At 40.3% G+C, this 141,111-nt stretch overlaps 5 protein-coding genes across 6 annotated transcripts; 3 read left to right on the forward strand and 2 right to left on the reverse strand.

Moving 5' to 3' along the window:
• Positions 1–6,113: 6,113 nt before the first annotated feature.
• Positions 6,114–18,346, forward strand: NFATC4 (nuclear factor of activated T cells 4). The gene is made up of 10 exons (XM_051980563.1): positions 6,114–6,329; positions 7,564–8,662; positions 10,366–10,528; positions 11,149–11,348; positions 12,346–12,518; positions 12,918–13,058; positions 15,458–15,513; positions 15,805–15,931; positions 16,217–16,792; positions 17,750–18,346. The coding sequence occupies exons 1-10, from the start codon at positions 6,224–6,226 to the stop codon at positions 17,815–17,817; spliced, it is 2,709 nt and encodes a 902-aa protein (XP_051836523.1). The 5' UTR covers positions 6,114–6,223; the 3' UTR covers positions 17,818–18,346.
• A 37,062-nt stretch (positions 18,347–55,408) lies between these two features.
• Positions 55,409–91,507, forward strand: NYNRIN (NYN domain and retroviral integrase containing). Its single transcript, XM_051980564.1, has 7 exons — positions 55,409–56,220; positions 75,245–77,181; positions 79,274–79,404; positions 79,592–79,688; positions 85,315–85,422; positions 85,810–85,911; positions 86,822–91,507. Exons 1-7 carry the CDS (start codon positions 56,032–56,034, stop codon positions 89,673–89,675), a joined length of 5,418 nt encoding a protein of 1,805 aa, XP_051836524.1. The 5' UTR covers positions 55,409–56,031; the 3' UTR covers positions 89,676–91,507.
• A 3,150-nt stretch (positions 91,508–94,657) lies between these two features.
• CBLN3 (cerebellin 3 precursor) lies at positions 94,658–97,075 on the reverse strand. The gene is made up of 3 exons (XM_051980568.1): positions 96,491–97,075; positions 96,020–96,139; positions 94,658–95,233 (listed from the first exon to the last, which is right to left on the reverse strand). Exons 1-3 carry the CDS (start codon positions 96,740–96,742, stop codon positions 95,036–95,038), a joined length of 570 nt encoding a protein of 189 aa, XP_051836528.1. The 5' UTR covers positions 96,743–97,075; the 3' UTR covers positions 94,658–95,035.
• Positions 97,076–98,643: 1,568 nt separating this feature from the next.
• Positions 98,644–111,928, forward strand: KHNYN (KH and NYN domain containing). The gene is made up of 7 exons (XM_051980565.1): positions 98,644–99,059; positions 99,586–100,964; positions 102,196–102,326; positions 102,432–102,528; positions 108,949–109,056; positions 109,294–109,395; positions 109,786–111,928. The coding sequence occupies exons 1-7, from the start codon at positions 98,799–98,801 to the stop codon at positions 110,156–110,158; spliced, it is 2,451 nt and encodes an 816-aa protein (XP_051836525.1). The 5' UTR covers positions 98,644–98,798; the 3' UTR covers positions 110,159–111,928.
• A 577-nt stretch (positions 111,929–112,505) lies between these two features.
• On the reverse strand, positions 112,506–117,203 carry SDR39U1 (short chain dehydrogenase/reductase family 39U member 1). 2 transcript variants are annotated; one of them, XM_051980567.1, is made up of 6 exons: positions 116,331–117,203; positions 115,826–115,932; positions 115,136–115,218; positions 114,670–114,791; positions 113,990–114,133; positions 112,506–113,578 (listed from the first exon to the last, which is right to left on the reverse strand). In XM_051980567.1, the coding sequence occupies exons 1-6, from the start codon at positions 116,344–116,346 to the stop codon at positions 113,166–113,168; spliced, it is 885 nt and encodes a 294-aa protein (XP_051836527.1). In that variant the 5' UTR covers positions 116,347–117,203; the 3' UTR covers positions 112,506–113,165. The 2 variants fall into 2 exon arrangements, with proteins under 2 accessions (XP_051836527.1, XP_051836526.1); XM_051980566.1 differs by lacking the exon at positions 116,331–117,203 and having other exon boundaries at positions 115,826–116,306.
• Positions 117,204–141,111: the final 23,908 nt, after the last annotated feature.

The raw sequence follows: 141,111 nt of genomic DNA on the forward strand, positions 1-141,111 counted from the left end.
GGATGGCCAATATAGAAACTTTTAGCTAGAGCTGATTTGGAATGTCCTATTCCATATCTCTGAAGATTTCTTTGATTTTCACTTTTGTTGAGAGAGGAGGATGGCTATGATTGGCAAATCACTCTTTTACTCTCATAACTTCAGGAGGAGTATTGGTAGGAATATTAGATTTTGTAGTCTAACGATACAATGCTATTTTGAGATTTGAGATGAAACCAATCTCCTTGGTCACTCCAGCAGGGAGTAATATTACTCCATGTTCCATATTACTCCAGGCTTTACCAGATTACTAAAAGAGTTCATTTATAAAAAAATTAAGAATAATCACTATATGCTACTGAAGACTTTTGATCAGGGAAGGAATGCAATCAGATCTATGCCTTACTTATGTTCCAGCTGTGTGGAGGGATGAATTCTTCCATCCTGGGAGAATAATTATACTTTGACTCTCTATCATACTTTTTTTTTTTTAATACTTTGCTCTCAGAATTTACTCAGTCATTCATGCCTCCCTATCTTCCCCTCCTCCCAGGTATGCTTTGTTTCAAGGGACTTTCACTCATGGAGCTGGGGTAAATAAGCAAAATGGTGATAATAGCCCTTATACAACTCACCTCAGAAGATTTTTTTATGATGATAAAATGTATGTAAAGATCTCTTAAATAAGAAAATATTTTATAGATAAATAAATGAAATTTAAATATTTTAAAATAAATAAAAACTCTTATTGTGGCACTAAAATTCCTTGCCCTGGCTCTGAGTTTGAAGGATAGATTCATTGGAGAGGAGGAGACAAAACTGGGGATGGGAAAACTGGTTAGGAGGCCATTTCAAATACAAGAGGTAAGGAGGGACTAAAAAAGGAAAGGAGAAGAAGAATGTAAGAACTGTTTCAAAGAAAGAATTAGTAAGAGTTGAAAACTAGTTGAATATGAAGGGTGAGGGAAGAAAAAGTCAAAGACTGTGCTAAACCTAGTGCTCATTTGAAATCCAAGAATATGATTTTAACTCTCAATAGATTCCACTCTCTTAATACCACCAATGACCTCAAAGTCAATAAATCTAATTTTTTCTTAGTCTCTTTCTTTCTTGACTCCCTGTTTGAAGCATTTTATATGATTGAATGCATCCTCTTTGAAACTTTCCCCTTACTTTGCTCCTATGAGGACTCACAATTTTGATTTTCTTCCAGTGTTTCTCTGACTATACCTTCTCTGTCTCCTTCACTAGATCCTTTTCTTCTTTCTATCTTCTAAACAGAAATATTCTTTAAGGTTCATCCTTCATCCCTCCTGCTCTTCTTAAATTCTTTAAAGTAAATTCAACAAATCTTTACTATGTAAAAGGCACTGTTTTAGGTACTTGAGAAGTAAAGATTCAAATGAAACAATTTCTACCTTTAAGGAGAGTGCATTAAGTTGGAACATACACAAATAAGTATATTACATAGAAAACTGAAGATACAGAGGACACAATTAGAAGATGATCCGGAATTGATAGATTTATGGAAAAGGTGTCAACTGAGCTTACCCCAAAGGAAAACAATGATTTTAGGAGATTCAGACAAAGAAGGAAAACATTCTAGATGTGTGAATGAATGGAGGTGATAGGTTGGGTTTGGGTAATACCAATAGTTTGTCTAGAATATAGAATTTGCTCAGGAGAGTAGTATGAATGAAGTTGAGAAGGAAGTATGGATGTCTTTAATTCTCAGACTAAGAGTTTATCTATATCCTATAGACCAAGGAGCAAATGGATATATTTCATTAATACACAAGAATTTAGATGGGGAAAAAATTACATCTTTATTTCCACTGATTTCTAAATAAAATTTATCATTTCTTTTGATATTGAATTAACTCTTTGGGACTCCATTTGGCGTTTTCTTGGCAAAGATATTTAAGTGTTTGCCATTTACTTCTCCAGTTCATTTTACAGATGAGGAAACTGAGGCAAACAGGGTTATATGATTTGTCCAGACTCACAGAACAGCCACTTAGCTGTCCCTAACATTAGACCTTTTTTTTTTTTTTTGAATAATACTAGTCTTCCAGCATTTTATAGAGTCTTCATTTGACACGATTGCACTGAACATAAAAGTTTTTGTCTCAAGTTCCTCTCAGAGAATTTATCCACTGGTAAAACAGAAACTATCACCTCTCTTGCAAACATCTCCAGTCTTGACTTCTCTTCCAAGCTGTGTTATATGTCTAAATCGTGTAATGGATATTTCTTCTTAGAAGTCCATCTGATATCGTAAACTCAACAAATCTCAATATCTCCCGGCTGATTATTTTCAACATCCCTGATCCAGTCACTCTCATCAGATGATCCTAACAGATCAGATCAGATCAGATCACATAATGCTAGAACTGCAGGAGACTTTAAAGACTATCTAGTTCAACTTCTTCATTTTATAAGTGTAAAAACTGAGCCTCCAGAAAATGGATTGCCTTGCCCAAAGCCATACAATTATTATAGTGTCAGAATCAGGATTCAAATACAGGTCTTCTGACTCTAAACCTTCCAGTTCCAAAAACTGCTTTGCTTTTTGCACATAGCAAGTTCTTAATAAAATTTTTATTAAACCCAAATCCCAGGTTAGAGTCTTCTTGTCCAGTACTCCAGCCTAAACTCATTTCACTCTCCTTCCTAAAATCTATGCAGGTAGGTGGCACAGTGAGTAAATAGTAGGATATGAGATCAGGAAGACCCCAATTCAAATTCAGACTCAAATTATTAGCTATGTGGCTCTGAGAAATTTGCTTGATCTTTATTTACCTCAGTTTTCTCATCTATAAAGTAGCACCTACCTTCCAAGATGGTTATTAGGCTTAAATGAGATAATAATTTATTTTTACTTTTTAAAAAAATTAATATATTTTTAATTTATTTCATCAAATATTTCCCAAGTACATATATATATTTTAATATTCATCTTTTAAAAATTCTCTCCCTCTGTCATACCCTTCCTATCTTCTCTAGAAGACAAGCAATTGGATATTGATTATACATATAAAGACATGTAAAATAAAATAATAATTGTAAAGTACTTAGCACAATTGCTTTACATTTGTAAAGTGCCTGGCACTTAGTAATATAAATGCCAGCTATTATTATTACATTCTAGCCAAATGGGACTCTGTTCCTCCAATAATGCTCTGTGCTTTCCTGCCTATAATTTTGCTCATAATGTTCCCTGGTCCTTCTCCTGCTTCACTAATTGGCTTTCTATCTACCTTTTAAAGTTTAATTCAAATGCTACTGTTTTCATGAAGCTTCCCTTAATTACCTGCACTGGTAACAATCTATCTGCTTGAACCATACATAATACTTTGTTTCATTGTTCATGTACTTATCACATTTTTTGGGTGTGTATTTACTGTGAATTGTGGTTGTCTCATCCTTCTTAGAGTATAAATTCCCAAAGCGAAAGGACCATTTCATATTTCAACTTTGTATCTCCCTTAGTACTTACTACCATGGGGAGGTGGGGAAGGGGGAAAGAAATGGGCTAAATTCAGAAATGGACACTATGTGGCAGCAGAGAGAAGAAAATACTAGGAAAGAGAAGTTATGGAGAGTTTGAGAGGAGGAAAAGGATGACTAATAGGATCACCAGGAGGCAGCAGGGAGTGGGAAGATACAGATCCAGTTTCCTCTCTTCCCAAACCCCCACAGTTTTCCAAAGGTCATTTAGTCCATTTCCTTCAAGACTGTTTCTTCTTGAAACCAGGTTTATCTCATGTTAATGAAACTTCAAGGAAAGAATATCTTCGCTAACCTCCAGTAGCTTAGTATTGTAGAAGTCCTTTCTTTTAAACGGTTTTTGTTTGTGTTTTTGTACTCAGCTTTGCCCCCGGCCTCCCTTCCCCCCAAATGTAGAGATACTGGGTGGAAGTCCTGATTTTGGAAAAGGAAACTGGTATCTACAAAGGGTTAGACCAATAAGAACAGAGCAGGCAGGATCACCTCCCAGATGCAGGGAGTGGAGGCACAGGGCAAAAGCTCAAAAGGGAAAAATCGACTAAGTTAGGAGGGAGGGAAGAAGGGGGAGGATAGACTGGGCAGGGAGCAAAGCCAGACACATGGAGAAATGCTGCCCAGGATCAAAGGAAATAGTGACATTTGAAAAGAATGTGAGAGTACGTGTGTTAGAAGGAGGGGGGAGTTTAGGGGCAGGAGAGGACTGGTTCTCTTCTCTGTCTTCCTAGGTCTTTGTCTCCCTCTGCTCCCTGTCTGCTAGCTTCGTTTTTTCAGGACTGTCTTTTGAGTCTCTCTTCAATGTGTATCTGTCCTGTGTCTGTCTGTGTTGTCTTTCGCTCTTCACCTCCCCTAAACTGCCCTCCTCCATCTCTCCTCCTCCCTCCATCTCTCCTCCTCCCTCCTTCTCCGTTATTTCAAGATGAGCCTGGAAGGGAAATGTAACTTGAGGAGGACTGCGAAAAAGTCAAACCAGACCGCCTCCCCCTTCGGCCTCGCTCTACTCAGAACATTTTTTTGCCCCGCCCCCAGCCAGCGCACCGCGGTCCTGGGCTCTGAGCCTGGGCCTCTCCCGACGTCACTGAGGGGTCCCCCGGGGCTGGGGAGGGGGAAGGTCCCCCTGGGCGGGTCCATTGGAAGACTGGGAAGGAGGAAGCGTGAGTCTCCTATGGAGCTTCTGAGCCTGGACCCGACAACCCCAATACTGTCCAGTTCATACCCTCCCTTTAATTCCCCCCCCTTTCTTCTTCTCCTCCTTTCCCCCTCCCATTTCCCCCCTCCCACACTCGAAGCCTGGTTCTCATTAGTGTAATGAGCTCGGCCCCCGCCCGGCGCTAGAGTGTTTGTAAATGTCTGACCTGGGGGCCTTAGTCACTTAACCCGTTCAAGACTGAGGACCCGGACTGGTCTCGGAGTACTATTGAATTGGGGAATAGAGGAAACTTGAACTTGTTGGAGAGGCTTTAGCAACCAGTTGTGGAGGAAGCTAAGTGTTTCCTAGCCTAAGCCACAGATCTTATTTTTAACTTTTCTCTTCCCAAGTTCCAATGCCTAAATTTGAGCTACTTTACTACAGCCCTTCTTGGCCGCGCCAATATACGATTTTTTGCCTCGTCCTAGAGTCCAGAAGACAGGTGGTGGTTTGGGGGGCCACCCTAAGCACCAGTGGCCAGGGACGTCGAGTAAACCAGTCAAGATTACAGGACGAAAAAAGAGAAGGCTTCAGAGAAGCTAGACTCTTCCCTCCCCCAAGTTGGGGAGTCCAGGCCAGACTCTGCTCGGAGTGGGTAATGGGGAAACAGCTCACTGATGAGGTTAATTAATGCCATTCTCTTGATGGGGGCTGCAAAAACAACAGGGAAGCCAGGTCTGGAGCGCTGTTAAACTGCCAATTGCCACAGGCTCTGGTCCCTTCAGCTCTAACTCTTCCCGGGGATCTTTATTGAGATTGATCTCCTCACTTCACTAGGGAGGGGAGAAATGATTAGTAGAGATGGAGGGGCTGACTGTCGTAAGGGCTTTTAGTCTGGGCTCAAGCTTCGGAGCAGGACGTTTATTCCCTAGATAATCCCTAGAGCCGAATGGGTTTTTCCCTGTAGCATTAGTAGGGCCTTGGGTCTGCAGAAAAGAGAGTGGGACTGCCTGTATTACACTTTAAGTCCTAGGGAGACCCCGAGGGAGAAAACAAAACAAAACACAACAAAACAACATAGTTGTGGGGGACTAGGAGAATCCTGGAGTATCCAGTCCCCAGGGGCAGTGATTTGGAGACTTTAAGAGGTTCCGACCTAGAAATCTAAACCACTAGGGGAAGGGGCTGAGAGAAGCAGGAGGTCAGGTTGGGCTGTAATTGTCAGGGCTTTTGGCCAATAGGCGTCAATAAAATTGTACCACGCGGAGGAGTGCAGGAGGGACCAGTTTCCAATTCATTTTTTTTGGTAGGAGAGGGAGGGGGAGAAAACTAGTGGAGGGGGGGGAGGGTGGACTGGGACGAGGGGCGCGTGGTTTTCCCATCTCATCCCAGGAGGAGGAGCTGGAGCATCCCGGACAGCCAATCAGAGACAAGCTGAGGGGGGGCCGCTTTGAAGAAGTTTGGGGGAAAAAGTTTGGAAAAGTTTCTATAATAAAGAGGGGGCGTCGGGAGGGTGGAGGCGGCGGCGGCGGGGGCAAGCCCCGGGTGAGGACGGAGAAGCCCCCCCCTCCAGCCCCGAGTACAGGCCTAGGGGCTCTGGCCAGATCTATGGGGGCTGCAAGCTGCGAGGATGAGGAGCTGGAATTTAAACTGGTGTTCGGGGAGGAGAAAGAAGCCCCCCCGCTGGGGCCAGGGGGGCCTGGGCCTGGGGAAGGTTAGTGCGGGGTCGAAAAGGGTTTTGGGGTCCAGGGAGGGGGGTTGGAGAGGCTGGGGTCTGTGAGTCTAGGGGTTTGCGGATGTTGGGGCGGGAGGATAAAAGATTTGAGGCAGCCATGAGAGGGATTCCGTGGGGCTTGGGGGTCGTAGAGTTGGGGCTGGGGGCATGGGCACTGCTTTTTCCTTTTTAGGTCGCGGCTCGGGTGGGGGGTGGGGGCCGGCTGGTCCGCGGTGCACCGCCTCCAGCGCCGGCTGTCACTAGGACGGGGAACTGGAGGGAAGAAGGGAGGCACTGACAAATGGACACAACCGGGTTGAGATCTGAGGGACATGGGACATCCCCGGGAGAAGATGAAGTCCTGCTTTGGGTCGCGTCCTATCCCATGCTTCCTACCAGAAAGCTTCTAGGCCCGGGAGATGGGGCAGGACGGGACGGAACAAAACTAGGGTGGAGAGGGAACCTCAGGTCCCGCCGGAGCTCCCCCTCCGAGTTTCGAAGATGCCCCCCTTCGTCTGGCCGCAATGAGAGGCAGATGGCTGGGAAGAGCCGGGGGCGGCGGCCGATGCTTGCACGGAATCCGTGGCCCCCCTCGACCCCCCTCCTCGTCCCGGCACGCAACCACCTTCTCTCCTCCTCCGGATTTGGGGGAAGGGGGAGAGGGGAGACCCCGCCCTCTCCGCCCACCCCTAGTCACCACAGTCCTGGTGCCCCCCCTTCTTCCCTGGGCCCCCGGGGCCAGGCCACGGTTACGATGGTAACCGAGGAGCCTGCCAGCGCAGTTTGGGGGTTTGGGAACCGCTGCTAATTGGGTTCATGTGTGTGTCGCCCCCGGCCCCGCCCAACACCGCCCTAAACCCTCCTCTGCTCTTAACAAGCCTCACCCCAACCCAACCCCTCTTAGTCACGCCCCCGAAGCCTAAGTCCAGCCCCCTTCTTCGTGGCCCCACCCTCTTGAAGCCCACCTTGGAATTGAAGATATCTTGTTCCCTGGTACCCCTTCAGGATTCAAGGAGATAGTCTGGTTGGCAGGATGGCTTCCAGAGCTACAGGGACACCTGTAACTGGAGGGCACATCTCCTTTATTGTCATGTCTGGGGATGCCACAGGAACCTTTCCATGTTGTAGAGTCTGCTGGGTACAGAGAACTTGGGTAGTCAGAAGCCTCTCTGAGACAAAGATTCCATCTCCTGCCCCACCACCTCCACCCCTTTTCTTTCTTTCTCTTTCACAGAGCTGGACACAGAAGATTCCCCCTCTTGCTGCAGTTTGGCTCTGGGTGAACCTCCTCCCTATGGGGCCTCTCCTATTGGCATCCCTCGGCCCCCACCATCACGGCCGGGCATGCACTCCCCACCCCCGAGGCCTGCACCACCACCTGGTACCTGGGAGAGTCAGCCAGCCCGATTGGTGAGGCTGGGGGGACCTGGTGGGGGACCTGGAGGGGCTGGAGGGGGCAGAATCTTGGAGTGCCCAAGCATTCGCATCACCTCAATCTCCCCCACACCTGAACCTCCACCCTCACTAGAGGATGCCCCAGACAACTGGGGTGATGGCTCTCCCCGTGATTATCCACCACCTGATGGCTTTGGAGGCTACCGAGAGGCTGGAGGTCCTGGCAGTGGAGGCTCCTTCTTTAGTCCCAGTCCTGGGAGCAGTAGTTTGTCCTCCTGGAGTTTCTTCTCAGATGCCTCTGATGAGGCAGCCCTGTATGCTGCCTGTGATGAAGTAGAGTCAGAACTGAATGAGGCAGCTTCAAGATTTGGCCTGGGGTCCCCACTGCCCTCACCTCGAGCCTCCCCTCGGCCTTGGACCCCTGATGATCCCTGGGGTGTATATGGTCCCGGTCCTGGAGGTCGGGGGCCTGAGGAGAGCTGGCTGCTCCTTAGTGCCCCTGGCCCAGCCCCAGCCTCCCCCCGACCAGCCTCCCCTTGTGGCAAAAGGCGTTATTCCAGCTCTGGTACACCATCCTCCGCCTCCCCTGCCCTGTCCCGCAGAGGAAGTCTGGGGGATGAAGGGCCTGAGCCAACTCCCCCACCACCACCACCTCTGGCCCGGGATCCTGGCTCCCCTGGCCCCTTCGACTATGTAGGGGCCCCACCAGCTGAGAGTATCCCTCAGAAGACCCGACGGACATCCAGTGAACAGGCAGTGGCATTAGCCCGACCTGAAGACTCTACTCCATGTAATGGAAAACCTGTGCCAGGTGGGGAGGAAGCTGTGGCCCCTCCCGGACCTCTTCGAAAAGATGTACCTGGCATGGACTACCTGGCTGTGCCCTCCCCACTGTCCTGGTCCAAGGCCCGCATTGGGGGACATAGTCCCATCTTCAGGTGAGGGTACCAGAGACCTCTTTCTGTAAGCCTGGGGAAGGGGAGGCAAGCCATCTGCTATCTGTTTCTGCTGAGCAGACTGGCAGGGAGAAGGGGATGGAGCTGAAGAAGACTCCTTCCATCCCACTTAAAGAGGTTTTTTCTCTCCCTGCTTCCTACATGCTAGGCTAGAACTAACTTGGTGACAAAAATGGATATTTATGAATGAATACAACTTGGCAACTTAATTTCATGCTACTTTATTTTGACTTTTAAAAAATGATGTTTTCCTCAATCCTTCTACTTGTCAAGACCTTTGTTTACTTCTATTATCTTGAAATAGCTAGATAGCAGAGTAGATTGTGTGTAGAAGCTGAAGACAGAAAGAACAGAGTTCAAATCCTACCTCAGATAACTTGGTTGCTATATGAATGAGAGCAAATTATTTAATCTCAGTTTCCTCATCTGTGAAATAAGTCTGGTAATAACACCTATCTCTCAAGGTTTTTATAAGAACAAAATCAAATTATATATATATATATATAAAATTGTAAACCTTAAAGTGCTATATAAATGCTAGTAATTGTTTCTAATTTCTGCCATGTGTGATTGAGTTGGCCCAAACTAGGCAAAATAGTTGGACTTACTGCTGGCTGTCTCTCTAGATGAAAGTTTGGAGGAGATTCCTTCTCATGAGCTCTATAAGAACCTATCATTTCACAAGCCTTCATTCTGGGCAGTTAGGGTGATACAAAGGACTATGCTTTTAGAGATCTCAAAGTAGTAAGAAGGGATCTCTTAGAGTGAGAAGAACGTTGTACCTGGAATCAGAGTCCTGGGTTTGAATTTCAGCTCTGACATTAGTTGTTGTTCTTTGGTCATGTCCAACTCTCTGTGATCCCACAGAAGATCTTTTTGGCAAAGATACTGGAGTGGTTTTCCATTTCCTTGTCCCTTTCCTTATACAGATGAAGCAACTGAGGCAGAGCTAAGTCACTAGCCCAGGGCCATGCATCTAGAATGTATCTGAAGCTGGATTTGAACTTTTAACATTAGCTATGTAATTTCTGCTGAGACTCAGTTTTCTTATCTTGAAATGGCAATAATAATATACCACCTATTTCATAAAGTTTCCCAGGAAACTTTAAATGATTATATAAGCATGTTACTGCTTTTATTTATTCTTATTATTATTGGAAAGAGCTTTAGACTGTGAATCAGGAGACCGGTATTCCTCTATTAACTCAATGACTTTAGTCAAGTCACTTAACCCATGTGACTCCTAAATTTATTCATTTGCAAAATAAAGTTATTCCAATTATATGACCTCCAAGGTCTCTTCTTACTCTAAAATACTGATTTATATTTTTATCTTCTCTGTCTCATACTGAAGTATAGGAGAATTAGAGAAACAATTAGGTATGTAAGAAAATGAAAAGCCCAACTTTCCTTCTTAACTTTCTAATCCACAATGTTCTAGAGCTCTAATTTCTGGGTCTTTGAAGAAACAGAGAAAACACTTGTTCCTGTCATGTTGCTACTTCTTCCAGAGCTCTGAGTGGATCCAGGTGTTCTGTCTCCTGTGTTCCTCTGTATCTATTTCTTTCTTAATTCTTAGGGAGCTCAGGGGTGGGAGAGAGGGTAAGGCTGTTTAGGTCAAGGTTATCCTGGTTTTGAAACCAGGAGAAGAGGGATATCAATTTTCCTTTCCCCTCTCCTACCAGGGCCTCAGCACTACCCCCTCTGGACTGGCCCCTGCCCAGCCAATTTGAACAACTGGAGCTGAGAATTGAAGTACAACCCAGAGCCCATCACCGTGCCCACTATGAGACAGAGGGCAGCAGAGGTGCTGTCAAAGCCACACCAGGGGGACATCCTGTGGTCAAGGTAACCAGAGGCTTTATTGAAAAAAGCATTCTGTCCCTTCTCTACTCCCAGCCCTTAGGACAGATGGGCTCCAGCTGTGTAGCCCCATAACCATGCCCTTTCCCACGATCCCTGGCAGCTCTGACCTGCCTGGCTAGCAGACTGGAGGAGGGGCTAGGCTGCTTCAAGGAGGAGAATAAGAGTGGGTACTCTTCCTTTCAGATCCTCTGATACTAACCCCTCCCCATTCCCCCCTCTCCCGCCATGCCATTTCCCCCTCATTTCATCCCCTGGGAGTCTTTACAATTTGCTCTAGAGAAGGATGGTCAGCTGGATGTCAAGGGATAAGGTTAGAGTGAAGTCAGAGGTCACTGGGAATTAGATTGTCACTACATTGAGTCCAATGTCTCCTTCAACTTTCTTCTGCCATCTCCCCATCCAAGTCTGGGCCCTTCTCCAAGAGCAACACTCTTACTCCAGGCCATCTTTTCCCAATAGCCCATGCTCTACCTCCCCTGAGAAATATATTCCAGTTTTTCTTTTATTCTTCACCCTCAACCTCAATGCCTGAAAATCTTGGGATATATTATGGATGTTTCTGTAGTAAGCTCTAACTCATCCTCCCTGTTTTCCTCTACTAGCTACTAGGCTACAATGAGAAGCCATTAACTCTGCAGATGTTCATTGGTACAGCAGATGAGCGGAACTTGAGGCCCCATGCCTTCTATCAAGTCCACCGCATCACTGGCAAGATGGTAGCCACAGCTAGCTATGAGGCTGTGGTCAGTGGTACTAAGGTGCTAGAGATGACTCTGCTCCCTGAGAACAACATGGCTGCCAAGTGAGTCTTCACTTACACTCTTTAGTGCCAGCAGGGCCTGGGGACCAGGAGCCTTCAAGGGGGCCCAGCATCCAGGACCAGGTCATCCATTCCTCTTCTTTCTTCCCCTTACCCCCTTCCTCCAAAAAGGGTTAAGAATGTGTTCCTGCAAGACTGTTTCTAGGAGGTGGGACAGGCATCTTTGTTTTAGGTCATCAAATCCCTTAGAGAAGTCTATTTGGGGATGAGATGGGGTGCAATTGGGGTGGGGTATCACTTTTGCTTTTGAGGAGTTCATTTCTGAATTAGGGTATCTAGTTTCCAGTCCTTCAAATAAGTCAGGAAATTAAAAAGGGAGTATATTTGTCAATGAATAAGCATTTATTAAGCACTTACTAGATGCTAGGCACTGTACTAAATGCTAGACATAAAGAAAATCAACTTCCTGCTCTTAAGCAGTTCCTGCTCCTAGAACCTAGTCTAATAACTAGATGCACATAAAATGGAAGATTATCTCAGAAAGTTAGTAGGAAAAGGGAGGGGCTGGGAAAAGCATCCCATAGAAGGTGGCATTTGAGCTGAGCCTTAAATGTGGAAGTGAGAAGAGGGATCATTCCAAGTATGGAGGATAATCCGGGCAAAAGCAACATTCAGGGGGATGGTGTGAGGGACCAGCAAAATTGGCTCGGGAATTTATGCAGAAGAACAAAATATAAGAACACTAGTGTGCTGGGAAGAGGACGGGTTATGGACTTTAATTGCCAAACAGAGGGATTTTCAGATTCTAGAGGTTATTACCTACAGGGAGGTAACTGGAATTTATTAAATGGGTGGGTGGGAGGGAGAGGGAAGTGACATGGTCAAACCTGGAGGTTGTTGGAAAATCACTTTGGCGATTAAGTGGCGCATGGATTGAAATGGGAAGGGTCATGAATGTTCCCTTGGAGGAGTTCATCTTGCCCCAAGAAGGACAGAGTAAAGTGGTTCTTAACGTTTTCCCCTGACCCCACGTGGACAGCATTGACTGCGCTGGAATCTTGAAGCTTCGGAACTCAGACATAGAGCTACGCAAGGGGGAGACGGACATTGGCCGCAAGAACACAAGGGTCCGGCTAGTGTTCCGTGTACACGTGCCACAGGGTGGCGGAAAGGTCGTGTCGGTGCAGGTGGCTTCAGTACCCATTGAGTGCTGTGAGCAAAGAGAGAGGGCTGGGTCAGGGGAGCCCCGGAAGAATAGCTAGGTTTTTCTCTGCTTCCATGTTCTCCCGCTTATGCCATTCCTATTGTCCCCCCTTCCCACCTGCTTCTCCGTTAGTCCTTCTGCCTGTTTGCAGAAGGCTTTCCAACTCACCTACTTGCCTGTGGATCCCCTCCACCCTGCCAGGATCCAATAGTCCGTTTTCCTGGGATGCCCCGTCTGCACGTCCACGGATCTGCTGGGATGCCTATGCTTGCCTCGCCCTAGCATGAGGGTGAAGGGTAGGGTTTCCAGTCGTGGCCCAACTCTAGAATCAGGGAGTGGTGAGGGAAAGGGGAGGCTCTTCACATTATGCACATCCTTGCCCAGCCCCTCACCCCTTCTGATTGCAGCCCAGCGTTCAGCACAGGAGCTGCCCCAGGTAGAAGCCTATAACCTGAGTGCCTGTTCTGTTCGCGGGGGTGAGGAGCTGGTGCTATCAGGAGCCAATTTTTTGCCGGACTCCAAGGTGGTTTTCATTGAGAGGGGCCCTGGTGAGTATTCAAGGGAGTGAGTAGAACCCATGCTAGAGAAACATGGGAAAAAAAGTGAAGTCTAGTACATGGGAGAAAAGCTAGGACTAAGGGAAGTGATGGGGAACAAATTATCTGCATGACTGGGTGGGGGGAGGAGATGAGTCATCTACCCCTCCAAATACTCCGTTCTAGAGATAGGAAAACTCAGTACTTGGAAGGTTACATGACTCCTTTCTTCCCTCCCCCTCCCCCCCCATGGATAAAATAAGATAAAAATGTGCAAGAATATTTGGGAAAGCGGAATAAAATGCAAAAGTTAGAAATAATTTATATTATAGTCTAATTCTATATATATAATATGTAAATTATATATACATAATAGTGGCACCCACTATTCCAGATGATATTGAGATTTGTTTAAAGTTTATATCATTCATCTATTTGAATTTTACTATCTAATTTTTTATTTTTCTCTACGAGTAAATAATGAGGTTATTTACTATAATTAAGGAAGAGCCAACCTGAGGATGGTTGACTTCCATCGGATTGTGGGAGGGAGGATAAGATTGAATGAAGGGGATGAGTCAGGGCTTCTTAACCCCCATCTTCCAAATTTTAGGTAGCTTTTCCATCCTATATTGTAGCTTCAATAGCGCAAAACATACTATGAAACAGAGATTGCCTCATATGGTTCCCAAAGATGAAACCTGCTCAGGTTTTTGATGGTGGGTGGAATGAGAAAGTATTTCTGGGCTAGGATGGTAAGACATACCTGACGAAGGGAAATAGAAAGATTTCTAAGGGCTATGCTTTCTATTCTGAAACTTTGAAGCCCTAGACATCTGCTTCTGCTTTTTTTTTTAGTTTCCCAAGAACCCTATTCCTACCATTAGTGAAAGACAGGCTCTGCTTAATCCTAAAGCCTAGCTAGAATGAAATTTAGAGAGTACATGTAGGTAGACCTGTGAAAAGGGAAAAAGCATTCATTTAGGTTGAACTAGCTCTTTCTTTCCCATTTGTCCTGTGGTCCAGAAAAGGAGATTCCAGTGTCCTTCCCCTTGAAGTGATGTTTTTATTGGGGAATAATCTGGTTTCTACCAAAAGGCAAAGCGCATTGTACAAGTTATAGAATCTTATTAATCTATTAAGGTTGATGAGTTCTGTATCTGGATCTACCACTGACCCTACATTGGTTCTTTCCCTTGATTATCCTCAGTTTAATTTTCTGTATCATAGTAATAAAATTGAATTTGATTACTAGGATACAATATTTTAAATTGGCAAGGCACCTTAAAAATCACTAGTCTAGCTCTTGGTCTCAGACCTGCAGACCTGATGGGGGTCGATTGTGGCTTGATACTTTTCTGTACCTCATAGTCATACTGTGTAGTTGTCCCTTCATTAAAACAAATATCAAATGAGATCAATCAGTCTTTACAAAGAGAATTATAGATTTAGATACAAATATATGAATGGAATATATAAATGGAAAATAAGAGATCAGAATGAGAGTGGTGACAAGTTTTTTTCACTCTATTCTGATCAGAGCACAATTGGACAGTGTTGGGTCTAGATGCCACATATCAGGAAGTACATTGTCAAAGGAATATATAGAGGACAGTAACCAAATGATTAAGGAACTCGAAGCAGTGGGATATCTTGCCTTGAGAAGAAATGTCCAGGGAGAATAGGACTGCTTTCAAGTATTTTAAGGATTATCATCGGTTAGACTATTATACTTGATCTTGGAGGTAAAAAAGAATTTAGACTGATGTGGATTTAGGTTTGAAAGTTAAATATTTAACTTTATAATAGTCCAAAAAGCTATTAGTCCTCATTAGAGGAGGCCTTCAAATAGAGATTGAATGATCACTCATCAGGCATGTTGTAAAAGAGGTTTCTGTTCAGATATTGTTATTCATTCATTTCCATCAAGTCTGACTCTTTATGCTCCCATTTGGGGTTTTCCTGGCAAAGATACCGGAGTTCTTTGCCATTTCCTCTTCCAATTTATTTTACAGATGAGGAAACTGAGGCAAACAAAGTACAGTGACTTGTCTAGGGTCTCATGACTAAGAAGTGTCTGAGGCCAGATTTCAGCTCAGGAAGATGAGTCTTTCTGGGTCCTGGCTCAGCCCTCTGTCCACCTACCTGCCTATTCAGTTATGGATTGGATTAAATGAACTCAGAAGTCCCATCCAAAGCTGTGATTCAATGAAATATGATTATTTGAGTTTGGGATACACTGAGCTAATTCTTGGTTTCTCTGGTCATGAGCAGTCCAAATTCCCCTCCAATTGAGATAATCTAGTAACTTTGTGGGGGTTCCTTTTTGTATATTTTGCCTTTCTCTTGTCTCTGGAGTGGGGGGTAGGGGCTCCTGAATAGAGCTTGAGATCCATGTCCCCTTCTCACAGATGGAAAGCTGCAGTGGGAGGAGGAGGCCACTGTGAACAGGCTGAAAAGCAATGAGGTAATATGGTATTCTTGGGGGACTCCCACTTGCTTGGGGGAGGTGGATAGCCCGGAAATTCCCCACTGCTCCAGCCCAATATGCCTTGTGGGCTACATTCTCTCCACAAGAGGGCAGCCTGGGAACCCTGGAATTGGATATCTCCCTTCAGAATGAATTCTACTCAATAGGAGATGGAAAAAAAAAAAAAAGCTGGAGCCTGGGATTAGTGTCCTGGGAAAGGATTTTTGGATTGTTCTCTGTTTCTCATTTCTTTTCATCCTTTCCCCCCCCCCTCACCTCCCCCCCCAGGTGACATTGACTTTGGCTGTACCTGAGTATAGCAATAAAAGAGTTTCACGGCCTGTCCAGGTCTATTTCTACGTCTCCAATGGAAGGAGGAAAAGAAGTCCTACCCAGAGCTTCAAGTTCCTGCCTGGTATGATGCCAGGAGGGCACGAGGTCTGGTAGGGAGGCTCAGTGGGCGCTTGATGAGAGAAGTGACATTGACCCCTGATTCAAAGAATGAGCCCTAGGGTGCCTGCCTCTTGACTGGGGTTCCTTTACTTCCCAGAGAAATGACCTCCACCCACTCCAAGGAGAAGTGAAGGAGAATTAAAGGGGTAGCAGGGATGGGGAGAGACTAAAGCAGAAGGCCCCTCACCTAGAACCCCTTTTCATTGTTATATTTGTGTCCTTCCTGCTTCTTTCTCATCTTTCCCAGTGATCTTCAAAGAGGAGCCACTCCCAGATTCATCAATCCGTGGTTTTCCTTCAGCTCCTGGCCCTCCTTTTGGTACCGACATGGACTTCTCACCACCCCGACCCCCCTATTCTTCTTATCCCACTGATGATTCTTCCTATGAACCCCCATATTTGTCTGAGGGGTTCAACTTTGGGACACCCCCAGTCTATCCCCAGACAGGCCCTCCTTCCTATAGGCCTGGCCTGAGGTTGTTTCCAGAGCCTACTGGGAGTTCTGGCTGCCCTCGTCCTCCTCCCCCTAATAGCTTTGTTCCTCGACCTTTCTCTGCTGACCCCTATGGAGGAGGTGGGGCACCCTTCTCCCTGGGGCTGCCTTTCCCACCACCAGCTGCCTACCAACCTCCACTGCCCTCCTCTCCCCAACCTGAGGGGCCCTTCTCACCCCAGGGTGCCCACCCTGCTGCTGAGGGCTATGATGAAGTGGGGTCAGGATATGGCACAGGGGAGGGAGCCCCAGAACAGGAGAAAGACAGGGGCAGCTATGGCAGTGGCTTCCGAGAGAGCGTCCCCATCCAGGGCATCACATTGGAAGAAGGTGGGTAGGTGGGGTCTGGGTGGGATACATATCTCTATGTCTGTGTCTTGCAGTTGGGAGGAGGCCTTATCCAAATAGAATGGGATTTAGCCTTTTTTTTTTTTTTTTAGTGACAAAGATATGGCTTCCTGGGAATTGATCCTGCTAATACTTAAGGATGGACTTGGATGAGAGTGCTAGAGGGAGGGAGGGAGATTATAATGGGCTTTGGGGTCTCCTCTAGATATTAATGAGCTTTTTGTCAAGTTGGGACTAGGCAGATTCTGGGATACCCTCAGAGTATGTGTACAATGAGATTCTTTTGGTCTCTTGAGTGTAGCTGCCCTAAGAGAAGTATGGGGTGGTTCCAAACGCAGGGTTATATGTGATGCTCTGTCCACCCCACCCCAGCCCTATTGCAACTATTCAAACTTTGGTTTCTTTTCTCATGTTAATGGCCAGCAGAATGGAGAAGGGGGGATTAACTGATCATACTTTGCTATTGCTTTTGGCTGAAATTTCCCCCTTCTCCACAAATGGCTGCATGAAATTCTCTCTTTCCTTTTTCACACATGGTGGTGAAGATCTGAATTCACCATCTAAGAGCCATTCAGATTACCCTCACCCCTGAGTGAAGTAGCATGGAAAGGACTCTATTCTATGGCTAAGGGTGTGGGAAGGAGAGAAGGGACCCCGCATTAGAGAACAGGGCTGGTATTCTCTACAGTAGTGGAGATGACATAGGGGTTGGGAGTTGGAACCTCACTGGTGAAAGTGGGATAGCTTTGAGAAAAGAGGGACTAGGATCTATTTCAATTATCTGTTGGAGAAACTTAGACATAGTGGGAATACCTTGAGTTAAGCATAGGATCTAAAAGTTTTTAGGTTATGGCCTGTCTGAAAGGGTCTGAGGCCTTTGGGGAGAGAGGGAACCTATTCCAACTTCCTTTTGCTCCTCATCCCACCTCTCCCTTCCAGTGAGTGAGATCATTGGCCGAGACCTGAGTGGCTTCCCTGTGCCCCCTGGAGAAGAGCCTCCTGCCTGAATTGTTGCTGTGGTGGTGTGCTCCACCTGCCCCCAAGCTCCCTCTGCCTGGATGGTGGCTTCTCCCTCCCCTCCCTCTCTCACTCCCTCACTGCCCTTCTTCCTTTCTCTTCCCTTCCCTGACCTCCTTCCCCCTCTATAGTTGTGGGGTAGAGTCCTCCTCTGGTGCTTCTTAATTCTACCTTTGGGTTCCTGGCCCCAAATCTAGCCTATGGTCTCACCCCACCAAGTGGTGCTACTTAGGAAGCCCTGGAGGCAGTGAGGACAAGATTTGGTATGGGGAGAGGGAATAGACTGGGGTGGGAGGATGGAACAAGTGGTGGGAGAGAAGGAGGCTTGGGAAGATACAGGGAGCTTCTGGGGGATGGTCTCCTTGACTAGAGAGTGAAATGACTCCTGGTCCTGATAGAGGGGGCCCCTGGGATTCTGGTTAAGGGGTAAGGGGTGTATATAGATCATATGTACAGGATATGGTATATTGGATGGCAGGGGAGATTCTGTATTAATAATAAACTGCTCATTGGTTAGCATGATTGACTCAGAATTATTTGGGGGAAGGGGAGATTGGGATAGGTTGTTTTCTAACTCTGATTTCAGGAAGCCAGTTGTATGGAGGAGAAAGAGGAAGGTTGGGTGGGTCTCCAACTACTGGCTTGAACTCAAGAGTTTCCGGGAGGAAGTGAACTTGGTGAGGGAAGGAACTGGAGATCTGCTTTGTTGAAACTCATAGAGTTTGGGAGTGGGAAGGGAGTAAGGGGTGGGGTTGTTGGTTGAAGGAATGTTTCTCTTTAAAGTTCTGGCCAGGATAAAACTATTCCACCAGAAGTACAGCTCTACTACCAGATAGAAGGTTCTTGAGAGAGGTGAATCTCCAAGATTTAGTTTTACCATTTGTCTCCCACTTGAGGTGAATCTCCAAGATTTAGTTTTACCATTTGTCTCCCACTTGAGGCACTGAAGATTCATCTAGACAAGGGGCATTTCATCACTTGATGATAGGCTCTAGACCAATGTCCCTTCCAAGCTCAGAGATCATTTTCAAGCCCAACCTTGTCATTTTATAGACAAGGAAACAAGATAGAAGTGGCAAAATAAGTTGCTCATGATCACATGATCAGTGATGGAACTGGGACTAGAACCAAACCCAGGGAGCTTTCATAATTCAGTCCAATTCCCTGAACTTTTGAAGCTGTGAAGCTACTTAGTCTGTGGTCAGTGAAATCTGTGTTCTTTGAATTGACTTCCTAGGAATGTACATATATTTGCTCTAATATTCCTGGCTCCTCATCCCAATCCCTAGTGAAAACACACACACACACACACACACACACACACACACACACACACACACACAAGCAAAATTAGAGAAATAGACTACAGCTGGAAATCAAAGAGAAAAGCAACAGGGGTCTAGTCCAGCTCTGAACTCCTTGGTATTATACTCTGGCAAGCTTAATTAACGCAAGAATTTCCTTGTCAGCAGCATTGATACCTCCCATTGGTTGCATAGGAGCATCAGAAGACCTTAGTTATAAGATCCTTAATCAGTGATAAGCCTCAATTACCATTTTGAATATCTTCTCCTATCCTTAGATGTGGTAATCTTGTGATTTTGTTTCCAGGGCTGATTTGGGGAAGGGGAGGAATCCTTATAAATTCTTATCACCAAAAAGGTACATGATATTCTCTGGTGTAGGATCTTAGACTGTAAAAAATAGCATTAATGGTTTTACTCTTATCAATCTAATTAAATGACTGCTATATGCTAAGCACTGTTCTAAGCTTGAGGGATACAACAACAAAAATGGAATCCTTGTTCTCCTTAAATTTGCATTTTTACTAGGGAAACATATCCATATGATAATTGACTCTGGCCCTATTCTCTTAGAGTAGTTAACTAGGCTGCTTTCTCACAGTTCTAGGGGTAAGTTACTCTCTGAGGTATTGGTGGGGTGTATGGGTATTTCTTTTCTTAAAGCTATTGCTCAAATCCCCGTTTCAGCCTGCTGTATCATTAGTGATCAGTGATAGTACTCCAATTCTATTTAACCATTTAAAATCAATTAGCTATTTTAGGTTAAACGTACAATTCTTTTAAAGATATTTCCATATTTGTCATACTGTGCAAGAAAAATCAGACCAAAAGAGAAAAAAAAAAGCAAACAGAAAAGGTAAAAAATACTATCCTTCAATTCACATTCAATTTCCGTAGTTCTCTCTCTGGATACAGATGGCATTTTTCATCCCAACTCTATGGAATTGTCTTGAATCAGCACATTGCTAAGAAGAACCAAGTCTATCACATTGTTTATCATGTAATCTTGCTGTTATTGTATACAGTGTTCCCCTAGTTCTATTCACTTAACTTAGCATGAGTTTGTATAAGTCTTTTTAGGCTTTTCTGAAATCAACCTGCTCATTTCTTATAGAACAATAATAATTAATTACATTCATATACCATAACTTATTCAGCCATTCCCCAATGGATGGGCATCCATTCAATTTCTTGCCACTACAAAAAGAGATGCTATAAATGGGTCCTTTTCTTTTTGCAGATCCTTTTGATATAGAACCAGTAGTGACATTGCTGAATGAAACTGTATGCACAATTTTATAGCCCTTTGGGCATAGTTCCAAATTGCTCTCCAGAATGGTTGGATTGGTTCACAATTCCACCAATAATGCATAAGTGTCCCAGTTTCCCCATATCCCCTTCAACATTTATTATTATTTTTTTCCTGTTATCTTAGCCAGTCTGAGAGGTGAAGTGCTATCTCAGAGTCATCTAAATGTGCATTTCTCTAATCAATAATAATTTAGAGAATTTTTTCATATTACTAGAAATGGCTTTAATTTCTTCATCTGAAAATTGTTTATTCATATTCTTTGATCATTTATCAATTGGAGAATAGCTTGTATTCTAATAAATTTGAGTCAATTACATATTTTAGAAATGAGGCTTTTATCAGAAACACTGGCTGTATAAATTGTTTATTGAATTTGTTTCCCTTCTAATCTTGATTGCATTGGTTTTGTTGGCAATTAACTTTTACAAAGATATATTTACTTCAAAGATAAAAAGCAAGAACTAAAGTGACAAAAATTTCTCTTCTAACACTTTCCCCCATGTCATTGCTTTCCCTGGAAACAGTGGACTTATACTGAACACAATTTCTCTATAGCACTTACCCATCAAGTTGATTTCCAAATAGTGGCAAGCTTGATGGATGGATGAGTGTGGATATCTGCTACTAATATACTGGGACAGGTAAGTGGTTTGGGATGTTTCTCTTTATCATAATGCTTCTGGCAAATTCTGACACGAAGTCCAGTTCTGAGAATCTGGTAGTTTGCTCTCTTGACTTTTGAAGCGATAAGATCATAACCATCTCAGATCTCCTTGCCCTGAAATGAGAAAGAATAAATGCAAAAAGGTTTATATTTATGAGACCTCCAATGGGGAAGACCCTTGCTTTCTTGCCTTGCAGCATTGTCTCTCTCACCAGAACTCAACCAAACAGGATAAAAATTAAGAGACTAGGATTGGGTAACTGGTGCCTTTTGAATTCATCCTTGTTTCAGCTTATGTAGACAAAAAGCTCTTCTTTAACTCAGTTACTAGGCTTGAATTAGTTGGTGTAAGCTCAAGTTTATATGGAAATTGCATCAGCAGAACATTCTACATGTGCTCATAAAGACCGAGCTTATTGGTCAACTCATAAGAATGGGGACTTATTGCATATAGAAGTATATGCAAAATGATTACAAGGTGGTTTTTGGAAGGGAAACACTAGCAATTGGAGGGAATATGACAAGAGCTGAGTGAAGTGTTTGTAGGATGACTTTTGTTTGGGAAGTCAGTGGTCTGTAAAATTCTGCCCATCTTACTTTCGTGGTTTTCTGTAAATTTATGTGTTTGGTGGGTTAGAGGTGGTTGGGATGCCTATTTCCCTTCTTTAGGTCCTAAACACTGGTGTGCCCAAGAAATAATTAATATAGAGTTTGGATAATTACTCTAGTGTTCTCTTTCTGGGTAATCTTTGGAAACCCTCTCTGACCATTCAAGAACTTTTACTTAATATGTCTTGTGTATAAGACATTATTTTAGGTACTGGACCAGAGAAACACCACTATAAATAAAATATGCTTTACCCACCTACCTCCTACTCTACCACCTATCCTACTACCCTACTGCCAGGAAGCTCTTGATCTCGTAGAGATGATGAGTATACATCTCTACTAATGAGATCACAAGGTGGAATGAGAGGTTAAAATAAAATGTAGTAGCAGTTCAGGAGAGATTATTCTGGCTAGAGGAAGATTGCATGGAAGAAGTAGGATTGTTTAGGCTTTGAGGGACTTACATAGTTTCATCAGGAAGTTAGGCAGTCTTGGGAGAGGGAACAGACTTAAGAAGCAAGTTGAGTGGACATATTGTTGTGTTTGGAGTCAGGAATTGGGTTCATAATCTGGCCTGTCACTTACCTTGAACAAATTATTTAATTTTTTGGGGGGAGGAGGCTTTAGTTTCTTTATCTATAAAAGAAAGGGTTGGACTTTTGTTGTTGTTTTTCAGTGATTACTAACTCTGTGATCCCATTTGAGGTTTTCTTGACAAAGGTACTGAAGTGATTTGCCATTTCCTTCTCCAGCTCATTTTGTAGATGAGGAAACTGAGGCAGAGTGTAATGACTTGTCTAGAGTCTTGGACTCCTTAAACTTTTTCCATATTCGACTACTTTTCACCCAAGTCTGGAAAGGAAGGTTTGGGTTTGCTTTTGGAGGCCCCTGAGTCTCAGGCTAAGGAATGCCAACTCTATTTGGTAGGCAATGAGACTGAAAGTTTTTGAGCAGGGGGATTGTATGATTATAGATGTGCATTGGACAGATCAATGTGGCAGTGGTGAGAAGGATGGATTGGAGACAGGAGAGACTGAGTCAGGTAGGTCCCATTGGGGGGCATTGGAATTGAACAAGTAAGAAGCAATGAGGTCTTGTGGAAGCAGAAAGAAGGGCTCATATTGCCAGAAACCTTATGGTAGTGGATAAGATATGGATGTGAGAAGAGTTGAAGCTGACTGAGGTCAGATGTAGGTAAGTTAGGAGGGCTACAGAGATATTATCTCAGCTTTGGAGACATTGAGTTTGGTATGCCAGGGGAACACTCAGATGGAAAAATATAGCAGGAAGTTAAAACTATGTGTTCTAAACTCAGAGAAGAAATGTGGGTTTCAGATATGGGTATAAACATCATCATCATTGGGTGATAATTGAAGTTATGGGAGCATTTCTTATTGGATTAAAGATAAGAGAAGAGGCATGACAGTAATGTCTTGGATAAAACTGACATTCAGGGCATAGGAAGAGGAAGAAGAAATAGAAATAAAGGAGAAAAATCATGAAAAGTCTTAGATGTTAGAGAAACAGACTATTATAATGAAAGGGAATGATAACAGTTAAAGGCAGGTCTGCTGGGGATTCTGCCACTTACCTGGGCTAGCTTTGTTAGTTCTATTAACTTTCTTGGCTTTAGTTTTCTTCTCACTCAATTGTCTTTCAATTATACAAAATTCTTAAGCACCTATTTATGTGCAAGGTACTGTGTTAAGTCTTAGGGGTTATAAAACCAAAAATAAAATAATCTCTTTTCTGGAAAAAAGAAGAGGAGGAAAACATATGCAGCTAATAGAGATAAACTATATGGGGCAAAGGAGAATAATTAGAGAGGCGATCAGGTGAAGGGGGCATCAAAAAAAAAAGTCTCAGTTAATTAGTCATTGAATTTAGCTTTCATTAAATGCTTTCTAAAATGCCAGGACTGTGCTAAGTACTAAGGATATAAAGAAAGACAGCAACAAAAAACAAGAAACAAAAAGAACTGGTCTTTGTTCTCTAGCAGCTCAGAATCTGGTATTGAGCAGAGAGTCATGATTTAAGGATTTCAAGAGGTAGAGGTAGAGGTAAGAAAGAAGTACATTCATGTCAGGTATGGGTGACAGGGGAAGTCTGGGAAAAGGCAAAGAGTCAGGTATCTTTTACAGGAAACAGCTAGTAGATCAGTTTAGATAGAACTTAGTGAAGAAATTTTATATGGACCAGGTTAGCCACTAAGTGATAATATATATATATATATATTAGCAACAGCAACCCAAGGAAAAAAGTTCCCTTCAGTCTTGTTCAACCTTCCTTTTCTTCTGAAGAGTTGGGGATAGTGTAGTGTAAAGATGGGCAGAAAATACTAAGGATCCAAAAAAATTTTTAAAGAAAAAAAAAAGAAAATACTAAGGATCACACAGATTTTAGACCATCAATAAATTATCACTTGACTATTGATATTCTAAATGTGAGATCCTTGTCCAATGACTAACAAATGAACATATATCCCAGTCTGGAAAGGATGGAGTTTTAGAAAGTGACATCTTACAATGCAATGAGACATTTGTCTTTGTTTTGATGTGCTGGGTCTACAACTCTTTGTGTCTAAGGAAAGACCATTATCAAATGTGACCAATGATCTTTTAACCAAATCCAACCCCTTTTTTTTTTTTGTTGTTGTTGTTGATTATAGTTATTTGTTTCTGTTTTTATTAAGACAATAGTGAATTCTTTAGAAAAATTTTCATTTGACACCATTGAGCATTCTTCTTTATGCTATTTCTTTCCTTAATTTCCATGATGGTACTCTTTTCTTTAAACCTCCTCTCCCACTTCTCCAATTATTGTTTCTAATTGTGAGTTTCTTCCAAGTATCTATTTTTGTTTCTTTGTTCTTTTTAAAAATTCTCTTTTGGTAATCTGCTCTTCCATGTCTTCTGTTATGTGTGGATGATTCTTGTATTCAAATCACCAGCTTCAACCTCTCCCTTGCACTATGGTTCTGCATTTTCAAAAGCTGCCAAGAATTACTGATATATCTTTCACTTTTTAGAATCATAGGATCTCAGAATTCGGAGCAATCTTTGAGATCATTTAGTCCAAGCACTAGATGAAGCATGAATATATTCTAAGAAAATCTTTGACTAGTAAACATCCAGACTCTAATTGATAGAAATGCCACTCTCTCCCTAAAATTTCCCCACATTGGACTTAGTTCTTCCCCCATATATATAGATATAAATATATACATATATATGTATTGATATACACAAAATAGTTCTCATTTTATGTAAATTCATATATACACAAATTCTACTTTAAGTAAAGAATTCTGAAAGAAATAAAATAAAAAAAATACCCAACTATATTAATTTTACTGTCTAGTGCTATGCTCTCTCTCTTTGTTCCTGACCCTTGGTTCAGGGCTTTGAACATACTGCAACTCTCCAATCCCCATCAAAAAGAAAAGCCTAAAGAAACCCCTCTAGTTGGAAACAGAAGAATGGATATCCAGAAAGATCACCACTGCACCATGCAGGAAGGGAGCTTAATTTGACAGCATCTGCAGAAGGGTTCCCTTATGTAAAGTGAGAATTATCCATTTATGTTTATAAGTATGTATCATATAGATCAAAGTAAAATTTAGATTACATACAAATCCAACAAGACAAATACCCGAATATTTTGGAGTTGTTTTATAGGTCCTGGTGGGATGATATAGTTAGCTACCACCTAGGGGATTGGGATAAAGATTTCTAAAATTTATAAAAGTTATACAAACAAAACCAATGCAATTGAAATTAGAAAGAAAACAGTTTACTGGAAAAAAGATTTAAATCTACTCTCTCTGATAACAGTTTTATGCAAAAATGTATAAGAAATTGATTCAAAATTTCAAGAATAAGAGTGATTTGCCATTGAGAAACAAAGGATATGAATAGTTTTCATTTAACATTTTATTTTTTTCAGTTACATATTAAAAAAACAATTTTTACATTCATTTAAAAAAATTTTGAATTCCAAATTCTCCCTCCTCACCTTTACTAAGAAGGCAAGCAATTTGACATAGATTATACATGCACAATCATACAAAACATATTTCCATATTAGTCATGTATTGAAAAAAATCTACAGACCAAAAAATAAATGCTTTAAGAAAAATAAAGTTTAAAAAAGTTTAATCTATATTCAGACAACATCAGTTCTTTCTTTGGAGGTGGATAGCATTTTTTTTTTTTTTTTATCTAAGTCCTTTGGAATTGAATTAGAACATGTAGTATTGAGAATAGCTAAGTCATTCAAAGTTGATCATTTTACATTGCTATTACTGTATACAATGTTCATCTGGTTCTGTTCACTTTACTTTGTATCAATTCATATAACTCTTCCCAGGTTTTTCTGAAATCATCCTACTCATCATTTCTTAAGGCATAATAGTATGCCATTACAATCATATACCATAACTTGTTTAACTGTTCCCCTGAACTTCCAATTTTTTTGCCACCACAAAAAAGAGCTATTATAAGTATTTTTTTGTACATATAGATCCTTGTCTTTTCCCACCTTAAATTTTTTTTTTTTTTTTTGGTCTGAAGAAAGTCCAGGACTGGTGATTAACCTGTGTAAAGTGTAAACACCTCAGGGCTACCTTTGTAGAAACACCAAGTGTGGATCCCTTGGGCTAACTAGGTGTGACTGAAGCCTTAACAGGAACCACATAGATGTTCACCACCTGGACTGTTTGTGAAGAATGGACTTTGAGTCCTGGAAGACCAAGTGAACCTCAGCTAACTGAGAATGCCAGGCCCCTGGTGAGAAAGAATCAGCACATCCAAGAATGCAGAAGCAGTAGTCAGGGAAGCTGTGACTATGGGCACTTGGAGGAGGCTGGAGCTCTTGGCTTGGGGCTCCTGGTCAGAGGGGAGAGCTGAAGGGAAGCTTGAGGCACTATCTGGCCACCCCATGATTAGAGGTGCTTATATTAACGCCTCTTTTAAAAAAAATGAGCCATGAGCTGACAAAGAAAAACGAACTCCACCATTGAAACATATTATGAAAACAGGGAAGACCAGGGTTCATCTTCAGAGGAAGACACTTTAGTAAAAAAAACAAAACAAAACAGAACAAAAAAAAACTTCTATCTCAAAGAGTAACATGAAATGGTTCTCTGCCCAGAGAGAATTTATAGAAGAAATCAAAAAAGAATTTAAAAATCAAATGAGAGACATTTTGGAAAAAGTAAAAAGAAAAATAAAAACCATCCAAGAAAAACAAGATTATGAAAAAAAAAATTAATCAACTAGAAAAGGAGATACAGAATCTCAAATATGAGAAACATTCTTTGAAAATTAGAATTGGGCAAGGGGAAGCAAATGACAGATCTGGAGAACAGATTAAGAAGAGAAAAATATAAAAATAATTGAACTGCCAGAAAGTTCTGACCAGAAAGAGAACCTTGACACAATCATGCAGGAAATAATCCAAGAAAATTGTCCTGGAGTGATTATAGAACATGAAGGGAAAGTACAAATAGAAAAAAAATCCAACAATGACTCCCTTCAAAGAGATCCTTGTGGAGAACACATATGAATATTATTGCCAAATTTTGAAACTCCAGATCAAAGAGAAAATTTTTTTTTACTGTAGCTACCATTAGAATTGCACAGAACTTATCAGCAGCTACAATAAAAAACTGCAGGCCCTAGAATCATATCTACTGACAATCAAAAGAGATCGCCTGAGGCCAGAATTATCATATCCAGCAAAATTAGAATTTTGAATGAGAAAAAATGAACATTTAATGAACTTGCAGATTTTCAGGACTTTCTATCAATGAAACCAGAACTTAATAGAAAATTTAATATATGAGTCAATATGAAAGACCAATTTTAAGGAACTTACATGGACAAACTATTTAAACGTGGACAAGTTATTTATATATTTTTGATATATATGTTAATTATATGTTTAAGATTCACATCAACAATAGGGTAGTTCAAAAAAAAAGATTAGTAGACTTAAGATAAAAATAGTAATCATGTTATACAAATGAAGTACAAAAGAAGAATAGACACAGAAGCATGAAGGTGGTGGTGGAGGGTTCTTAATTCTGAAAATCTACTCACATTGGGAATGGATTCACTAGACAACTCAACTATATATACCATGAAGGGTATAGCACCCTCCGAAATCTATAAAGAGGGGAGGGATAGATGGAAGGGGAAGCAAAAGGTGAGGGAAAAAGACAAGGGAGGGATCTCTGGGTGGGGGGAGATTAAGTAATAGTAAGCTAAGTTATGGAGCAGCATTTAATTAAACAGACAACAGAAATAAGAAAGATGTGGGTGAATATGGGCTGTAAGTGGGTATGAGTGTGTGTATGTGTATAAATATATCTACATATGTATAAATAAATAGATCCTTCTTAACTATAGCCTGTTTGGGAGTGGGGAGGGTGATAAAAAGGGGGAAAAAGAATAAAGTAAATAACATGCACAGCAGAGAACCAAAGAACAATTTTTAAGGAAGTAAAGAAAAAAATGGACATTTATGAATATAATTTCTTCTACTCACATATATACTTTCTTGATCTGCTAATTTGTTGCTATATATTTTGAATCCTCCCTGATGTTCCACTGGGTATATGATAATGTTCTTTTTTGTTTTGTATTTCTTTTCTGTATTTCTTTTTTTTTTCAAATAAAATAAATTGAAAAAATAAAATTGAAAAAAAATCTCTTTGAGATACAGACTTAATAGTAGTATTGCTGGGTCAAAGGGTATGGACAGTTTTATATCCCTTTGGACATAATTCCAAAATACTCTTCAGAATGGTTGGAGCAGTTGGAAAAAAAATTTTTTTTTACTTTATTATATAGACTATACATATTATTTTGTTTCATATTACATGCATACATATATTTGTTACATATTATATCCATTCTCTGTTACATATTATTTTGATCCTCATAGTAAACTTGCAAAGTTTTTTTTAAATAAAGCTTTTTATTTTCAAAACATATGCATAGATAATTTGACAACATTGACCCTTGTATAGCATTGTGTTTCAGATTTTCTCCTCCTTCCCCCCACCCGCTCCCTAGATGGCCTTGCAATTCAATATATGTTAAACATGTTAAAATATATGTTAAATCCAATATGTATAAACATATTTATACAATTCTCTTGCTGTACAGGAGAAATCAGATCAAAAAAAGAAAGTAAAGGAGTAAGAAAACAAAATGCAAATGGACAACAACAAAAAGAGTGAAAACGTTTTATGATCCACACTCAGTTCCCACAGTCCTCTCTCTGGGTGTAGATGGCTTGCTTCATCACAAGATCATTGGAACTGGCATCGATCATCTCATTGTTGGAAAGAGTCATCATCATTGTTGATTATAGTATAATATTGATGTTGCTATATATAATGATCTCCTGGTTCTGCTCATTTCACTTAGCATCAGTTCATGTAAGTCTCTCTAGGCCTCTCTGAAATTATCCTGCTGGTCATTTCTTACAGAACAATCATATAGAACAAACATCTCATAACATTCATATAACATAATTTATTCAGCCACTCTCCAATTGATGGGCATCCATTCAGTTTTCAGTTTCTTGCCACTATGAAAAGGACTGCCACAAATATTTTTGCACATGTGAGTCTCTTTCCCTCCTTTAAGATCTCTTTGGGATATGGGCCCAATAGAAACACTGCTGGGTCAAAGGGAATGCACAATTTGATATTTTTTGAACACAGTTTCAAATTGCTCTCCAGAATGGCTGGATCCATTCACAACTCCACCAACAATGCATTAGTGTCCCAGTTTTCCCACATCCCCTCTAACATTCGTCATTATTGTTTCCTGTTGTCTTAGCCAATCTGAGAGGTGTGTAGTGGTATCTCAGAGTTGTCTTAATTTGCATTTTTCTGATCAATAGTGATTTAGAGCACCTTCTTATATGATTAGAAATAGTTTTAATTTCTTCATCTGAAAAATGTCTGTTCATATCCTTTGACCCTTTATCAATTGGAGAATGTCTGGGATTCTTATAAATTTAAATCAATTCTTATAAATTTAGAAAAGAGGTCTTTATCAGAACCCTTAAATGTAAAAATGATTGCCTAATTTATTGCTTCCTTTCTGATCTTGTTTACATTAGTTTTGTTTGTACAAAAACTTTTAAACTTAATATAATCAAAATTATCTATCTGGTGTTAAATTATGAGTTCCAGTTCTTCTTTGGACACAAATTCCTTCCTTCTCCATAGATCTGAGAGGTAAACTATCCTTTGCTCCTCTAATTTGATTATATCACTCTTTATGTTTAAATCATGAATCCATTTAGATCTTATCCTGATATGTGGTGTTAGGTATGGGTGAAGCCCCAATTTCTTCCATACTAGTTTCCAATTTTCCAGCAGTTTTTGTCAAATAGTGAGTTCTTATCCCAAAAACTGGGGTCTTTGGGTTTGTCAAACGCTAGATTGCTATAGTTATTGCCTATGTTGTCCTGTGATCCTAACCTATTCCACTGATTGACTACTCTCTTTCTTAGTTGGTACCAAATGGTTTTGGTCTGGCTCAGCTAAGCCACTTTCATTTGCATTTTTTTCATTAATTCCTTTGAAATTCTTGATCTTTTGTTCGTCTAGATAAACTTGGTTACTATTTTTTTCTAGATCTGCAAAATAATTTCTTGGGAATTTGATTGGTATGGTACCAGGTAAGTAGATTAATTTAGGTAATGTTGTCATTTTTATTACATTCACTCAGCCTACCCATGAACACTTGATATTTTTCTAATTGATTAGTTCTGACTTTATTTGTGTGGAAAGTATTTTGTAGTTATATTTGTTTAGTTCCTGACTTTCCCTTGGCAGATAGATTTCCAAATATTTTATACCATTGACAGTTTTTTCGAATGGAATTTCTTTTTGTATCTCTTGCTGCTGGACTTTGTTGGTAATATATAAAAATGCTGATGATTTATATGGATTTATTTTGTATCCTGCAACTTGAGCAGTTCAAAATTCAACCAATAATGTATTAGTGTTCCAGTTTTCCATACATGTCCTCTGACACATTTTCCTTTTCTGTCATATTAGCTAATCTTAGGTGTGAGGTTGTATCTCAGAGCTGTTTTAATTTCTCTTTCTCTAATCAACAGTAATTTGGAGCATTTTTTCAAACGTTATAAGGGTTTTGGTTTCTTTATCTGAAAACTGTATAGGAAATTTTTGAAGGAAAGAATCTAAGGTTTTGACAACCATAAGAAAAAATGTTTCATACTAAATTTAAGTAGTTAAAAAAATACAAATTAAAGCAACACTGAAGCTTCATTTCACAACTATCAGATTGACAAAATTGATAAAAAGGAAAATGACCGTTTTTAGAGCTGTTGTGAGAAAACAGGCACACTAAGGACTTATTATTGGAATTGTGAATTGAAACACCTATTCTGTAACGTCTTAAGTAACTATGCCCCAAAGTCACTAAAGTTTGCATATCATTTCCTTTTACCAAAAGATAATACTACAATACCTACACTCTAAAGAGATAAAAGAAGAGAAGGACCCATCTAACAAAAATCTTGTTAGAAGTTCTTTTTGTAGTGGTAAAGAAAATCTTTGCTATCTGGGAATCAACAGTTCTTAGAGAAACAAAATTCATTCATACCCATTACAGAGACATCAAAATTCCAAATGTGCTCTCAGTGAGAATGTTTATGTCCAGTAGAGGGAGACATCTTTTGGAAAAGCCTAATCTTTGTGAAAGTGACCAGCTGAATTCTGGGCTCCTGGCCTCAGGGAATCACCATTCCCTCATTTCCCTAACCCTAACCTAATCACTTGCATTAGCAGCTAACTCCATCCTATAAATATGTCATTTTCCCCGAGGTGATTGAGATCTCACTTCTAGAGTAGCTATTGAGTTGTGGAATAGCATCATGGAAGACTTGTGACCTTAAAACCTACAATATTGAGAATTAAACATTTTTTTCCAGTCTCAGGAACTTAAAACTCCCTAAAATAAGAATTAAGCAAATAGGAAAAGTACTTATATCTACAGATTACATCACCAAGAGTCTTAACCAAGGTAAAAACTTGGTGATAGCAGTAGAGAAGTAGAGAAGGATAATTCTCAAAGATACACTCCATACCATAATCTTTCCCTTTAGCCCCAACTCTCTGCCACTATAGCATATCAACCAAATGTTTTGGCGCTTAGCTGTTAACTAAGCAGTTCATAGGTTTATGCTCTGTGATCTACTTAGTAATTTCTATTTCCCCAGATATGAGCTCAAGTCAGGAATTGAAGCTGATGAAAAGTTTGGAAGAAGGCAGAACTAGCTTCAAAGTCTAGCTCCTGAGAGAATCTTCCAATAAAGAGAAAGTAAGAAAATGGGTGATAGGGGAATATAAAAAGAATATGTATGTGTGTATACATACACACACGTGTGTGTGTACACACACATATATACATATGTGTGTATATATACATATATTACATATATACATACATTACATTATATATAAGATATAAAGAAAAAAAAGACTGAAATTATCAAAGGTGTCATAAAAAAACAAATAACACCACAAGTTCAAGCAGATAAATCAAAAGGGAAGATTTTAATAACAAATAGGAAGATGGCCTCCAGTCCATACATCTCTGAATAAACATTACAAGGCAAAGAAAAAATGAAGTTGATGAGGCCACAAAGCCTGCAGATTCCCTTTGGAATCATAGCAGGATATTTCCCAATGATATAAAAGAGAAATATGAATCTTGAAAGCAGAACTGCATGATTGGTACAAGAAAAATCATTAGCAGAATGGAATAACTTGAATTCATGGTGGCAAATGCTATAGTTCCAAGACGAACACAAAGATTAAAGAAGAAATAAAAAGGTATAAAACCCCTGAATCCAGAAAAATGAAAGAAAAGAAAATATAAAAATGCAACAGAATTAATGAAGAGAATAAAGAAATTCTTTTTAGAAATAGGAATAGAAAAAAAAATTCTAAATTTAGCTTTTAAGGACCATGCCTAAGTCTGAAGGGGCAGATAAATTCTCCTAAAGTCTCCACAGTTATGAATCATAACATTCCTGAAGAAATTGCAAATCAGCCTTTACTGATGCAGATGTTACTTGTGAATGGGGATGAAATAAATCAGAGGCAAGAGGAAAGAGGAGAGAGGTCAGAGAATGCAACTGCCTCTCAGTCTACTTCTATCATTATCATCTTACAGGTGGCTCCTGTAACACCTAGCAGTCACTAGCAGGTTGCTCCTGTAATACTTAGCAAACAAAATAAATTGAAAGGAAAGGGAGGAAGGAAAGATTTTAATTATTTGCTTAATTTAAGAAGAGAGAAAAAAGAGAAGAATTAGACAAGTTGTAAAAGGAAGAAAGAAAAAAGAATTAATAGATAAAATCCGCTATAAGGACTGGATGGGAAATGGAGCTTGATGATGAGGCAAGTAGCCTGTGGGAATAGAGTTTCCTTAATGTAGATCAAGCAAAAATAACAGAAGAAAGAAAGTATTTTTTAAGAGGAAGAGAAACAGAAAATCCTACTTCAGAAAATTTAGGGACATGGTAAAAATATAAACCAGACTCTCATAACTTTAAGTGTGAATGGATTAAACAATCCAATGAAATAAAAGAGAATTTTACATACGTATTATTTACTAGTTTTGTGTTTTCTCTTTATCTTTTGTATTTGAACAATGTGACAAAAGCAATATCAATGTGATTTAAAAATATAAAAAGCATAATCCTACATGATTCAGATATAAAAGATCATCTCAAAAACAAATTAGAAAATCAAGGAAGAAAATGTTATTTACAACTGTAAATTGAGGAAGAGTTCGTGACCAAATTAGTAATGGGGAATATTGGATAAGGCAAAATGGACTATGTAGGTTATGTAAAAATAGAAAAATTTTATACATGTCTCTCTTTTTTGACTGCCTTATCTCACATCTTTTTAAAAATTGTAATTACTTTTTAGTCTAATTTCATCTAATAGAGGAAGAGACTGGAATAATCACTTATATAGCATCTACTATGTGCCAAACATTATGCATTTTATAAATATCATCTCATTTGGTCCTCAAAACAACCCTGTGTAGGAATTGAGTGAACCACATATATTCCATCTTATGACTCAAATCTGGAGCTACTTTTTTCTATTCAGTTATGAATCTAGTTCAATATCTATCTTGTAATAAAACTTTATTCAGTTATGGGAATTGTGAGAACACATTATTGCATTGTTTGAACGTAACTCTGTGTGTCTGGGAAACTGGATCATCTCTATCTGTTCTTCAGAGACCCTTAACTGAAGATTTAGATTATGCTGACCTAAAACTTAGTCAGATTGAAAGGATGATGCAAGGAGTTTCCTCACAATTATACATTTCAAGAAAACCATATGTCTTATTTGAAAACTGCTCCTATATAGGCTAATGAGTTATTGCTTTCATATTCCTTTGTTTGATTACAGATACTTGTGGGAGTGGGACACACCTTTTTGTTCTTCCTCTCCCAACTTTGAAAGTTCCTGATTTTTCTTCCAAATCAGACTACCTAATTTTGTATACTGATTAATTTTTTCTTTTAATTGGTCTCATTTAATTAATTGTTTTTAATACATAAAAATCAGTCTCATTATGTAGTCAAGGTCTTTGGATTTACAAGGGAATCCATTCACCCATTTCTTATATGAGTCTATATACCTCAGATTGTTTCCTTAGTTATTATGTTACCCATCAGACCTGCAAGATAGGTACCATTCTTGTCTTAATGTTATACTTGAGGAATTTAAGGTTTAAGTGACTTGCCCAAAGTTATATAGCTTAGGTGTCTGAAATTGTATTTGAACTCAAGTCTTCCTGATTCCAGGTCTAGTGCCCTATCTCCTGCACTATCTACCTATACTAATACTTACATATGTCATCCAACAAAATCTAGAGCAAAGATGAGATGCTTAATAAGTCCTCATTAATTAATACATTTTCTAAAACTTATTATTATGTGTGGTTTTTAAAAGGGGTCAAAGCAAATAGGAAGAAGTAATCAATCCACATTTTTATACAGGTACATACTCACTCACTTACCTAGTACAATTTTAGTTTGGAATTTCTTTTTTTCTGTAAGCCTATCTTGACCATTGTACTCACATAGGTCTCAGCTCCCTAAAATCACTCAATCCCACTTTCCTAAGTCTATGTATCTGTGAGACCCTGTCAAAATCAGACACTTTCCTAAAACAAAGCATCATAAAATTTATTTTGGTTCATAGAAACAGAATGTTAAAATTAGAAGAAACCTTGTAGTCCAACCACCTAGTTTTACAGATAAAGAAATAAAGGCCCACAGAGAGAGGTTTAAGGATTTGCTTATGGTCAGTCTCATAGCTAGTTAGTGGCAAAGCTATACTAGATCCAGGACTACTGATCTGAATCCAGGAACTTTTCTATAAATGTTCTGGGCTAATATAGCATTTAGTTCTATTCTTGAATTAGAATTTGTCCCACTTTATAAACCAGTGCCCCAGATCCTCTATACATCTTCCTAATACAAAAATAAATTGATAGTTTTAGAGCCCTCTTGTTTTGGTCTGATTTGGTGGTCTAATATCTGAGTTTCTGCTGAGTGTTATCCTCATTTTTTTTTATTGTAGTAAGTTTTTGTTATTGTTTTCATATTCCTTTGTTTGATTACAGATACTTGTAGGAGTGGGACACACCTTTTTGCTCTTCTTCTCCCAACTTTGAAAGTTCCTAACTTTTCTTCCAAATCAGACTACCTAATTTTGTATACTGATTAATTTTTTTCTCTTAATTGGTCTCATTTAATTAATTGTTTTTAGTACATAAAAATCTGTCTCACTATATAGTGTATTTTAAATACACATCACTTTATGAATCATGATGGGAGAGAAAAATCAGAGCAAAAGGGAAAAACCATGGGAGAAATAAAAAACAGACAAAAGAAATTATTTTCTTGTTTTCTTAGCCAATGTGAGAAATGTGAGATAGTCCCTCCAAGTTGTCTTAGTTTGCATTTCTCTAATCAATAATGATTTAGAGCATTTTTTTCCATATAACTACAAATGGCTTTAATTTCATCATCTGAAAATTTTTCATATCCTTTGACCATTTATCAATTGGGGAATGAGTTGTATTTTATAAATTTGGCACAGTTCTTTATATATTTTAGAAATGACACCTTTATCAGAAATATTGTCTGTAAAGATTTTTTCTCCCAGTTTTGTACTTCCCATTTAATTTTGTCTCTTGTAAGGGTCCTTTAAATGGGCGGCCACAGAGCAACAGGAGATTTGAGTGGCCAGGAAGTAATTTCTGTGGGTTTAGGACTGCCCCTTGGGTGGGATCCTGTCCATATCGAAATAGCTTTTTAATGGGAGAAAGCTCTCTCTCTGATTGGCTGTATGTGACTTCACAGACTCTCTATAAGCCCACTGCGGGCAATAAGTTGCTCTCTTTATCCTGGGGTAGCTGAGCCGAGTGGATGGATAGCCAAGAGAGGTAAGGAGGTTGATAGTGAACAGGTGGGTCTTCGGACCAGGTATTCACTTATAAGTTAACAAGTCAGGGTATTATGTGAGTAGGTATAATAAAGGCTTTAAGTTTGCATGTGGCTGGCTGGTTTTGATTGCGCTATCAGTTATTAAACTACGATTCAAGAAATCATGGCTAGAGGCCTCTGAAGGCCTCAGAGGAGGCGAATTGGTAAAATTATTTGACGCTGCAAAGGTCAGTGGCCAGAGGTACTCTCAGGGCCTAGGAATCAGGAGAGACTGGTAATAGTAACTGCTATGAGATCATGTTACCGTCTCTGTTGATTTTGTTTGTGTAAAACTTTTTAAATTTAATGTAATCAAATGTTGTGCTCCTTTTTTAAAGTTGCGATCTTCCTTATTATTTCATAGAATATTTGTATTGGAAGGAACCTTAAACACAATCTAATCCAATACTTTTTTTTAACATTTAAAAAAAATTTGAATTCCAAATCTTCTCTTTACTTCCCAATTTTCCCCAACCATGGAGAAGGCAAACAGTATGATATCCATTAGATATGTGAAATCATGCAAAACATATTTCCATATCAACCATGTTACAAAAAAATAATAAAAATAAAGAAAGGAAAAAATGTGCTGCAATCTGCACTCGGAGTTCAGCTGTTCTTTTTCTAAAAGTGGATAGGATTTTCATCATGAGTCTGTTAGGATTGTCATGTATCATTTTATTGATAGGAGTAGCTAAATCTTTAAGAATTTATTATCATCAGATTATTGCTCTTACTATATATAAAATTCTTCTGATTCTGTTTATTTTACTTTGCATCAGTTCATATAAGTCTTTCCAGGTTTTTCTGAAATCACCCTGCTCTTCATTTCTTATAGCACAATAGTACTGCAACACAATCATATATCACAACTCATTTAGCCAATCCCTGAATTTCCAATTCTTAGGCGTCATAAAAAGAGTTGCTATTAATATTTTTGAATATATAGATAGTTTCCTTTTTTGATGTCTTTGGTATACGGTGGTATTGCTATAATCCAACAATTTGTATGAGAAAAGATTATTTAGATCAGAGAGTTTAAATGACTGTTCACAAAGTTCATGAGTGGCAGGATTGGGAAATAACTCAGGTAGCCTGCTTTCTTTCACTCCACCCCACTATGCTGTATACCATACTACAATGTTTCTTAAATTATAATTAGATGAATGTGATAATTTGCTTAAAAGGATCAGAGGATTATCTTTCAGTTTTTTCTCTTTTTTATGATTATCCTCCTTTATTTTGGTGTCAAAATGTCTTCAAATCATTTTATCACACCATTCCAAGATTGGAAGATATCCTTCATTACTGATTCAGACCTTCTTTTATCCTTAATACATTTCTGGGTCGTACATATAGCCATAACTGCACAGAAGCACTTGGGAACATTGCATTATTCAGAAATTGTCAATCTCACTCACTTATCCTATCCCTCCCCTCATCAATAGCTTAGTCACCTAGATGTAAAGTAGGAAAGAGACTGTTTCCTCTCCTTATAGTAGATCAACTAAAACTAAAGGAACTGCAGAGACTGTCTAGTCTAAAGGAAGAAATTGAGACTCAGAGAATTTAAGTAATTGTTCTGTGATCATAGTTATTAAGAATGGAAATATGAATTTGAACTCATATCTCCTGACTCCAAAAGTCCAGCCCCCTTCCCACTATACTACATTGCCTTATTTATTTTTTCAAATTCTAGTGTATATGTGTTTTATTGTATCCTATAAGTATTTTTGATGTTGACTTCCAAATTTATTTATCTAGTCCTAACTTCTCTCCTGAGCTCTAGCCTTGAATTGTCAAATGCCTGCTAGATAGTTCTACCTGTAGATCTCAAAGGCATCTGAAAACTAAATCTAAAATGGAATTTATTAAAATTACCCCCAAATCTATCATTTTTTAAACTTCCCCATTTTTATTTATTCTGACAGTCATCCAGGCTTGTAGATGTCATCTTTGCCAAGGTTTGCTAATTTTACCTTTACAATATCCCTCAAATCTATGTTAATATATGTGTATAGATATAGATCTATAGACATACATCTACATGGACATATGACCTTACACCTATAGAGTGCTTTACAATTTACAAAGGGCTTTCACCTATATTATTTCACTTCATCTTTTCACAAACTTTTAAGGTAGACAGGGGAAATATGATTATCCACATTATAGATGGGAAAACTGAGGATGTCAGGCAAGGTTAAACACAAAAATTTCTATACATAGAAATGACACTATCTCAAAACTCAGTTTCATGTATTATTTTATTTTTTTCATTTAATTCAGTATTAAAGCTTTTGAAATCCCAGGCCTGACTCAGACTTAAAGAATTAAAGAATAAATTTGAAGAATAAAAAAATGTTTGTTTTTTCCCTAGCTATAAAGAGAGGGGCAAATCTCTTTTTTAGGGTTTAGGATTAGACTGAAATCAGTGAGAGTACAGTTAACCCTTTCTCATAATAACTTTCTTCATCACAGTTTTGATATTTTGCAGGTTGGCATAAGAAATTAAATGGGAATTTGGGGAGAGTATTGTGGAAGCCACTAGAAGACCAGCAGATGATAGAAAAAAATTTAGGAACTCAGAAATGCATAAAATACATATATAGTTTATATAACATCAACATATTTTATCATTCTGAATTTTAATAATTTAGACTTCTTTTCTGTAATAAAAGGAGGACTAAAAAGTATGTGTCATCATAGGGAGCTGGACCCCTAATCCCTAGATATGGAATGCATAACTGTTTTTATTTTTATTTTAGAAAGAGGGTTGATCTGGGGCATTGTGGCTTTGGTAGAAGATAGAAGAGGTTTCTAGTAGAGGGACTGGCAGGCTATAATATGGTCTTTTCTACTCTTCTCAAGCTCGCTTGCTGTTCTACTTACCAGGAATCTTTAATTGTTAAGGGACAAGTCAATTCTCCGAGAGCCTCAATAGCTTTGGATCATAACATCTGAAGGAATTGCAAGGCAGCTTTTGCTGACACAGGTGCGGCGGACTGGGAATGAGATAAATTAGAGACAGAGGGAAGAAGAGAGAGGTCAGACAATGCAACAACTTCTCAGAAAGATCAGAGAACAGCAACTGCCTCTCAGTCTCCTTGTATCATCCTCTCACAAAAAGAGATCCATTCTGGGTTGGAGCTCCAGCAGTCACTGTCAGGTGGCTCCCATGTATTCCAACATATGGCGCCTGAACATGGGGTAGAAGATAAGAAGAATTACAAGAAGAATCATAGCTGTTCATGAGAAGAATCCTTCCTGAGTTAAGGAAGAAGAGCCCCATAAGACATTTTTAGTCGGGGTAATTAAATGGGCTAACACATTAAAAGGCCAAGCCAGGAGACTGATGAGAGACTTAAATGCCTGTTCTGACTATAGTCCTCTTCTCCATTTGAAAGTTTGCCTCCATGATATTTCACAAGATCAACATCTGCTACAACCATCTAGATGTGATAGTGATATTTGCATTCCTCAGTGTGCGGACCATGCTGTGGCGGGGAAAATAACAGCAAAAAAACAAAAAATGGGGAATTATTAAGGGACAGATCAATTCTCTGAGAGCCTCCACAGCTATGGATCATAACATCTGAAGGAGTTGCAGGGCAGCCTTTGCTGACAGGTGCTGTGGACTAGGAATGAGATAAATTGGAGGCAGAGGGAAGAGGAGAGGTCAAACAATGCAATAGCCTCTCAGTCTCCTTATGTCATCCTCTCACAAGAGAAGATCCATTATGGGTTGGATCTCTAGTAGCCACTGTCAGGTGGCTCTCCTGTATTCCAGCAGCTCTCCTGTGAATTCCAACATTTAACCTTTCTATTTGCCTTGGGACTCCCTCTCTATTGTTCTAGTTCTGTGGGGAAGGGCTTTGTGCTTAGATCTATTTTTTTCACAAGGATGTTCCTGTAATTTCCTTCTCAACCTAATCTGAGACAAAAAAGGAAAAGTCTGAGGTGGTTGTGGGATGCTGGTTATGGAGAAGAATTAGATTTGGTTTGCTTACATTCCAGCTTCTCCATCTCCCTTTAACCTTTCCATCCTCCCACTTGAGTTTCCCCCAAGTAGAACTCAATCCTGGTGAACACTCACAATCACTCAGCACCACCTCACTACTCCAAACATTTTATGTTATTTAGGAGTAGCTCAATAAAATGAAAAGAACACTTGATCTGGACTTACCAAATGATGTCCAGCTATACTGTGAGCCCTGGGTTTTATTTTCCTTTTTACAAGTGAAGCCCTCACAGAAATCGTACTTGCTAACTCATCCCTAGATATTGTCCTTCACAACACATATTATGTCGTAGCCCACTTCCATTATGTATTATCTATGGGTGCTGTCTTTGCAATTGTAGACTTCGTCCACTGATTCCCACTCTTCACTGGCTATATACTAAATTATCTATGGGCAAAAATCTATTTCTCTATTATTTTGGAGAGTCTGAATTTGAATCCTGATTCTGTCACTTATTATGTGTATATTTGGGTAAGTTACTTAGCTTCTCTGGTCCAGTGTCTGCTTATATATTAAACAAAGGTATTGGACTAGATGAGCTTTAAGGTATTAGGGATTCTTAAACTTTGCTCTTTGGAATCCCTAAGGCATTTGTGAATAATTACATTGATACAAGCTTTGCTCACAAGAGCAATTTAATCCTCTAATTGGTATGGGGATCTCCCAGTTTAGGTAACTCTCTACCAGGGCAGGTTGGTACTTGCTCTGTAACTCATAGATTTAGGGAGTTGAGGTAAAAGGTAAGGAACCATCTAAAGTATTACAGATCCTTTTATCCCCTTTATATAGATGTAAAATTGGAGGCTTAAAGCCATTAACTGATTGATGCTTTTAAAAAAGTGTCTAGAACAAGATTTGACTCTTGGTCTTCCTAATTTCAAGTCAAATGTTATATGATGTCTACCTAGAGCAAGAATAGTGGAAAAGTAGATTGGAAACAAATCTTTATGCAGACCCTTTAATGTCAATCTAATATTTTAGACTGATTGATGGTTTTTGAGTGATTTAGTCATAGGGATCATAGAATTTCTTATCTGGATTTTTAGAAATCATCCAATCCAATCCTTTTCCTTTATAAATGACCAAACAAGTTACTTGAGCATATACAACCAAATAGAGCTGCATATAGAAACCAAGGCTCTTGCCTGATTAACAAACTTCATTAAATTTTCCATTGCATGAGGCCGCTTTAGATTTTATTCCCAAGGAAGAGACTCTACTGATCAGAGGTTGGAACACTAGTCTTGTAGAGCTCATCCAGTAGCACTTTGAGGAACATTTTTGATTATCTCTCCTAGATTTATTTTCCAGGTCAGTTGTTTTTCCAATGAAGTATTTACATTTTCTTCTATTTTTTCTTTTTTGGTTTTGTTTGATTTATTCTTGAAGTCTCATTGATCATTCACTTCCATTTGTTCAATTCTAATTTTTAGTGAATTATTTTCTTTAGTTAGCTTTTTAATTCTCCCTTTGCATTTGGCCAATTGAACTTTTATATGAAATGTTTTGTTCATTGCTTTTTTTTTTTTTTTTTTCATTTCACAGATTTTGTTTTTCAGTGAATTTCAGTGAATTTGTTTAAAGAGTTATATGCTTTTTTCATTTCATCAATTCTATTTTTAAAGGAGTTTTCTTCGATAACTTATGGTTTTCCTTTTCTATAACCTCTTGCAAAGACTTTACTTTCTTTCCCCCCCATTTTTCTTCTGTCTTGTAAGGTTCTTTTTGAATTCTTCCAAGAGAGCCTTGTGAAATGGGGACCAACTCATATCATGCTTTGTGGCTTCACCGGGAGCTGGCTTGCCTTTAGGAGCCTCAGGATTTGAGGTCTGTTCTTCTTTTTTCACCATAAAATTGCTTATGGTCAGAGTTCTTTTTGCTTTTTTGCTCATTTTTTAAAAGTTGAGGTCTGCTTTTAATGCAAAGAGATGATAGCTACTTTAGTTTGTCTTGGGGCAGTTCTGCTGACTGACTTTTGGCCAATCTGCATTCTTCCTGACCTCAGAGGCTCTCAATTTGCTTTTTGTATTGGCTTTTGGATGTCTTGAAGCAAATCTGCTAAAGCATCCATTTGCAACTAGATCAGAGTAGCCTAAGAGTATTGCAGTAGATTCTCCTCCGTGGTAAGCAGACTGGTATGCCCTGGCTCCCTGCCTGGCTTTCTGCCCCAGAGTCTGCGCTGTGTTGTGATCTGGGCTCAGCATACTCTCCCCCTGCCTGATTGAAACAGACCTTTTCTGAACTTCTTTCTTCTGGAAATGTATTGTACTCCAAATATTTGTGAGTTCTGTCACTCCAAAACCAGTTCAGAGGCTTAATCTGCTGTTGGTTTGAGAGAAGGTTGGAGTAGATCACAGAAAGCTGTATCTGCTCTTCACCATCTTTTCTCTGTCCCCCCAGGAACATTTTTGAAAGGCATAGTGAATAAGTCATGGTGAATTGGTCATAGCAAACTGGGATTGGGAAGACCTGGATTTTTATGCCTCAGATATTTGCTAGCCATGTGACCTTGCACAAGTTATTTAATTTGTCAAAGTGTGAAAATTTAACAATCTGCTTTCATGAACTGGCTTTATGATGTTCCTGAGTAGTGGTGGCAGTGGTGGGCTGTATAGCAACTATATATGACAGCTCAGATATATGGTTATATGTATTTGAACTAAGGAGACAGAAGTGAAAATGGAAAGAAAGACAGCAAGTTGGGAATAAGGAGTGGGGTTTTCTAAGAGATGTAGGTATGAGAACCAAGAGCTGGGGTGGGGAACATGTTCCATCCATCAAATGAAAGTGGAAGTGGGGACTGAGATATAGAATGATATGAAACCTTTGAAGTGAGAAACTAAGAAGATTGAGACCTGAAAAACTTTTTTTAAAATAACTTTTTATTGACAGAACCCATGCCAGGGTAATTTTTTACAGCATAATCCCTTGCACTCACTTCTGTTCCGATTTTTCCCCTCCCTCCCTCCACCCCCTCCCCCAGATGGCAAGCAGTCCTTTACATGTTAAATAGGTTACAGTATATCCTAGATACAATATATGTGTGAAGAACTGTACAGTTGTCTTATTGTACAGGGAGAATTAGATTCAGAAGGTATAAATAAACCAGGAAGAAAAACAAAAATGCAAGCAGTTTATATTCATTTCCCAATGTTCTTTCTTTGTGTGTAGCTGCTTCTGTACATCCTTGATCAATTGAAACTGAATTACGTCTCTTTATTGACGAGATCCACTTCCATCAGAATACATCCTCAAACAGTATCGTTGTTGAGATATATAATGATCTCCTGGTTCTGCTCATTTCACTTAGCATCAGTTCATGTAAGTCTCGCCAGTCCTCTCTGTATTCATCCCGCTGGTCATTTCTTACAGAACAATAATATTTCATAATATTCATATACCACAATTTACTCAACCATTCTCTTCCCCCACCCCTCCCCTCCGGGTAATTTTTTTTAAAATAACTTTTTATTGATAGAATTCATGCCAGGGCAATTTTTTACAACATTATCCCTTGCATTCACTTCTGCTCTGATTTTTTCCCTCCCTCCCTCCACCTCCTCCCCCAGATGGCAAGTTAATCCTTTACATGTTGAATAGGTTACAGTATATCCTGGATACAATATACATGTGCAGAACTGAACAGTTTTCTTATTGTACAGGGAGAACTGAATTCAGAAGGTATAAATAATCCGGGAAGAAAAACAAAAATGCAAGCACTTTATATTCATCTCCCAGTGTTCTTTCTTTGGGTGTAGCTGCTTCTGCCCATCTTTGATCAATTGAAATTGAATTAGCTCTCTTTATCGAAGAGATCCACTTCCATCAGAATACATCCTCAAACAGTATCATTGTGGAGGTATATAATGATCTCCTGGTTCTGCTCATTTCACTCAGCATCAGTTCATGTAAGTCTCGCCAGTCCTCTCTGTATTCATCCTGCTGGTCATTCCTTACAGAACAATAATATTCCATAACATTCATATACCACAATTTACTCAACCATTCTCCAATTGATGGGCATCCATTCATTTTCCAGTTTCTAGCCACTACAAACAGGGCTGTCACAAACATTTTGGTACATACAGGTCCCTTTCCTTTCTTTAGTATCTCTTTGGGGTATAAGCCCAGTAGAGACACTGCTGGATCAAAGGGTTTGCACAGTTTGATAACTTTTTGAGCATAGTTCCAAATTGCCCTCCAGAATGGCTGGATGTGTTCACAATTCCACCAACAATGTATCAGTGTCCCTGTTTTCCCACATCCCCGCCAACATTCCACATTATCTTTCCCTGTCATTCTAGCCAATCTGACAGGTGTATAGTGGTATCTCAGAGTTGTCTTAATTTGTTTCTCTGATTAATAATGATTTAGAGCATATTTTCATATGTCTATAAATAGTTTCAATTTCTTTGTCTGAGAATTGTCTGTTCATATCCTTTGATCATTTATCAATTGGAGAATGGCTTGATTTCTTATAAATTAGAATCAATTATCTATATATTTTGGAAATGAGACCTTTATCAGAACCTTTGATTGTAAAAATGTTTTCCCAGTTTATTGTTTCCCTTCTAATCTTGTCTGCATTTGTTTTGTTTGTGCAAAAACTTTTCAATTTGATATAATCAAATTTTTCTATTTTGTGGTCAATAGTGATCTCTAGTTCTTCTTTGGTCATAAATTCCTCCCTCTTCCACAGGAGACCTAAAAAACTAAGAATATATTCTAATACCTCAGTTTTATCATCTTCTCTTTTTCAAATTAGATGGGGATATGACTAAAGGAGGGGAATGAAAACTGAAGAGGGTGAAAAGGAACAGTTACTCCATTTTGCCTTTTCCAGGTCCCAATCAATCTTGGAAAATAAAAGTAGAGGATTCTTTCTTCTTCTTTCTTCTTCCTTCTCCTTTCTTTTCTTTTCCTTCTCCTCTTCTTCATTTTCTTCTTCCTCTTCCTCCTCAAAACACTCTTAAGCTAAGCAGTTAGATAGTGCAATGGATAGAGTGATATATTTGGACTAAGGAAAACCTGAATTTGAGATCTGTCTCAAATACTTCCTATTGTGTGACCTTAGGAAGTTACTTAACCACTATCTGATTCAGTTTCCTTAAATGTAACATGAGAATAATGGTGCATTTCTACTGTTGTGAGGGTCAAATAAAATATTTGTACTTGATACCTATAGGCATTTAATGAATATTTCCTTCCTTCCTTCCATGTTATATCAGAAGCCAATACCTGATTTTGTGAGAGTAAACTAGGATTACAGAATGTATCACAAAACCTAATAGAGAGAAACCAGGTTGGCTGGGTCTTCCCAAATATGTGTGGAAGTGTTCAGAGATCCAATATGACATTATTATGGGGGAGCACAAGCTTCCTTCACTCCTAGTTTTAGAAAGGATCATGAGCCAACCTGGAATTTGATTTCTGGCATAAATCTACTTTTATGAACAGGATGCTATAATTAAAGGCCAATTTGCCTTCATGACTAGGACAGATTTTATCTCTTATCCTAAACTTATTTTTTACTTTAATTTTTTTTGGGGGGGAGGGGACAGGGTTTTTAGAATAGCAGATCACAGAAATGCTGTAAATATTTACCTAGATTTCAGCAAAGCATTTGACAAAATCTCTCACATTTTCCTTATGGATGATTGACTAATCTTCAGAAGTTGAGGACTCGTCTGATTGGTTAAGGGCAATGTCTATCAACCACTAGTCCTTTGTCAGTAGCTTTCCACAGGATATCAACCACTGCAGCAGGCTTTTGGAGGCTGTTCACAGACATAAGACTTTTTTCATTAACGTCTTGGATCTTCCACTTGTTAGAAATGTTCTAGGAGGAGAACTTGTCTACATTAGAGTAAGGAAGCAGTGGTTTTTCCAAGCATAGTTTGCTCAAAGTACATTCATAGGAATGTGGAGAAGCAGTGGGGTTGTGTGTGGGGGAAGATTGTGCTAAAACAGTAAATTCCCAAAACAAGTTAATATAAATCTTTATAAGAGGCCTAATACAGTATAATTCTATCCTATAGATCAAATATAAGTAATATAATCATCAATACATTGTGGGTTAATTAAATGTAATTTTTATTTATTATTAATTTTATTATTATATTTATTGCTTATTAATTAATTGTAACTTTTATTCTTGCAGCACTAATTCAAATTTAAGTCTATTCTATGTTCACTAATATAATCACTGATACCATTAAATCACAATGAATTGAGCATATACTGATTAAGTTAAATAGGGGTATTTCAATTATTTTCATGCAAATTGGAAGGAGATGGACCACTAGATCACGTTCAGTTTGGTGAATTTGGGGACTGGGAGAATGACTAGAGTACAAAGAATATTCATTAACAACTTCATGTTAACTTGGGAAGAGATGTCAAGAGGGAGTGACATATGGGTGAAAGAATATGTGGTATACTTATTAGATTTTTAGATGATACAAAGCAGGAAGGAATAAGTAACACATTAAGACCCAAAGGTCCATATTTTTATACCAAATATGGATTAGTCTACTAGGATGAAATTTAATAGAAACAAATGTAAAGTTCCATCTTTGAGTTTTAAAAAATCGATTTAAAAAGTATACAATGAGGTGGATTGTGAGTAGATTCCATATATATATATAAAATGATAAGGGAGATTTGTTTATTTTTATTCTGAACTTAAAACATTATATAAAACAGGCATTTCTGTAAACATAATAGAACAGAAAAGGACTACAAAATTGCAGAACTATTATGTATACCTTTTTTTTTTTTCTTTTTAAATTGTAATAATAGCTAGCCTACTTTGTGCTAGGCACTGTACTAAATAGTTCTTTTTTTGATTAAAGCTTTTTATTTTCAAAACATATGTGTGTTTTTCAATATTCACTCCTGTAAAATCTTGTGTTTCAAATTTTTTTCCCTCCCTTCCCCAGGTGGCAAATAATCTAAAATTAAATGTCAATTCCCCTATATATATTTTCACAATTATGGTGCACAAGAAAAATCGGGTCAAAAAGGAAAAAAATTAGAAAGAAAACAAAATGCATGTAAACAACAAAAAAAAAGATGAAAATACTATGTTGTGATCCTCACTTAGCCCCCACACTCCCTCTGGGTGTAGCTGGCTCTCTTCATCACAAGACCATTGGAATGGGTTGAAGTCAGTCAGAATTAATCACTGTATAATCTTGCTGTTGCTGCTAGACTAAGTACTTCTACAAACATTATCTTATTTGTTCCTTACCACAACCCTGTGAAGTAAATGCTGTTTTTGTCTATGTTTTACAGTTGAGGAGACTGAGATTAAGTAACTTCAGGTTACTGAGGTCAGATAGATATTATGTTTCTGAGGCTGGATTGATATATAATAACTTCAGTTCTCATGCTGACTTGCTTGTCTCTGCTACTTATTAGCCTTTCTGTTCCCTTCTCTGCATTAAAAAAGGAAGATCCTTGAGGCATTTTTTTTTTAACACAGAAAAGTGAAGGTCCTTCCTTCCTTCCTTCCTTCCTCCTTCCTTCCTTCCTCTTCCTTCCTTCCTTCCTTCCTTCCTTCTTCCTTCCTTCTTCCTTCCTTCCTTCCTTCCTTCCTTCCTTCCTTCCTTCCTTCCTTCCTTCCTTCCTTCCTTCCTTCCTTCCTTCCTTCCTTCCTTCCTTCCCTCCCTCTTTCTCTTTCCTACCCTCTCTATATCCAATGGAAAAGAAAAAGATGAGAAAATTCCTTCTAACTAATGTGCATAGTCAAACAAATTCCCATATTGGTTGTATCTGAAAATGTTTTATTTTGCATCTTGAGTTCTATTACATCTATGTATTACATTCTCCAAAACTTGAGTTCCCCTTAGATTTCAGTTCTTTGTTTCTGCAAAATTCATTGATGTGTGTGTGTGTGTGTGTGTGTGTGTGTGTGTGTGTGTGTGTGTGTGTATTATACATCTGGGCTCTGGACATGGAATCAGGAAGATCATAGTTCTAATTTTGCCTCAGGCACTTACTAGTGAGGTGTGTGACCATGGACAAGTAACTTAGCCTCTTTTAGCCTTGGTTTTCTTATCTCTAAAATGAAGCTAATACTAGCACCTACTTCACAGAGTAGTTGTAAGATCTAAAAAGAGAATATATACTGTAAACATTAAAGTACTATTCGAATGCTCACTATTATTAGGATTATTTACTCTTTATTTAATGGCTTTTGGGGGGCCTAGGTCTATTGAAATATAGCTGGGTCAAAAGGTATGCATTGTTTCATGAGATAAAGAATTTTAGTCGATTGCAAACTTAATAATGTGAGACCTGCATTATTAGAGAAACAAAGATGTCAGAATACAGAAAGTGATAGTTAAGCTGTAGGTGGCCCTGATTAGATCACATCTGGCCTATTATATTCAGTCCTGAGCATGCCATTTTGGGAAGGAGAGTCAAAGAGCATCTTGGAGGTGGTTTGGTTTGTGAGAAGCAATATGAAATGAGTATTGGGTTAAGGAGTTAAGAATCTTAGCCCAGAGGAGAGAAGATTTAGGAGGGAAATAATAATTCTTTAAATATTTGGAGAGCTGTCATATAGAAGAGAGATTTAGCATCAGTTCATATAGTCTCTCCAGGCCTCCCTCAAATCATCCTGCTGATTATTTCTTATAGAACAACAATGATTTCCTGGTTCTGCTCATTTCACTCAGACTCTGTTCATGTAAGTTTCTCTATGATCGAAACAATCAGCAGGATGATTTCAGAGTCCTGGAGAGACTTACATGAACAGAGACTGAGTGAAATGAGCAGAACCAGGAGATCATTGTACACAGCAATAATAAGATTATATGATGATCAATTCTGATAGATATGGCTCTTTTCAACAGTGAAATGATAGAGGCCAGTTCCAATGATCTTGTGATGAAGAGAGACATCTATAATCAGAGAGAGCACTATAAGAATTGAGTGTGGATTACAACATAGCATTTTCATTCTTTTTCTTGTTTGCATTTTATTTTCTTTTTCATTTTTTTCCTTTTTGATTTGATTTTTCTTGTGTGGCAAGATAATTATATAAATATGTATGCATATATTGGATACAACATAGTTTTTTTCCCCCCATGTCTAACATATATGAGATTATTTGCCATTTAGAAGAGGGAGTGGTGGGAAGGGGGGGGGGAATTGAAATACAAGGTTTTGCAAGGGTTAATGCTGAGAAATTATCCATTAATATATTTTAAAAATAAAAGACTTCAATAAAAAAGAAATAAAGAAAGAAATTCCCCTTTCCGTGGGAAACCTTGTTCTACCTGGGCAGAACAAAGGCAAGCACTTGTTCAACCTATCTAATCATATTCTGTTAATCTATTACTTGTTCCCAGAATGGTCCAGTCTCACCCAATTGTACTACCATCATTTGTCTCTGTTAGCATGCCTCTGCTTTGATATCCCCCCCCCCCCCCCGAAAGCTGAAAGATTAAAGAATGCCTTGATTAACTGGGGGAAAAAAGAGCAATCTATTAGTTCTTCAACAGTGGTGAAAGATGATAGTCTAGGACCAAGAGCAGGGTCTTCTAGTTATGTCAAAAGGAGCTGGAATAATGGGCTTTTAGATTTAGATTAGATTCTATTGGAGACGATCAACTTGCAATCTTTTGTTTTCAAAGATGAAGGTTCAGAAAGTCTTAGTGGCAAAAATTGCAAAGCTAGAATATGAATCTGGATCTTACTCCAAATCCAATGCTTTTCACATACTTACTTATTGATAATGCTTATTAAACATCTATTATCTACAAAATACTGTGCTAGATTGTGTGAGAAATGCTGAAAAGTTGGGTTTCCACAGTGTTACAATCTTTGAGGTAGGGTAGGATAGTGGCTTCCACTGACCAAGAGATTTCAGAATGTGAGAGGTTAAGGAAGGTTAGGATTCACAGAACAATTAAGTGATCAATAGAAGCCTTGAGCAAACAAGAAATTGGGGGGGGGGGGCTAGATAGGCAGATGGATCCAGCCAATCAGAAAGAGTCTTGTGGTTTTGAGAAAACCACAAATTTAAGGTAATAATCCATCTAGCCCAAGCTAGTTGGGGTCAATGACCTAACTTGACCAAATCATTATTGTACCTACTTAATAGGCTAATTGAATATGAAACAACACACTCCAGAGGAAGAGTTTTCTGCCATTTTTGAACATGGGATATATGATGGGGGGGGGGGGAAGAGGAGAGAATATATTTTATACATATTAAGGGAAAACATGTAGTGGGGGTCTCAGAAAGATTGTAACGGAGATAGATCAGACAAATACATTTTTTGAAGGGAAGAGCTTCCTCATAGAGCAAGTATAAAGGTTCTCCCACTTCTGTACTCAATGTTCCCCCTTCTAGAAGAGGAATGGGTCTGCTTCTGGCCACAAATGTTAAGAGAATTCCTTAAGATTCTTCAATAATAGGACATAAAAACCTCAAACTCAAATGTAGTAAGGCAGAAATAGTAAATGCATCCTTTTCAGACCACGATGCAATGAAAATTACATTCAACAAAAAAGCAGGGGGAAGTAGACCAAAAAATAATTGGAAACTAAATAATCTCATACTAAAGAATGATTGGGTAAAACAGCAAATCATAGACATAATTAATAACTTCACCCAAGAAAACGATAATAATGAGACATCATACCAAAATGTATGGGATGCAGCCAAAGCGGTAATAAGGGGAAATTTCATATCTCTAGAGGCCTATTTGTATAAAATAGAGAAAGAGAAGGTCAATGAATTGGGTTTGCAATTAAAAATGCTAGAAAAGGAACAAATTAAAAACCCCCAGTCAAACACTAAACTTGAAATTCTAAAAGTAAAAGGTGAGATCAATAAAATTGAAAGTAAAAAAACTATTGAATTGATTAATAAAACTAAGAGTTGGTTCTATGAAAAAACCAACAAAATAGACAAACCCTTAGTAAATCTGATTAAAAAAAGGAAAGAGGAAAATCAAATTGTTAGTCTTAAAAATGAAAAGGGAGAACTCACCACTAACGAAGAGGAAATAAGAGCAATAATTAGGAGTTACTTTGCCCAACTTTATGCCAATAAATTCGACAACTTAAATGAAATAGAAAAATACCTCCAAAAATACAGCTTGCCCAAACTAACAGAGGAAGAAGTAAATATCCTAAACAGTCCCATCTCAGAAAAAGAAATAGAACAAACTATCAATCAACTCCCTAAGAAAAAATCCCCAGGACCAGATGGATTTACATGTGAATTCTACCAAACATTTAAAGAACAATTAACTCCAATGTTATATAAACTATTTGAAAAAATAGGGATTGAAGGAGTCCTACCAAACTCCTTTTATGACACAGATATGGTACTGATACCTAAACCAGGTAGGCTGAAAACAGAGAAAGAAAATTATAGACCAATCTCCCTAATGAATATTGATGCTAAAATCTTAAATAAAATATTAGCAAAAAGATTACAGAAAATTGTCACCAGGATAATACACTATGACCAAGTAGGATTTATACCAGGAATGCAGGGCTGGTTCAATATTAGGAAAACTATTAGCATAATTGACTATATCAATAACCAAACAAACAAAAACCACATGATCATCTCAATAGATGCAGAAAAAGCATTTGATAAAATCCAACATCCATTCCTAATAAAAACACTTGAGAGCATAGGAATAAATGGACTTTTCCTTAAAATAGTCAGGAGCATATATTTAAAACCATCAGTAAGCATCATATGCAATGGGGAAAAACTGGAACCTTTCCCAGTAAGATCTGGAGTGAAGCAAGGTTGCCCACTATCACCATTATTATTTAATATCGTATTAGAAACACTAGCCTCGGCAATAAGAGTCGAGAAAGATATTAAAAGGAATTAGAGTAGGCAATGAGGAAACCAAACTATCACTCTTTGCAGATGATATGATGGTATACCTAGAGAACCCCAGAGATTCTACCAAAAAGCTATGGAAATAATTCATAATTTTAGCAAAGTAGCTGGCTACAAAATAAATCCCCATAAATCCTCAGCATTTTTATACATCACCAACAAAACCCAACAGCAAGAGATACAAAGAGAAATTCCATTCAGAATAACTGTTGATACCATAAAATATTTGGGAATCTATCTACCAAAGGAAAGTCAGGAATTATATGAGCAAAATTATAAAAAAGTCTCCACACAAATAAAGTCAGACTTAAATAATTGGAAAAATATTAAGTGCTCTTGGATTGGCCGAGCGAACATAATAAAGATGACAATACTCCCTAAACTAATCTATTTATTTAGTGCTATACCAATCAGACTTCCAAGAAAATATTTTATTGATCTAGAAAAAATAACAACAAAATTCATATGGAACAATAAAAAGTCGAGAATCTCAAGGGAATTAATGAAAAAAAATCAAATGAAGGTGGCCTAGCTGTACCTGATCTAAAATTATATTATAAAGCAGCAGTCACCAAAACCATTTGGTATTGGCTAAGAAATAGATTAGTGGATCAGTGGAAAAGGCTAGGCTCACAAGACAGAATAGTCAATTATAGCAATCTAGTGTTTGACAAACCCAAAGCCCCTAACTTCTGGGAAAAGAATTCAATATTTGATAAAAACTGCTGGGATAATTGGAAATTAGTATGGCAGAAATTAGGCATGGACCCACACTTAACACCATATACCAAGATAAGATCAAAATGGGTCTATGACCTAGGCATAAAGAACGAGACTATAAATAAATTAGAGGAACATAGAATAGTTTATCTCTCAGACTTGTGGAGGAGAAAGAAATTTGTGACCAAAGATGAACTAGAGACCATTACTGATCACAGAATAGAAAATTTCGATTACATCAAATTAAAAGCCTTTGTACAAATAAAACTAATGCAAACAAGATTAGAAGGGAAGCAACAAACTGGGAAAACATTTTCACAGTTAAAAGTTCTGATAAAGGCCTCATTTCCAAAATATATAGAGAACTGACTCAAATTTATAAGAAATCAAGCCATTCTCCAATTGATAAATGGTCAAAGGATATGAACAGACAATTTTCAGAGGATGAGATTGAAACTATTACCACTCATATGAAAGAGTGTTCCAAATCATTATTGATCAGAGAAATGCAAATTAAGACAACTCTGAGATACCACTACACACCTGTCAGATTGGCTAAGATGACAGGAAAAAATAATGATGAATGTTGGAGGGGATGCGGGAAAACTGGGACACTAATGCATTGTTGGTGGAGTTGTGAACGAATCCAACCATTCTGGAGAGCAATCTGGAATTATGCCCAAAAAATTATCAAAATGTGCATATCCTTTGATCCAGCAGTGTTTCTATTGGGCTATATCCCAAAGAAATACTAAAGAAGGGAAAGGGACCTGTATGTGCCAAAATGTTTGTAGCAGCCCTGTTTGTAGTGGCTAGAAACTGGAAAATGAATGGATGCCCATCAATTGGAGAATGGCTGGGTAAATTGTGGTATATGAATGTTATGGAATATTATTGTTCTGTAAGAAATGACCAGCAGGATGAATACAGAGAGGCTTGGAGAGACCTTCATGAACTGATGCTAAGTGAAATGAGCAGAACCAGGAGATCATTATACACTTCGACAACGATATTGTATGAGGACATATTTTGATGGAAGTGGATTTCTTTGACAAAGAGACCTGAGTTTCAATTGATAAATGACGGACAAAAGCAGCTACACCCAAAGAAAGAACACTGGGAAACGAATGTGAACTATCTGCATTTTTGTTTCTCTTCCGGATTATTTATACCTTCTGAATCCAATTCTCCCTACGCAACAAGAGAACTGTTCGGTTCTGCAAACATATATTGTATCTAGGATATACTGCAACATATCCAACATATAAAGGACTGCTTGCCATCTAGGGGAGGGGGTGGAGGGAGGGAGGGGAAAAAAATCGGAACAGAAATGAGTGTCAATATAATGTAATTATTAAATAAAAAATTAAAAAAAAAAAAGATTCTTCAATAAAATTTCCTTAATATCTGATTTTCAGTGTCAAGAGTATTATTTCTAACAATTAGGAATACAAAAACCTTCTCTGGGTCCCTTCCCTCCTATGTGACTACCATCTTTGGGCCACCTTTTCAGTCAAATATAAGACCTCGATTCCACTCTTCATGGGAAAATAACAGATTCATCCAAGGGGGGAGGGGCAGGGTAAGAGAACAAGGTAGTTAAATTAAAGTATTTGTAAAGACTATTTGAGAATGACTATATAAAAAGGGGCTTTTTCATCAGATAACAAACATAAAATAGAGAAATAGTTCCAGATCCACTGCCAGCTCTATTTCTCTAGTTCATTGGTTAGCCAGACTTGAAGAGATGACTGTGATGAATTTTGTGACCAATCTCTCCTCACCCAATTTTTTCCTTTCAAATAACAACTCATACTTACTGGCTAAAAGCAGAATTAAAAACAAAGGTGAAGTCTTAAAAATCTCTCCTCTTCCAGACTCTCCATCTCTGTGGCCATAGAAAATGATAGCCCGCTGCAGAACAATCCCAGTCTTTTTGGTGTTTTTAAGAATTTTGTGGCATGGCATAGGTCTTATTACCCTTTAACTTTCTGCTTGTTCTTCCGATCAGAGTTTCCCTAAAGTCTAAGCCATCTTACTCTTAAAATCAATATTAACCCCTTTTTCTCAGGAAAGGAGTTTCTGCAGCCTGTTCCTTATGCTAAAAGGTAAAGGGAGCAGAACTGGCTAGAAATGAATTGGCGAAGTCTCCCAAATTTCAGAGGAATGGGCCCCGCAAACATTCCTATCTCTAGACCTTGAACCCCACCACCGCCCTGTAGTCCTTTACTAAAGTATTAGGAAGGAAATTAACTTTGACCCCTAAATTCTGGACCCTGGCCCAAAGCTTAAAAATTCCTTTGGTAGTAGCCCGGGATTTTTCTTCCCCGTTTTAAAGTCTTTCCCTTCCTCCTCTTCCTCCCTTTCCCTTCCTCCACTTGCTTCACAGACTTCTGCAACCCTGGGGAGAGGGGAAAAGTTTATTTTTCTGTTCTCCAGGAGCCTGAGCCGCGAAGGCTGGGGACCTGGAGTAGTAGAGGGTGGGCGGTGGAGGGGAGGGCATAGGGGCGGGGTTGAAAGTTTGGAGCTGGTCCCACCCCCCAGCCCCAGCCCCAGGGCAGAAAGAAAGTGCAGCTTGAGCCGGAAAGCTTAGCTGGTTGGGGTCTGGGGCCCTGGGAGGGCTGGATCCGGCGTCGAGGCTGGTGGGTCGAAGAGGAACTGGATTGCTGGCGTCCTGGGAGAGCTCTGAGGGGGGCAAAGGCAGAGATAGGGACTGGGAACCAAAGCCCTAGAGGGTGGGATCTGAACCTACGTTTGGTGGGTTCTGAAGAAAAAGGCACTGCTGGGGCCTCATGAGAGCACTGAGCAGAGCAGGAGTAAGAATAGGGACTGGTACCGGAGCTCTGGGTAGCGGAGATCCTTATCCAATAATTTGGTGGGATCTGGAGGAAGCGGGGCTGCTGGGGCCTAGGAAGAGCACTAAATGGGGCAGAGGCTGGCAGCTGTTGGGACAGGAGCAGGAGCACTGGGGAGGCGGCGCGGTTGGAGTTGAGTTTAGGGGTTTGGGGAGTTGCGCGTGGTATAAGGGGTAACCTTTCACCTTCCTCTGCCCGTTTCCGACCCTCGGGACCGGTTGTCTCTCTCGCGCGCTCCTAGGATCGGCCGCGCAGCCATGCGGGGCCGGGAGCCCCCAGGACGCTTCACTGTACCGGCGGAGGCGGAGGACTCGGTGCTGGAGCTTCGGCCCCATGTGGAGCGCATCTTTAGGGTGCAACTCAGTGTCCTCGGGGAGCCGGAACCTGGGGCCCCCAGCATTTGGCTGCAGCTGGAGGGCCCCCAGGAGAACGTGGGTAGAGCCAAGGTAAACTCTGCGCCCTTCCTCTAAGCCTTTCTATTCCCCCCCTCACGCTTAATATTCCTCGCCTAACCCAGATTCCCTCTTTGTGCTGGAGGAATGATCTCAAACTCCTGAGTTAGCGGGAGACTACAAGGAGTTGTCCAATTCATTCTCCAATCTAGTTTGGCTGACGCCTCATCAAAATCTGGCAGAGGCCCTCCAAGGTAGTGTATCTTTTTTAGTTTTCCCAAAGACCGAGCGACCCCTCAGCCTCCCTTTTTCCTGCCCCACCCTCCTCTCTTGCGTTTGCCCTCACACGTCCATCCCCTCCCCTCCTGTAATGTGAGAACTCGACTGGGCTATAACATTGTGTGTGTATGGTTTGGGGATAGGCCTATTTTCTGAGCCAGAATTTGGGGTGTCTATCTTCCGAGGCACCTTAAACCTTGTTTTTATGGCACTGTCCTATGATTTAAGAGCCATACTTTTCTGTGATCTGTGTCCCTTGTTCTCTGCTATCAAAACCAAGCTAGAAATCTTGTTTCCATGCCTCCCAGGGCTCATACTTATCCCATTTGTTTAAAATTTAAAACTTGGAAGCAGAATTTGAATTGGAAGGAATTTTAGAAATTATTTTAACTCAATCCCTCGGTTTTGTGTAACATGAGAACATGACTTAGCCAAAAGGTTGAGGCATAAGAAGGCCGAAGGACATGTATGTTTTGCTAAAGAAATACAATAAGTAGCACAGTTAGAGCTAGAGCCCAGGTCTCTTCATTCCCAACCTGTTTTTAAACCTTACCGTGCCTCATTGCTACTATGGTCCCTTGGGGACTAAAAGGAATAAGAATATATTGGGGGATGGGGAGAGGTAAGGAGGAAGGAGCTCTAGAAGGCTTCTGTGGAGTTTAGGGTGGGTGGGGATTGAGGAGGAAACTGTAAGCTGCCAGGATGAAAGAGCCTGCTGTCTGTGGCTGGAAGTTTGACAGACCAGGTCACAGTGAGTCTCTTTTTTGGTTCTGGCTGGCTTTCCCCACAAGCCTTCCCTTGGACTCAGCTTGCAGGCTCTGCCCATTTCTCTTGTCTCACCCTATAACTATACTCTATCCTTCACTCCCATCTTTACTGAAACCTCTCTTTCTCTAAAGTTGATATCTTCCTATATCATATCTTCTGGGTTAGATTTGCTACTCACACTATCTCTGTCGCTCCTCTTCCCTCCTCTCCCACACTTTCCCCCCTCCTCCCTTTCCCAGCTGTGTCTTTACCAAACTGTCCAAATGGGCCTTCGGCCATGGAGGAGGCCTAGCTACATAACAGATGCGTTTGGATCTTCAACTAAGTTTGTTTAATCACTTCTGTTTTCTAAGTTTTCTAGCATTCAGAGGTGGTTATACACAATACAAGGGGAAGTGACTCATTTAATAAGTAGTTTTTTAGAAATAATATTTTATTGATGTCATTTTTTTATTACATTGTTGTCATTTTTCTTCTCCTTCAGAGACCCTTTCTGCACCCCAGTTAGGATCATATTTTGTAATAAATAAGTACAGTTAAGATAAACATTGACCAATGTCTGAAAATGTATGCTTTATTCTACACCTATAGTCCAGCCTCAGCCTTCTGCTGAGAAGTGGGAGACCTTCCCCCCAGTCCTCAGAGGTAATGATTACTTACAGTATTGATCAGTTCTGTAGTTTTTCAGTGGTGTTTTCTTTAACATTGATCATTGTCCAAATTGTTCTCTTGGTTCTGTTTAGTTTGTTCTATATTGGTTCATAGGAGTCTTCTTAAGTCTTTCTGAATTCTTTATATTTATAGATTCTCAGGATACAATGTTTCTTCACCTTCATATACTACAAACTGTTGTAAGCTAATAGCTTTCAGAACTGAGATTCCAGTGGAAGGATTGGGTCAGTAAGTAGCCACTATACTTCCGGCCTGGGCAACATAGGGAGACTTAGTCTCCAGAATTTAAAAAAAAAAAAAAAAAGATTTATAAGGTACTCCTAGGTACTATTGAGTAACTCCTATCCCTATCCTCAAGTCTTTCCTTCTAACCAAAGTAATATTGCTTTTATTTTTATAGGACAGTGACTCTCTCTTGGAGGCCATGTCTAATAAAACACTCTATATCAACCTCTCTTTCCCATTCTTCTTAGTTCCTTGGAGACCATTACTACTTGAAGAATGAACTTCTCAGGGCCGTCTTTTTCTTTCAACTCTGTTCTTCTCTTATATACAATCAATCAACAAGTGTTTATCAAACACCTATTATGTGCCAGGTACTTCCATAAATTCTAGGGACAGAAAAAGAATGAAATACACATAGGTACACATATTTGTGAATATCCATAACCCATTGGGAAGCATGGGATTATAAGAGGTTTAAAGTAAAAATAAAGGACAGCTGAGAGATTTTTGACAATATCTTTTATTCTCTTACTGAAAAGAGCAGGCAAGGAGAATTGTTGGGGATAAGAATGTAACATGACATAAATGCCATTTTTATTTCCATTTTGTAGATAAAGAAATTGATACTGGAAGAGGTTAAATAAATTGCCCAGGGTCATACAAAAAGTAAATATCTGAGGTTGGATTTGAATTCAGGTCTTCATTACTTCTAACTTCTGTTATCATCCAACTGCTTATGATCTTAGGCAAATCAAATACCTTTTAGTCTCCAGTTTTTTTATTTGTAAAATGGAAGGGTTGGACTTGAAAGCTAACATAACACTCCTTTGAGTGTTTGAGTGTCTATAAGGTAAATAAATTTCCCAAGTATAATGATGGTTGTGTGATTAATTCTATTTTAAAATAAATCTTTTAAAATTTCAATTAATTTTTAAATCTGTTAATAGAGAATGACAGAATTGAACATTATCTGTTTATAACACACACACACACACACACACACACACACACACACACACACACACAGAGGAAGGAAGGGGGAAGGTTGAATCAGTCAGAGAAGTCAATGAGATTGAAGTTAATAGGGGAGAAGAAGCCTAGGAGGAAGCTTTGGGTTATATTTGAGTCTGAGAAGGTGGGTCCTAATGGCTTTCAAGTTCAGAGAATTGTGAAAAGTCAGATGAGTTATAGGGTCATGTATTCATGTATATATATTCTTGTCAGGTTTTCTGATTTTTACAAGAAAATCTTTCTAAATCTTTAGAGGATCTCCAAATTGGCTTTTTTTTTTTTTTTTTGTACTAAGATTCTTAAAAGAATGAATACATTGCTGAGAATATTATTCTTGGGCAGCAGGAAAAAACTTTAGCATATAAAGCCACCCATAATCTGGCTTCCATTACCTTTCTAATCTTGTTTCATATTCTTCCCCCTTCATGGACTTTCCACTCTTGTCAACTGGCTTGTTGATCAATGACATACACATGACATTTTCTGCCACTGTCCCTGTGCACAAGTGGTCCCTCACACTTAGAATGTCTTCTCCCCTCATCTCTATCTTTTAGAATTTTGAACTTTCTTCAAAACATAGCTCAGACATCCTCTCATATCTGAAGCGTTTCCTTTTCTCTCCAGTTATTAGGACAACCTGCCCTCTCTGTAGTGAATTAGTGAACAAAAAGAACTCAGCACTTTTTCTCCCTTTAGGAAAAAATTTGAAAACAGATTATTTACCCCATTCCTTTTCTCTTCCAAGTGTCTTTTTATTTTGTTTTGTCTTTATTTTTTTCACCTTATTTTGGTGGATGGCTTAGAAGAAGCTGGTTTTCTGGAGGGGATGTTGTAAAGAAGGTATTTTGTAAATTTAGAGAACTGTAGCAATATGATTTGTGTGTTTTTATACTTCAAATAGATTGTCACCTTTTTTGAGGGTAAGGTTTTTTTTTTTCTTTTTCAAAAAATGTTAAAAATTAATATATTCAATGAAGGCAAAAAAGCAGTTCAGCAGAACTAATCAATACATCAGTCGAATCTTGAATCTTATGCAACATTCTACATCTATAAACCTTCTTTTCATCTTGTCTTTGGGACTTGATTAAATTGTCCATTTACATTGTTGCAGTCTTCTTTCTCCACTTGGTTTTGTTTACTTCATTTTGGATTAGCTCATGTAAGTCTTTTCTTTATTCATCACATTCCTTTTTCTTTTTTATAGCATAGTAATATTCCATTACACTCACATATTGCTGTTTATTTAGACATGCCCCTTGGTGGGCATTACTTTGTTTCTAATTCTTTGCAACTGTAAATAAATGCTTTTTTTCATAAATGTTGGTTTTATTTTATTTTATTTTGTTCCAGCTTCTTGTATGGTGATTTGAACATTTTACATACTTAATAACTACTTGAATTGAATTGGATGAAAATATTTGAGGGAGAGAAAGATTATGAAGAGACACAGCTCAACTCTATAGTTACCCTTCTAGTCAAAAGGGAATCATGGTTAATAGCAGGTTGGTGGAGAAATGAAGAGAGAGGTGGGAAGGCATTGAAAGTACATTTCCCTACTTTCTTGTTTAGGAGGATAGAATTGCCTCTTGACTAGTGCAAAGATAGCAGAGGAAAACTGAAATTAGGCTCTTATGAGCATCAGGTTGAGGCATGTAATGACATGATTTATGATCCCATCACTGAATTTACTAATTTAATTCACCAAACATGAATTAAGCAAATGATATGTATATAGCATTGTTCTAGGTTATAGGGGAGAAGTAAAGCTTAGATCAAATATCCATCTTCACCTAATGGAGTTCTAGTAGGGGGATATGATAATACTAATTTGTAATATGAAGTAAGCTTATCAGGGAAATGTAACTAAGGTTTTATATATAATTGAAGAGTATAGAGGAAATCAGATCATTATCAATTGGATTGCTTCATGGAGAGAGAGGGATTGCTTTTGATTTGGACATTAAAGGGTGGCTTAGAAATTTAGTACACTGAGGTGAGGAAGGGTATCATAGCAAATACAGGAAGTAGGATGAGCAAAGTCAAAGAAGTGGGAAAGTCTGGAGCCTTACTTGGTGGGCGGCAACTAGTCCATTTTGACTAGAACAAGCAGAAGGGGGATATTGTATGATATAACTATAGAAAAGGCTAGGTTGATTACATTAGAGAAGCCTTGGATGCAAGTTCTGAGAAGTTTGAGTCAAGATAAAAGAGAGCCATTGATGCCTAATGTCTCTTCTATATTCTAGTCTTAAGTTACCTATTTCTTACTGGACACCTTCATTTTGATATCTTACTGGTAGACATTTCAAACTCAGTAAAATGGAACTCATTTCCTCCCAAAATATCTCTTTCCTAAACTTCCCTATTTCTTTTGAAGGTACCTTTATTCTTTCAATTGCCAAATTTTTGGAATCCTCCTTGATACTTTCCTTCTCACCCATCCATCTTTCACACAGCTACCAAATTGATTAAGTGTAGCTAGGTAGTACAGTGTATAGGTTACTATATTATAGTAGGTATACTATGTACTATACTAGATAGTATAGTATATGGTCCTGGAGTTAAGAAGATCTGAGTTTAAATCCTAAAATAAGGGTCATAATAGTATCTACTTCATGGTCATATTATAAGACTGATAAGATAATAATGAGATAATATCTGTAAAGCTTTTAGCCCAATATCTGGTAGCTACCGTGTTTTCCCGATAATAAGACACTGTCTTGTTATTTTTTTTAGACAGAAAAACACCAGAGGGCTTATTTTCAGGGGAGGGCTCATTACTTGATCTATTCTTCTCTCTGCAAGGAAGTTCTTCATTTCTTTAGCGTGATGAGTGCTGGTTGAGTTCTTCTTTTATCCTCCGTCATACCCCCTGAGTTCTTTTATCCTCCATATGAAGAAAACTTAGAAGGAAAAGGAGAGCCATCTAAAAAGAAAGAGTATGATGATCAAGATTATCAAGTGCTGCAGAGAAGTCAAGGAGGATAAAGTTAATGAACATGTTAATTAAAGAAGATGTCACTAGTGGCTTTGGAGGAGCAGTTTCATTACAAGGGTAGGGAAAGAAGCTGGATGATTGGTAGTAAAAAAAAAAAAAAAAAGAGGGAATGTGAGTTAAGAGACTGGATGTAGAGACAATGTTTTCCCCCTAGAGATTTGGCTTGAAAGGAATGGCAACTAGATGGGATAGGAGCATCAAAAGAATTTTTTTTTCTTTTCAGGATTGAAAAAAGTTTTAGGACTTGAGCATATTTTTAGGTAGATGTGAAAGATCCACTTGAGAGAATTTGTAGATGCACGGGAGGGAAGGGGATGATTGTTGTATCAAGGACTCAAAGAAAGTAGGAGGGGATAATAACATTTACCTAGTCCTTAATAATTTTAAAATTATTTTCCTTAAAAAATCCAACGAAGAATCTAAGTTTAAAAAGCTGAAATGGCTTGTGCAGAGTCAGACAGTAAATGACAGTCTGTGGACTTGAGTCCATGCCTTCATGCTCTAAGACTAATACTCTACTCTTTGAAGGATGAGATCAAAACTGAAGATAGAGGGCTGAATTAGCATTTTAAGAAAGAAGATTGCCTATATATTCCTTTCTCCTATGGAGAAAAAGGGATGGTGATGTTTGTTTTGAGGAGAGGAGGAGGGCACTTGAGGCAGTGCCTGTCGGAGAGTAGTCAGAATTCTAGTGTCATTTAACTCACATTTTTAAATCTAAAGTTGATACTTGGTGAAAGTTTTAAGTAGGTCCTGGACAAGGACAAATTCTGTGGATTCCCTATGCTTCTTAAGGGGAACTTCTGGAGTACTCCATGAACGAGGGAAAAGGACTGTCAGAAACCAGAAACTGTGAATTACATGTTTGTTTCATGTGCTCTCTACGCTTGACTCCACTTTCCTTATGCACTTGAGAGAGCATGTCATAAATGGGGGGAGAACATATTTATACCAATGTTGTTTACTCTAAATATCCTGATGAAATTTTTTAAAATAACTTTTTATTGATAGAACGCATGCCAGGGTAATTTTTTACAGCATTATCCCTTGCATTCACTTCTGTTCCGATTTTTCCCCTCCCTCCCTCCACCCCTTCCCCCGGATGGCAAGCAGCCCTTTACATGTTGAATGGGTTGCAGTACATCTTAGACACAATATATGTGTGCAGAACCGAACAGTTTTCTTGTTGCACAGGGAGAATTGAATTCAGAAGGTATAAATAACCCAGGAAGAAAAACATAAATGCAAGCAGTTTATATTCATTTCCCAGTGTTCTTTCTTTGGGTGTAGCTGCTTCTGTCCATCTTTGATCAATTAAGGCTCTCTTTATCGAAGAGGTCCACTTCCATCAGAATACATCCTCAAACAGTATCGTTGTTGAGATATATAATGATCTCCTGGTTCTGCTCATTTCACTCAGCATCAATTCATGTAAGTCTCGCTAGTCCTCTCTGTATTCATCCTGCTGGTCATTCCTTACAGAACAAAATATTCCATAACATTCATATACCACAATTTACTCAACCATTCTCCAATTGGTGGACATCCTTTCATTTTCCAGCTTCTAGCCACTACAAACAGGGCTGCCACAAACATTTTGGCACATACAGGTCCCTTTCCTTTCTTTAGTATCTCTTTGGGGTATAAGCCCAGTAGAAACACTGCTGGATCAAAGTATCCTGCTGAAATTAAAAAAAAATTTCAATATAACATAGCATCCTGTCTGAAGGGATTGACTATGAGTACTGTGAGTAGTACTTACAGAACTTTAGGATGAAGTTTGATATAGAGCCAGAATCATCGTGGAGATTATCATGCCTCTCAGTGGAGCCAGGTTAAAGCTTGAGCTTTGCCATCTGGGGAGAAATTTCTTCAAGGCTGAGGAAACCTGCTACCATTAATGGTAACTGGCCTTTCCCTCACTCACTTTTCCCACACTTAGTATATTGTGTGTCAATTTCTGTAACACATATGTGCTTGAAAAGCATTGTGGATATAGTAGAGTGGATAGTCTTATAATCAGATTGGAGTTCAAATAGTATTTCTAATATACACTGCTTTTGATGTACCTCTGTTAATATAGCCTAAGACTGCATTAGTTTTTTGACTAATGAATCACAGGCTGGATTCATATTCAGTTTATAATATGATATAAACACTATCTCTTGATCACCTGGATTCTTTTTGTTTTTCTTTTTTTGGAGGGAGAGAGGAAAGAATGAGGCAATCAGAGTTAAGTAACTTGCCCACAGTCACACAGCTAATAAGTGTCTGATGCTGGCTTTGAATTCAGGTTCTCCTGATTTCAGATGGACATTAATTTTTTTAGTCACATTCAATTAATTTACATATAACAAGTCTTGCTTAAAATGTGATACCTAGAAATGTATATGATACTTCAGGTGAGGTCTAACAAGGGTTAGACACAATAGGACCATAACTTACCTTCCTCTAAACATTATATCTTTCTAAGCAGCCTAAAGTCACATCTAGTTGTTAAACTGCCAAACTTTGGGATTTTTTTTGATCTTGTAATCTACTAAAACTCCTGAGTCTTTTTCATATCTATTTGACCATATTTCTCCCACTTTGTACTTTGATAATTTTTTTTTTTGCCCCCATGCTTAAGACATCTTATTTGATCTAATCAGTGATTCTAATTTTATGGTGTCTTTTTGGATCCTGATTCTGTCATCCAGTATGTTAGCTAACTCATTTAATTTTTGAAACATTGGCACATTTGTAGGCATATCATCCATGTCTTTATTCAAATCACTAATAAGACTGTTTAATAGAACAAAGTCAAAGATATTTAGTTCTGGCACTCCACTGGAGACATTCCTTTTGGTTGACATCAACTTGTAATTGTCATCTTTGGGTTCAGTCATTCAAACAATTCTCAAATCTACCTAATTGTCCTATTAGTCAGTTCATATATTTCCTTCTTATCCATAGGTTTTGATGAAAGGTTTTATCACCTTTTACTAAAATCCAGGCATATTAAGGCTTTACCATTCCCCTGATCAAGCAGCTCTATCAGAAAACAAGTATACAGCATTTATTAAGCCTGTTATCAAGAAATCCATGTTAACTGTTAGTGATCACAGCTTCCCTTTCTAAATATTTACAAGCCATTCTTCTAATAATATAATCTAGAAATTTGGCAGAAATCCAAGGCTATCTCACTGACTGATAATTTTAAGAATCCACTTTTCTTTTCTTTTGAAAATCAGTTTTTGTTCTTAAGAATCTTTCCCATTTTCCATTGTTTTGAAAGATCATTAATAGTAGTTTAGCAATCCCGTTCTTTTTGTTTGTTTAGATCAGAGGTGTCAAACATAGCCCAAAGCACATTAAAATCTAATTGAGAAATATTTAACAAAATAAATAAAATCAATATTGAGTTTGACATTGCTGTTTGAGACTAGATCACTTTAAAAAATTATTTAATTTTAATTTATGGAATAAAGCAAGCATCTTCATAATATATATAATTGTAAAAATGATTGCAAAACTATTATGTAGAACTTGCTTTTCCCTTTAAATGTATAATTATGTTATCATGTACATTTTTTCTTTTTTTTCTTCCTTCCCCCTGCCCTGTCCTAGAGATACTTATCATAAGACAACAGATATAAATATATTATGTTACATATATGTAAAATTATTCTATATATACTTCTTTTTATCAGTTTTTTCTATGGATACAGATGGTATCTTTCTTCATATGTACTTTATTTTAAATTAAATTAAATTTTAATTAATTTGATTGAATATAAATTAGTTATTATTTAATTTATAAGTCAAAATGACTTATTTGCTCAACTATTTTCAAAGTAATATTGTCAAAGTAATATATTGTTTTGGTTCTACTTATTTGCTCTTCTTTTTTTTTTTTTTTTTTTTTGTCTTTTTAGGCTTTCTTCCTTCCTTTCTCCCTCCCTTCTGTTCCCCCTTCTCTCTCCCTCTCTCTCTCTCTCTCTCTCTCTCTCTCTCTCTCTCTCTCTCTCTCTCTCTCTCTCTCACACACACACACACACACACACACACACACACACACACACACATACCCTTAGGAAATATTAGGTGTCTAAGGCAGAATTTGAACTCAGGTCCTTCTGTACTGTGCCATCTAGCTGCTCCATGCTTTTCTTAGAGCATAGACCTTGTAATTTTTATGGAATAGTAGTATTTCATCACAATCATATACCACAACTGTTTAGCTATTATCTAACTGATGGAGATACCTGCAATTTCAATTCTTTGCCATCACAAAGAGAGCTGCCATAAACATCACATTCATATGTAAGGTTATAATTACTATTTGTGAACTTCCCTTCAGCTTGTTATTACTATTTTTTCTTCGTAATCATGAATGAAAAAAAGTATAATCTGATGAACTGAAAAACTTTATACCACAAAGACTAGAACTCAATAGAAAATTAGATATAAAAGAAGCAGAAAAAATATAAGGAAAACATTAAAGACTAATCATAACGAACTCATTAAGATCAAACTGTTTGCTTTATATATCTCTATATAGGTTGGTGCTGTTATGTATGAAGGGGGTGTTCTAAAGAACAAAGTGGGTAGGAAAGCAATTATAAAAAACAATTATAATGTAAAAATGGGGCATGAAAGGAAGAATTAATACAGAAGAATCAAGTGGGGTAGAGGGCTAAAAATGTTAAATCTCCTTTAAATGACTTGTAATTTTGAGAGAAGCTAGGTGCTCTTGGACTTTCTTGAATCACTTAATTTCTCTGACTTTCAATTAACTGATCTACATGATGTGGGAAATGTGCATTTTTGGGTGTAAGGGTATAAGGCATGTTATGATATACATATGTGAATATGTGGAATGAATATGTCTTTTACATATAGTGAGTTTCTTAGATATAAAGCTTGGGAGAATATCAGAGATCATCTAGTTTAATCTTTTGAAAAATTTAAGTTTTATTTTATAATTAAGACAATGTTTTTGATGCAGGTCTGGTGTAGAGAACTGATGTGAGAATCCCCTCTGGTTAACACAGGTCCGCCGTGAAAGAATTCATGAGCCTGAAGAGTCTGAATGGCAAAAGGGATTTTTCTGGCACTGTGAAGTCAGCTTTGTTAGGAAGACAGACTCCTCAGTGGCAAGAGTCCTGTTAGGGAAATAAAGGTTATCACTGAGAAGAGGCTTTCTTCACAGTGGGCAGGAGTCCTGGCAGGCAGCTATGCCAAAAAGAGAGGTTCCTTGGCAAAGCATAATCCTACTTCAGACTTCTGCAAAGATTTGGGGTTCAGAATTGTCCTTTATAGCAGTCTGAGACTAAGGCTTCCATTGAATGAGATTCCTTCAATGTTGTCAATGGTCCCCAAGCCTAGATACTTATCTTAGAATTTCAAGTCACTCAACAACCCAGATCTCCAACTGAATAAAATCATTTTGAAGGCTTTTTTTCCCCTCAGAGCCTGGAACTTCCTGAAGAGGATTGGGCTACCCCAAAGAGCAATGGAGGGTGATTTTGACCAAGATCTCCAATTGAATGAAGCCACTTAATTTAGAAAAGGCTTGTTTGGAAATTATGCTTTTTTTCCCCCCAGACTTTTTGGAGTCTGAGACTCTGAATCTCTTTTTACATATCAAAGCGGACACAGTTTCAGAGTTCATCCTCATTGCTTCCCCCTAGCAGTCAAAGGGGACAGTTTCAGAGTTCACTCCCATCATTTTCTCTTTTCCATCCTTCAAAACAAAACAGAACCATAACAAATATCTACATAGACTGTGTCCCAGAAGTCTTAGAGCAGCTTTGAACTCCTTTAATAGCAGAATGCTGCTGCTCTCAGACTTTTGGGATACCCTATATAAGTCCCATTCTGCACTCTGAATCCCTTGTGTCTGTTAGCACCGGTACCTGGTTCATCATCAGTCCCAAAGCCTTTATCTTACAGCTGAACAAACTGAAGTTTGAGCATTTAAGTAACTTTAGCCCAAGGTCACATTGCCAAAGGTGGTGGTTATTGTTGTTTCATCCTTGGGACTTGAAGAGGACCATGACATCAGGGAGGGGATGCCATGACATGCAGGTGAATTAGATTTGAGTGAGGAAAGGCTGGGAAATGTCACCTGCTTCATTTTCCCTTCCAGAGACATCTGGGTCTAGTGACCAGATATAGATCAGGATGACTGGAGGTGGTCTTGGATGCAGTGGGCAACTTGGCCTTTTTAAGCTAAGGTTTTCCAGAGGTCTCAGTTTGCCTAAGGCTATACCTATTCAGAGATGAAAGTTAGAGAGCTTCTGAGACCAAGGACCTGCTCTTTCACCTAGTAAAAAATAATTCAATCAATCAATGGGGGGGAGGGGGAGACCCTCAGGGTTTCTGACCAAAGCAGAAATGACTGTTATTTACTTTCAGTCTGAGTCAATCTGTAATTGCCAGAGTGGGATATGAATCCTGCTCTTCTGATTCCAGAAACTGGAGTGTTTCCATGATAGTATATTGCAGACAGTTAGGTGGTGCCTAGAGAATAAAACACTGTAGTCACCTGGAGCCGAGAGGGCCTTGAAATCAAATCTGGTCTCAGGTACTTGCTAGCTGTGTTACCCTTTGTAAGTCACTTATGCTTTTTTAGCCTCAATTTCTGGCTATATAAAATGGGAATAATAATAGAACCTACTTCCCACTCCTACTGCCCTACTTCCCTGTGACGATCAAATGAAATAATATCTGTAAAGTCCTTTATAAATCTAAAAGTGCTATATAAACATGAGCTATTGTTATTTTTATATTGTCTTTGTCATTGAAGACCTGTGTAACTGGAAAAGAAGGTGGGCCTTCTTTAAAAAACGATATTCTATTTTTTCAATCATCAAAAATCTACTTTCTCTTCTTTCCTCACAAATCATCTTTTTTTTTTCCCTCCCTCACATTGATAAATGAGGAAAAAACCAAAATACTTGTTGTAAACATGTATAGGCAAGCAAAATGAATTTCTGCATTTGCTACATCTAAAAAGTATAGATGTCTTAAAAATTTGTGTTCTCCATTCTTTTTCCTCTCTACCACAAGAAAGAAACATGGAAATGGGCCTTTTGTGTAGAATAAATGAGAGGCAATGGATAGATAACCCAAGTAAGACATCAGCAGCCTCTAGACAACAAAGCCACAAGGAAAAAGTCTGCAGTGTGTTGGGTACAAGAATTTTTGGAAAAACATGAATGAAAATATTATAGTCTCAGTTCTGGTGGAGCTTTGGTTGAAGGAATGGTAGAAGGAATTTTTATAGTGATGAATTCATTTTAGTATCAATACATCAGAGTATCAGGATTTATTGATTCTCTATGAAGTAAGTAGTTTGATGAAGACCCAGTGAGATAACTTTTTAACATGCAGTAGGGCATAATAGATAGAGAGCTGGCCTTGGAGTTAGGAGGATGTGATTTCATAACTCATCTCTGAGATACTGGCTATGTGTCCTTCGGAAGACATTCAACCTTACAGTGCCCTCCTCACTAGACATTGTAGGGTCATCAGTCTCAATTGGTCAAAAACATTTCTTCAATAGGTATTCCTTATGCTAGTAAAATCACAGGCTGGTTAAAAAAAAAGTAACATAAATTTGAGCTGCGGTTACCATCATCATCACCACCATCATCTCATCATTCATGTTATCAACAGAAGTGGATAGAAGGTGATAGAAAACTGGTTTCTGAGTCAAGAAACCCAGAATTTAAGTTCTTATGCAATCTGTCTTGGTGAATCTAGACCACTTAGCCATTCAGTAACTTAAGGTAACTCTTAAGAATATAAATTGCAGAACAGGTAGCAATCTGCATGGGAAGAAGAAGTTCCTCACTAGAAGGGAAAATAATAATGATGAACTAACTCCTAGATCAAGACTTCACCATGATCCCCTTCGCTCCACCCTGCAATCTTACCTAAGCTGAATGTTGGATGGATTTCTAGAGTTGGAGTTAGAAAAGACCTGGGTTCAAATTCTGTCTTCAGTATTCAGTGATTTTGTGCCCTCAGGCAATAACTTTATGGGCTGAAGTTTTCTCATCTGTAAGATTGGAGATGCTACCTGTAGCACCTTACTTCACAGGCTTTTTGGGTTCCTATACATCCAAGAGGGGCATTTAGGTAGTGCAATGAAGAGAGTACTGGCTCTGGCATTATGAAGACTCATCTTCATGAGTTCAAATCCAGCCTCAGACACTTACTAACATTGTGATCCTGAGCAAGTCACTTAACATTGTTGCCTCAGTTTTCTCATCTGTTAAATAAACTGGAGAAGGAAATGGCAGATAATTCCAGTATCTTTGCCAAGAAAACCCCAAATGGGGTCAGACACAACTAAATGATAACATGTATCCAAGATGATGTATGGACAATGTCCTTGGAGACTTACTGTACTATAGAAAGTCAGTTATTTTCAGTTATTCTGAGTCTTGAGAAAAAAGAATTTCTTAGTGATTACAGAAGGAAAGGCAGAAGGGAATAAGCATTTATATAGTTCCTACTATCTATTAAGTACTGTGCCAATCACTTTTATAAGTATTATTTCACTTTATCCTCATAGCAACTCTGTGAGCTAGATGTTATTATTAATAATCCTTATTTTCCAGTGGACAAGCTGAGTCAAACAGAATGTCTTCCCAAGGACAAGTGATTTTTCCAGTATCACAAAGCTAATAAATGTCTGAAGATGGATTTCAACTTAAATTTTTCCTGATTCCAGGCCCTACATTCTATTCACATCTCCATGTAGCTGTTATAAATTATATATAAAGATATATGTGACTAACAAGCACAAATGGCCTAAGGCATAAAAAGTGGCAGAAGTCTTCATAATTATTATACGAGTAGTCAGTATTTACATGCTGCTTTAAGGTACACTGAAATGCTATTTATAACCAAGAAGATAATGTCATTGTAAACCTTTGTCTAACCAAAGTAATTTTTTTACTGCATTAGTAAATATTTAGTGAATGCTATTTTCATACAAAAGCATAAAAGCAACAATAATAACACCACACATATATGTATGCATGAATACCTTCTTTCCTTCCTTCCTTTTTTCCTGTCTGTCTGTTTATCTCTCTATCTTATTCTAAGATTTATTAGGTGCTCTCCTAGGTACTATAGAGCTATCTGAAACCTGTCCTTCTAAGTAGAGGCTTCAAATGCTTCGCTGATTATAACCCAATCCAAATTGAGTTCAGGTCAGTTCAAACTAATAAGTATTTATTAAGTTTTCACTGATACCAGGGACAAGTTTTGAAGTTACTCTAGTGTCTTTTTTGATCAATAAATCATATAGCTGTAGACTCATAATTTTAAGATTGGAGTGATTATAAAGACTCTAGCTAACTATAGGCATAAGGGTTCAAAGGAATCTAGAAGGGTAAATTTGTGTGAATGATTGGAAGGAGCTATATGATGATACCATACTAATATTCTAATAGGAAGAGAACAAACAAGTGTCATTTCAGGACCTTGATGTCTTCAAAGGGAAATGAGAGTTAAATTAGAAAAACCGGTCTTACAGATGGATTAGTTCTGTTCTGTGGATTTTAGGAGGAACAAGAGAAAGAAGGATAAAAGGAGTACTATACTAGTGTAGAAAGGGGAAGAGTGGTAGGGGACATAACTTGTGAGTTCTTATAAATGGGGTGCCTAAAAAGAATATATAAACTTGGAGGAAGGGGTAAGTGAGTGGGAATTAGGAGAACCCTACTTATCCGAAGGGGAGAGGGTTTTTAAGAGGAAGACAGTACTAAGGAGGGAATAGTCACAAGCAAAACAACCTTCCTGATCCTCAAGGGGATATTAAAAAGGGGAAAAGGAAAAAGCAAAGAAACAGAATCCAAGGGGATGCCTTAGATCACCTTTTAGAGAGTTGAAAAATAGCTAAAAATATTTATATGAATATGATGGAATATTGTTGTGTTCTAAGAATTCATAAAATAGATTTCAGAGAATCTTGAATAGTACGAACTGATACAGAGTGAAGTAAGAAATATATACAAGGAGAACAACATTGTAAAGAGAAACAACTTGGAAAGACTTTATAATCCTGACCAAAGAACTGAGCACATTTCCAAGAGAACATATGATGATGTTACCCACCACCTCCTGACATGTTTTGAGATATGGCTACCATATGGATTTATTTTGCAATTAGGTTGCTCAGTAGAGATACAGCATTGGATATGGAGTCATGAATATCTGAGTTCAAATTCAGCTATTTATTAACTGTGTGACCTTGGCCAACTCACTGAAGTTTGTAAAAGGAGGTTAATAATTGAATTAATCTCCCAGAGTTATTGTGAGGATAAACTGATATAATATTTGTAAAGTACTTTGCATACTTGAGTGCTGTGTAAATGGTAGTTGTTGCTTTTAATTTTCCCTAGTACTCTATAGAAGGATAGCTAGGTGGTACAATGGCAAGAGTGCCAAGTTTCAAGTCAAGAAGACTCATATTATTGAGTTCAAATCTGGTCGAATATATTTATTAGCTGTATGATCCTAGGCTAGTGACTTAACCCTTTTTGCCTTAATTTCTTCATGTGTAAAAATGAGTTGGAGAAGAAAATAACAAACCACTCTCATATCTTTGCCAAGAAAATCCTAAATGGGGGCCATGAAGAGTTGAACATGACTGAAACAAGTGAACAACAACAGCAAAAACATCCCTCCCATCCCACCACACTGCCTCCTGATAATGGTTCTTTGTTATGTTGCAAAGTTAGGTGGAGGAAACCCTGTGCATATTAGAAGGCCAGGAATGGCTAGAAAATAAAAAAACAATCTTTTCTGAGTTGAGTTAACATTGGGCTTTTCCCCACAAGGAAACAGGAATGATAAGGATCCAGGAGGATTGTATCTTCTCTACAAACTCTGTATTGTATCCCTCAATCCAGATTTATCTTTCCCCATAGCAAATATAGTAATTGTTATATGTTAGGACTCCCCTGCTTTTTGGTTGTCTGTCCTCAGGTAGTTTGTGCCACAGAACAGAATGAGCCACTTTGATGAGAAAACAATGATACAGGAACTAATTCCAGTTTATAAAAGTTAGAGACATACAATCTACAGTTCCAAAAGCCACTAAATGTGACTAAATAGACTTTTTGATCCGGAAATATCACTCCTAGGCATATGCCCCAAAGAGATCAAAGAAAGAGGGAAAGAATCCATCTATACAAAAATATTTATAGCAGATCTTTACTCCCAAACTGGAAACTAAGGAGAATATGCACCTTTTGGGAAATGGTTTTAACAATCATGGTATGTGAAAAAATGTAATGTTCCTTCATAAGAAATAATGAATTGGGAAACTATAGAGAAAACTGGGAAGAGTTTCTTAATTGATGCAAAGTAAAGTAAGAAGAATCAAGAGAATAGTTTGTAAAACAACAAGAGTATTATAAATAAAAACAGCTTTCAAAGATTTTAGCAATCTGATCAATGCATTAATAAGCCACAGTTCTAGCAGACTGGAGGTATGGCTCTATCTTTCTGATAGAAGTGATAAACTTTAAAAAATAACCGAGACATTCATTTTTGTAACTAACCAATGAGGAAATTTGCTTTTTCATATGAAGTGCATATTTTCTATGAGGGCTTTTCTTTTTTCTTTGTTCAGTTATGGGAGTGAGAGAATGAGGAAAGAAAGTAAATGCTTGTTAATTGAATGGGAAAAAAAAGACAATTCAGGAAAAGAGAAAGAATGGCAACTTGATATAAAACTGTAGTATCTTAGGTGTGAACAGGACTTTAGAAGTGATCTTATATAATTATGGATAAGGAAATTGAGACCCATGTGGGGTAAAGGACTTTCCATGGTCACAATCTAGTTGACGACAGAACTGGGTTTAGAAACCATGACTCTCAGCTTAGCCTCTAGAGAAGAGCTGAAGAGATGCATTCCTTCCCCCTTTAGATGATAAAGCTCCCAGAGGGCAGGGACTGAATTTTGCTTCTTTTTGTTTCTCCACTGCTTAGTTCAGAGACTGACACATTTTTTTAATAGTATTTTTTTCCAGTTACATGTGAAAACAATTTTTAAAATTCATTTTAAAATAAAATTTAAAATAAATTTTATATAAAATTTTTACTTATATACTATTTATATATATTTATGTTATATATAAATATATAAGGCTGGATATGTAAAATATGTAAATTTATCTATATAATATTTCTATAAAATTTTTAAAATTTTTGAGTACCAAATTTTCTCTCTCCCTTCCTTTGCTCTTCTAAGACAGTAAGCATTTTGATATAGTTGACAAAAATTTATTGATTGATTATGTATGTGTAAAATTGGATATACTGTCAGTTACTGACAGTATATTTTTATTATAAGGAATTTTTTTATTGAAATCTTTGTTATAAGGAATGGCTTGATAGTAGGGTAAAAAAGTGGGATATATAAATGATGATAATATGAAAACAAAAAATATGACTTAAACCACACACACACACACACACACACACACACACACACACATACACACATACACACACTGGTCAAATCATTGTTCTTACCACTTACCTTACAATTCTATTTTTATTTTTATCATCATTCCTCATACATCCATCCTCTCAAATCTTTCTTCCTTTCTCCTTCCTTCTACACCCAATTTGAGTTGTCTCTAATATCAAGAAATGGGTTTGTAAGACAGATGGGGCCAAGGGAAAAGATTGCTTCTAGGGAATAAGCTGTTTAACTGAGTGGGAAGAACTGTCAGTGACCTGGTATGGGTTAGTCTAAATGACTTCTGAGGTCCTTCCCAGCTTGGACCTTGTTGAATCTTGGGGCCTTCTAAATCCGGGCTTCCTAACCCTTGCTTACACATGAACCCCTGAGACTTCTCAGAGTAATATTTTTAAATGTGTAAAATAAATTTAACAAGATTCCAAAAATTCAATTATATTAAGATAGTTGTTTAAATGTTAAGAAAATAATTTTTCAGACCTCTAGTTATGAACTGTTATTTAAATGGACTTTCTTCCTATATTTGGGTTGTGGTACAAGGGACAAAGTTAGATTGGTGAGTGGCAAGCAGTTAATGTTTTTCCCTTTGGAAAAAGAAAATCTTAATTTTACTATGTTTCTTTCACCAGGAATATGTGAAAGGCCTATGCAGTCCAGAGCTATGGGAGGAAGTCAACTACCCACCAGCCCTCCATTGTGTCTTCCTTGGAGCCTGCAGCCTCTTCCTGGATTGTCTCTGCTGGGGTACCTCAGCCCACATGGTGCCCCAAGCCCCAGGCTCCCTGTTGCTGGGGGGCCTGGCTGAAGCCTTCTTCATGGCCCAGAATCGGGTAGAGGGGCTGGCAAAGAGGCTGGGACGTGACCCCCTCCCACCTCCCAAGTCCCTGAGGGTCCCAGAGACTGAAGTGAACAAGGCTTTCCGGGCCCTGCTGGTAGGCAGGGAGGATGAGCACTCCGGGGCCCTGCTTCGCCTGCCTCTGGCTGTCCAGGAGGAACTCTTGAGGCTGGTGCAGGAAGCTGTAAAGGATGGGGGAGATGCAGAATGGATGGGCCCTCTTAGCCCTCCCCTGGATGGCTCTTCCAGGCCTCGGCCTGGGAGGATATCAGCCAAGCCCCTTTTGGAGCTCAGGGCACTCCAACAGGGCCAGTTCTGCGGGTCACGTGGAGAACCTGGAACGGTCAGCCAGACAGAAGACAGACAGGGTCATGTAATCAGAGAGGGCATGACAGTCCTAGAACTAGGAGGGCGCAACAGGGGCAAACGGGTCTATAGGGAGATCCCTAATCTCATTCCTAATTGCAGGGGGAATAAACGGCCCGTCAATTCTCCTTCCTTCAGGGAAGAGATGCTAGGCTTGATAAGGCAAGTCTTGGGGGATGGGTTGAGCCCACTAACCCTCACTGGGCCTCCTACTGGGGCTAGTGCTTCGAAGGGACAAGGTTCCCACAAACCTTCCTCAGAGTCCCGTATTCGCTGGGGAAACAGTTCCTCCAAGAGGAAGGAGGACCCTCATGGAAGGAGCTCAGAAGAAGGGTCAGAGCAGTCCAGGGTGGGTTTCTCTTCTGAGAATTATACAAAACTGCGCTCTGCCCAAATCAGGGAGGTAGGGGTAGCACAGAAGCAGTTCCATAATCTTGAAGTAAAGGCTGCCTTTAAGTCCCAGGCCACAATCCCATTTGCTTCCTGGAAGACAGTGAGCTTCCCTGGAACCTGGGGACAAGTTAGTCCCTGCAGACCTTTGTGGTTAGGCCCTCAGCATTGTGCCGTGGGGCATTCGACCTTCTGGAGGGTACAGGATGGGCATTCGTCCTCCTTGCCCTGGGGCCTAGACTGGGGGCGCAGCCTTCCCCACAGTCAACCCAGACAAGCAACTCCCCTCAAATTCAAAGTGCAAGCACAGAGTCCTATCCCGGTGAGACTAGAGTGGAAAAATAGACCTCTCCTCAGGGACCCCATCCTGGTGTCTCCATCCTGTAACCCAGGGTGGTGGCAGGTGCTAAAAACAGCCCCCCAGATGTGCCAGAGACCTGTGACCCTGACCCCTGGGGGCTATGATGTCTGCTCAGGGAGCCTGCAGAGAGGAACTCTCGTTGGTGATTGGGAACCCACTGGGCTTCATGAACCAAGGCTAGTCACGACCTTTGGGGAGCAAGGACCAGTACAAGAGTTGGTGAGCCCTTTCCCAGAGATGTCCCTTGCCAGGGCAGAGATCCTAACAGATATCCTTCGAGATGTGTCTTGTGGCCAGCCCTTTGGCCCTATCCCTGTGTCGCTGCTGAAGTACTTTGGGGAACCGGAAAGGCAGAGACAGGCAAATTGCCAACCAATACACTGCTTTGCCAATGCTCCAGTTTTCAGGGAGAAGCGGAAGAAGAGCAAATGCCCCAGGATTGTAAGCAGTGACCAACATGTGCCATTTGTCCATCCACAAGTGAATAACTTGGTGACCAGCTTCCAGCGTTTTCATGAGGCTCTGAGTGTGCCTTTCACTTTGAGCCTTGAAAACATCCCTGGGAAGCCAGGGCTTCGTCATATCATCATTGATGGCAGCAACGTGGCAATGGTGTGAGTAATCTCAGGACCTAGGGAGCTCGGTGTCAAGGTATAGGACCCCCTTCTCAATGTGTTTTACCAAAATGGCATTTAGTTACCACAAATATCAAAGGCAGCCTTGAAAAGGGAAAGAAGTTGCCAAATATGGAAAGCAATACTTCCTGCTGTCTGACATGTCCTTTCTTTTCAGCTTACCCAAGTGTTTTTCATTCGTTTATTCAATATATATTTATTTACTAAACATAAGAAACTGTGTTTACTATGAGGAAAAAACTATATTCAGCCTTAGGGATATAAAATAAATAAAGCATCCTTCTTACCCTTGTAAAACTTAACAATTTAGTCCAGGTGATTAGATAGCAAATTTTGTTCAATCTTTCGCTTTCCTATGGGCCATAGTGTCCAAAGGGTTTTCTTGGCAAAGATATTGGAGCAGTTTTTTGTTTCCTTTTCTAATGGATCAAAGCAAACCAGGTTAATCGACTTGCCTGGGGTCACACAGCTTGCAAGTGTTGAAGGATCTATTGGAATTCGGGTCTTCCTGGGTCTAGGCCCAGCACTCTATCCACTGAGCTCTTTAGCTGCCTAAAAGATATCATGAGTAGGAAGGAAGAAAATATACATTTGTTCAGCACTTCTCATGTGTCAGGTATTGTGCTAAGTGATTTACAAATATCTCATTTAATCCTAACAAAAAAGCAGGTGCTACTTTCTTCCTATTTTATATTTGAAGAAATTGAGGGGAGGTGACTTTCTTAGAGTCACACAACTAGTAAATGTCCAAGGTCATCTTGAAGATGGTGCTTCCTGATTCTAAGTCCAGTTCTCTGTCCACTGTACTACATCCCTGCCTGGAAAGCACCTTAGAGATCCACTAATTCAATCAGTTCATTTTATAGATGATAACACTTGGAACCAAAAAACGTCAGCTGACTTGCCCACATATAATAAGTTACTGAAGTTAAAATTGAATCTGGGTCCTTTGATTCCAAAGCCAGAACTTTTCCATTAGACTGTATGGATCTGGAGCTTGAATGAAAGATATGATTTCAATGGACAAAGATGAAGGAAGGACATTGTAGGTATGGAGAACAGGATGAGCAAAAGCACTGAGGTGGGAAAGAATGAGACAGAAAACTTGGTTGAAGTGCAGCATAAAGGGAATTAGGTGAGATATCTGGAAAGGGAGGCTGTAACTAGATTGTGGAGGGCCTTGAATGCCAGACTAGGTCCTGATACTGTAAGACATAGTTTAGTTTTCATCTTTATTTCACTTTTCCCTGACCACTCCAGCTCTCAGAGGGCAATTCCCTTCCTTTGAATTCATAGTTCTTTTTGACTGTAAGACTCACTTATCATGACTGCCTTGTGTCATAGCTCTTCATATAATTATTTGTTCTCCTTGACTAGACAGTAAGTGCCTCAATAGTAGAGTATTTTATGTATATAATATACACACATACATATATACATATACACATGGATGCACATATGGATGTCAGTGTGTTACATATATACACATGTAATATATATATATGTATATACATTATCCAGCATGATGCCTTACTTTCAGTAGATGCTCAGTAAATAAGATGACCATATGATAAAGTGGAAAGTATTGGAGTTGGAGTTAGCCCAGACCTGGATTCAAATCCTGAGGCTAATATTTATTTAGATATCACAGAACTTTTCTGACTTGTTTCCTCCTCTGTAAATTGAGGGAAATAATACTTATTATATAAGATTGTGGAAAAAAAACTGTTTGAAGACTTAATTTGGTGTTCTGTAAGTGTGCCATTATTATCATGATGAAAGGAAGGGGACTTTGGTATCGGGAAGCCAGGCCCAGACCTTTGGTGATCAGTTTCTTTTTAGTGATATCTAAGTGACTCTTTAATATGAGGGTGATGCATTGTGGTGGTCTGGTGAGTGATGGTCCAAATTGAAAAAACCCTGATTTTGCTGTACCCCAGGGTCCATTCCCAGGGGCCTGCATAGGGGTCTGCTTTGTCTTGTTCCTTGTGACTTGTTCCCTTGTGCTCTAAGGGTAGGATGGCATTTTCTACTTCCTTTCCTGATCAGCCTTTCTTCCTTCTTTCCCTAGCCACGGCCTCCAGCACTTCTTCTCTTGTCGGGGTATTGCTCTGGCGGTACAATATTTCTGGGACAGAGGGCATCGAGAGATCACCGTTTTTGTACCCAATTGGAGGCTGAGGAAGAACAGTAGGGTGAGAGGTGAGGGGCATCTTTGTACTTCTGTTAGTTCTCATCTTTCCCTTCCTTGTGGCCTTCCTCCCCTGCCTGACCTGAATTGTATCAACCTCCTCATTCATTTGCCTCCCCTTCAGCTTTCCTCATCCCCATTTCCCTCTCTCCCCTTTCATCTGGCACTGACTTCACTGCCCCCTCTCCCTTTCCCCAGAGGGTCACTACTTGACGAAGCTGCATTCTCTCAGCCTGCTCTCCATCACCCCTTCCCGATTCGTGGATGGCAAGAGAGTCACCTCCTATGATGACAGGTAACACATTCTTTTCACACAAGGCAATGTGGTGTGTATTAAAATTTTAGACTTAGAGTCCAGAAGATCTGAGTTTGAACCCTTAGCTCTGAAACATAACATGAGATCTGTAGGTGAAGCATTCCCTGCAGAGTTCAGTTTTCTCATTTCTAAAAGGGGGGGATGATCATACTTAGCCACCTACCTCTCAAGATCTTTGTAAGGAAAACACTCCATAAGCTTTAGTTGCTCATATTTCTATGCTGCTTTACTATTATTGAAAGAAGGACTTCTACAGCTTCAGTTCTTGAGCCTCTGGAGAAGGATATAAGGGTAGTTGGGTTTAGGGTGCCCTCTGAAGTTGGCATCTTGGGATATATTCAATTCTGAAAAAAGAAAAGAGACCTTGGGGATAGTGTCTTTGATAGGGTTGAGAATAATCCTAGAGCTAATTATACATCAAGGAAGATACTAGATCTGGAAATTATCTCAAAGAGAAGTGATGGTTGAAGCTGTAAGAGTGGATTAGATCAAAATATCTTAAACTGTGGGTCATGACCCCATGTAATTTTATGTGGGGAGGGGGGGTCCTGAAAATTTTGGCAACAGTAAAAGGTATCAAAGATTCAGCCACAATTTTATTCTTTATGTAAAAATTAATAAGCCATGATTTAATTCTTTATGTAAAAATTTAAAATGACATGTATATCAAAGAATTGTTTTAAGATAAATTTCCTTATGATTTATTATCAGTAAATGTTTGATATGTTTATCTATTTTATATACCAAGATATCCTAGGTCACATAAAAATTTCTTGGATGAAAAAAGATAGTGAATAGAAAAAGTTTAAGAAGCCCTAGATTAGATCACCAAGGACAAGGAGAGGGAAGAATAAGAGAAAGTAGGAGATGGACAGTGATAGACCATTCTCCATGATAAGGGAGCAAGAAGGAGGAAAAAGATCCAGAAAAGAAATGGCCAGAGAGGTAGAAGGAGATCTAAAAGCATGCAGTGTCAGAAAGGAGAGGAGCAGAGTATTTCTAGGAGGTCATTTCAATCAAAAGCTATATTGAGGGAAGATGTGAGTTTGTAGATTAGGAGGTCCCTAGCAACTTTTATAAGCTATAATCTGCCTGAAGGGGAGACTGTCATGGTGATCTCCATACTACCAGGTCTAATTTTATAACAGGAAGTGGGGGGGTGTAATGTAGAAGGGGAGAGGACAGGTAGAAACATATTTAAGACAGAAAGAAATCAAGGAAAGTCTTTAAAAATAGAAAGAAATGAGATCAAAGCAGCTAAAAATATAACAAGGATTATTTTTCCCTTGTATTTAATAATTAATTATTAAATTAGGAGTAAGGTTTTTCCCCTTTCTTCTTTCGTATCCAGAAATCAGTCATTGTAGGAAATCTTAGGAAAAATTTAGCCAAACAGACTGAGAGAATTGGTGAATTCTTGTTCATTGGCTACCCCAGATTATACCCCAGACTAGTGGATTACATGTGTGTGTGTATACAGATAAATCTTTTTGATGAAAAACTTGGGTGATCCAAGATCCTTATTCGAATGAACCCATATCTCATAATAATAATAAATTTCTCAGAAATTGTTAACAAATTAGAATTGACTGTCACCCTCAGGAACATCCTTGTTTCTAAGGGCATATAGGTTGTGAGCCTGCCACTATAAAGTCTTTGGTATTTGAAAGTGTCATTGACCTCTTGTCAAAAAAAAGTTAGCATTATCAATAAAAACTATTACTCAGAAACTGTCTCTTGAATTTTTAAATATCATACTGCTAGATAGTGCAGTAGTGGATAGAGATATAAATGTGGAGTCAGAAAGACCTGATATTTAGATACTAACTGTGGGATGTCTGATTTCCTTCTGCCTCAGTTTCCTCAATTGTAAAATAGCATTTACATCACAGGGTTATTGGAAGGATCAAATGAGATGATATTTGTAAAGCACTCAGTATACCACTTGGCACATAGTAGGTGCTATTCCCTTCCTATTCAAGGGTACAGGTAGAGGATTTAATCTTGTTGAGAAGAATAGTCACTTCTTTGGAAAAGGAAAGTAGGGGAGAGTATGCAAACTTTCTGCATGGAGTTAAAGCAGTTTATATTGAGTTTTTTTTTTTAATAGATTTCCATACATTACATACAGATTTCAATTCCTCATAGATGGGGAAAGTGTGCTGATCTTTGGGGATCACATTCCTAAATTGTGTGTGTGTGTGTGTGTGTGTGTGTGTAAATTGGTTGGAAACATCTATTGGCCCTGGGTGTGCTGGTCTCAGATTATCTTAAGGCACTTGGCTATTAATGACTATCCAATCTATTTGTGCTTGTTGGTGGTCATGGTTATAGTGGAGATGGACAACTGGGATGTGGGGGGAGGAAGGGCATAACTCTGTATGGAGTAGTAGACTCAAATGGGACCAGTAATGTCTTGGGTTGAGAAAGAAACTGTAATTAGAAGTGCTGATACCGTGCGTGTTTTAGTTGAAAGAATGCTGAATCTGAAGTCAGGAGACCTGGGTCAAGTCTTGACTTTGGTCCTTATTGGCCATGGGCAAATCATCTCAATTCTTTGAATCTCAGTATCTATCTTATCTATAAAATGGGGGTGAAAATGGAAAGGAGATGCGATGATAGATGGAGCAAGGTTTTGGAGGAGAAGGGAAGGTTTAAGAAGAAAAGGTCATAGGTAGAGGTTGGACCAGGAGACCTATTTCTTTAGAAGCAGAAGAGGAGGAGAACATGTGGTCCCCTGGGCAAGGTTAAAGTTTATTAGGACTGAGCTGCTTTTATAGATTTCTAGGTTTGTGTTGCCCAGGCAGGAAAAGGGTGGGAATAGGTAAAGCTCTGGCCTTGGAGTAGGGAAGGTCTAGATTTTCAGGTCCTCTTTCTTACATATTAGTTGTGTGAGACCATGGACATATCCCTACTGATCACAAACACTTGCTGCCTTATCTTCATGATAAGGCATCTTCCAAAAAAGGAGGGAGCACTTCTAACATACTTGAGACAGAATTTGAACAAAAAGAAATGTCACTAAAACTAAAACTGGCTAGTAACCAGTTAATATGGAAATGAATGTTCTAAGAGTTCAGCCTCTGCTTTTCATGGCCATTTCCAAGATAATAGGCTTGAGTCATGCTTTCAAATGAAGTGCAAGGGCTCTCTGATGACATGTCTAGCTTTTTTTTCTTCTTGGGATATGAATTTTAGCATTTCTCTGTTCATGGACCTCTCTATGTAAAGCACTAGGTATACCGTGCAAATTATTTTTACTTTGTTTCTACTGGAAGTGCTGCTATAAATATTGGCATGTATAGGGTTTTTCTTTTTTTCATTGACCTCCTTGGAGAATCTACCTCCTAGGGAGATCTCTAATTAAGTTTTATAGACATGGTAGTCAGTTTTTTAGCCTAATTTCAAACTATTTCCAAGAATGGTTGGAGCAAGTCACAGCTTGTGGGAATTGTGGGACTTCAGTGAACCACACTGACTCCATCTTGTGATTTAATTCTGGATCTATCTCAGTTTTCTTTCTATTCGATTTTTGAATCTCATTGAGTTTCTGTCTTGTGAGAAAACCCATTGCATTGTTTGAATGCAATGTATGGCTGAGAAGTTGGACCAGCTTTATGTGTTTCTTAGAGACCCTTAACTAAAGACCTAGGTTATGGTAAACAGAAACTCTGTCAGATGCAGTGATTGGTGCAAGGAGTTAAGTTTTTTTTCCCCTCACAGTTATACATGTTAAGCAACCGCTATGTTTTGTCTGAAAACAGGCCCTGTCGTGGTCAGTTACTGTTTCTTTGTTCATTTGATTGAATATAGACAATGGGGGGTAGGGGAGTAAAACTCCCCTTTTTTTGATTTCTGGGAATTGTACGTATTCATTCTCACCCTCCCAACGGGGGAAATTACTAATCTTATCTCTTAGTAGAATCCACAGTACCTAATTTTGTATCTTGGTTTATAGCCTGTTAATTGTTTTCTTTTAATGCATAAAAATCTTTCCCCCCTTATATTTGGGATTCAGTGCCAACCTGAGGAGGCTAAGTCCCAATTTGTTATGCAGTTGGAATGCATTGCTTAATAAATCAATATGCTCGGAAAATCGAATCTTTATTCTCTCAATTATTTCAGATTTCACTTGTCACAAGGTCCACAACAGAGTATTAGTGTGCAGTTGCAAAATTCTAAGTAGGAAAACTATAAGAAGTCATAGAAATCATAAACTGGACATTGAAATGAATTTAGGCAATCTTTGTTTTTTTTTTTTTAAATTTTTATTTAATAATTACTTTATATTGACACTTGTTTCTGTTCCGATTTTTTTTCCCCTCCCTTCCTCCACTCCCTCCCCTAGATGGCAAGCAGTCCTTTATATGTTGGATATGTTGCAGTATATCCTAGATACAATATATGTTTGCAGAACCGAACAGTTCTCTTGTTGCATAGGGAGAATTGGATTCAGAAGGTATAAATAACCCGGGAAGAAAAACAAAAATGCAGATAGTTCACATTCGTTTCCCAGTGTTCTTTCTTTGGGTGTAGCTGCTTTTGTCCGTCATTTATCGATTGAAACTCAGGTCTCTTTGTCAAAGAAATCCACTTCCATCAAAATATGTCCTCATACAATATCGTTGTCGAAGTATATAATGATCTCCTGGTTCTGCTCATCTCACTTAGCATCAGTTCATGTAAGTCTCGCCAGTCCTCTCTGTATTCATCCTGCTGGTCATTTCTTACAGAACAATAATATTCCATAACATTCATATACCACAATTAATTCAGCCATTCTCCAATTGATGGGCATCCATTCATTTTCCAGTTTCTAGCCACTACAAACAGGGCTGCTACAAACATTTTGGCACATACAGGTCCCTTTCCCTTCTTTAGTATTTCTTTGGGATACAAGCCCAATAGAAACACTGCTGGATCAAAGGGTATGTACAATTTGATAATTTTTTGGGCATAATTCCAGATTGCTCTCCAGAATGGTTGGATTCGTTCACAATTCCACCAACAATGCATTAGTGTCCCAGTTTTCCCACATCCCCTCCAACATTCATCATTATTTTTTCCTGTCATCTTAGCCAATCTGACAGGTGTGTAGTAATATCTCAGAATTGTCTTAATTTGCATTTCTCTGATCAATAATGATTTGGAACACTCTTTCATGTGAGTGGTAATAGTTTCAATTTCATCCTCTGAAAATTGTCTGTTCATATCCTTTGACCATTTATCAATTGGAGAATGGCTTGATTTCTTATAAATTTGAGTCAGTTCTCTATATATTTTGGAAATGAGGCCTTTATCAGAACCTTTAACTGTGAAAATGTTTTCCCAGTTTGAGGCAATCTTTGTTTAACAAGCTAATACAATATGAGGGAAGCACTTGGTGGATTTTTAAGTGTTATAAAAATGTCAGTTATTTCTTTCTCCAGCATGCCTCAGTGTGAGATTGTTGATGTATCTCCATAGTAGGTCCCCAACAGGACTTTGTAGGTCCTCAGTAAGATCTTAGTAGGTCTTTTACAGTGAACTCAAGCATCCTAGAATTGAGAAGGTGGCTCTGATTCCAACTGATGACTTGGTTTCTCTCCACCATAACTTTGGGCAGGTTTATGGTGAAGCTATCAGAGGAGACAGATGGGGTCATTGTCACCAATGATCAGTTCCGGGATTTAGTGGACGAATCAAAGAAGTGGATAGGAATCATTAGAGAACGGTAAGGGTGATGCTCTGGGGGAACCTGACCCTGTGGTCAAATTGGGGCTTTTTCCTTCTTTCAGACATACAGGTCCTGGTATTCACTGTGGAATTTGGGAAAGGGAGAGGGTGGGGGAGGGGGAAGAGACCCTTAAAAGAGAGGAGGATCTGTGTCCTATCAAGCCCTGTGAAATGAGTTGTGGGTTTAACAGAGCTCTTAAGCCAAACCTAGAAAGGACTGAGATCCTGGATAAGAATTGATCTGATTCTCCATTCTCCAAGAATCAAAGGAGATGTTTGTAAAAGAGCTTGGCAAATGTTTATTCCCTTTCTCCTCCCCTTCTCCCTTCTAGGGAGTATGGAAGATAATCATGTGGCTTGATCTCCTTTTCTTTCTCTGGCCTAGTCTGCTGCCTTTCACTTTTGTGGGGAATATCTTCATGGTTCCGGATGACCCACTGGGCCGGGATGGCCCCACCCTGGACACATTCCTGAGGAGAACAGATGGGTAACGGATTCCTCTCCCTTGGACAACCCTTCCCTCCCTCCTGTCACTTCTTTCTACCTCCTTTAGTGAATTAAGACGCTCTATAAAGGGAACAGAAGTAACATAAAACAAGCAGATTCTGCCCCCGTGCGTCAGAATGAGAGAATGACCATTCATCTAGCTAAACTCAGACTCATAAGTTAGTCCTCTCCGCGCTCATTGTGTCAGACCCTTGTCCTTTGGGAAGATGGCCGGGATTGGCCCTAAGCAGATAAGCTGGATAGTGGGCACAGTGAGTGGATTGCTGGAGTTCTGAGTTGGAATTCTGCCTCTGAGCCTGTCAGATTTTAGCGAAATCATTTCACTTTTTTTTTTTTTTTTTGCCTAGGTTTTCTCTTATGTAAAATAGTAGGACCTAACATCACAGGATTGTAGTGAGGATATAATGAGATAATTTATGCAAAAGTACTTTGTAAACCTTAAAGCACCGTCTAAATGTAGCCTCTTCTCATCTTCTTTTTCTATCTCTCCATACCACTCCTGAATTATTGTCTTATTCCTGAAAACCTGTTCCCGGCTGGCTGCCAACTAATCAGATTACTAGCTAGTGGTGAGTTGTGTGATTCTCCCAGAATATTGGCCCTTAAAGACTACAGTACCCATATATTTCTAGTGGTGAGATTTCAGGCATTATGAGAGAAGATGTAGAAGGAGTGTTTTAAGGGCATGAGTCTCTGCTTGGTGATTCTCAGATTATATTATATAGAGAGCTACTTACGCTGTTGTGTCTTGGTGATGGAATAGGAGTATTGCTATGATGCTCCCCCTCCCCCATCATTTTCCTAAGGATGACTTTTTTGACTAGTAATTATGCTGTCTCTTTTCCCCACCTCCTTCACCCTTCCTCTCCCATTCTTTTCTCTCTTTGCAGGTTGGAGTTGGCTGTTAGCAATTTCCTGAAAGTCTGGGAGACAAAGCCTTCTGCTAAAGCTTCCTTTCTCCCCATAAAGGCCAAGGGACTTCAGGGTAAGAAACATTTAAAGAGGGGCTGCTCCGGACCCCAGCAAAAGGGGAAGGTGAAGAAGCTGACGGAGGGTGTAGAGAAACTGATGGTCAAAGAAGGAGACGCTCTGGACGCTTGCCTGTCCACGGTTTTCCAAGAGGAATGCCCCTTCCTTTCAGATGATATCCTCCGGTATTTTAGCCTTCAGGACAACACCTCTGAGACCTCCCTCTCCCCCTGGAGAGGCTCTTCTCCACTTGATATCCCTTGGGGCGGGGCAGGGCAGCCCACCTGCCAGAGGGTCCTGGACCACTTGGCCCAGCTGTCGGTGCCAACCAGCTTCTCTGCTCTCTCCTTCTTTGTGGGGTTCATGGGATGCCACAAGGATGTGATCCCCCGCTACTCCTCGCTTGTTGCCCCGCTCCATGGCCTCCTCAAGAAGAAGACGCAGTGGCAGTGGACACCTGAGCACTCCCAGGCATTCCTAGCCCTGAAGCAGGCTCTGGTGTCAGCCCTCTCCTTGGTGCCCCCTGATCCCCAGCTGCCCTACCGCCTGGAGGTGGCAGTGAGTGAGAGGACCTTGGCCGCGGTACTGACACAAGAGCGGGCCGGCCTGCGGCGCCCCATTGCTTACACCTCCAAAGCCCTGCTCCCCCAGGAGGGCAAGGCTGCCCTGAGCAGAGGGGGCGGCCTCTGTGCCCTGGCCTGGGCTGTGAGGCGATTTGCCCCCTCTCTCGGATCTGTCCCTGTGGTTCTGGAAGCCTCCTATATCTCCGGGGATTCGGCAGGCCGTGAGCAGAGGGAGAGTCCGGACACTTCCGACACGTGGCTGGCCCGGTGGTCCCTCCTGGTGCAGGATAAAGACCGGAGGACCTTGGGCACATCCTTCCTCCCCGGGCCTCTGGGGGACAGCGGCCTCCCGATGCCTACCCCTGATTCGTTGCCTCAGTTTTTCCAGATCCTGCCACCCTTTTCTGACTTATCCTCCTTTGTATGCATTTATACCTCGGGGTATTGTTTTTATCAGGATACGGAGTGGTGTGCAGGCTTTGGGTTGTACGTCCTGTCTCCTGACAGTCCCCCCCTGTCCCTCTCTTTCTCTTGTTCCCCTCATACACCAACCTATGCCCACCTGGCTGCTGTGGCTTGCGGCCTCGAGCGCTTTGTTCATTCCTGCATCCCTCTGGTCTTTCTGGTTAATTGTAGCTGGCTGTTCAACATCCTCCTAGATCTCCTTCCTCTCTGGCACTCCCGTGGGTTTTTGTCTTCCGATGGGGCCCCATTGCCTCACCCGGCCCTGCTGTCCTATATCACTTCCTTGGCCTCCAGCCTCCCCACCTTGCCCTTCCTCTTCAAAGCCTCCTACAAGGGGGCCCTGTTCAGCGTGACAGTGGAGGCTCTGGCCAAGCAGGGTGCCCAAGGATCGGGGCCTCTGTGGAAGTTGCCAAGGCACATCATGCCTTCTGTGGGAGTGGCAGCCAGTCCCTTGGGCGGTGGGCCGAATCTACAGGCACTGCAGGAGAATGATGCCGTTTTGTTAGAAGCCATTTGTCACCTGCAGGCTGGGCGCAAACTTCCCGGACATTCACCCCTCAAGCCTTTTGAACCTGGAATCAGTTTTGTTAAGGAGCGCAGCCTGCTCATGTATGGAGAGATGAAGAGACCCAAGGTGTGGGTTGTCCCGGAGCAAATCCGGAAGGATCTGATTTATTCTGTGCATGATGTCCCTCCTGGCCCCCACGCTGACCCAGAGGAGACCCTCAGGAGGGTGAGGATGTTAGGCTGGTGGCCCAAGATGTATGGGCAGGTGAGGGCCTATTGCAAGTGCTGTTTGTTCTGTACCTCGATAAACAACCTGAGCAAGGAGTCCAAATGCATGCGGACCCAGTGGCCCTCAACACCGCCAGTGCCTTGGTCCAATCTTCAGATTGATGTGATCGGGCCTGTGCCTGCCAGTGAGGAGGGCCACAGGCACGTGCTGATTGTGGCCGACTCCTGCTCCTCCTGGACAGAGGCTTTTCCCCTGAAGTCCTTCACGCAAATGGCGGTGGCCCAGGTGCTGCTCCAGCAGGTGTTTTCCCGGTGGGGCTTGCCGTCGAGGCTGGAAGCGGCCCAGGGGGCTCAGTTTGCCAGACACGTCCTGATGAGCTGTGGCTTGGTGCTGGGAGCCAAGCTGGGCAGCATCTCTGGGGATATCCAGCCCGCCGAACTAAGGGATGGGAACTCAAACCAGGCCTTTAAGAATTTGTTGAAGGAGTTTATCATCCTTCATGGGAAGAACTGGGCCAGTTGCCTGCCCCTTCTGCATATGGCCTTTAGAGCCTTGGAGTCTGGACCTACCCCTTTTGCAGTTGTGACAGGGAGTGAGATGAGACTGGCTGAATCTTTGTGGTGGGAGCTCAGCGGGGCCCATGTAGAAGGGCTGAAGATGGATGTGTTCTTACAGCAGTTGAAAAATAACATCATAGAAAGTCAACTGCAGGCAGCTGTGGCTTCTGGGGACCAGTCTGTCATGGCCCAGAGTAGCTGCTTCCAGCAAGAAGTCCAGGGAAAGGAGTGGAACGTGGGAGACCAAGTTCTGCTTTTGAACTTCCCCAAACCTGGCACAGCTCGGTGGGTCGGACCCTACTATATTGTAGACAGGCTGAGTCTGTCTCTGTACAGGGTCTGGGGTTACCCAACTCCAGGGAAGCTGGGAGTCACATACCCCACTAATTTGATGAGGTCGTATCCCCAGGGCAGTGCCCCCTTACCCTCAGTGATATTAGAACAATTGGAGTAAGCCACTGCCTCCCCCTTTGGAATCAGGGAGGGATGACTTCTCTTTTCCCCTATTCCTCATTATTCATACACAGCTTCTCCTGAGCTTCCCCTAAAGAACCAATTAAAGAGTATTCAAAAAGAAACTTTCTCCCTTGTTCCCCTGGCAACTTTGCCCCACCGTAGTAGTGTATGCAGTGTTTGCTCCTAGGTTTAGCTCAGCCAGCCTTTTCTTTCCTTTCAGAACCATTCCCAAATTTCATCCATGGAAGGCTTACCTGTCCCCAGGATCTCTGAGTAGGAGCCTGACCAAACCAGCCCCTCTCCCGGGGAGAGAAGTCCCTGCAGGGGTTTCTTACTTCAGCTATTTCAGTGGGGGATCTTCTGACACTGGTTTTTGCCAGGATGTCTCAGAACCTAGTGGGCTGAATGAGAGCAGTGACCATGGATAGGGTGCAAGCTTTTATTTTTATTTTTTTTTTTTTTGCAGACTGTATGTTTACTTCACTTAAGCCACACTTAGATCCAATCAGTGACCCTGTCAAGACTGTCCCCTGTCCCATTCAGCATATTAATGCTGAAGTCTTTGATGGTGCTAGATCCAAAGGGATCCTACTTAGAAATCATTGGAGCTGGAACTGGATTCTCATCCAGTCACAAGTGGCTTTGGGTCAGAATATACCAAAAAAAAAAAAGTAGTATTTTGACTTCTCAAGGCTCATTAATGGAAACCTCTGGTCCAAGAGTCCTGAGTGTGGAAGAATAGATGAGAGTTCTGAGAAGGGACTCTTCTCTACTCATTTTGCTACAAATCCCTTAGCCCCATTCTGGGAGAGTTTCTGCACTATGGAAATGTTATTGATAAGTATGGGATCGCTAAGCCAGGAAAGCTTGCTTTGATTTGCCCAAGAAGTTCAATACTTTGTCTAAGAGGTAGTAAAGTTGAGTCCTCTGTTGCTGTGGCAATAAGAACACCAGAACTGCATCTTCCTTGCACCTGATACTCCACTTAGTCTCAAAGACACTCAATGTTTGTGAAATAGCTTTGCATTGTACTGCTGTGGACCTTTTGCTTGTGTCTTCTATATAACAGGAAAATTGGTCTCATTCATCTAATCTTTACCCTTTCCTGCCCAAGTACCCTTGTGTGAAAGCAGCTTTGTCCTAAATCACATCCTGGATGGGATCTTATGTATTTCCTCCATTTAATGGGAAAATTGGGCTCATTCTTAGAGTTTCCCAACCCCCTCCCTACATTATTATCCTGAGTGAAGTAACTTTTGACCCACATTGTGTCCTAAATGGGGTTTTATTTCCCTTTTGGAAAATGGAATTCATTCCTATTGCACTCAGTCTCCCAGATAGTCATTTTGTTGTTTCTCTTTGTTATAAGTGAGTGAGTCTTAATCGATTTGTAAATAAAGGGCTCAAACTGGATGTAAGCTTATGTGGCCTTTTGCGTAGAAATCAGGCTGATATTGAGGAAGATGGTAAGATTCAAATGGAGTTGTGAGCCAGATTTATTGAATTTGGAGGACTTACTGAGGTGGAAGAGATTAGTCATGCCCTTACTTCTCATTTTATAGGAAAGGAAACTGAAATTCATCGACTTATTCAAAGTTACACAACTGACATTACTTTGTAGTAATGATTTAAACTTTTTATCTCTTACTGTATCTGTTGGAGAATATTGTTTCTTTAGGTCAGGTTCAAGCCTTACTGCCATTGCCTTGTCCTATTCTTTGCTATTCCTTGCCTTTCTCTTAATAACCCACTGGTCCTTCATCCCTTAGGTGAGATCTGAAATAGGAGGGAACTATTTAGTGGGATTCCTTTCTCTCTCTCTCTCTCTCTCTCTCTCTCTCTCTCTCTCTCTTCTCTCTCTCTCTCTCTCTCTCTCTGTCTCTCTCTCTCTGTCTCTCTCTCTCTCTCTCTCTCTCTCTCTCTCTCTCTCTCTCTCTCTCTCTCTGTCTCTGTCTCTCTCTCTCTCTGTCTCTCTCTCTCTCTTCTCTCTCTCTCTCTCTCTCTCTCTCTCTCTCTCTCTCTCTCTCTGTGTGTTTGTGTGTGTGTTCAGGCCACTGGACCAACTTCCCAGTCCTCCAATCCTCCCAAAGTAGCCCATGGTAACTCTTCCATGCTTTACACCTTTTGTTGTTCCATTGTGTTTGACTCTTCTTTGCTTCCAGTAGCAAAGATACTGGAGTGGTTTGCCAAACTTTTCTAGGTCATTTTAGAAATGAGGAATCTGAGACAAATAGATGTTAAGTGACTTAACCTAGGATCACACAGCTACCAAGTATCTGAGACCAGATTTGAACTCAAGAACAGGAGTCCTTCTGTCTTCAGATCCAGGTCTTTATCCACAGTGCTACCTAGGTGCCCAACACTGTACCTGTCCTCAGAGCAAACTAATTAGTCAGTAGATATACATATATACACACCCCTGTCAGTAGGTTAGAGAAACAAGGGTCAGAGTTCAGAAACCTGGTATGAGTGACCTCTGAACTTTTCAGGTGAGTTTCTCTGAATCTGTACATCATGTCATCCTCCACATAAATTGGCTTAAAAATATTTTGCTGAATTAATGATTTGTAGCACACATAGGAGGGATGTGAAGTGACCAGCCCAAGTAAGGTGACATAGTTTATGAGATGTTGGAATCAGAGTTAAAACTGAGACGAGCTTCCGAGGCTTAGAGATGTTGCAAGGCCATTTAAACTACGGTATGATTCACTATAGGATGTCTGGTTTGTGGTTACTGTGACTCTTCTAAAGATGGATTCTTAGAATTTTTGTAACTGCAAGTGCTGTCCTTCCTCTGGGAATGTAAATCAATTAATACTGCTTGCTAGAGATTTTGTTATACATTCTAGGGATTTCTTGTGTATTGGGAGTTTTCTTTGCCTCTCCTTTTTCTATAGAATTTGTTAATATTCATATGTAAAATCTCCTTTCACTCTGTATATATCTTGTATGTACCTATTTATAGCCATATTGTCTCTTCCCTATTAGAATGTAAACTCCTTTTACTGTATCTCTAGTGTTTACCACAGTGCCTAGCACTTAATAAATGTTCATTAGTTGATTTATTGCTTATTTTTTGACTAAGGAATAAAGCTCTAAGTATGTCTATGAAGGATTTTGAGTTCTCATTTGAGAAAACAACTCAAGGCTTTTATCCTGGCAATGGTCAAGTAGACTAAGTAGTAGAGCTAGAACTCCCTGATACTATTCCTGCTTTTATTAATCATTGACTACTTATTTGTTTACCTATATCATTACTTTTGCTTTTATCAATCATTTACTACTCCTTTACCTACATAATTTTTTATTGCTTTCCACTATTTTTTGCTTGCATCGTTTGCTCAAATGGCCCCCATAGCATCTAGGATGATAAATAAGACTTTCCTATCTTTCCCAAGCAATTACAGTGTTCACAAGATGCCAAGGTATAGATCTGAAATTAAAGATTACCCACCAATTGCCACCATGGAAAAGGATTGTCTCCAAGAAAGGAGAGGTTCCTCTCCATCCCCTAACACATCATTTGGGAGGCCAGCTTTGGAGCTCCAATCCAATTGGATTGAGTCTCTTTGTTGTTGGTCAGTCATTTCAAATGTATTTATCTTTGTGACTACATTTGTAGTTTTCCTGGCGCTGGAGTGGTTTGCTATTTCCTTCTCCAGTTCATTTTACCAGTGAGGAAAATGAGGCAAATGGGTAAATGACTGGTCCAGGGTCACATAGCTGGTACCTGAGTCAGATATAAAAACTCACCAATAAATCTCTTTGGGACATGTATGCTTCCATGTCCTTTTTCTCCTCTAGCCTCTAGTAGGAAAGATAATTTAACATATAATTACTTTTTTGAAGGCATTTGTCAGCAAATGTGGTAGAAGGAATCTGACCATTTTAAAACTCCTAGAACCCCAAGAAATAGAGACTACAGTGAGTGATCCTAATTTAGAAGCGGTCTCATTTGGTTGAATTTCTAGTGTCTGGATCACTCCTTTCTGATGTGTGTCATTTCAAGATTCTCAGCCCCTTCCTGAGGAGTTAGTTAGGAGTTAAATGGGACAAAAACAGAGAAGACTTTTTGAGTCATCCTTTCCATCTGATTATCCTTAAATCTTCCCTTCATATATGCCAGAGTTGTTTCCTTGTTTTCTAGCTTTTTTCAGAAAGTCAAAAGCTTATGATTTGTGTTCCTCCACTTCATAGTTGCATTCTTTTTTAGGCCAGCCCAAATGGCATTAACGGATCTTGTGGTCAACCCAAGAGGGACCTATTCTGCCTTGAGGATATTGTTATAGACAAAGAAATAGGACTAAACTGAGAGTCAGGTTCAGATCCTGCCTCAGAATGACTAATTCTGAGTCATCAGACAAATGACTAGCTGAGTGACTCTTGAGCAAATCCCATAATTCTTAATTTCCTCAATGGTTTTAAAATGAGGATAATGGCACCTACTTCATAGCCTAATTGGGAAGATCAAATGAGATAATATTTGCACAATGCTTTGCAAACCTAAAAAAATCTGCATAAATGATGGCTATTATTACTGAAGAAAACTGCAGGGGATGGTATGAGATTGTTCCATTCTGATAACTGGGCCTGAATTCCCAGGTTTAGTTTGTTCTCCCTCCTCCCACAGTGACTAACCCCATGGTCATATGAAATATCAAGTAGCAGTTGGACAGCACTGAGGAGCTGGCTCTCTCTACAGGAAACAGTTTTCATGTACTCTGGGGCTGGTACCATCTGGGTTTCTGTGGGGTTCCTGTCAGCCCGGTTTGTGCCACCTGTCCCAAAATATAGCTAGGAGATAAGTGTTTTGGGGAGGATAGTAGAGAATGGGAATAAGTAGCAGTTTCTTTACCTATACCATCAGCTTTTCCTGGGTTATAGAAATTGGGAGAGGGAATTACAGGGCAAAATGGCTGGGAAAGGGAGGTAGGTTAGGCTGAAACTGGAGGGATATACTGACAAAACTGATTTTACACATGCAGTCCACTCATTTATTTGTTATGGAGGGTTTGGCACTTGTGCCCATGCAGAGGACTAGGATATCCATATATCCTGTATTTTTAGTATGATGAACGTTTTTGGGGAAAAGAAAATGCCCTTTTATTAGCACTTATCTAAAGGATAAGTTACTCAGACCATATTTACATGTATGATTTGGGGGTATAGAAAATATGGTCATACTCCCTGCTTTAGGAATAGTACAGCAGGTGTTGATTGAAAATTGGAAACCCAGGGCTGGTTCAAGTCCCTCCCTGTGAAGAAAGTCCCTTGACATTCCTGAATTCCAAGAGAAGGGTGAAATGAAGGGATGGTGGTTGTAGGGAGGATAGTAAGAGGAGAGGATGGCACTTTTTCTCAGAGAGGAAAGATCAGAAAGCCAGAGAAGCTGGAGAACTTCCAACCACCAAGTAGGTTCCCCCGGCGCAGACGCAGGGACACTCGGTCCCCAGGGTCCAGGGGCAAGAGCACAGCACTAGTGGCTGCCTCTCGGGTCACATCAGGGTCATTGGCAAAAGCTGAGATCACAGGCCATGTATTCAGCATCAGGCTTACCTGGGAATGGGAGAATTTGGGGTTATTAGGATCTCTACCCTGGGAACCTTTATTTCCCCCATAGCCTAAGGAACCTTTGGATTATCATATAGCCACTCTTTCAATAAGGTCATCCATTATTTCTGAGGCAGCTGGAGGATCTGGTGGATAGTGCAAATATCAGATACTTACTAAGCTGTGTGACCCTGCGTGAGACACTTAACTTCTGTCTAATTCAGTTTCCTATCCTGTAAAAGTAGCACTTTGTAGGGTTGGTATAAGTTTAGTACAGTGCCTGGCACATAGTAGGCACTTAATAAATGCTTGTTTCCTTCCTTACCTTCCTTCTAAATCTTAGCCCTGCTGAAAGAGCAAGGGTTGACTAGACCGTAGGCCCTGTATCTGTGATCTCAGGATTCTGTGAGCCTAAGGCTCACTGTGCCAGGGTTCTGAATCCCCTGGGCCAGGAGGGCAAAGGATACTCCATCTCTCTGACCTGGCCTACCACTACCACTCGACCTTTAGCAGAGGACTTTTGGATTTTGGCAGGATCTCCAGCCGCTCATTGGCGAGAGACTGGCTTCCTACCAGAGGTGATTCAGACTACTGTGAAATCCTGAGGCCACTGTCTTAAAATGGGGGCCTGTGACCAATCAGAAGGTCAGAACTGGACATCAGAAACATAGCATATGTCAGGGATGAAGCTGCATGTTTCCTGCCTGCCTTCACTTCTCACCCAAGAAGAGGATGAGAAGTAAAGGCAGGCAGGATACCTGCAGCTTTGGGAAAGCAGGACTCTGGGCTCACCTGGACTGTTTGGCGGTTGTACACCTTGACCACATGGAACCGGAAGCTATAAACACCCCGAACCGGGGCAATAAAGGAGCCTGAGGCTCGGTCAAAGCCATTGCCTTCATTCACCAAGACCTGGGCAGAGGGAGAAAGGGGTAGGAAAAAAAAAAGCATGAGAGGGGTAAGATGGAGGAATTAGTCATTGGTAGGGAAAGGAAAGGGTGGGGAATGAGGAAAGGAGTGGAAAAATGGGGTAGGGAGGGACAAGGGAGACTCTAATAAGGATAGTTGGGGGAGAGGGAAGGGGAGAAAGGTGTGGGAAACGGCAAAAGTGGAAGAACTACAGGGCTGGGCTTTTTTGTTTTTGTTTTTAAGAGAGAAGAGATGAAGTCTGGGAGGGTGGAAGATTGAGGGGAATCAAAATAGAAGTCAACTTTCCTCTCTACTCAGGGGTCATCAGGTGGGGTGGTGGGGAAGGAATGTTACCTGGTCAAAATAGATGGCACCACTGGTCCCGTTGCCCGTTTCTCCAGCTGGTTCATGATGGTGGCTGCGAACAGCAGCAAAGGCCACCTTCCCTGGGGGAGCCTCTCCCAGGGCCGCTCCACCTGGACCTGCTGTGGTTGCCCTGCCAGGTTCACATACCACAAGGCACTCTCCTTCCAACAGGACAGGCTCTGTCCCTTCCTGTGTCTGTCCAGATCCAAAGGCCAGGAGTACAAGTGTCAGAAAAAACATTACAGGCTCAGGTGGTTTCCCCCAGTGTCCAGGACCACTTTTATACACTGCACTGCAGGGATGAAGCCCACTTTATCTCTCTTCACTTTCTGTAGCTTTTTTTTCTCCCTCCAGTTTCTCTCCCTCCTATTGTCTTTTTCTTTCTGCCCTCTTCTGCCTTTTTGTCCTAAGGTTTCCCTTGGTCTTGTACCAAGTGCCCCTCTTGTGTCTTCACCCCAGTCTCCTTGTCAACTAGTCTTTCTATCTCTTGTTCCACCTGGGACCCACAGGATATGTGTGTCTGCCTTGTCGCTCACTGCCTCTTCTGCTATGGATCCCTCCCCTTTGGCTGAGTGCACAACAGACAGCCAATGGGCCCCAGGAAGGAATGGAAGGATGAAGAGGAGGGATGGAAGGGATCATAGCCAGGACTCCTGGGAGAGTCGCCAGAGCCAGGGAGGCAGAGTTAGAATTGAGGAGAGATAGGACTGTATATGGGGTGGGAGTGGGAACTTTTCCCTCTTACATACATAGCTGTTAATGCTAATATAATAGTTTTTTTTTCCTTCTCTTCATCATTAACAAATGAGATAACATGCAAAGAACCATGCAAACCTTAGATATATAAACATTAATTATTAGTATCTTGCTCCCTTAATAAGTCCTTCTTCCTTCTTTCTTCCCTTCCCCCCTTCTCCCTAATATCTTTTTTCTTGTACTGAGAATCATGGAAAGCCATGGAAAGGGGTAGCCATCTTTTTTCCCATGTGATTAAAACACTAAAAAGGAAAATGAATTGGGACCATAAGACTATATGTTCTAGTCTAGGTTCTGCCACTAATGAGCCCCATGACAAAGATTCTCACTCAAACCCTTTTAACGCAACCCTTTTAAACTCTTAAAAATTATTAAGGATCCCCAAAGAACTTTTATTTCTGTGGACTATATGTATGGATATTACATTAGAAATTAAAGTGTCAGTATTATTATGAAAATAGTTTGGGTTTGTGGTCCTCATTCTTACCACCCTTCCCCATCCCTACAGGATTTCTGAGATATTTTGGGAATTGCTGCTCTATGACTTTGGGGCTAACAACTTCTGGGGCTTAAAATTAAGAGGACTGAATGAGATAATCTCTAAGGATCCATTAGCTCTAAAATTCAGTTCAATAGGTAGTAAAATTCCAGGATTCTATAGAGTAAATAATGTTACAAAGGAGGGTCTGCAGAGAGGGGACTTGTGGAAAAGAGGCAGAAAGAAAGAAGAAAGAGGGATAGTTAGGAAGAAGGCAGGTGAGAAGGAAGAAGGCAGAAGTGAAAGGTGGAAGAAAAGGAAGTGAATGAGGGACAAGAAGGAGAGGATACCTTATGTAAGGCCTGAGACTGGCTAGAGAGGAAACGTCTTCCTCCTCTCCCTACCACTCTATCTTCTATCATCCCCACCCCCCAAATAAATAAATGAAACCTGGGTGGAAACCCCAAGTCCCCAGGGCTGGGTCAGGCCCAGGGTGGAGCTGGATAAACTCCTCCCCTGACCAGGAAGTAAGGAGGAAAGCAGTTGCGTTCGTGAGAGGGTGAGGAACCTGTGGTCTGGAAGGGTCCAATTGAAGTAAAGCCCTGCTCCCTCTCCCCCGTCCACTTCCAGGAAGGGAGTTCGGCTTCACGGGCTGTAGGACCTAACGATCCCTGGGAATAAATCCTTACGGGAGCCCACTACCAGACTGGTGAGCGTCTTTCCACCTTCTCATTTCTCCCCAGGGGAAGGCTGGAGCTAAGAGGGGAGAGCCGGCAGATGAGTACTAGTCACCCAGAGCCTGAGGGTCCCGGGTTGGGCGCCTGGATGGGAGAGCCCCACCACGGGCCAGTGAAGACCATTCCTAGACACCTCGTCCGCCGGGGTCAGCTGGCCTGGGGGTGGGGTGTGTGGAGCAGGCTGGGGGTGGGCTGCACGGAGGGAGGGAGTGCGAACATAGTTCGAGAATCCTTTGGGACTTCAGCTTTTGGGTTATGACGTTGGAACGGGGCAAGGCTGTGGCGGGGAGCCGGTTCCGACCCTGGTAGCGGAGAGGATCTGGACATGGGGCTGTCCTGTCTGAGCCTCTCTTCCTCCCACCCTTTCAGGCTTGGCTTCGCAACTATGCTCCCCTCGGGGGTTAATCCTGAGACCACCGACCGCTTCACGGTGGGGGCGGACGCGGAGGGCATGGTGCTTAAACAGCGACCTCAGGTGGAACGCATCTTCCGAGTACGGCTGAGTGTCCTGGAGAAGGTCTTCGAGAGCAGCCCCCACATCTGGATGCAGCTGGAGGGGCCCCAGGAGAACGTGGTCCGAGCCAAGGTAGCCCTTCCTCTCTCCCTTTCCCCGCGGCTGCGTGGAGGGGCGGGAGCGAGGAAGGAGGGAGGGAGACGGTCAGTACGAGGGTCCGCCTTCCTACTCTTGGAAAAGCTCCTCTTCCTCCAGCTTCCAGGAAGCTTTCCCCAACCCGTACTTCCTTTGCCTCTCCTTCTTCCCTTTCTGGCAACCTCCAGGGCTCCTCACTCAGGGGATTTCCCGGCTCTCTGTCTTTTCAGTTTTGGTTTCATTTCTTTCAGGCTGCCAGATTTCAACTTTTTCATGCAGACAGAGGCTGGGAGAGGAAGTTGTGGCAGGGAGGGAGAGCGGAGTCTCCTTATCCTTTCCAAACATGCCCCCCTTCCCTTTCTGCTTCCATTTTCTGGTTTGTTTCCCTTGCCCCCTGTCTCTCTCGGGGGTAGTCCCCGGGGTGGAAGCCCTGGAGAGGAGAGGAAGGGGGAAGAATAGGTAGAGAGAAGAGAACTCAGAAACTGGAAGAAGAGAACTATTCCTTCCCTTTCCATTCCTCCAGGAGTACCTGAAAGGCCTTTGCAATCCAGAGGTGTGGGAGGAAGTCAGCTACCCTGCAGCCCTGCACTGTGTCTTCTTCGGAGCCAGGGGCCTCTTCCTCGACTGCCTGTGTTGGGGTACCTCAGCTCACATGGTGCCCCAAGCCCCTGGCTCCCTGTTACTGGGAGGTCTGATTGAAGCCTTTGTCATGGCCCAGAGCAGGATGGAAGATCTTGTAGAGCAACTGAGGCAAGATGGTCTCCAGGGGCCACTGTCCAGGAGTTCCAGAGAACAAGTCACTCAGGCCTTCAAGGCCCTGGTTAGGAACTATGGGGATGAATACTCCAGGGCTCTCCTGGATTTGCCTGTATCCGTCCAGAAGTGGCTGTTAAACTTGGCAGAAGAGGCGCGTGCGGGGCGAGGGCTGCCAGAAACTCCCCTGGGGGAAGAGAGGAGTTCAGTTCTCTTTGGAAATGGTGCTTGGGAGGACCCTATCAGAAAGACTCTGAGCAAGGGCAGAGATGTCAGGGACAGGAGCTTCCCATTGGGCACCAGCTCTGTAGAGCAGGAAGAAGGCAGGGAAGGGGTTTATGCTAGAGAAGAGTATCTGTCTTCTAATTCTGAAGAGAGAGACTCAGATAGACTATGGTCCATGGGAGAAAAGGACTCCAGGAAGACCAGAGAACTGGCTGGGGAAAAGGACTGGCCTACACAGAAGCTCTCTGAGCAAAGAAACTCACAGAGAGCAGGGAGTCCCAAGGAGGGATTCCCTAGGCAGAGGAACTGGGAGAGAGATGGGAATGGGGAGAGGAAAACCTGGGACAGAGAAGGGTACTATGGGCAGAAGGACTGTGGAAAAAGGAGACATGGCAGGGAGGAGGACCAGGACAGAGTACGGGGTCTGGAAAGAAAGGGCTTGAGGAGAGAGGACATGCCTGATGAGGGGCCTCAAAGAGAAGGGCCCCGGGCCCGAGATCAGTTCCAAAGCCCACACATAGTCAAGACTGACTTTTTCCTGGGGGCCAACCAGCCTGCAGCTGAATCCTGTGACCATTCTCCTCAGAGAGCAGGGGTTGGCCAGCAGTGGAGAGGCACCCCAAGACCTCTCCTTCCCCTCAGCAATGGAGAATCCTCACCTCCAGTGGGGCATGATCTTCTACCTGGGACCCAACCCACATGGCATGATTCTTCAAAGACTGGGGATAGGCAGCCGGTGGAACTTCAGGGGCCAGAGTCTTCAAAGGGCAGCTTAGGTGGCACCACTGGTGGCAACTGCGAGGTGACCAAAACCCAGCGCTTTCTGGAGGTCCTGAAGACCCCATTTTCCTTGAACCTCACTAATGTGCCTGGTACAGCAGGTCTTCGACATATTATTATCGATGGCAGCAATATAGCTATGATGTGAGTATCCCTCCGACCTCGAATCTGAAGGCATTGCTTGGGAAGCTCCCTGAGACATGGGGGCTTAAAGAAAATAATCATAGTAATCATCATAATGGCTAGCATTTATAAAGGACTTTAAGGTTTGATGAGAGCTTTACCCATTCTGTTTTACTAATCCTTACAACCACACTATGAGATATTATTTATTACCCCCATTTTATAGTGGAGAAAACTGAGACAGAAGTTAAGTGACTTGTCCAGGCTCATCCAGTTAGAAAGTATCTGAGGTAGGATTCAAACTCAGAACTTCCTGATTCTAGGTTCTTGACTCTCTTATATTCCAACAAAACAACCTGGTAGAACAAAATGGTAAATTAAATAGTGAGTATTATTCAGTGCTATTCAGGTAGTCACCTTGTAAAGTTAGAGCAAATGTTTAGATTTTCAGTGTGAGCACCTATCCCTCAAATATTGGCAAATGCAACAGATAAAGACTTAATTGATTATTCTGTTCATTGCATAGACTTAAGAAAGTAACCCAGAAAATGCTAATAATGCGGATTAAATGTAAATGTCTCATGGGTACATGTTTTTCCCCCCAGAGAGCCAGTTGTTAAGCATCTGTCAGTACACCCCATCATTGTCCTTTTGTAGGTGAAGAAATGGAAATGAAGGCTTAAAGACTGGATATCACTTATCTCCTGTCATGGGGCTAGTTGGAGAAGAGATCCCAATCCAGCTCTTTGGTTCTAATCCCAGGGGAGAGGCTAATTTGCTGTATGATCTTGGGAAAACCACTCTCTCTGTGACTTGGTTTCCAGAGTTACTGAGAATTTTATCATATTATCTCTAAAGATAACACCTTTTCTTTAGAGATAAAGAGAGTAGCATTGGTGTTACATAGCTCTAAGGAGGCTAAGATGCAGCATAGGAAAAGATCCCCGATTTTGGCACAGAGGACCTGGTTTTAAATACTAGCTTTGCCATTTTCTACCTCTGGGACCTTGAGCAAATCACTTAATTTTGCCCTCAGTTTCCTCATCTGTAAAATGGGGAAGAGACTAGATCCTGTGCTTCTGATTCCCTGGCCAGTGATTTTATTTTATTTTATTTTTGCTATCTTAGTTATGTCCAGAACCTTGGATGGGGCAGCAGACATGACTGGGGCATTCTTAGACAGAGGAGTAGGGATGAAGAACCTTGTTCTCAGGATGCCCAACAGGCTAATCCCAGCTGTTTGCTTTCTCAGCCACGGCCTCCAGTCTTTCTTCTCCTGCCGGGGCATTGCCTTAGCAGTGCAGTATTTCTGGGATCGGGGCCACCGGGAGATCACTGTCTTTTTGCCTCAGTGGCGCTTTAGGAAGGATGCCAACGTGGAAGGTGAGTAGTTTCACCCCAAGACTATTTACCCACCACCTTCCCTATCTGGGGACTAACCAGGCCATTCCATCCCTTCCTACCCTCATTCCCATCCCTCCCCCACAGAAAGTCATTTCCTGACTAAACTACAGTCCCTCAACCTGCTCTCTGTCACTCCTTCTCGAATTGTGGACGGGAAGAGGATTACCTCCTACGATGACAGGTACTCTCCCCCCAGCCTTGGTGTTAGGGGAACCAAGAGAGGGGCAAAGTGGAGCCCGGGGGGAGGGTAAGAGTCCGTTCTCAAGCCAAGTTGGGGAAAACTGGGAGCAGTTGTTCTTTCTACCATATCAGTTAACACAGTCAACAAGCAATTTTTTAAGTGCAGTGTGCCAAAGACTGGGCAAAGAAAGGAAATGACATTGAACTTAACACACAATTATTTCAGTTCTTTTACTGTTCCCTGGGGTTAGTCAAGGACCATCAGTTTCTCCAAGGGAGGGTATTTTTTTTCGGGGGGGCGGGGCGGGGGTGCTTTAGGAACTCAGGAAGAATAGCAAAAAGAAGCTTGGGCTCCTAGCCAAACCTGTGGGCTGCAACTAAGTCTCTAAGGCTCAGTTTTTTTCATTTGAAAAATTAGAGGCTTGGACTAGATAACTCCTAAGGTCTTTCTAAGTATAATTAAGTGATGACTCTAGTAAGGACTCCCAGCTTCTGTTCCTTGAGGTCACTTGAATACAGAGATCTCTGTTCCCAACTCTGATCTCTGATGACTCTTTACTGGCCAGAAACCTGTTATGACTCTAATTTCATCTGCACATGCGAGGCCGGTGAATAGAAGGGTTCAGCTAGCTGGAGAGAAGCACATAGTAGTAAGGAAGCTGTGTGGCAGCTAGTTGGCACTGTGGATAGAGTGTAGCGTCAAGAGTCTGGAAGACTCCTCTTCTTGGTGAGTTCAAGTCTGGCCTCAGAAGTGTGACTCTGGGCCAACCACGTAACCCTATTTGTCTCAATTCCTTATCTTCAACACGACTTGGAGAAGGAAATGACAAACCACTCCATTATCACCCATACGGTCCCATTTGCACCTGTATTTGAGCCAAAATCCCCATACCAGACCCTCTATAATGAGTCTTCCAGCCAAAGCTTGGGGATGCAATGCCAGAGACACTGAGGCAAGATAGAGATGAGAGAGTTTTTAATATTTTATTTGAGAGGGAGAGATTGTGCTGGGGACATGTTGTTCCCAGGGCTGATGTCTCAAAAGCATCCAGCGGGGAATGTAAGGTTCCCATGAAATATATATACACGTAGCTCTAAGCTACCGGGGTAGACTGAGGCAGGGGCAGAGTCAGGGCACTGAGAGCGGGAACGGATCATCAATCCGGTTCTGACAGGATAGGGGGAGGCACCAGACATTCTGATAAGTTGGGATCAAGAAGAACACTGACAGGATTGGGGGAGGCACTGGACATTCTGCTAAGTAGGGAAGGTCTGGGATCATGATGTCTGAGATAGAATTTATATTTACAGTTTATAATCTTAGTTTAGCCAGCCCTAAATTATATCAATTCTAATGATAGGAGGGAAGGGTGGTGTTGCAACCAAGGGGATTGAGGCAGAACAATTAAGGGAAACTGAGGCAGGACAATTAGAAGGGAACTGTGGCACAACAGGGAAGACGTAGAGAAGATTGTCTGTTGAGGGAGAACTTATACCTTCCAAGACTTCATTGCACTTTCAAAAGGCTCTGTTATTAGAAAAACTGTTGCTGTTGTGTTGTTAGGCCACCAGCACTAGGCCTAATTATTCTCCACTATCTCTGGAAGCTTGTCTCCCGTTCACATTTGTTGCTTCCATAACATTATTATCCATCTCGTCCTCTACTGTCCCCTTCTCCTTTTGCCTTCGATCTTTCCCATCATCAAGGTCTTTCCCAGTGAGTTTGACCTTTTCATTATGTGGCCAAAATATTAAAGTTTTAATTTCATTACGAATACCCCAAATTAATTTGTTTAGGTATTGACTGATTTGACCTCCTTGCTGTCCCAAGGGACTCAAAAGACTTCTTTAGCACCATAATTCCAGGGCACTCAAATTTCCTTGTAGTCCAGCTCTCACAGTCATGCGCTGCTACTGAAAAAGTCAGAGTATTATATACGGACCTTTATCACTTCAGTGAGATCTGCTTTTTGGTGGTTGTCCTTATTTGCCATAGAAATCTTTCTTTACATTGAACCTAATTGTTCTAGTTGTTAGGAAATGGCCCTCTCTTCTATTTAAATCCTTTGTGTCTATATTTGACCATTGTCCTAAACAGAACTGATTTAATCATTCCTTCTGTATTTTGAACCTTCATAGCTTTCTTATAAGTCTTCTCGGTTCTAACTGTTGCAGTTCCTCTAACCCAGTGCCCTAGTCTAAGGTCCCTTACCATCTTAATCATCTTCTGTTGAACACTACAGTGCTTAGGCGCTAGTTTTTTTTTTTTTTTTTTTTTTTTTTTTAATTTTTACTAAAAGCTAAGGCAATTTAATATTTATCCTGTGCAGCTTTTATTTATGATTTCTTGAAATGTAGCTGTAGAAAAATAGGCTTTAAAAAAACCCATTGTGGTTCAAATGGAACTACTTGACTAAGCCTTTATATTACCAAATCATTTTGATTTCCGTTGATGGCCAGTAATAGCCCCTAGCTCAAGCTTCTGTGGCTCCTTCTTGTTTAAGTTTTAATGGCTTACAATGAATGTAAAATTGTTTTCTCTTCTCTCTGAAACTGCTGTTGTTGCCCTTCCAGACTGATATTTTTGTGTTGGGAAATTGTTGTTGTGTCGACTTTTTTGGAACTTTTTGGGGTTTTCTTGGCTAAGATGGCTAGAGTGGTTTGCCTTTTCCTTCTCCAGCCAATTTTAGAGATGAGAAAACTGAAGCAAATAGGGTGAAGTGACTTGTCCAGGATCACATTGATGTGGTTTGAGGACCAAAATTATGTGCGTGATCACAACCAAGTGATGGCAAGCACCAAAAGTTGGGCTTCGATCATGTGAATAATTCACAACAACCATTCTCTTTGGCAAAAGGTAGCTTTATTTAGGGAATAGACAAAAGGAAGGGATACAGAAGATACTGGGAATGGTAAATTTGAAATGGAGTTGGGAGAGCATATAAAAGACAAATTCCTCAGAGGAATTTACAATTGCACAGTAGAAAGGAGCATCCCATGGATTTGGGGCAGGTCCTTAATTGGCAGGCGAAATCTTGCCAGTTATAACTTGTTCAGAGTTCTAGAGCTAGAATGTGTCAAAAGCTGATCTTGGACCCAGTTTTTCCTGAATCTGAGACCAGTTTTCCACCTATTATGCCATACTAGCTCCATATAAAATATATGCAAAATCAATACAAGATGATTTTGAGGTGGAACACCAGTAGCTGGGAAGATCAGGGAAAAAAGAAACTTTTGTAAGAAGTAACAATAGAGTTAAACTTTGAATTCTAAGAAGTGCAGGTGAGGAGGGAGTACATAACAGGCAGGGAGACAGTACAAAGGCTGTACAATTGGAGAACATGAGAAATAGAAAGAAGCCTAGTTGGACTGGACTAAAGAATTATTATTGTTTGTCCTTCTTTCTCTAAGGGAGGTGATGCCATGATAGGCAAATGAATTGGATTTCAGTGAGGAAGGGCTGTGCAAGATCACTTGCCTCACCTTCTCCTCCAGAGCCATCTGGGTCCAGTGGACTGGATGTAGAACAAGATGACTGGAGATGGCCCTGATTGCAATGGGACCCCTGGGCCTTTTTAAGCTAAGACCTTCAACAATTTTCAGATGGACTGAAGTCACTTTTTTTTTCTTTTCTTTTCTTTTTTTTTTTTTTTTTGGCTGAGGCAATTGGGGTTAAGTGATTTGCCCAGAGTCACACAGCTAGGAAATGTTAAGTGTCTGAGGCCAGATTTGAACTCAGGTCCTCCTTACTTCAGGGCTGGTGCTCTATCCACTGAGATACCCAGCTGTCCTGGCCACATTCATTTAATGATTAAGGCTAAGTAGAAATTGAAGCATAGAATGGCATCTTTCATTTAATAATAATTATAAAAAAAAAAAAGAAACTTAAATAAATAAATCTGGGAGGGGAAGACCTTCAGGGTTGCTGGCCCAAACAGATATGATTGCTATTTGCATGCACTCTTAGTCAATCTGGTCCCAAACCGACCACTTGGGGCTTGGCCAATGTTTGTTGGCCAAACTATGACCATCAGAGTGGTTTTGGCTTAAGGCATGGTCCTTAAGAAAGAAATCTAGCTAGCAAACCTCAGGATATCTTGGGAAGGTTTAGAGGTTCAAAAGAAAAAAAAGTTTTTAAGAGCCTCTGTAGGTAAAGGTATGGTATTCTGTGTAGATAGAGGGAGGTAAGGGAAGGAGGAAAAAGAGGGAGAAAGGGAAGTAGGAAAGAGAGCAAGAAAGGGAAATAGGGAAGGAGAAAGGAAGGGAGCAAGAGAAGAAGGAGAAGGAAGGGAAGAGGTAAAATACTACCAGGAGTGGTAAAAAGACTGAAGAGGGAAATATCATAATAATCTTGAAAAGGTAGATTATAAAGGGTCTCTGAGGATGGATTGGAGGACAAGACGAAGTAGGGAGATCAATCTGTAACAGTCTTGGGGAGAGGGCATAAATGTTTACATTAGACTAGTGTTACTGTAAGTGGATAAGAGAGGATGGATGCTAGATGTTGTGGAGGTAAACATTGATTCATAAGACAGTTCCTGCCCTTCAAGGAGTTTGTAAAATGATGAGGGAAAAACAAACCTATTTAACTATAATACAAGGCAGGATGTGATCAGTTCCATAAGAGAAGTATAAACAAAATAGTGTAGTAATTTTTTTAAAAGGCCACGTGGAATAAAGCCAGCAAGTCATTTGAGTTCCTGAGTTCTAAACATCTGTGGGCTAAGCTAATCCAGTATCTTCAGATAAAGCCCCCAGAAGGTAGGCTTGGAAGGTCTTCCGGATTGACTAAGGCTGGCTCTCAGCTGCAGCCATCCAGACTTGAGGTCATAAAGATCTCAATGATGACAGCTGAGAGCCTGGTCTTCCCCATTCCATTCCCTTCCTTGTGACACTGATGACCTGATTGATATCTGTTAAAAAATTTTTGTCAAATCCTTAGCCTAGAATTGAAGACCTTCCACATTCTGAATGCAATTTTCATTTTCGGCCTTAACATCTTTCTCATACCATCCCCTTAGCTCAGGCTAGACTGGTTTACAAATTGTCTCCAGAATATACTACAGACATTTCAGCCTGCAAACCTTTACTATTTCCTCTTGGTTCTCCACATTCTATTTATCCTTCAAAGCCTGGTTTAGTCCTTAAACATGAAACTTTCCCTGAACATCACAACACATAATTATACCTCCTTTCTCATAGCTTGTATACTGATATAACTTGTATAATGTTGTAGTCAAGAATTTTATGAACCTCTCATTTGGTCCTTGCAGCACCTCTGAGCTAAATATTATCAAGGGAGGAGTGCTGAATTTGAGAGTCAGGACCTAGTCTGAATCCCATCTCTGAAAACTATTACCAACAGAACCTGGACAAGTTATTTTCCTTTCTGTGCTTCAGCTACTTTATTTGTAAAAAAGGTAGAAGTAGATAATATGATCCTTGAGGTTCCATCTAGCTCTGTGTCTATGATCCTTTGCTTTCCGTTTTTTGGTTGAGGAAACTAAGACTTAGAAAAGTTCATTGATGTCTTCAAGATCATTTAAGTGAGATTGAAATCCAGATCTCTTTTCAGTTTTTTTTTCCATTGCCCTTTCCATTATTTCTATCTTATTTCTCAGCAGTTCTTTATTAATAAATAAATGCGACAGCAATCCTGTAAGCCAGTAATGTAAGTATCCCTATTTTATAAAAGAATAAATTGATATTAGAGAAGTCATGTAATTTGTGGCTGTCTGAGTTACTGGAATCCAGGTCTTCTCTGCTCCCTTTACCTTCACCCCCCATTATTCCATTTTGCCTTGTGTGTAGAGTGATGTGGTCCTCACTATACTTTATGAGAACAGGAGCAGGATGATGTTATCTTCTACAGGGTCTACCTAGCATGGAGTAGGTTACAAAGACAGTTGGTAAATAGCTCTTAAATGAATGAGGGAGAAGGAACAAGAATTGGGTGAGGAAAAGAGAGTGAAAGGAAAATGACAGAGTATAGGGAGTGGGAGGGCAGCCCTGGATCTTATAAGATCTAAGAGGCACCAGGAATGGTAAATAGACTGAAGATTATGTGAAGGTAAATATAATTATCTTAGGTCTCTCACGAATTTGAGCTTGGAGAACCCAGAATACAAATTCTTAAAGTTGTGTGAGGATATTCCTTTGAATCTGTCTTCAGTGTTGATTCTGCTCTTTCCCAGTCCCCAAGTTCCTGCTTCAAAAACTTTAGATATTTGGAATGATGGTGGATAGGCTAATTGTGAGGTGAAAGGGGCTATTGAGAGAAAGCCCATTTAATCCAGAAATTTTAATTAGTGGGGTTAGATCATGGAGTCTATAGGACTCCCCAGGATTTGGATTGGAAGGGAGGGGATTTTGAAAGTTCTAGAAATGAACAAATCTTTTACTTTTTACCTTATGTGGGCAGGTATATGATAAAACTGGCAGAAGAAAAGGATGGTATCATTGTTTCCAATGACCAGTTCCGAGACTTGTCAGGTGAATCTGTGAAATGGGCAGAAATCATCAGAGAGCGGTAAGGAAGCCTTTGTTGGAGAATGGGGCACAAAGCTTTTCACCTTCCTCAAAAGTGGTTCTGGTTTGTCTATGGGGGATAGGGGTTATAAGAAAGTGGTTGGGGCTGCTAGGGCTGAAAATGGTTAGTTCTGGTGGGATGAGTTGTTGAGCATCCCTTGGGGCAGGCTGTCAAATTTGGGTGGAGGTACTGTTCTTGATGGTTTCAGTGATGGTATCTCTTCTCTCTCTGGCTTAGTCTGCTGCCTTTCACTTTTGTGGGAAACATCTTCATGGTCCCAGATGACCCACTGGGGCGTGAGGGCCCCACCCTGGATGATTTCCTCAAGAATCCAAATGGGTAATCAGCCAAACCTTGTCCTCCCTTGCTCCTTTTCTCTCTGTGGTCCTTTCCTAAACACTCTTAGCCCATGAGTAGTTGTCTGGCCATTTGGACTTGCTTTCAAATTGTCCTTCCAGGGAATTCTGAGACAAAAGGTGTCTGAGCCAGTCAGTGAACTAGGGTCCCCACAAACAATCTGGTTTTTAATCAGGGTACATGAGTGTGGCAGGCTGAATGAGCCTTTTTTCCAGAAGAGTTTCTATCTTTTGCTATTGAGGTGGGCTGATTGTGTTCTTTAGGGTTCAGCTCTGAGAACTTCCATGGTTATGGCCCCTCTTTTACTCCTACTTCAATGGCATTTGGATAATGGTATCATCTCTCCATTGACTCTAGCATCTTTTCCCCCAGGCTACAGACTTCAAGGGGTCGCTCAACTGGTCTCCGAGAGCCTCCCCATAACCGACTTTCCCGACCTGGTTCCAGGGCCAGATCTCAAGTTCGATCTAAAGCCCACCCTCGACCACTACCTCGACCTCAATCTCAGCCTCGACCCCACACCAGGGGCCTGACAGAATCTGAAATTCAGCCAAAGCAGAAGCAAAAAGAGGAAGATGAGGGAATTAGTGGCTTACGAAGGCCAAGAGAGACTGAGCAGCTTCGGCACAAGCTGCTGGAGGTGTTTGGGGGACAGGACCAAAAGGTGGACTTTATCCTACAGCAGAACCCCTCTACTAGAGACCTCAACCAACTCTCAGAGGCCCTGCTCAGACTGAACTTCTGAGTCCTTTAGTTAATAGGAGTTATAGGTAAGGTACATCCCAATAATCTGGACAGTTGGATCCTACTTCTGGCTTGAGTGAGTTCTGGCAAACCAGGGATAAAATGGAGGAGCAGGAAGCAGGGGCTTTTTCCCTTTGGCAGATTTACCTGACCCCAGATGGTTAGGAGGCCAGGACTACTCCATGTCTTAACTTGGATACTGGAGGAATACTATATACATTCCATCAAACTCTGGAAGTCTCAGAGTTATGAGATAGATTACATGTAGACGTCTCAGGGAGGTAGTGAAAAGTGCATTTGTCTAGGAATCAGGCTATTTGGATTCTAGGCCTGGGTCTACTACCCTTGGCAAAAGGGTACTCAGGTATCTCTAGGCTAAACATAGTTTTATTTCTCCATCTGTAAAATGGAAATAAAAATACCAGTTGAGGAGAAAAGATCTTGAGCATTACCATTTCCAGGTATGGTTATCTGTCAGTTCACAGGGTTCATTTCATTTTAGGTGTAATTCTTTGGTATCCAATTGGGTTCCAAACAAATGTTGGATTGGCTTCTTAATGTTAGAAGTCCTAGACTGCTCCCCTTTTAGATAATCCCCAATCCAAATGTATCCTATAGTTATATTTGGGTTTATGTGTGATGATGTAAGTTTACAAAAAAATTTTCAGGGTTCTTTTTTAAAGCGGCAGCTTTCATCTAGGTTATTTGCTTATTTTATTAACAACAGTGTGGGTAGTGATGGTGTGCCTGTGGTTAAACTTGCAGAAGTATCAGGGAGCTGTTAAGTTGAAAGAGAATAAAATATCTCTGAAGTGATCACAGGTTTGACTTACTAAATTCCAAATATAGGAGCACTCCTATATATTGTATATGAGGTGTACGTGTTTGATTATAGTCTATTTACCTGAAAAAGAGTGGAGGAAGTTGGTTATCAGATGTCAAGTATCTTTGGAGAACGGATGACTGGAAAGGATTGAAATGTCTGAGAAACAGAGATTCATGTTTTATTCCCACCCCTAATCCAGGAGATGCTTTCCTGGCTTCTTTACCTCCGATTTTCTTCTCAGGGATTCCAAGTACCTTCTGTTACTGGCATGGTGCTTAAGATCTCTTGGGGAGCTGTAACTATGATGCCCACATTCAGAATCTGTTCTCTTCAAAGGGAAACTTCACCAAATCTTTTGAATTTGGGGCTTTGCTTGGGAAGACATTCCCATTAGTGATATCATTGTATAATAAAAGATCTCCTGGGGAGAAAGATTTTGTTTAGTATTTGGTGTGGGGAGGAGTGAGTAATACTTATAGTTGGAATGTGGTTGGTAGCAGGATAAGGGCCATAAAATTTTAAGCCATATTTGTTTATTTATAAAGTCATTAAGGCTTGTTTCTGAACCAGATATGGCTGGGTTGACATGTTTCCTTAGACTAAAACATTGGCTAAATGTTTTGTGGTTGAGGCTTGCCCAATGAAGGCATCCTTGCCTATTATTTGGAGCCATCATAGACAGTCTGGCTCTACCTCAGGTGCTAAGGGCCCTAGGAAACTGGGCTGATTTTAGTGCTGTATCAGGTGGCTGCGTCAGCTCTTGGTTTCTCCATTTCTATTTGGAAAACCTTTGAGCTCCTTACAAAATAACATTCCCTATTTAAGGTCTAGATAGCTTGGCAATTCCTGTGCTTGCTTTATATATTGAAATTTTTATTGTTCTTGTTAATTCTTACAGAATAAAGCATGTCTTTACCACTATCCCATTAAACGGTTAAGCTACAACTACCTGGTGCTGTGAATGATCAGTATACAGAGATCTTGGTGTGAACAATATTTTTAAATCTTAGTTTTTTCTAGCCTTTTTTAAATTTAGGCAGTATGCCATGTTGGGTTTCTGTTCCAGTTCCCTTTTGTAACTGTGTACTAGTCACTTAACCTAAGCTTTAGTTTTTTCATCTATAAAATGAAATTATTTGATTATCTCATGGAGGTATAGTGACAAGCTTTGTAAATTGTCACAGGTATGGGTTTTCTTTCATTGTCCAGAAGATGGAGGGCTTTGCCTGGGAGAGACTGTTCTATTAGTGACATCATTGTTTCTATGATAACCCAAAATTCTCTGAAAAAAGATAGGGATTTGGGGTATTTGGAACAGAAGAAATTTAAAGGGGCAAAAAAGTATTATGTGGTGTAATTCTTGGAATCCTATGTGAAAGAAAGAATCAAGGAAGTGTCACTATCCTCTGAGATCAATCTAAATGTCGAGAGCTTAGACCAGTGCGATACAGCCAAAAGAAGGGGCCTGTTTCCAGCTCATTTAGGAAATTTTGTGGCCAGTCCAGAGAAGACAAAACACAAATTAGGTAAAACAGCTGACTTTATTGTATGTACACTATAGTGTTAATATATACATCTTGAGGGAGAAATGATAAGATAAAGACTCCTGGCTTTCCATGGAGATCCAGAAAAAGGGGATGGGGGGATAGAGTGGGTGATCCAAGATAACCTAAGTAGTGATGTGTGACAAGTGCCTTTATATACATACACATTGTTATAATTGCTATGTTGGAAGAAACCAGATTTCATCCAGACAAATGATTTCTTTAGCGGAGCAAACAGCTGCAGAAACAAATTGGGTTCAAGGCTCTTTGTAGTCACAGATATAGTTGTTATACATTTTGGAAGGAGTGAAAAACAAGAATAAGATTATAGGGATTGAGAGACCTGGTTTCTTATTGGAGAGAGTTAAGAGACATTCAGATGAAAAGAAGGGGAGTTTTGTGACATTAAGTCAAATGACAAATGGGAGGAAAAATCTTAATGTCTCCAAAATTAGATGATTTCCAAGAAATTGAAATTTAACTTTACAAAATGGTGGTTAAGGGTAAAATGGAGTTGCTAATGTTAGTTCTGTCATATATTGTAAAGCTTCAGGAAAACGTTTAAGGATTGATTATATATACAGAAGTAAGATTTAAAAAGATAGCCCCTATCAGAGAAAAAAGACCTTTGAGCCCCTTCAAGACACAGCTTGCTTCAGAGCAGCCTCCAGCTCTGGAAAGACATATTGATAGCCACTAGCTAGAGTCCTTCGAGGTATTACTTTTTGACCCTCTAGCAGCATAACTGCACGTTCCCGACCAAAGATTGCTTGGACAGCAGGGCTAGGCAGAGGAAGGAAGGCAGGGCGGTGCAGGGCAGCACCCAAGGCTTTGGCAAACTCAGCATTGGTGGTAGAGGATGCTGGAGAAACCCCATTCAAGATACCATTAACATGGCTGTTCTCTATGGCATGGACCAAGATCCTCGACATGTCCTCAATGTGGATCCAGGGAAAGAACTGTCGGCCTGAACCAATAGGCCCACCAAGGCCTAGGCGGAAGGGCAGCAGCATGTGACTGATGGCACCACCCCCACGGCCCAGCACAGCACCTGGTATACATCAGAACATTATACAGGACAGGACTGTAGTTCTACAGGACTGGGTAGTTCTATTGCTTCCTTATTTGGCCCCTTAGATTGATATCTTTCTGTCCACTTTTCTAGGTACCCTCCCATTTTGTTTTTCATTCCATTCTACTTTAGGCTTTTGTCAGAACCAGTGGCAGGGCCATTTGAGTGTTATTTTTAACACTTTAATTGGGGATTCAAAGCTCACCATTCCAGCCCACCTCTTTGCCTTGAAAGACTGGCTCTAATAACAATTCTCTGGAACTGAGATGTTATATATTTTTTTCCTTCTTAAATGCATATCCCCACATTTCCTAATTTGCTTCTTTCCCCACCCGGCTCACTTCATTCTGGTCCTAAGAGAATGTTCCAAACCCAACCTAGCCCCCTCACCAGAGCGGACCACAACCTGACGTGTGGTATCCCCAGGGAGCTTGGCTGCTGCTTCCCATTTGGACACCAGATTTGAGAAGAAGTCAAAGTTTCCACCAGGGCTGTCCTCGTCATATTCTGCCGTCAGACTGGGCTGGTAATAAGCTGTCAGAGAAAGAATGTCCCTGTGTCATCCAGCTTCACGAATTACTTCAATGCTGATTTGCTGCATTAGTATCCACAAATTCTGTAACTCTTCTCTAAGATCTCTAAGATCTCTTCTAGCACTTTTTTAAGGGACACCAGAGCTATTATAATAACTCATTCCTCTGTACATCACCTTTGTTGGTTTGGATTAGGGAATCCAATTCTAGGGGTCTTTCCTTTGGATAGCTCAGATAAAGTATAGAAGTTATCATTTTCATTAGGCCTATTTTGTACATATATGAGTGATGGGAGAAAGGGGTTATGTCTTTCTGATGTTGAAAAGAATGTCATCCTTTTCTACTTCCCTGAGATTTTAGTTCCAAAATGATAGCACTAGGGCACAAGAAGCCATGTATGCCTCTTCCAGGGGTCAAAGTATTATTTTCCGGGCATTAAGATAAGACCAAGACTCTAGTCTTACTAGGGAGAGGGCAGAGCTCAAGCTGCACCCCTCCCCAATTTCCCTAGAGCAGGAGATAAGGTCTGTGATATACCTATGCCTGTAACCAAGACCCAGGCCTGGGGAGGCTGCTTGGCCTTGGCAATAGCTGTAGCCAATTTGCGGGTAGTGTCTAGACGGCTGTTGACAAGGTCCTTCCGGTAGGCCTCATTCCACCTGTAGACAGTGGGAAGAGGTAAATCTCAATAATCTCAAAGCTACCTTACATTCAGCATTTTGACCATTTTTGTCATCTCTAGGCCCAATGGTTTTCAAAAGACTTCCCTGCTGAAGACAGAGTCACTTCTGAGCCCTCCCATCCATAGCTCCCTCAGTATACCTTAAGGATCCATGTGTGACAGAGAGGCCATAGAAGAATGGGGGATTCTTAAGGGAGTCTGATCATTCCCTAACTATCATTCCACAAAGTCCATAGCAGTAATAATGGATTTTTGAGAATTCCCTTAAATTCCCCTTCCTCTGCCTCTGAGAATACTCTCTCCCAAGCTCTCAAGAGTGACCTTCGGAAGGGATTGAGGACGTTCTCCCCAGCCAAGTTGACCACAGCTTCGCAGGGGGGCAACCCAAAGTTGGTAAGCTCATTCTGTGGAAGAAAGCAAAAGATTCCATCAGGGCAGGTTTTTCTCACCCCCACCCACTTTATCTTTTGGGACACAACATGCTTTAAAGAAAGCAGGACCATCAATGAAAAAAAAAAAAAAAACTGTAGAAGGAGTATCTCTTAAATGCAAATTCTTAATGTGTTACCTTTACCAAGACAAGTGTTAAAAAATTCAGTTTTGATGGTGTCAAGAAATTCTTAGGAGACATCCTATTTTCCATAGCCAAGGCCCAGCAAGCAAGCTTAATAACACCTTCTGGAGCTGAAGGAGCTGGGCCCGGCTTAGTCACGAGACAACCTTGCCTAACTCAGGCTCTGATGCCCCCTGCTGTCCCTACGGACACCCGTCTAGCCCCAGGTAAATAAATCAAGGTTCATCCGCACTAGGGAACGACCCTCATACCCGCTCCCTAGCGGCGGGCCCGGGACAGGTGTTTTCCCTCATTTGTAAATTAAACTTGTTTCATTTCTGACTCTCCAGGCTCTAGTCATCCTGCACAACAGTAAGGTTTTTGGGTGAGACAACGGAATGCCCCGGATGGGAGGGAGGGAGACGGTTCTGCCGGGGCCTGACATCTCCCCTACCTACCCAAGTGATGCGATTGGCACCAGGCTGCCGGGAGACCACGGTCACCTCGTGTCCTCGGGAGTGCAGTAGGTGAGTCAGGGCCCGCCCGATGAAGCCCGTTCCACCGCCTGGACAGAAAGCAGACCGGCCTTCACCGGGGCACGGCGCCCCACCCCCTAGAGCCCCGGGATCCTCCCCCTCCCGCCTTCTCGATTGCCTAGGCTCCTCCTCCTTTCCCTGAGCCCGGCCTCTCCTTCGCTCCGGTATCTTCCCCCTCCTCTTCCTCAAGGGCCCTCCCCTCTCCATCCCCTACCTCCCCTCTCCCCGACAAACTCCTCCCTCCCGGTCCTTCGTCAGGGCGCCTCCCCCGGAGACTGCAGAGAGGTTCGGGGGACGGGGGCAAGGTCAGGCTGTCAGCGCCCTGCTGGGATCGCGGCGAATCGGGGTTTACAATTCCTTTACCCTCCACCTTCCTAACTGAGGTCTCCGGCCTGACCCTCCCTCCCCCGTCCGTCGCCCAGCTCACCTATGAGCACCTTCATTTTGGCGGCTGTCGCTCTGTGCGCCTGCGTAGGTAGCAGGTCGCCGCCCCCCGGCGGAAGAACCCCTCCCTCTCTACGCCCGTGCTTCGGCTCGTGCGCCTTTAAACTCCGCAGGGCGTGGTGCGGCGAGTAGGAAGGGTTACGGAATCCGACTCTGGCCAACCGATGGTTCTTAAAGGGACCTGACGGGAGACGGAAACCTGCCGGCGGAGGAGTCTGGGAAAGGAAAGAAGCCCTCCCCTCTAGGATATGAGGCTGCAATCTTGCTTCTTTGGTAGACTGGCTTCAGATCCCGCATCCGGCGCTTCCTGGGAGACCTCTCTGTGCCTCGGTTTCCATCTCTGTAAAATGAGGCGGTTGGACTTGGTGGCCTCCAAGGTCTTTCTCAGCATTAAATCTGTGACCGCCTCGAGAGTTGTGAAGAGAAGCCTGTGGAGACCTACAAAGTTAGGACGGACCCGGAGAGAAAAGTGGCTGCCCAGGTGGGCGGGTGTGCCCCGCGAGGGCTCGCGAGGCATCCATCTCCGCGCCTGGCTCGGGGTGGGAATCCCGGAGCCTCGGGCGGGCTGCGAGAGCTCCTGGAGAGAGAGGGTCGTCTTTTCTCTGTTACGGTTGGACTGGGTGATCCGAGATGCTTCCGAGCTCTCAAATTCTTGATTCTTTTTCCACGTAGACGTGGAAAGATAACTGAATTCAAAGGCTTATTTCATATCCTGCTTGTCCAGAACTCTTATCTTTAAAATGAGAGGGTTAGACTGAGTCTAAGGATCCTTTATTTCTAAAACCTTTTCTATTAAATTAGCCTTTAAGGGAAATTGCAAAGATACTAGTGAAATATGCAATTCTTACGCCTGGGAGAGTAGATTTTCTTAACTTTAGGATTTACAAGTCAAATACTAAGAAGTCAAAATGATACATTCCCTTTTAGACATGTTGAGTTGAAGATGTCCACTGGACGTCCAGTTTGAGATACATGAAATGCGGGTGGAGATTGAGATTGAAAGTCTGAAGAAAGGTTGGGACAAGTAGATTTGAGTCATCGTCATAGAGATGGTAAAGAAACAGTCAATAATATCCAACTAGGCACATGACTTTAGCTACTTACCAAACTAAAGATAACCTATGTCGATGTTCTCTTCCACAGCCTCACTGGTATGAAGGTGCTCCTCCAAGTAGTTTTATTAATCAGATTTGCAGAAGGAGAAAATCCCTTTCTGTAAGTTACTTATCTGGGAGAATCAGGATATCCATATCTAGAAAGGAAATCTGGTGTGGTTTACAAAGAATATAATTTTCTCTAAGCTTTTTTCAATATCTCAGTTTATATAATCCTAGAAATGCTGTGTTGTATTTTTTTCCCTCTAGTCAGTCAGTATATTTTAAAATTTCTTTTTCAATGGCCTTTTCATTCTTCTCTTGCCCTTTAAACTTGGCACTTCCTCATTGTTCTATCTGAAACATTCTCTTTATCCATGCTCTCTCCTGGGTGATCTTATCCACTCTAGTGATTTCATTTCATCACCTCTATGCAGAAAATCTTCAAAACTGTCAGCTTGCATTTTTTTCCTCCACAATTCTGGAGATCTTTATGTTGATGTTCTCACCCAGAAAACCAACAGGTCTAAAACAGAAAATACCTTTTTACCAGGATCTCCCCCTCATTTTTACTTCCCCCATTTTCTTTTTTCATTAATGACACCAGACAACCATGTACATTACCTTTTAGTCACCTCTGAATGCATTCACAGGCATTCTCTTTCTAATCAGTTAAGTACTTTAGTTTCTGTCTCTTGCAGATCTCTTCTGCCACTTCCTCTTTATTCCTATTGCTTCCCAGTTCCTGTCCTCTTCCTCTTTCTGGTCCTCTTTCTGGTATTTTCTTTAATGATGGTCTTTTGCTACACCAATCCATCTTCGTGCTTTCTTTCAAGTTTCAGCTAAAATCCTACCTTTCATGGTCTTCCTTAATTCTATTGCTTTCCCTATGAGGTTATATCCAATTTATCCCGTGTATATCTCATTTATACACAGTTGTCTGCATATTGTCTTCCTCTCCTTGAGGGCAGTGGGGATGTCTTTTGTCTTTCCCCAACCCTTAACACAGTGTCTTGCACATGGTAGGTCTCAATGCTTGACTTGTCTTTCCAAATAATTTGGTGTGAAAGATGGACCTGAGTTTGAAACCTGCCTCAGATGTGTGTCCTTGGACAAGTCACTTAACTACTCTCTCAGTTTCCCTATCCACAAAATGGGGATAACAGCACCCTGATTTTAGGATTGTGGTGGGGACTGAAGAATGAGTTGTCATATGTAAAGTTGTGGTGTTTTTCTTCTTTAAAATATAATATAATGGTTTTCTCTGGGAGAGAGAACAGGTTTCTTGGGGAGGTTTTTCTGGAGGCAGCCTTAGTTTCAGTCAAAAGTAATAATCACCCAAATGCAGCCAGGTGATAAAAGTTCAGATCTTTTATTGTCTCCAATATAGCCCGGTTAGCTTAGAGGCCTATCTTTCTGCTTGGTTCCAAGAGCTTCCTCCGAATGTCTCCAAATCCAGAGGTTTGTCCTTCAGCCCAGCCAGCACAAAGGTGAATCTGTCTTGCCTCCTAGAGAGGGCTTCTGGCTCTTAATCTCCCAGAGGGCTCTGTGACTGCACCAGAGTGCTTCTCTCCAATCTAATTCAGCTGAACTCTCTTGACTGGGCTTATATATAACTTCTGAGAGAATGGGATTATGGATTTTCTCCCATAGTGCTCTCTGGCCCTAAGAGCTTCAACGGAGGTGTGAATTCGGATATCTCATACTAAATCCTGAAATCTCCCAAACCTGTGAACTTCACTGAGTAAAGGTGTGAACACAAGCATTGTATCAATTGGTTACTTAGTACCTTGTTTCAGGTTCTGGCCCAAAACATCTCCTTGTAAGATTAGATCAAGGATACTGAAGCATGCTAAATTAGATAATTATTGTCTCTATCAACTCTATTGACTTAGCAATTTGTAAAGATTCCAACATAGTGTTATGTAAGTGCTATGATTATTGATGATCTGACTTAAATACTCTGTTATTGCCACCATTATTCACATAGTGTAAAGTCTTGATGTTGAACTCTTCCCTCTTTTTCCTTTTATGTAATCAATTTACCAACTCCTATTAATTTTACCTCTTCAATGTCTCCCACAACTCTTTGCTCTGACTTCCATTGCCACTACTTTAGTTATATATAGGCTTTTATTACCAATTGCTTGGACTGTTGCAATAGGTTTTCCTGATTATACTCTCTGTCTCCATCTATCATTCTCTACACCATTGTCACATTAATCATTCCTGAATATAGACTGATCATGTTATACCTGTGATAAACATTTTTCAGTGGTTCCTTGCTGCCAGCCAAATAAAAAGTTCACACTCTTTTGCCTAGTATTTAAGACCTTCTTTAATCTGGCATTAAACTTTTTCTAGTATAAATTACACTATGTGGAATATAAAATACTTCCTTTTTATATGTGGTGCTCCACTAAACCCAAACTATTTGTTCTCCCTAACCTTATCCTGAACTTTGCTTATACTGTTTCCTCCCACTGTTCCCTGTACCCAGAATATATTCTTTCCTGCTTTTATTGAATTCCTATTCATCTCTTAAAAGTCCAACTTAAAAGACAGCATCTGTATTGTCTTTATCATTCTTCATTTGATGAATTATTTCTTATTTTTGCATAGGAAGTTGTACTTCTCTACTGCAGTTCCACTGTTTTGTTTTGAATAATAGTTCAAAGAATCATAGATCTAGAGCTGAAAAACTGAGAAATTAGATCTGGAGGGGGTTGAGTGGACTAATTCACGTCTCTTTCCCTCTCCCTCTTGTTTTCCTCTTACGGATTTCATTCTCTTTTTACTTCCCTTCTCATTCTTCTCATTTTCTCTCTCCATGTATTTTGCTCTCTCTCCATATCTCCTGGTCTAACTCCACTTTCAACTCTCCCTTGTCTCACTTTTTCTTTCTTCTGTTCCTCATGGCTTTATATCACCAGCATCTAATTTCCCAGTTTTTCAGTGAATATTTCTATAGAGTATGTCAATTTTAGAAATCTTCTTCAGTTCAGGATGAGCAAAAACGAAACAAAACAAAACAAACCTTCTGAGATTTTTTCTTCTGTGTAAGTTGTGACAACTCTCTCTTCGTTGATCTTTTCCCCTTCCATCTTTATTTTCCCTTAGCTCTCAGTCATATCCATCAATATACAAATTTCTTTGGAGTACATGTACTTTGTTGAACCCATTTACTCGACTGAGTTTCTCTAAATATACAGCTTTATTTAGATTAATGAATTTTTTTAAGGTTTTTTTTTTTTTCCACATCACTAATGTAGTTATAATTATTGTTTGGAGGTGAGAATAGAATCTGTTCAAATGAATTAAAATGACTTTAAACATCTGAAGTCTTATTGTTTGGTATCTGTCTAAATATCTTAAGTTCTATAACAGTACTTTTTATTGGCCCAAGACAAGGACAGGGATCATTCATTCAATGACATTTTATTTAGTACAATACTTTTTAAACTTTACAGTCTTAAGCTTCTGTTGTTTTATTTTACCCTTTCCCTTAATTCTCTAATAACTTTTTAAAAAATGGACAATTTTTCATTTGAATGTGAGGACAGAGGATTTTTGTCTCTTCTTGGAATTAGAAGTTTTCTGGGGAAACCAACTACCAAGAAGCAGTGACTAATAGCTTTAGAAGACTGGACATTCAAATAGTCTTCTACAATATAAAATCTAGAATTCTTAGGAGAGTTTAGCTTCATGTCACAGCTGCATATTCCAATTGGCTGAAGTTGGCTTTTTTCCTCTCCAAGATTATGATGCTTAAAGGAAAAACCCTTAGTTATAATTGTAATGTCCAGACTAGCTCTCTGGAGGACCTCAGGATCAGCCAGAGTCGTTGGTCTTTACGTGGTGAAGTGAAAGAGGCAGGAGAGCCGACACTGGCTGTTCAAAGATGGAGTCTAGAGTCTGGAGCCTAAAGTCTTCTCTGGCTGAGAGCCATGGGTGAGAATGCCGTGGCTAAGAGAGTCCTCTGTCCCTCCCCCAGCCCTTAAATCCTTCAGTAGGTTTACCTTGCTACACCACATTAAGCATGTGCAGCCCTAAGCACCATACTGTGATTCAAGTATACCTTTTCAGAGTTCCGGCCCACTATCATAATGGTTCTTATGGTCCTGGAGGTTTGATTCTGGCAAGCAGCTGAACTGAGGAATGGGAAACTTTAGCTATATGTAGGAATATAACTGATACAAGTAACTGGGACAGAACAGTTCTTTGGTTTCTAAGTTAGATAGGGTCATAGATTTAGAGTTGGAAGGACCTTAGAGATTATTTAATTTGACACTTTCAGTTTATGTTTAATCAGTAGGTGGCACTGATAATTGATAACTTCTTCTTATTCTTAATAAGATTCAGATTCTGGGAAGGCTCCTGTTCATCCTGATGTGTGTTCCACTCAACACCAGATTTCTGGGAAAGTGACAAATTCTTTGGCTTGTGGTGTGATGGGTAAAATCTGAAATAACTGAGTAAATAAAGGTTCAGGCTCCCAAGCATATTGATTAAGCAATGCTCACCAATTATGTAACAAATTGGAACCAGATCTCCCCGGTTCTGCATTGGACCTCAAATACAGGGGAAAAAACAATAGGCTTTCAAGCGTAATACAAAATTGGGTACTCTGATTTCTAAAAGGAGAAAAGATTAGGGACTTCCCAGGTTGAGAGGGGGAAATAGTGAACAGGTGCAATTCCCAGAAATCAGAAAACATTCCCTGTTTCCCTTTTCTTCCAAGTAGCTGTATTCACTCAAAGGAACAAGGAAACAGTAACTGATTGACCAGTACAAGGCTGGTTTTCAGATAAAGACATTTAAGTTGCTTGAGATGTATAATGTAGAGAAAATTCCTCGAATCAATTTTCAGATATACCTAAGGTTCCTGGGCAGCATGCTCTAGGTCCTTAATTAAGGATTTTTTTTTTTCTTTTTTGGTTGAGGCAATTGAGGTTAAATGACTTGTCCAGGGTCACACAGCTAGGAAGTGTTAAGTATCTGAAACCAGATTTGAAATCGGGTCTTCCTCATTTCAGGGCTATTGCTCTATCCACAGCCCCAGCTAGTTACCCCAGTTAAGGATCTCTTAAAAAGGAGCTAGAAATGAGTCAGCTCAGCTACGCAGGGCTAAGTCCAAATACTGCTCTAAAGTTTTCGCACAATTTCCATAATTGAATAAAGTTTTCTTTGGAAATTGGAGTAGGACCCACATATCAAATAGAATTGAGTCATAAGATAAGAGTCAGTATGTTTCACTCAATTTCCACAGTAAGTAATGATTTCCTCAAATCTTTCTGAGTGACTTCTGGTGAGTATGAATTTAACCAATAAGAATAGCCCTCACCCACAATGAAACTCTGCCTCTTTATTTCTGTTGTATAAGCGAAGAATTTTAATCACATGCAGTACTGTAAAATGACATCTGTGACAAAAACTACCAGATAAGAATGAACATTGTGTGCAAAGGTTTTTACTATCATGCATTCAATCAACAAAAAGCAAAATTGGAAATACATTTAAAAAACTTCACACAGGCCATGTGCCCACAAATATTTTTAGACCAAAAAAATCTTTCACTTCTATGCTTTCAGCTCATACAAAAGAATTCTTGGATCCATTTTGGAGTTCCCAGGCTCAATCTTAGCCTATAAGGTGGGAAGGGGGTTAAAATATAATTTCTGCTCTATACAGATGAAAAAGCTCAAGCTCAGAGAATGAAATGACAGTGAATATGTATATAAGCCAGAATTTTACCCCAGGTTTTCTTGACTCCAGATCCAGGGTTTTTCCCACTATACTTTAATTTCCTCTTATTTTTTCCGTAAGGGTCATGATGCTTAGGAAGTAGAGGTGGACATTGGTCCAGAGATAAGTGACATCTCTGGAAAGATGCAGTATATTCCAGTTTGCATTTAGGTTGCCCAAATTTATCACCTTCAAACCAGAGCTAATAAATCAGGAGGATCACCTCGTCATTCATTATTTCATTCAACAAATATTTATTGAACACTTGCTATATTATACTAGGAAATAGTGCACATACAAAAATGAAATAAAGTACAGTCCCTGTCTTTCTGGATGAAATTTTCCATCTGAGGGGAGATGGAATATATACAAATAATTTAAAAAGCTATATTGTATAAGTGCAATAAAGCAGATAACAAGGTATTGTGTTAAATTAAAAAAAGATCTGTTTGGGAGATCAGAAAAGCTAGCATTGGAGTTAGATCATCCCACAAGGATGGCCGGATTGGCTCTCTATTATCCACCCAAAATATAACACCCTCAAATATCTATAGGATCTTGAGTTCAACTGCTCATTTGAACAGTCTCATTCAAAGAATGCCTTAGAAAGCAAAATTGGTCAAGTGGGAAAGGAGGTCCGAGAGTTCACTGAAGAATATAATTCCTTAAAAATTAGAATTGAACAGATGAAAATTAATGGCTATGAGAAATCAAGATAAAATAAGACAAATCCAAAAGAATGAAAAAAACAAAACAATATGAAATATCTAATTGGCAAAACTAACCTGGGAAACAAATCTAGGAGAGAGCATTTGAAAATTATTGGTCTAGCAGGATGAATACAGAGAGGACTGGCGAGACTTATATGAACTGATGCTAAGTGAAATGAGCAGAACCAGGAGATCATTATACACTTCGACAACGATATTGTATGAGGGCATATTTTGATGGAAGTGGATTTCTTTGACAAAGAGACCTGAGTTTCAATTGATAAATGACGGACAAAAGCAGCTACACCCAAAGAAAGAACACTGGGAAACGAATGTGAACTATCTGCATTTTTGTTTTTCTTCCTGGGTTATTTATACCTTCTGAATCCAATTCTCCCTATGCAACAAGAGAACTATTCGGTTCTGCAAACATATATTGTATCTAGGATATACTGCAACATATCCAACATATAAAGGACTGCTTGCCATCTAGGGGAGGGGGTGGAGGGGGTGGAGGGAGGGAGGGGAAAAAAAAATCGGAACAGAAACGAGTGTCAATATAAAGTAATTATTAAATAAAAAATTAAAAAAAACAAAAAAACAAAAAAAAAAAACCAAAAAAAAAAAAAAGAAAATTATTGGTCTACCTGAAAGCCATGATCAAAAAAAAAAAAAAAAAAAAAGATTGTGGACATCATCTTGCAAAAAATTATCAAGGAAAACTAACCAGATGTTCTAAAAGCAGAAGGTAAAATAAAAATTGAAAGAATCCACAGTTCTGAAAGAGATCCCAAGATAAAAACTTCCAGGAATAGTCTTTTCTTTTTCAAGTTCTGAAATCCTTCTGGACTTGTGAATGGGCAGATCTCATGCCATAATTTCTTATTTGATTAACTTTTAAAACTTTTTTAGCCTTCCTTTTAATTCTACATTATCCTCAACATCTGGGCCCCTTTCTGCTTATTTCTCCTGAATTTAGTCCCCTCTCCCCAGTCTTTTGGCTTTCAGTACTACCACTATTGTTTCTATAAAATTCTTCCAAAATAATCTCAACTATAACTTCACCAGCCCTTTCAGAAGGTGGAACTTGATTTTCTCCTTTTTATTTTGAAGGGAGAAATTTCCCAGTAACTCCTTGGTTTCCAAGTCAAGCAAACTCTGTACTAGCTATGCTCCTGGCTTCTCAAATGCTGAGGACAGACCACCACCACATATGGTTTTTCTTTTATGCAGTAGATAAGTCATGAATTGAGAGTGAGTGTCTGAAATACTAAAACAATCACCGAGAGAGGCTTCCATACTATTGGGAAGATCCCTCCAGGAAGGAAATAATGGAAATAAATGAATTGAAACTGCATCCAATGAGGAGGCAAGGCTGCCCATATTGGTGAGATCCATAAAAGATCAAGCTCTTTCTGCCCACATCTTGTATTAGCTGTACCTGATCAGGATTAGTCTATGTAAAAAATGGGTGAAGTAGAACTAATCTGGATGTGTTAGGGAGATGGATCAGGTGCTCTTTCCTTACTTTACCTCCCTGCATTTCATCAGTAGCAACTGTTCCAAAAGTGAGCTGTCATTTTCAGAACTAGCATTTGTGATGCCATACTGGACTTCATTTCGATAATTGCCCCTACCTTTCTCCATCTGTTATCCTTAATTCTCCTGCTAGGATATCTGGTAGACCCTCTTTCAAGAGGAATCAGTGGGAACAAAGAGGTAAAGAAGCATACCTGGGTGTATTTAGTCTGGGTATCATCCTGACATGGAAAAACTTGGCCCTGTGGTTGTTAGAAGGCCTGGGCTCCTGTTTTAGTTCTACTAGCAAAAGTGTGAGCTTGACTTTTTGGGGCTTCCTTTTCTTCCACCTATAAAATGAGGGAATTATACTAGATGATCCCTAACATCTTTTTCATCATCTACCAATTTGTGATGGTAGCATAAATTATTCCAGTGAGTTCCTGGTCCCCAAAGCCTGTGGCAATGGTTCATACTGAGGGAAGATATGGGGCTCTTTTCTGTGTCGTGGGCATGAGGCTTCTGGGGGGAGATGTGCTTTTGGGGCCCATTCTGATGGGAAAGGCTGGGACTAGAGGACAGAAATTTTCTGCCTCTTAGATATGGGGACACTTCCTATTTGGTGACCTATGTCAAGATTTGTCTCTGTTCCTCTTACATTCTGGCTCTATGACTCATTTCCTAAAATTTAAGAGGGACAGAAGGCTGCCTGTTGGATTATATCACACTGTGTAGATCACAATCTCTAGAATCATAGCTTTTTAAAATATGTTATCTAAGCCATTTTTTTCTTCCCCTCCATTTAGGATAATGACCCAGACTTCCCAGACAGTGAGATATTCCATTTCTGCTCTTAGGTTCTGTCATCTTCCCACCTTGCATGCTCAAGGAGGCAGTAGCCAAAGATCTCTGAAGGCCTGGGATTAGGCAGGACTGGCAATCAGTAATCTCTGAGGGGGCGGTTACACATGGCGCCCAACATGGGGGCAGCACTTTTAGGATTGCCAAACCCCACAAAAGAAGGTTCGACAGCCTCATCGAGAGACAAGAAGGCAGAGAAGCATTATGGATCTGAGTCTAAGTTTATCCATGATCATGCTCGATGACACAGCCGTGCACATAGCTCAAGTATATAAGAGAGCCAGATGGGTGTTCTCTAGAAGAGGGCACATTTGATGAGGAGCAAGGGGCTTGCTCCCCAAGAGGTGTTTACTCCCACACCCATTGAGTCCAGCTTAGCAAGGAAAAAATCAGGGGGAAGAGAAGAAATGAAAAGTTACTTTACAACAGTTAGCACAAAAAATACAAGAACTCTGCCTACAGGCTGAGGAAGAGAAGAAACAAAAGATTACTTTATAACAGAACAAGAACAGTTACAAGTTGAGTTAGAGAAGAAATGGAAACTTACTTTACAGCAGTTAGAACAGAAAATGCAAGAGTTCTGTCTACAGGCTGAAGAAGAGAAGAAATAAAAAGTTACATCAATTAGAACAAAAGGAAGCAAGATTAGAGACAGGTGGAAGTTTGGAGGAGAACAACTAACTGAATACAATGTGATAAAATTCGTTTTAAAGTTTTAAAAACTAGTTTAAAACAAATTTTAAAACTAGGAGAGATTTTAACTTAGGCAGCCAGACAAAGAAGTATGAGAAGAAAAGCAAGCAGAGTTGGTGCCCAAAGCCCCGAAGAGAGCAGCATGTGGGACTTTTTTTTTCTTTTTCTTTTTTTAAAAAAGCATTTTACTGATTTATTAGCTTGCTACTGCTCTAGGAAATCTGCAGAGCAAGGCACAGAGAAAAGATTTAAGTATCTTAATTACCATGGTGAGTTGAACAGCAAGTACCTTGCTGAAGAGAAGAGGTGTGATCCTTTTCATATTCAAAGCTTGGTTTCAGTTTTAATCTGCCTGTAGCCCCGCATGTGGTCTTACCGTGTTTCCCCAATAATAAGACACTGTCTTATTATGTTTTTGGACAGAAAAATACCAGAGGGCTTATTTTCAGGGGAGGGCTTATTTTAATGAACATTGATGGCAATTTTAATAAACAGGTAAATGTGAACCAAAAAAAGTACCTTTATTCAATAATGATCATGTCATCTTCTTCAACGACATCATCCTCATACCCTGAATTATGTCCTGGATGTCTTGCGCCTCTATTTCCTTCAGAAGAAGTGGACCCAATCTGTCATGTCCAGCAATATAGCTCTCTTTAAATGAACATGTCTTGTCCAGGTAACCTGCTCGTAGTGCCTTGGCGACACAGCTGTCAGTAATTTTATCCCATGACTTCTTCACTCAAGTCACGACTTCTTGCAGACAGGGCTTCACAAAGTTTCCATGCTGATTTCTTTCCATTCTATTTTCAGTGTAGTCATTGATTTCCATGCGCAAATGGTCCTTGAATGGCTTGTTTATTGCATATCAAGGGTCTGGAGATAGGCAGTCATTCCTGAAGGAATCATTACTTGATCTATTCTTCTCTCTGCAAGGAAGTTCTTCATTTCTTTAGCGTGGTGAGTGCTGGCTGAGTTCTTCTTTTATCCTCCATCATGCCCCCTCACTCCCGCTTACATACCAGGTTTTTATGTTGTCCTGCCTCAGCTGTCCTCCAGCACTGCTCTCAATGGTGCCAGCAAGCAAATCACTGGGGAAGAACAGGATACTTTGATCCAGCAGTGTTTCTACTGGGCTTATACCCCAAAGAGGTACTAAAGAAGGGAAAGGGACCTGTATGTGCCAAAATGTTTGTGGCAGCCCTATTTGTAGTGGCTAGAAGCTGGAAAATGAATGGATGCCCATCAATTGGAGAATGGTTGAGTAAATTGTGGTATATGAACGTTATGGAATATTATTGTTCTGTAAGGAATGACCAGCGGGATGAATACAGAGAGGACTGGTGAGATTTACATGAACTGATGCTAAGTGAAATGAGCAGAACCAGGAGATCATTATATACCTCAACAACGATACTGTTTGAGGATGTATTCTGGTGGAAGTGGATCTCTTTGATAAAGAGAGTTAATTCAGTTTCAATAGATCAAAGATGGACAGAAGTAGCTACACCCAAAGAAAGAACACTGGGAAATGAATATAAACTGCTTGCATTTTGTTTTTCTTCCCGGGTTATTTATACCTTCTGAATCCTGTGCAACAAGAAAACTATTCGGTTCTGCACACATATATTGTATTTAGGATATACTGTAACCTATTTAACATGTAAAGGACTGCTTGCCATCTGGGGGAGAGGGTGGAGAGAGGGAAGGGGAAAATCGGAACAGAAGTGAATGCAAGGGATAATGCTGTAAAAAATTATCCTGGTATGGGTTCTATCAATAAAAAGTTATTTAAAAGAAAAAAAAAAAGGAAGAACAGGATGATGCGCTCACTGCTGCAGCTCTGATTGGATGCAGCTCGGAGTGCGACGTGCGTTTCACCGGGGGAGGCGGAGAACGGTGCATACAGAGGGTACCGTAATGTAGCGTGTAGCACAGGGGATCACCTTCACTACAGCAGCAATCTCAATAGGGCTTATTTTAGAGGAATCTTACACAGTAAGGGGAGGGCTTATTTTCGGGATAGGTCTTATTATCGGGGAAACGCGGTAAGGTATTCCCTATCTCCTGACTTTCCTCTCTCAACTCAGCCTTCGTGGGTGGGAGGAGGAGCAGTGGGAGGGGCAATGACTCCATCAGCACTGCCCATGAGGCAGTTTTGCCCACCCCCTATGCTTTCATTACAAGAGGTAGGGCTCTGCTCCAGGGCCCCAGGCAAAAAACACTTGGGCTTGATGGCAACTGTTGTTATACCCAGAGAGTCTTTAAGCAAGCCTGTGGGAGAAGGGGATTGCTATTAGGGAGACTAGAGCTGTATGCCACTGGGACTATTGAGATTTCTGGAGAGTTGAAACTTGTCCCTGTTTGGCCTATAGATCCTTTGCTTCCACACACAGTCAGCTTGACAGTTTCGTCTCATGAGAGTGCTTACAAAACAGTGTTTATCCATACACTGATGTGGGAAACGGGAATGTGTAGATAATATCCCAGTCACTAATACAGGTAGTCAATGTGTAACATCACCTAGGAGAAGTAGTAGCATCAGGTTTTGATTCCAAACAACATAATACAGGAATGTTCTGGACTGTGGCTATTACAGCTGACCCATCCTATGCTCACTATCTATATTAAATAGCATATCATTAGAAGGATTGGTAGACACTGTTGCAGATTGTACAGTCATTAGAGGTTCCAGCTGGCCCAGTCACTGGCCAGAGATTAAGACAGGTACCTTGTACATGTCTGGCATAGGAGGATCAATAGCAGTGGAAATTAGTGCTACCCCTTTGAGATGGACTTTTGAAGGTGAAACAGGAGTTTTTACTCCTTTTGTAGTTAAAAAAATCCCCATCAATTTTTGGGGAAGAGACATCTTAACCAGTGGAAAAATTCAGGCCTTATTAGATATAGTACAGGAGCAACTTGACCAAGGACATTTACAATCTTTTCTAAGTCCTTGGAATTCCCCTGTATTTGTTGTAAGAAAGCAATGTGGAAAATGGAAGATGTTGACTGATTTAAGAAAAGCAAATGAACAGATGGAAACTATGGGAGCTCTCCAGCCTGGGCTTCCATCTTCTACTCAATTGCCTAGGGAATGGCCTCTTTGGATTAAGGATTGTTTCTGTTCTATTCCTTTAGAGAAGGAGGATATGACAAGATTTGCCTTTTCAGTGCCCAGCATTAATTTATCTGAGCCTTATAAAAGATTTGAATGGATAGTTTTGCCACAGGGAATGAAAAATAGCCCTACAATGTGCCAAATGTATGTGGCTGCTACTCTTACTCCTGTAAGAAAAGCATTTCCAAAAATAATGTTATTACATTACATGGATGATATTTTAGGGTGTGCACCTGAGGAACAAATGTTAGAATCATGTCTACAAAAGACTGTAGAAACACTAAAGAACTACAAATTGCACATAGCTCCAGAAAAAAGTTCAAAGGCACGTTCCTTTTCAATATTTAGAATATGAAGTATATCCTAAAGTGCTTACAGTACAAAAACTTTTCTTAGGAACAGAGAAGTTGAACACTTTAAATGACTTTCAGAAATTGATGAGATATCTAATAGATACATCCAATATTAGATGTAACTACCTATCAATTACAACCATAATATGACATTTTAAGAGGAGACAGTGCTTTAAACTCACCGTGTCAGATTACAAAAGAAGCTCAAGAGACTTTGAGAGACGTTGAACTGACTTTATCTAATGTGGTTGAAAGACTCACATTAAAAGCCTTGGAAACATCAGTTTTTGCTACAAAAGAGGCACCCATAGCAGTCCTTTATCAAGAAGGCAGTGTGATCAAGTGGGTGACCCTCCAAACACAACCAGACCAAAGCTTTATTCCTTACCCAGTGCTTGTGGCTAGAATCTTATTATAGGCCATTAAGCGAGTAGTACAATTATCTGGGATAAGATGTGACAAGATATATATACCTTTTATACCAATGCACAAACTAATGTATGCTGTGAAAGCATTCAAGAGTGGAAAGTTTTATTGGCCATTGCTCCAAATTTTACACATGGGTCTCCATTAAAGATAACATGGCTATTACATAATTGGCAATGAATGTTTGAAGAAAAGGTTTCTAAGGTTCCTCTTAAAGGACCAACTATCTTTACAGATGCATCCAAACATGAGATTTGTACTGTATACTCTTATGACTTAACTATAAAGAGAGTAGTTAGAACTCCTTTTCAATCCACTCAGCAGAATGAATTGTGTGCAATCATTCTAGCTCTTATTATCCAGGAGATGTCCAGGAGATATATTTACATCTGATTTGGCCCCTTCAGTATGTGTGGTACAAAGAATTGCCACAGCCCAAATAAAATTTGTAGCTTCCAATGTATATCAGCTTTTTAAGGAACTTCAAGAACAAGTGAGAAAGTGTCCAGGTAAGTATTATATCTTTTATTTCCATGGAAATTCAAAGGCAGATTGCCTTCTAACCATGTTTCCAATGCTCCTTTATTTCAGGCAGCCCAAGAATCTCATTCTAAATATCATCAGGCTGCTCGAGCTTTACATTTGCAATTTGGGATAACAAAAGAGGAAGCTAGGAACAAAGTAAAAGCCTGTATAGCTTGCCTTCCTTTCCATGATCCTATGCTGCTTCCAGGGGAAGAACCCTTGTGGTTTGAGACCCAATGAAATTTGGCAAATGGACTTCACCCATATTAAGAGATAAGAGCATCTATGTAACCATGGATACACCTTCTCAATTCCTCATGACTTCAATCTGGGGAAGTGGTTAGGCATGTAATCAGCCATCTTTGTCATTGTTTTTCCATTGCAGGAGTCCCACATGCACTTAAGATAAGTAATGGACCAGCTTATATATCTTCTGCCTTTTAGTCCCTCTGCACTGAATTTGACATTGCCCATTCCACTGCTATCCCATATAATCCCACCGGCCACGCCATTATTGGACAGGCTATCCGTACCCCCAAGATGCTCCTGTCTAAACAAGAAAAGGGAGTATTGGGGTTTGCATGACCTCTACCTGACTCACGCAGGCTTGCTTATTAGTTGCACCAATATATACATACAATTGCCTGCAATTTTCACATTCTTTGGACCTTACCCTAGCAATGCACTTTTGGCACATGCAGAAGGTGCAGCTAACTAACAGACTGGCCAACAAGAACAAGAGCCCTTTTTCCACAATGATGTGGAGGGGCATCTGGAAGGGTCCGGGTTGGGTTAGGCTTTGGGGACCCGAATATGCTCTTGTCTTTCCAGATGCAGACCCAACAGCAGAGGAGTGGATCTCAACCAGAAACATCCATGACCTGGGGAACCAAGAAGAGAAGGACCAGATGACAACGTTGTCCCTCACGATGCCCAGAAGGATCAGCCGGATATCAGTAGCCCTTCAGACACTGATGACAGCCGTGTCCCTCCTGAACATGACACCAAAGATGGCGAACACAGCACCAGTGTCACAGTTGAATTGGACTGTCCTGGTGGATGCGCAATGCTTAGAGGCTGACAAAACTGGACAATGGACTTGTGTGCTTCTCCTGTGGCCTCCTGCTATTCATATGGTGGTCTGGGGGGAAGCTTTGCCCCGTTTTCCACTTGTAGGCAGTGCCTTTAAACTAATAGGTTGAACACTATGTTTTTTTTGGTTTTGGCCCTGTTGGGCCTGGTTCTTACTATTTAACCTTTGTTTGCCTTTGTTCTATTTTTTTACATCTTGTAATCTCTTTAATTAAGTGAGCTGTTGTTGTTAGTTTGATGTGATGAGTGCTCCCTGCTAAACAAGAAAAGGGAGTTGTAAGGGTCGGGAGAGGAACTTCACATAGTATGAGAGGAAGTAAAGAGGCTTTGATGTCTGAGGCACCTGGATGTGATCTCTGTGCAACTAGCCGAATGGGAGTTCTGGCCGCATTGAGAACACATCATCAGCAGGAGATGTCTTTCTCTTATTGGCTGTGTGTGTGACCTCGTAGATCCAATATAAATAGTGGGAACCAGGAGGAGGAGTGCATAGGAGTATAGAGTGTGCAGGAGTAGTGCAGGATGTGATTGCGTGGAATAAAAACTTGAGCTTACAAACTGCTATGTCCAAGCAATCTATTGAACACAAGAACCACTGCTCGACGAGGTAGTGGCCAGAGATCTCTGAAGCCCTGGATCTAGGTAAGCAGTAAAGAACCACTGCTTGATGAAGCAGTGGACGGGGATCTCTGAAGGCCTGGGAGTAGGCAAGACTGGCAATCAGTAACCTCTGACGGGTAGGTTACATTGTGCTTTTACTATGAGCATATGTCAATATATTCAATGTCATGACAGCCTTTCCTCTGACCCCAGCTTGTGGGTCTTAGAAACTGAAGTGATTGTGATTCAATGGCCTTTGACAGCCCACGGAGGTCATTTCTGAATGTAAAGTGGAAGTTATCTCTATGTTACCTGCCTATGTCTTGCTCATGAATTGGAAGAGTTAATGAAAAATTTGAGAAGTTTTTGCAAGAATCCATAGAGTAATATATGTAATAATAATACTATTACAAAACAAGGGCAGATGAATAGGAATCAAGAATTAATTTTAGGGCAAAACAAGCATGGTGGGGGTCCAAACACAAAGTACAGGAGAATAAAAGTAAAAGAGACTGGAACATAACTGAAGAGTGTGACATAGGGTTGTTGAGGGTAATGAAGGGGCCCACTTCTCATTCTTGAATAATGAATGAGGAGTTGAGATTTGATTACTCAAGCATGCTGATTCTGGGCATGTTACTTGGGGCTCTGATAACTTTTTTTTCCTACTTTAGTCACTTACTGAATGCAGAATCAATTATTAACAAGTACTGTGAAATTTATCCATTTACCTGGCAGGTTTGCCTATGGGCAATGTTTTCCCACATTTAGAGTAGTAAGCAAGGAGGGAATTAGTGTGGACTAATCCCCAAAGGATTAGATTATATTAAATAGAGTTGAGGCTCACTAAGGTTTGAATCTCAAGGTATAAAAGGTTAACCTGTAAGGTAGAAGTCTATTAAGTTTGAGTTTTTACTTTTTTAGATTTTGAAATCTGTACACTGATTTCTTTTGGGGATTGCCAGAATTGATATGGGAAGTCAGGCACCAGTGTCTGGGGCTTTGGATACCAGAGTTCTCAAAGGTAGTAACAGCTGCAAAATGCCTTCTTTCCCAGCTCCTTTTTCCCTTCCTTTCCCTTCTGTCTTTAGGGATAGAATTGGCGGTTGTATGTGTGTTAGGTTAAAGGTGGAACATTTATTAAATGTCTATTATGTGCCAGGCACTGTGCTAATGAATTTACATCCATTTCAGTAAGTGGATCTTCCTCCCAGAAGTCCCAGGCCAGTTCTTTATATGATGTTTTGGAAGGTGGGATTTTAATTTGGAAGATGTCAAAAGCTGGCTTCTGTAAAGCCGGAGAAGATCAAGGAGTTTCAGGGACCTCTGTAAATGCCCAAATAAATGCCAGTCTCTCTATATAGACTTGTGCTTTTCTTTTAATGACTATTGAAATTAGGAAGAGAGGAAAGAGGATCCTAAGTTCACTTTGTGTGGCTGGAGAGGGCCCGGAAATTTCAAGGACCTGGGCAAATGCTATTCTCTCATTATCTGAACCTTGTGCTTGTCATTTAATGATTGTTGCAGTTAGGAAGAAAAGACAATCCCTAGTTTATTTCTTTCTCTGTTTTTCCCATTAGGGAAATTTTGGGAGACTCTTGGTTCTGTGGGAGCTCATCAAAATCTGAAGCATTTTTATTGGAGCATACCTCTATAATTTAAGGAATTTCTATAACATAATATGCTTGTTATAAAGTGAGATTGTACCTTTTCCCCTGAGTTTATCCTCACTAAAATTTGTATCTTTCATTCTCAGCAGCATGAAATGGAGTATGAATGCTTTTCACTGAATTCAGTCATTAAAGGTAGAAGATCCCTAAGTAAACCAAATTATTGTAGCTCCTCCTCTTCCCTTTGCAATCTCTCTCTTCTCTCTCTCTCTCTCTCTCTCTTCTCTCTCTCTCATCTTCTAGTAGAGGATGATCCATCTCCATGTCTGTATCTTCCATCATGTTCCCATTGGCCTCCCTAGGTACTCAGGTTGTGATCAAGGTTTAAGAATGATGATAAGACATGGGTAGCAGTGTGAAAGGACCTTCACAAAAAAGGTTAGAAATATTTTCTTGCTATTTGGTCACTGAGCAAGCCTCCCAAGGTTTCCTCTTATTCTCCAAATCTCTTGAGAAGAACAAAAAAAGGTATAAGTGAGTCTCCCAAGCTGCTGGGCGCAATCCAAGTCCAGCTGGTTAGAGCTCTCCATTGCTCACGGCTTTTCTTCCTGGGACATGGAAAGAGCAGCAGAGGGAGAAAAGGAGATTGTAGGAACTAGGAAAAGGAAAGGTCCCCAGGCCTAGGGGGTATGCTCTAGATAGAAGAGAGGAGAGGCTTCGCATATCATATATAGTGAATCTGATTTTTTCCCCCCTTGAACAAAAAGTGTTGTCACAAGGTTATGTTATGTGAAAATACCTTTAGCCTCAACCTTCTGATCTGGGGAGAATTGCTCTCACTACCCCAAGACCCTATATTGTCCAGTGTATAGGAAGAGGGGGCAGGAAGCATAGGGTGAAAGCCTAACTTATTTCTGGCCAACAAGCATAGTTGCAAGGTGGAACAGGATAGAGTCACCCTTTACAAAGCTGGTCATACTATATGTGCTTTGGGCAGTTACAAGACTTCAGGAATTAATATCAGTCATAAGGATCTCATGGCCAATGAAGCTCTGCTCCAGGGCATTGATATGACAGGGGCTGCCTTCTACCTTGACTGCTTCCTGGCTCCACACCAACCTTCCCCATGTGGTACCTTATGTCAAATATTGTCCAATTAGGTAGGTCCTTCTTACTGCTCCCTTTCAGTTCAAATGGTTCATCACCCAACAATTTACCCCAGGTATGGTGCAGCTTGAGTATGAGTGTGTCCAGCTAGCAAGTTATTTCTACCTTCTATGCTCATTCCATCTGAAGATAAGGAGATAAGAGGTAGTAGGAGCAGCCTTTCTCCTGCTCTGCCTAAAAGTTTTAAGTTGGAAATAACTTACAAGAAAAATGGAGCTGAAAGGGAAGCAGAATGAACCTCCATTAGGTTTATAGCTTGAAGGCTTTATTTAGGTAAGCTCTCTATTCTTTGCTTCTCCTCCTTCTCTTTGAGGTAAAAATAACGTATCTCTTATATATAAAGAGAACAACACAATAACATATCTCGTAATTCTAGAATACCATTTTTTTATGTGTCCAAACCCTGAACCTCAACTTCTCAAATAAACAAAATGAATACTTTGCTCCTGTTTTCTTGGGGGAAGGGATGACTAAGGAGGAGCTGGTGAGTCCTTCCTCATCATAGCCCACCAGAAGCCTTGCTCCTCCTTCCTCCCAGGGATCAGATTAATCTTGAGTTGAGGAAGGAGAACAGTACAGAGAAAAAAAAGTGTTAAGGAGATGGCAGAAGATAATGCTTTTGAAAGGCAAAGAAATTATGGTTATTGTTCTTGCCCATCCAATAGACTGTCGTTAATTAAATTCAACTATTCAAAGTTAGGGGTATGAAGTATTTCTAGGATAAGATTAAAAAAGACAGCAGAATTCAGTATCATGGTGATAAAAATTCCTGTGGTCTGTTTTTTTCCTTTTTAGGGAATATCATTGGCAGACATGAAATGTAGCTACTCCCACTAAATCTAAAGATAAGCAAGAAGGATGCTTTTGATTGTTGTTTGATTGATTGATTGAAACAGTTTTGTACTGACAGCTGCATTGTGTACTAATAGGGACTCTGATCCCTTTGCTCCCTTTTTTTCTGCATTTCCTCTTCCTCTTTTTAGGGTGGGTTTTGTAAGTAGAGACCTTTAAGGCATCAATGCAAACTGAAAAAAGGTTTTTGTGAAGGACAGGCAATTATCTCTGTATCACTGAAAGGCAGGATCTCTTTAGGGGAGATCAGGCCCTCTTTGGGAGTTTTCTTTACTATGCTCAGTTCAGTTCCTCTTGGAGCTCTAGCCTTCAGAATCCTTGATAAGCCTCTCTATTACATTCTAAGTTACTTAACCATGAGGACCAAATCTTTTAATACTTTAAAAAATAATCCCCTCACTGTATCTAACAGCTTCTTACAGATTGCTGCTCAAAAATGTTGAATGAATGAATGAAAGTTAATCTTCTAGACCCACTTATACGGATGGGTTTGAGTGGCATCTAGCCATCATTAGATATTAGTAGTGGTGGTTGTCAGGTTTTTGCTAATCTAAGGTTAGGATGAGTCAGGAATTAGGGTGAATCAAATCAAAGTTGGCAAGGGTATAAAGAGAGGTTAGATCAGGAATTCATAGTCACCATGCCTTTTATGTCACTGAAGACTCAATAAGAGTGAGGGTAAAGAATGAGGAAATATTGTAATCTTTCTAAGTAAATCCTACTAACTTAAAGGCCTGAAGTTTTTTTTCTTTCTTTCTTGTAGGGAGATTCCATATGTTATAATAAAATATTTATTGTCTTCCATGAGTTTGTCACTGTATTAATTGCTATGGGGGATGGGGCCCCTGAATCCTTTGACTCTCTGTATTCTTTATTATCACTTCTTATTCTGACCCTGAAATCCTTTTTTCAAGATAATCTTCCCTACAACAATAAACCACAATTTATAAGATGGTACTGGCCACGGAAATAATGCTCTTTTAGTGTCTTTTTAAATAGCTGTAACACTCCCCCCCTCAAAAATCTCCTTTTGTCTTTCCCTTCTCTTGTTTATTTACCACTCTCCTATCTCTCCAAAGCCAAAATATGAGTTCTCATTTTCCTGTGATCCTTTTCCTTATTATGTTGCACATAGAGAAGCAAAATTGCTAAATAGGGATTGATTTTATCTCTTTCCTATTCCTTTAGCCCCATCCCTTTATTTCCATACTTCCCCCTTAAGGTACTTAAGTTTTGTTTCCTTACTTTGCAAAGCTTTACTTTTTCAACTTGTCAATGATTTCCCCCTAAATAAGGTATTACCTCTCTCAAGAGTATTTGCTTTTCAACGAATGGATGAGTCAATTTAAATTACAATAATATATAATATTAATAAATAATATAAAACAAAATACTATGCCAAGCATTGGGAATACAAATAGGAAAGTAAGACAATCCCTGCTCTCAAGGAACTCACGTTTTAATAAGAAACAACATGCTTAGTAATTTTCAGTTGCAAGTCAGATGGAAAGCACAGTGGTCCCTAAGATACATGGTAAAAGACTATTGGGGGTTGCCTTAAGGTGAGATGAATTCTAATTTAGACTCTGATCTATATAGAAAAGACATAAAAATAATAGTTTTATACCCAAGTAATGAATATTGCATTGGTGTCATTCCAGAGGCAGGTAGACATAATTTTGGACAGGATTTTCCTGGTACTATCCCTCAAGACACATTGTACTATGTTATGGAAATGCTTGTTTTATTCCATAAATTAAAAATAAAATTTAAAAAGTAAATTAAAGTTTATCACACACACTTCCCTCTTGTGATGCTACTCCTGGCTATGGATCTTAGGAGCGCCTCAGGCCTAGGGGTCTGTCATTGTGGTGACTGCAGGAGATCAGCTATCTTCAATTTTTCTTGGGTTAGGGAATCCTCTTCAGCTCTGGAGCCCATGAAGGAGGCCCTCTACTGCCTGTCACTCCTTACCTTCTTGGGAATGAATGTGTATCCAATTCCTTTCCCAATAGCATAAGAGAAAAAGCAAAAGACAACACAAAGGTGATCTTCTGATTACTCTCAGGAGTCCAGGAAATAGGACTAATTGTAAAAGAGAACATGCCTAGTGAAATTTGGAGAAGATAAAGAATCCAAGCCCAGTAGAACCTAGGATCCTGAGGGATAAGGACATGAAATATGAAGGAACTTCCAGTGTGGGTAGGTGGAAGCCATTGACTTCTAAGCAGGTATATAGGTAACTGAAGAGAAGAACCTACCCATACATGTTTCTTATGAAAAAAAATTACTGAAAGCCAAGAATGGACCTTCTTTTAAGAGACTTGAGAATTGGTATCTGGGGTGTTAAGGAAGTGAAAGTGGAAACTCCTAGTTTGGATCTCCTCAGTAAGTGGGAGGAGGGCAGTATCTTCCATTTTAGGCACTAGATATTATTCTCCAAACTTCAGAACAACTTTTTTCTACGTGGAAAATCCCAAGGTAAGAGGAGTTGGTAGTTTAGGGGAGGCAGAGCAGAAATAGAATGCGATTTTAGAGCAATTTATGTTGTAGAGATACCTAGGTCATGGGTTCCTCTTGAATTGCTTCTACAATTCTCCTGAGGCTGCTCTTCACCCTCATCAAAACTTGATCGTCTTTCAGATTTTCCCCAGTCTGAACCTGTATTTAGTAGTCAGCTACTTAAATGATAATTCATTCTTTAGCATCCTAGAATCCCTTGCACCCTCAACTTTTCATTGTCTTTGTCTATCTCCTGACCTGGATAGTCCAAAAAATCTGATTTTACTGTTTTATTGGTGCCTCTTTAACTTCCTTCATACCTCAAAATCTCATCTTTAGCCATCTTCTTCTCCTATGTCACAAGAAGAGATAATTCTCTCTTCCCAGGGGTGCATTTCCATCTGGACCTTTTGATTTCATATCCTTTGGACTCTTGTCCTTTTCATAATCTTTCTTGTGCATACTCAGTTTTTCCTGTCTACTGTAATCTTCAGTGACTCTTCCCTCTCTTATTTCCTATTGTTGCCTATAATTCTGTTTTGATATATCCAGTATGTCACTTGGTTAACCTCAATCAACACCCCTTTCCCTCTTATCTGTCCTTTTCTTCATTGACAAACTTTCTAGAAATAATCCAGTGGAGTAGTTTTACTAGAAATTAGGTTTTAGAAGTCAGCATATAAGACAAAAATCAAAGTAGTGAAAGTTATTCTTGATGATAACTTCAATGAACCCTGATATCTTTAAGCTGGTCTAACTGGCAAGGGTCCAGGATTTTTTGAAAGACTGTATATCAGTATATCAAGACAGCAGATGAATCTGAGATAGTTGCTATAGAAACAAGTGAATGTAAATTTAACTTTCACTCTACCCACCTAAGCTATTAAGAGACAGAGTAAGAAACAAAATTCCTACTCAAATAGGAGAAAACAAAAATAAGTAAATACTCAACTCACAGGAGATTCAGTGATTAGGGAAAATTAAACTCTTGAAAGAGTTTTACTCTTTAGTATGATTCTATTTGCAAATGATCACACCATCATGTAACTGTTTCTTCTGGAGTCAAGGAAGTCAAAGGGAATAACACACAAATCAAGGGGTTTTCTATCTGATCATCAAGGTGAGGAAGGCCAGCCAAGGCTGTCCATCTGTTAAGGGTCCACCAGCCTAAGCAGAATAAATGGATTGTTGGTATGATGAAGAGTATCACACTAGTATAGTGAGATGCTCATATTATGGGAGATATGCTGAAGCTGAGAAAGACTGAAGGATAAGCAAATTTGTATCTCCTAATTAATATTTACTCCTTATAATTTATTCTCTCCTCCCAAATTCCACTCCTTCCCAAATCCTTCTACTGGGGATATAGCTGAATTCAGCCAAATTAAATGTTTGTATGATCCACTGGTCACTCAACAAACACTTATTAAGTGCTTACTTTGTGCCAGGCATAAAGGGCACTAAGTGACTAGAAAAACAAAACAAAACAAAACAAGGCAAAAACAGCCCCTGTCCTCAAGGAGTTTGACTTCTAATGGGGTAACATATCTATGGAAATATAAGCTTATATATATATAGACACATACACAGGGCAACTGGGAAATAATCTCAAGAGGGAAGGCAGGAGCATTAAGGTCTTTTGCAAATGGTGGGATTGTAGCTTGAAGTCAGGGAAAGAGGAGTGGAGGTAATGAGTGAGAGCATTCCAGGCATGGAACATATAAGCCAGGGAAAGTGCACAGATTGGAAGAAGGAGATTTATTTGAGGGATAGAAAGGAAACTACCATAAATATATTTCAGAGAGAATTGAAGTAGAAAAAGATTGGAATAGGAAAGAACTAGGGGACAAAGGATTTTTAAGACCAAACAGAAGATTTTTTACATTTGATCCTGG

Source organism: Antechinus flavipes, chromosome 2 (genome assembly GCF_016432865.1).
Source record: "Antechinus flavipes isolate AdamAnt ecotype Samford, QLD, Australia chromosome 2, AdamAnt_v2, whole genome shotgun sequence".
Lineage (NCBI taxonomy): Eukaryota > Metazoa > Chordata > Mammalia > Dasyuromorphia > Dasyuridae > Antechinus > Antechinus flavipes.

Excerpts from the sequence above, each read along its gene's own strand:
- CBLN3 (XM_051980568.1), bottom strand. The coding sequence starts at position 96,742 with ATGTTTTTTCTGACACTTGTACTCCTGGCCTTTGGATCTGGACAGACA. Across the intron at positions 96,140-96,490 it reads GTGCCATCTATTTTGACCAG|GTCTTGGTGAATGAAGGCAA; the intron begins GTAACATTCCTT and ends CCCTCTGCCCAG. Across the intron at positions 95,234-96,019 it reads ACAACCGCCAAACAGTCCAG|GTAAGCCTGATGCTGAATAC; the intron begins GTGAGCCCAGAG and ends TCCCATTCCCAG.
- KHNYN (XM_051980565.1), top strand. The coding sequence starts at position 98,799 with ATGGGGCTGTCCTGTCTGAGCCTCTCTTCCTCCCACCCTTTCAGGCTT. Across the intron at positions 102,529-108,948 it reads ATTACCTCCTACGATGACAG|GTATATGATAAAACTGGCAG; the intron begins GTACTCTCCCCC and ends TTATGTGGGCAG. Across the intron at positions 109,396-109,785 it reads TTCCTCAAGAATCCAAATGG|GCTACAGACTTCAAGGGGTC; the intron begins GTAATCAGCCAA and ends CTTTTCCCCCAG.
- SDR39U1 (XM_051980566.1), bottom strand. The coding sequence starts at position 116,110 with ATGGAGAGGGGAGGGCCCTTGAGGAAGAGGAGGGGGAAGATACCGGAG. Across the intron at positions 114,134-114,669 it reads GGTCTTGGTTACAGGCATAG|CTTATTACCAGCCCAGTCTG; the intron begins GTATATCACAGA and ends TTTCTCTGACAG. Across the intron at positions 113,579-113,989 it reads TCAGGTTGTGGTCCGCTCTG|GTGCTGTGCTGGGCCGTGGG; the intron begins GTGAGGGGGCTA and ends GATGTATACCAG.
- NYNRIN (XM_051980564.1), top strand. The coding sequence starts at position 56,032 with ATGCGGGGCCGGGAGCCCCCAGGACGCTTCACTGTACCGGCGGAGGCG. Across the intron at positions 77,182-79,273 it reads GGCAGCAACGTGGCAATGGT|CCACGGCCTCCAGCACTTCT; the intron begins GTGAGTAATCTC and ends TTCTTTCCCTAG. Across the intron at positions 79,405-79,591 it reads GAAGAACAGTAGGGTGAGAG|AGGGTCACTACTTGACGAAG; the intron begins GTGAGGGGCATC and ends CCCTTTCCCCAG.
- NFATC4 (XM_051980563.1), top strand. The coding sequence starts at position 6,224 with ATGGGGGCTGCAAGCTGCGAGGATGAGGAGCTGGAATTTAAACTGGTG. Across the intron at positions 12,519-12,917 it reads TTCAGTACCCATTGAGTGCT|CCCAGCGTTCAGCACAGGAG; the intron begins GTGAGCAAAGAG and ends TTCTGATTGCAG. Across the intron at positions 15,514-15,804 it reads ACAGGCTGAAAAGCAATGAG|GTGACATTGACTTTGGCTGT; the intron begins GTAATATGGTAT and ends CTCCCCCCCCAG.